Here is a 106,122-nt window from a genome sequence, read left to right on the forward strand (position 1 = left end):
CAAAGAAACAGAGAACTTTGATGAAGAAACATGATATACGCCTAACATCTGTCAGAATGGCTAAAATTAACAACTCAGGAAACAGCGGATGTTGGTGAGGATGCAGAGAACAGGGAACCCTTTTGCACTGTTGGTGGGAATGCAAAGTGGTGCAGCCACTCTGGAAAATGGTATGGAGGTTCCTCAAAAGATTAAATAAAGAACTGCCCTACTACCCAGCAATTACACTACTAGGTGTTTATCCAAAGGATACAGGAGTGATGATTTGAAAGGGCACATGCACCCCAATGTTTATAGCAGCACTATCAACAATAGCCAAAGTATGGAAAGAGCCCAAATGTCCATCTACTGATGAATGGATAAAGAAGATGTGGTGTGTGTATATATATATATATATATATATATGTGTGTGTGTGTGTGTGTGTGTGTGTGTATGTATGTATATGTATATATATATATGTATGTATGTATGTATATACATACAACGAAATACTACAGAGAACAAACTAGGGGTTGCTGGAGAGGTGTTGCATGGGGGGATGGGTTAAATGTGTGATGGACATTAAGGAGGGCACTTGTTGGGATGAGCACTGAGTGTTATATGTAAGAGATGAATCACTGGGTTCTACTCCTTAAACCAAGACTAAACTGTATGCTAACTAACTTGAATTTAAATTTTTAAAAAAATGAAATGACAGCACTATCAATCAAATAGAAAAAAAGAAACAAATGTTATTAAGGCAACAATTCAGAGGGCCATGTGGAATAGTGTGGTGGGGGGAAGGCTCTGTAGTTAAGGGGGGGACCATATAGTGGGGCTGAAAATGCCAGATTAGGAACCAGGATCTCTTGTTTCTTCAAATCCCAAACAAGTCCATCTCCTTTTTGATGTGTCCTCTAATTACCTGTACCCCAAATAATGTTGTACCTCTCATTTATCACCTACTATTATTCTCCAGCAGGAGAGGAATTTTTTGATCTTATATACAATATCTTCCCAAACAGACTGTAAGCTTCTTGGAGCTTAAGGACAATGTTTTATTATCCTACATGTTCCCCACAGAACCCTGCACTTACTGAGGGATCATCATATCAGAGAATTATTGATCGATTAAAACTCAAGGTCCATACAAGAGTGATTGCCTTGTCCCATAAGTTTTTATTACTCCCCAGATATGCCTCCAACCACATCTTCCATCGCTGTTCTCCTCTTTGTCTCTCCATCTCCCATCCCACCTCTTCAATACTGAACAAATTTTAGGTCCCAAATTAGTCACATGGTTCCATACATTTGTGTCTTTTTTTTTTTTTTTTTCTGAACTCTCTCTCCTTTGCTATCTAGAATATCCCATTTGCTCTCTGTGAGACCTCTGGCTCTTGTTTTCTTTCCAAATCTGTGCCTTTCACTCTAAAAGGAGTCAGGTCAGGGGCAACTGGGAGGCTCAGTAGGTTGAGCATCCAACTTGATTTCAGCTCAGGTAATGACCTCATGGTCATAGGATAGAGCCCCACATCGGGCTCTGCACTGAGCATAGAGCCTGCTTGGGATTCACTCTCTCTCTCTCTCTGCCTCTCCCCTACTTGCTCATGAGTGCCTATACCCTCTCTTCCTCTCTCTGTCTCTCTCAAAATAAATCAATGAACTTAAAATAAATAAAATAAAATCAATAAAGGCAACAGAAATTTTAAGCCTGAAAAATACAAAAACTGAAATAAAAACTCTACTGGGTGGGCTTACTCGCAGGATAGAGACAACAGAAGGGGGGAAAATTAGCGATTTTTCATATAAGAAGATAGAACAATATAACTTACCCAATCTGAACAAAACAGACAAAACAAACTACAAAAATAATTAGCAGAGTCTCAGGGACCTATGGGACTACAAAAAACAAAAACAAAAACAAAAAAAACCCCAAAAAACTCTAAAATTTCTTTTTTTTTAATTTTTTTATTTTTTTAAAATGTTTTATTTATTTCTAGGAGAGAGAGACAGCGTGAGCAGGGGAGGGTCAGAGAGAGAGGGAGTCACAGACTGAAACAGGCTTCAGGCTCTGAGCTGGTAGTCAGCACACAGACCGACGCGGGGCCCGAACCCATGAACCGCGAGATCATGACCTAAGCGAAAGTCGGACGCTTAACCGACTAAGCCACCCACGTGCCCCAAAGTCTAAAATTTCTGTCATTAAATTCCAGAGAGAGATAGAGAAAATGGAACTGAAAAATTATTCAGAGGGAAAAAGGGCTAAAATTTCTCAAATCTCCAAAAATCAACAACATATAAATTCAAGAAGTTGAGGAAACTCCAAACAAAATCAACTCGAACAAATTAGGAGACAGGATAGATCACAATAAAACTTTTAAAAAAAAATTTTTTTAAATATTTTATTTATTTCTGAGAGAGAGAGAGAGAGAGACATAAAAAACAACGTGAGCAGGGGAGGGTCAGAGAGAGAGGGAGACACAGAATCTGAAACAGGCTTCAGGCTTTGAGCTAGCTGTCAGCACAGAGCCCAACACGGGGCTCGAACCCACCAACCGTGAGATCATGACCTGAGCTGAAGCTGGACGCTTAACTGACGGAGCCACCCAGGCGCCCATGATCAAACTTTTGATAGTCAAAAGCAAAGAAAAACTTCTTGAAAGCAAGGAGAGATAAGGATACCTCATCCGTGCTGAGCATGGAGCCTGCTTGAGATCCTCTCTCTCTCCCTCTTCTCTTCTCCCCCATTCTTTCTCTCTCTCTTTCTAAACTAAAAAAAATTAATATAACTTTTTCAGGAAAATAGGTAAAGGGTACATAGGACCTCTCAGTATTATTTCTGCAGCTTCATGAGAATCTATTATTCATTCCAGAATAAAAACTTAAAAATAAATATAGGAGATTTCTCAAAAAAAATGGGATTATCTTATGATCCTGCAATTCTACTTCTGGATATTTACCCAGAGAAAATGAGAACACTAACTGGAGAAGTTACCTGCACTCCGTGTTAACTGCAGCATTATGTACAATAACCAGGATGTGGAAAGACCCTTGGCTGCGTTCATGGCATGGGTGAATGGATAAAGAAAATGTGGCATCTGTATATATTATGGAATTTATATATAATATATGTATAATATATATGTTTGGAATAATATGAATATTATTCAACCATAAAGAAGGATATATTGGAATATTATTTGGTCATAAAAAAGAATGAAATCTTGCTATTTGTGACAATATGGATGAACTTGAGGGCATTATGCTAAGTGAAGTAAGTCAGTCAGACAAAGACAAATACCATATGATCTCACTTATATGTGGAACCTGAAAGAAAATAATCAAAAACCGAAACAAAGACAAGCTCATAAATAGAGAGAACAGATTGGCAGTTGCCAGAAGCAGGAGGGTAGGGGGTTGAGAAATAAATAGAGTCAAAAGATACCAATTTCCAGTTACCAAATAAAGAAGTCATGCAGATGTAAAGTACAGCATGATGACTACAATTAATAATAACTTACTGCATATTTGAAAGTTACTAACAGAGGAGCACCTGGGTGGCTCAGTCAGTTAAGCATCCAACTTCAGCTCAGGTAGTGATTGAGCCCCGCGTCGGGCTCTGTGCTGACAGCTCGGAGCCTGGAGCCTGCTTCCGATTCTGTGTCTCCCTCTCTCTCTGTCCCCTCCCCTGCTCACGCTCTGTCTTTCTCTCTCAAAAATAAAGATTAAAGATTTTTTTTTTTAAAAAGGAAGGTGCTAACAGAATAGATTTTAAAGTTCTCCTCACTCATGCACACATAAAATTTGCAGCTACATACAGTGATGGATGTCAAGTAGGCTTATTGTGGTGACTATTTCACAATATATATCATTTATTTGATTTAATATCAAATCATTTATGTTGTACATCCCAAAACTAATATACTGTTGTATGGCAATTATACCTCAACAAAATTGTCTTTTAACAGATAATAAATAGGTAATTCTGTGCACTCTGACCTAAGGTCTTCATGGGGTCGAAAGATCAGCAGAGTAATTCTTCATGTTGGGGCGGTCTTTTAATACACAGGATCACGTCTTCCTGTATCACAAAGATTTAAAAACCATCTTAATGGAAGCTTTCAGTACAAATAGCAGTGATGCTATGCAAATATTTAAAAAAAAAAATAGAAGTAGAGTTTCTGGGAAGTTATTCACAGGACAGACTGGGGAAAGAAAGGATCCAGACAAGTGGTTTCCTAAGTCAGCTTCTCCGGGGCCCAAATCAGACTTAAAATAGGAAGTCTTTGTAACACACACAGACCAAGAGAGAGGTTCTGTGTGCCTGGGCTTGCTGGTGTCTGCACCATGAGAGACAGATTTCGATTGCTGCCAGGTGAGTAGAATTATAACGATAATGACGAATAACTAAAGCTATCTTGTATTAAGTCTCAAAGGAGAAAATCAATGAAACTGATTCCCAGGGCCAATCCAACAAAGATTTCTTATTTTACTACCTATATCAGATATCAGTCCAGTACCTCCAAGAAACAGAAACCAATGAGAGACAGACAGAGAGAGAGAGAGAGAGAGAGAGAGAGAGAGAGAGAGAGAGATTCATTCATCTTAAGGAATTAGTTCGTGAGATTGTGGAGGTTAGGAAGCTGAAATTCTGCAGGACAGGCCAGTAGGCTGCAAACCCAGGGGAGACTCGACGTTACATCTCAAGTCTGAAGTCAGTCTGGAGGCAGAATTCACTCTTCCTTGGAAGAGGTCAGACTTTTTTTCTCCTAAGAACTTCATCTGATTGGATGAGGCCCACCCGGATTATGGAAAATAATCTGCTTTACTCAGAGTCTACTGATTTGACTGTTAATCTGATGTAAAAAAAATATCTGCCTAGCAATGTCTAGACTAACCGTTGATCCTATACCTGGGTGTTGTGGCCCAGCCAAATTTGTTACATGAAATTAACCATCATGTTGCCTACACTATTTTTTTCACAAGCGTACGTAGCCAAATTCTCTGAAAACTCTAATGAGCTATATATATCATCATCCTTTAGCCCATAGGCTTTGTGTGGGTCACAAGATGGTTTAAAGGACAATAACGTGGATAATAGCAAGGTCAACTTAGTTCTGACTAGTCTTTCTTTCCCTCAATGCTTAGTGTGATACCTATTACATAGTAAGTTAAGTGTTCCTTACACATTGTCTTCATTGCAGTTTTGTTTCCTGGTTGTTATGAAAATAGCCACATTTCTTATCATCTGATTTGTGGAAGATGATTTTTTTAATAGTTTATTGTCAAGTTGGTTTCCATTAACACCCAGTGCTCATCCCCACAAGTGCCCTCCTCCCTGTCCATCACCCCCCTTCCGCTCCCCCCCACCCCATCTGCCCTCAGTTTGTTCTCGGCATTCAAGAGTCTCTCATGGTTTGCCCATGGAAGATGATTTTAACGCTGGGCACATTTTAGGAAAATCCCGTAAAGACACACGGATGTGAAAAGACTTTCATAGGGTTCATTTTCTCCAATGAATGGAAGGACAGACTCGAACAGGTGGGTCCAGTCTTTGCCTGTAGGGTAGATGCCTTCACACCTGCAGTGGTGTTCATACCACAGAGCCTGGCCAGTGACCCATCTCTCAGGACCAGACTGGGAGATAAAGGGAAAGGCCATGCTCTCAATGCACTGTGGGAGAGCCAGGAGGTCACTTGGAAGGAACCATAGAAATCATGGACGCGGCACCTGGAGAGGTCATTTAACCAGGAGATGGCCGGTGCTCTTAGTTGTCACTCCTTACCTGTCATCAACTACCCCTCTCTTGACCCCAGGGCTCCCTGCCCTGCTGATACCACTGTGAGCTAGAACTCAGACGTGGGGCTGTCTGACCTCCAAACCCAAGCTCTTCTCGTGTGCCCCAAAACATGTATGCAAAAGAGGAGACAGTGATCCTGGAAGAGGAACCCTCAGGGTAGATTTCCGCCATTGCCAGAGAACACAGAACCTGGCCAATCTGAGGACTTTGCGCATCAGGATCAACCCCCTCCACTGGGAAAGATTGGGGCTTCTGCGCTGTATCCCTGACATCAGCTGTCTGCATATATTCTGTCTCCGTACCTGTAGCACTACTGAGGCTTCACGAGGACGGTGGCTGTTAGTGACTGACGCCTCTGGGAGTCAGAGAGACGGAGGGTAAAAACCGAGTACCTCTTGTAAGGTACAAGAGCCTTGCTGGAAAGCTGTGGGCTGCAGGACAGACCCACCTCCCCAGGAGGCAGTGACCATGCCACCAGGAACAGAAACCAGAGCCCCTCACTCCTCTTTTTGTCTTCACACTGTGTTTTCTGCCTCAGGACTCCTGATGCTGTTGCTGCTGTTGACACTGGGAGCTGCCGCCCAGAACACTAGAGGTGAGTCTGCCCAGGTTTAGTGACGAGCTAAGTAGTGCATACTGGGGCCTGGGTCTGCCACTGACAAGGAAGAAAGGAGGTTTATCCTCCAAGTGAGGCTCCAAGATGGCCTTCTGGAGATAAGAGAAGCTATTTCTTCCTCTCTTAATGTCCTGTCTTCTGTCTTTTCCTTTTTCAAAGGCAGCCATCCCTCCACTACCCTCCCCTGCTCTACTCATAGACTCCTAGCTGGCAGCTGGTGGCTTCATCCATTCCTTGAGCCTTCTGGCTGTGGTCCCCATTGCTAGGGCCCCCACGCCTGTGTTCACTGGTGCCCTCTGAACTCTCCATGGGTCGATGCCTCCATCTGTCACTGCTCTCCAGGATTCAGCTCTTCATCTGGGGAGATCTTCACCAGCCCCTTGCAGAATTGTGATGCTATAGGGGCGTGGGGTGGTAGAGGGGCATGGAGATGTGGGGGGAGATGGTGAGGTGTCCCAAACCCTTGGCCCTGAGAGCAGCACCCAGCCCTTCATCAAGGAAAAGAGAGCGGTGACAGGGTAGGGGGAGTATGAGGGGAGTGGACCATCAGGTTTTCATGATTAGTAGGTAGAATGTTGAAAGCTTACACAGTGGAGCTGGGCTACCCGGCTTCAAAGTCCAGCTCACCACTGACTACATCTGACATGTAGGAAATTCTTTCTCTTCTTTATGCCTCAGTTTGCTTGTCGGTAAATTGGGGATCATCACTGTACCCACCCCACATGGATGGAGTGAGATTTAAATTTACCTGTGTGAAGAACAGGTAAAGACTAGTATGGAGCAAATTGTCAACAAATGCCAAGTTTTATCCTCGTTACCGTTGCTATTATCATTTTCAAAGCACAAAGGAAGGGGAGAAAGAGTGGAAGCTCGAGCTCTCTTCCTGGCGTGAGCGCACCAGGAATTCTTGGCCCCTCAAGGTCGTGGTTTCCTGCCTCAGTGCTCACAGCAGACCTATGAAGCAAGCAGAGTACATGGTGGATTTTTTCCCACCTTCACCCATTTTGCCCCTCCCCCACCCTCCAACCTTGACAATCACTAATCTGTTCTCTGTATCTGAGTTCAATTTCTTTTAATTCCCCCAGAAAAGTGAGATCATACAATATTTTTCATTTCCTGTCTATTTCACTTAACATAATGCCCTTAAGGCCCATCCATGCTGTCACAAGTGGCAAGATCTCTCTCTTTTATGGTCAGGTAATATTCTGCTATATACATATACCATGTTTTCATTGATCATTCATCTATCAGTGGACATTTGGGTTGTTTCCCTGCCATGACTGTTGCAAATAATGTTGCACTGAACATGGGGGTGCAGATCTCTCTCTCTCAGAATCTGATATTATTTTCTTCAGATTAGTACCCAGAAGTGGAATTACTGGATCAGATGGTAGTTCTATTTTTATTTTTGTGAGAAATCCACATACTGTTTCCCACAGTGGCTGCACCAATTTACATTCTCTCCAGCAGTGTGCAAGCTTCCCTTTTCCCACATCGTCACCAACATTTGTTATTTCTTGTCTTTTTAATAATAGCCATTCTGACAGCTGTGAGGTGATATCTCACTGTGTTTTTGATTTGCATTCCCCTGATGATTAGTGGTGTTGAGTACATTTTCATGTACCTCTTGGCTATTTGGATGTCTTCTTTGGAAAAAATGTACATTCAGATTCTCTACCCATCTTTAAATGGATTAATAATACTCTTTGGGTTGTTTTTTTGTTTTGTTTTGGGGTGGGTTTTTTTGTTTTTTTTTTTTTGTTTTGTTTTGTTTTTTGCTATTTAAGTTGTATGAGTTCTTTATATATTTTGGGTGCTAATCCTTTATCAGATACTGTCTATGATTTGCATTTCTTTTCTACCAAATTGTAGATTGTCTGCTTCATTTTGTTGATGGTTTCCCTTGCTGTACAGTTTGCTGTGGTCCCACTTCTCTATTTTGCCTTTGTTGCCTTTGCTCTTGATGTCAAGTCCAAAAAATTATTGCCTACGCCAATGTCAAAAAGATTACTCCCTATGTTTTCTTCTACGAATTTTATGATTTCAGGGTAGCATCATTTTTTAAATTATCAAATTTGGGCTCAAAGAGGTCAAGCGACTTATTCAAAGTCATACAACTAATAAACTGGTAAAAGTACATCCAGGTGTAAAACTAAGGAGTTTTTAAGAGTTAATGAGGATGTGGAGAGAAAGGAAATTTTGGGCATTGTTGGTGGGAATGCAGACCGGTGCAGCCACTGTGGAAGACAATGATCCAGCAATTCCACTACTGAGTATTTACCCAAAGAAAATTAAAACACTAATTCAAAAGTATATATATACACCCCTACGTTTACTGCAACATTATTTACAATAGCCAAGATAAGGAAGCAACCCAAGTGCCCATCCATTGATGAATGGGTAAAGAAGATGTGGTATCTATCTGCAATGTTACTACTCACCCACAAAAAAGAATGAGATCTTGCCATTTGCAACAACACAGATGGAACTAGAATGCATTATGCCAAGTGAAATGAGTCAGACTGAGAAAGACAAATACCAAAAGAGTTCACATATATGTGGAATCTAAAATATAAAACAAACAAAACCAGACTCTTTTTTTATTTTTGACAGAAAGAGAGAGAGAGAGAGAGAGAGAGAGAGAGAGAAGGAACGTGTGAGCAGGGGAGAGGCAGAGAGAGGGAGAGGAAGAGAATCCCACACAGGCTCTGTGCTTGTCAGCAAAGAGTTCAACTCGAATTCATGAACTGTAAGATCATGAGCTGAGCTGAAGTTGGATACTTAACTGACTGAGCCACCCAGGTGCCCCCAACACTGGACTCTTAAATACAGAGAGAAAACTGGTGGTTGCCACAAGGGAGGTGACAGGGGGATGGGCAAATATATAAAGGGGATTAGGAGGTACCAACCTCCAGCTATAAAATAAATAAGTCACAGAGATGAAAAGTACAGCATCGGGAATACTGTAGTATGTAATAATATTGTATGGTGACAGACGGTGTCTACGCTTATCATGGTGAGCAATGAGTAATGTCTAGAATCGTTAAATCATTATGTTGTACAGCTGACATTAATATAACACTGTATGTTAATTATACTTCAATGAAAATATATTTTAAAAAAGAAAGAATATGAGATGACTGAGTGGCTCAGTCAGTTAAGCATCTAACTCTTGATTTCAGCTCAGGTCATGGTCTCATGGTCATGGGATGGAGGCCCTCATCAGCCACATTGGGCGTGAAGCCTCTTTAAGATTCTCTCTCTCTCATCCTCTGCCTCTCTCTCCCACTCACATACTCTCATTCTCTCTCTATCTCTATCTCTTAAAAAGGAAGGAAGGAGGGAAATAAGGAGGAAAGAAGGAAAGAAGGAAGGGAGGGAGGGAGGAAAGAAGGAAGGAAGCAAGGAAGGGAGGAAGGAGGGAGGGAAGAGGAAACATTTCTATAGTCTTTTCTTACCTGAGTATAGTTGACACACAGTGTCACATTAGTTTCAGATGTACAACATAGTGACCTGACAAGCGTATACATTATGCTATGTCTACCACAAGTGTGGCTACCATCTGTCCCCACAAATCAATACACTGCTATTACAATAGCATTGACCATGTTCCTTGTGCTATGCCTTTTATTCCCATGACTTATTCAGTCAATACTTGAGAGCCTATATCTCTCTCTCCCCTTCACCCAACCCCCGCCCCACCTCCCTCTGGCAACCGTCTTTTGTCTCTGTATTTATAGATCTCATTCTGCTTTTTGTTTGTTTCATTCATTTGGGGTTAGTTTTTTTTTTTTTTTTTAGAATCTACTTCTGAGTGATATCATATGGTATTTGTCTTTCTCAACCCTGTTCACTTAGCATAATACCCTATCAGTCCATGCATGTTGTCAAAAATGACACAAAAATCATCCTTTTTATGGCTGCGTAATATCCCATTGTGTATATACTACATCTCCCTTATCCATTCATCTGTTGATGGACACTCAGGTTGCTTCCATATCTTGGCTATATAAATAATGCTGCAATAAACCAAAAAAAAAAAAAGTTTTTTAAGCTAAGAAGAACTATGCACAAGTAAGATGGGATTCTTTAGTACTATTTAAATCAGTTATTTTTCTCCATGAAATAATTTTTTAAGTATGCAAAAATAAGCTTTTAAAACCCAAGAATTATGGGATGGCTGGGTGGCTCAGTCGGTTGAGCATCCAACTTTGGCTCAAGTCATGATCTCATGGTTTGTGGGTTCAAGCCCCGTGTTGGGCTCTGTGCTGACACCTAGCTCAGAGCCTGGAGCCTGCTTCGGATTCTGTGTCTCCCTCTCTCTCTGACCCTCCCCTGCTCACGCTGTCTCTGTCTTTCAGAAAAAAAAAAAAACATAAAAACCCAATAATTAAATTACACTACGTATCTGTTTAAGAAATGATACAAAATGAGAATTGTGTCCATTTAAAAATTCTGTTGCAGGCCCTCCTCAGTGGCTCCATCAGTTAAGCATCCAACTCTTGGTTTTGGCTCAGGTCATGATCTCACGGTTCTTGAGTTAGAGCCCTGCTTGAGATTCTCTCTCTTTCTCTCTCTCTGCCCCTCCCTGCTCTCTCTCTCTCTCAAAATAAATGAATTTAATAAATTTAATAAATAAAAATCCTGTTGTATATGAACATATTTACAAGACATTTAAACAAATACAACGTAATTTTAACCTAGAAAAGAGAGAGAGAGAGAGACCAAGAAAGAAAATGAAATTTCAATCTCATAAAAAACATCAACTATTTTTATTAAATCGGAAACACAAAAATTGAGGGGCATTTGGGTGGTTCAGTCAGTTAAGCATGGAACTTTGGCTCAGGTCATGATCTCACAGTTTGTGAGCTCAAGCCCCATGTCTGGCTTTGTGGTGACAGCTCAGAGTCTGGAACTTGCTTTGAATTGTGTGTGTGTGTGTCTCTCTCTCTCTCTCTGCTCCTCTCAGTCTCTCTCTCTCTCTCTCTTTCTCTTCCTATCTCTCAAAAATAAGTAAACATTTAAAAAAATTTTAAAGAAACTTGCAAATTGATTTTACTTTAAGGTGAAAATAAATACAACTTGAATAAAGGAAGTTGGAACTAAAGTTTGCTTTAAAAATTTTTTAATGACACTAAGAGGTTTTTATTAAACAAAATAAGATCATAAAAAGAGATTAAAATACTTAAAAACAGGTAAGACAGAAAAAAATTATGGGTACATTTTACCACAATAAGAAAATAGGGGAAAGAGGGAAATTATACAGTTTTTACACCAAGAAATACTTTTCATGTACTCAAAAGTCTTAGATGCATATATATTGGTAATAAAAGAAAATATTCCTAACGTGTAGTGGACTTACAGGTGATTTTATTGGTTCTTCTTCTTCTTCTTCTTTTTTTTTTTTTTTTGTCCTTCTAAGAGTCCATGTGTCATTTAATATCTGGGGGAAAGTAAATTTTATCACGGGAAAAAAAGGTGGTGTGACTCCTGCCCAGCCCCACTCTCCTGATGCCCCGAGAGGTGTCCCTAATGGCTCCCATATGCGTTTGTACGCGCGTCTCACGGAGACTCGAGGCTGGGCGAACACGGCCAGGAGACCTGCTGCCGGTGTGGCTGGACCTCCACTCTTTTCTGGGAGCACGTTTGGCAGGTTGGGAATTTCTCCTCGTCATGTCTGCCCCTCCCGCACACCGCATTGCCACCCATCCTCCACTGGACTCCACCCCATCCCACAACCCTGAAGACGGATATCCAGCCATTGCCACCCTCTGAGAAGACAGGAGTGAAGTCCACTGCCCAGATGGGGCTGAACACGAATGCATCGGGAGTGTGCATCTTCCCCCATGCTGTCACCTCCTGGTGCTGGGACCCACAGCCTGGGCCTGGGCCCTCAGAAGGGAAGTCCACAAGCTCGGGTAGGAAGCTCTGCTCTGGGGGAGACCAGTTACCTGTCTCTGCTCATCACGCTGTCATGAGCCCTTTCAGGCTCTAAAAGTCTTTGGTGCCCTGATTGGGATGTTCAGGACCAAACATTCTGTCCCTGCATTTTGATTCATCTTATTAGTTGTTGATGTTGTTGACAGCTGATGGTGTCCAGCTCTTGCTCTGTGGGTCCCTGAGCTACTCAGAAGGGACCAGGTTCATGGACATCTTTCCTCTCATGTTTAGAGAACAAGAAGATCTAGGAGGCCAGGAACCCACCTTGCAATAACTCAGCTGTGAGCAGCCTCATGTTACTTCTCCATTTCACATCTATGATGGCCTCTGATTAAAGGGAATTCCTCCACCGACATCCTGGGGCATCTGGGAAAAGCCTGACATTGGGATTTAGGGGAGTGCTTAGAGAATTAGGAGGTGTACTTAGGTCACTGTGAGGAAAGTGAGTAGAAACCACCAATGCTCAGGGACCTGACCATCTGCCTCTGTCCTCAAGTGTGAATGCTGAGTGTCACCCCAGACAGCCCATGACTGGCTCCACCTCTCAGCATTGAGGGGGGCCTTCCATACTGCTGGTGCCCTGACCAGAGCCTACCCCAGGTCTCCAGTGGTACCAACAACACCACAGGAAAGAGTCTGGACCCTGACTCAGTGCCTCTGTTTATCCCACAAGGTCCGCAGAAGGGGATGCAGACCTTCTTCCAGCCCCCATCATGGAACAGTAGCATCTGACTCTAGGAGCCCTCAGGCCCAGCCAGAGAGCAGAGCCGAGCAGTCAGCAGGCTTTCTGGAACAACTGGCTCTGCCCAGTCCAGGTTCGGGAGTGCAGCTCAGGAGCCGCATCTGTCCGGCCTTCATTGTCGGGTCAGGCTGGTGACCAGGCCCTCTGCCTGTGAGAACCTATTCCTCTGAAAGTGACCCTTTATCTTGTTGTATTCCAGACATCAACATGTGTGAACAGCCCCGGAAAGCATCCTGTACCCCGTATGTTGACTGCCAGGCCACAGACGGGAGATACTGCGTGTGTGGCCCGGGGCAGCAGCTTATTCCGGAGATGACGTTCCGGAATGAGAGTGAAAGCATGTGTCAAGGTAAGAAGGACTTCACACGTTCCATCTCCTCACCCATGAGGTTTGAGGTCACCCACCCTACTCTCTTCGGGCATCAGAGAGCTGTTCTGGGCACCTATGCCTGTGTCCTATCCCTCCCCAAAGCCCAAGGCTCAAATCCCTCCACAAGAGTGCCACTTACTCAATTTTGGATCATGTCCCTTGCCTCCTGAGATTTTATTTTCAGATTTTATTTTCAGATTTATTTCACTAGAGGGGTGGCATTTAACATACTTCACAATCTCACAGCATGTTATCTCACAGTGCAATATCCACCCTCTTCTTCTTCATCAATGGCGGCCAAGACGAGATTCCCCCTTCCCCCCTCACTCCCCCAAGATACACACAGGCTCAGCCACACCAGGAGCCCTTTCAGCCCCCCAGCGTCATGATGGACCCAGGAGCCCTGTCCATAAACGTGGGAGGGGGGAGACCCGAGGGTGGGCCTACCTTCCCCGGCCAACAACCCTGTTGGGAGGTGACGCCTCTTATATCACTCTAACCGGCGTCTTGGCCTCCAGGCTCTAATTCCCCATGCAAGGCTCTGCCCTGAACCTCCCCAGTAATTTTAGTTCCCAGGCCACTGGGCAACTCAGATGACTAGGATGTGGAGGATATTGTGAAATGGTGGGAAGACTGATGTGGGCTACTCCACACACACTCTACGATTTAGGTGAATGAAAGAGACTGCCGTCTGGGCTGGATGGAGAGAGGGGATCATTGCCAGAGGTATGACCCTTTTCCAAAGAGGTCAACCCCGGCCCCACGTTGACCCAGGCCACTCAGACAGAAAGTGGAGGCTGAATCCCACTTGGCAGGGCACACAGGTCTGCATCCCTGGTGGGAGATCAAGGGCGGAGAAGACAGAAGCATCTGCCATCCCTTGCCCATCAGCGCCTGGTCTCCTCTCCAGCCACCCAGCCCTCACCCACCACTGGCCCTACTCAGATATGGATTCTCGCCACTTTCTTTTAGTCTGGAGAATTCCTTCATGGGGATCAGAAAAGGCAATTTCACTGCCCCAAGGCTGCCTGACTGGATGTCAGCCCCACTGTCCACCTCAGTCTGGTCCTCACTGTCCTGGTGACCCTGCCTAGACAGTAGTACCTTCATTCTCCTGACCCGTTCTCTCAAGCCTGGGAGGAAGGGCCTCTCTCAAGTGTGGGACTTGTCGATGTCCGTGGAGCTAGGGTCTCAGAGTGAGCGTGGATGGGAGCGCGCTGTCCTGTGACGGTCACCAGGATTCTAAAGTTTATGCAGGCAGTGAGAATTCACCCTGGGGAAGTGGGGACAAAGGCTATTGCCAGATGCCATGACAGGTCCTGGTCAGGAATGTAGCATTTTCCCTGCACTTGGCTCCCTGGAAGGCCTACCCTAGACTTGTCTGTGTCCTCAGGGTGGGACTCAGGTGGCCGTGATGTCCCTGCTGCATCTGGGAGCCACCCAGGAAAGCTGAGAGCACCAGGGCTGACAGAGAGGGCTTGGACCACCTCCATCCACATGTGGGGAACAGAGCATCTGGCCACTCCATTCTCCCATAGGATGCTCCATATGAAATAGAAAAGGCACTCACTCACCAGAGAGGAGAGAGCAGGGCCTTCTCCAGGCAGATTTCTGCCCTTTCCAGAGAACAAAGAACGTGCCTATGGGGAAGGCACACAGATTTGAAGATTTTCTCCTTATAGATTTACTCCCCTCCACTGGGAGAGGTTAGAGTTTCTACGTTGTATCCCTCGCATCAGCTGCCTGCGTATATTCTGCCCCCTCACCTATAGCAGCTGAGGCCCCACGAAGGCTGTGGTTGTCCTTGACTGTCGCCTGGGGGAGTCCAGGAAGACGGAGGGGACAGGCCGAGTCTTGGTTCTGTGTAAGGCAAGAGTGTCACGGATGCTGCTGAAAAGCTGTGGGCTGCAGGCAGAGCCTCCCTCCAGGAGGCAATGACCATGCAGACAGGGGTTGAAACTTGACCTTGACTCTCTTCTCTCTGTCATCTCTCTGCTTTTCTGTCCCAGGGCTCTTGGTGCTGCTGCTGTTGACACTGGGGCCTGTACAGAAACTGAGTGGTGAGTCTGCCCAGCCAGCCCCATTGGTGACATAAGCTGGGGCATGCGTGCTGGGGTCGGGGTTCTCTCATCAATAATAGGGTAGAGAAAGGGAGGTTATGGGGTAGAAGAAGGGAGGTTATTGCACAAATAAGGGTCTAGATGGTCTTCTGGGTATAAAAGAAGCTGCTTCTTCATCCCTGAATGTGCAGAGTTTTCTGAGCTCTTCTGATGGCAGCCATCCTTCTCTTTCCTCCCTTGCTCTACTCCTGGACCCCCAGCTGACAGCTGGCTCCCTCCATTTCTTGAGCCTGCTGACTGTGGTCTTTGTCCCCACAGCTTCTGGCTCCACAGACTGTGCTCCATGGTGCCCTCCAAAGTCCTCATGTATCAATGCCACCGCCTGTCGCTGCTCTCCAGGGTTCACTTCTTTATCTGGGGAGATCTTCACCAACTACTTGGAGAATTGTGATGGTACAGGGGCCTGGGGTGGGGAAACAGGGTGGAGGGTGGGGGCACACAGAGATGGTGCCCTGAGAGCAACACCCAAGCCTTCCTCAAGGAAAAGAGAGAGGTGACAGGGCAGGGGGAGTATGAGGGGAGTGGACCATCAAGTTTTCATGATTAGTAAGTAGTGTTGAGAGCTTACACAGTGGAGCTGGGCTGCCCAGGTTCAAAGTCCAGCTCGCCACTGAATGCATCTGACACGTAGGAAATTATTTCTCTTCTCTATGCTTCAGTTTGCTTGTGTATAAATTGGGGATCATCGTTGTACTTACTCCACATGGAGGGGGTGAGATTTAAAATTTACCTATGGGAAGAACAGGTAAAAACTAGTATGAAGCAGACTGCCAAACACAAGCTCTTATCATGGCTACCGCTGTTATTACTATGATCATTCTCATTGTACAAGGAAAGGGGAAAGAAACAAAGGACCTGGAAGTGCAGGTTCACCTACTGGTGTGAACTCACCAGGGACTCCTGTCCCATCAAGGTCATGGTTTCCCACCTCGCTGTTCACAGCAGGCCCACAAGGAAGCAAATCTAGCACCAGTTTTTCTTCCCACGTACTTGCACCCCTACCAATCCATCCCCACCTCTGGCACCCACTCATCTGTTCTTTGTATGGTTGAGTGATACTCCCCTGTACGCACACACCACCTTTTCACTATCCACTCCTGCATCGATAAAAACTTAGGTTGTTTCCCTACCTTGCCTATTACAAATAAAGCTGCAATGAACACGAGGATGCTGATTTTCAAGTTAGCGTTTTTGTTTCCTTCAAATAAATAACCAGAAGTAGAATTGCTGGATCACAAGGTACTTCCATTTTTAAGTTTTTGAATACTTTTCTCCACAGTGGCTGCAGCAATTTGCATTCCCACCAACAATATGCAAGGTTCCTTTTTTCCCACATCCTCACCAACACTTGTTATTTCTTACCTTTTTATAATAGCTGTTCCAACACGTGTGAGATGATCTCATTATGGTTTGGCTTTGCATTTCTCTGAAGATGAGTGATGTTGGGTACCTTTTCGTGTACATGTTGGCCTTTGGATGTCTTCTTTGGAAAATGTCTATTCAGATCTTCTTCCCATTTTTAAAATTGGATTGTTTAGGTTTTTTTTTCCTACTGTGTTGAATGAGTTCTTTCTATATTTTATTTTATTTTTAAAGATAGTTTATTGTCAAGTTGGTTTCCATTAACACCCAGGGCTCATCCCCACAAGTGCCCTCCTCCATATCCATCACCCCCCTTCCCCTCCCCCCACCCCATCTGCCCTCAGTTTGTTCTTGGCATTCAAGAGTCTCTCATGGTTTGCCTCCCTCCCTCTCGCCCACTATTTTCCCCCTTCTTCTCTCCCATGGATAAAGGACCTGAATGTGAGACAGGAAATCTTTCTATATTTTAGGTGTTAGCCAATTCTCAGACATATGATTTGCAAATATTTTCTACTAAACTATAAGTTGCTTTTTCATTTTTTGATGGTTTCTGATGCTCTGCAGAAGTTTTTTAGTTTGATATGTTCCACTTACTTATCTTCACTTTTTGGAGTCAAATCCAAAAACTCTGTGCCAAGACCAGTTTCAAAGAGCTTATTTCCTATGTTTTTTTCTATAAATTGTATGGCTTCATTTTTTAAATGATAATAATTGGGCTCAAAGATATTGATTTAGCCAAAGTCACAATTAATAAGGATGTGGAACCTAGATCAAGATCTAAAACTAAAGTGTTTTAAAAAATTTAAAAAAAAACCCAAAGAGTTTTTATTCTCCAACAATGCAAAATCATAAAAGAAAATGATATTATTTAAATATGGTTAACATGATAAATTTTATGTTATAGGTATTTTTTCACAATAAAAAATAATGGGGAGAGGGGGAAATGAACAGCTTTCACACCAAGAAATAGTCTTCATCTACTCAGAATCATCTTAGATGCATATTTATTGATCATAAAGGAAAATGTTCCTAATATGTTTGAAAAGCTGAGGGGAAAACTATCCTAAATCTTCCAGTAGTTCATATAGTGGACTTACAGTTGATTTTCTTTGTTCTCATTTTTCACAGTTTCTTTGTTTTCTAAGTACCCATGTGTCATTTAGTGCTTGAGGAAAAGATTTTATCAGAGGAAAAAAAGGTGTTGTTGTGACCATTGTCCAGCCTTTGTGCATTTGCACGCGGGTCTCATGAAGATTCGTGGCTGGGTGAGCACGGCGAGGAGATCCTACTGCTGATGTAACTGGACTCCAGCTCCTTTCTGGAAGTACATCTGTCTGGTTGAGGAATTTCCTATTCTCATGCCTTCCACGCCTTGGGCCTCATTCTCAGCCATCCCCCACTTGACTCCACCTCATCCCACAGGTGTCCAGCCATTGCCACCCTCTGAGAAGACGGGAGGGAAGTCCCATTGCCCAGATGGGGCTGAACACGAATGCATCGGGGGTGTGCATCTTCCCCCATGCTGTCACCTCCTGGTGCTGGGACCCACAGCCTGGGCCTGGGGCCTTAGAAAAGAAGTCCATGAGTTTGAGTAGGAAACTCTGCTCTAGGGAGACCAGCTGCCTGTCCTCACTTGCTGCAATGTCATGAGCCCTTTCAGGCTCTAAAAGTCTTTGGTGCCCTGATTGGAATGTACAGGACCAAACATTCTGTCCTTGTGTTTTTATTCATGTTGTGTCCATTGTTCTTATAAATCTGTTGCTGTGTTTAGCCAATGGTGTCCAGCCCTGGCTCTGTGAGTCCCTGAGCTACTCAAAGAGGACATGGCTAATAGACAGCTTTCCTGTCATGTTCACAGAACAGGGAGATGTAAGATTCCCAGAAAACATTCCCAGTGACTCAGCTGTGAGACACTTTGTGCAGCTTCTTCATGTCACATGCCCAATGTCTCTGACAAGAGAAGACTTCCCTTATGAGTAGAGATATTAAGACTTCCACTGAGGCATCCTGGAGTATCTTTAAAATGTCTGACTGGAGCACCTGGGCGGCTCAGTCAGTTGAGCATCCAATGCCAGCACAGGTCATGATCTCATGGTTCATGAGTTTGGGCCCTACATCAGGTTCTGTGCTGTCAGCACAGAGCCCCACTTTGGATCCTCTATCCCCTTCTCTCTCTGCCCCTCCCATGCTCATTCTCTCTCTCTCTCTCAAAAATAAAATAAACATGAAAAAGAAATGCCTGACATTAGGAGCTTGGGAGAGTGGATGATGAGGACAGTGGGGTATCCTTGGGCCACTGTGAATAATGGAAGGTGAATAGAAGCTGTCAGTGGGCAGAGGCCTGACCACCTGGATTTATCTTCATGTGTGAATAAGTTTTACCCTGAGCAGACTCCAGCCATGACTCCCTTCATTGACTCATTATGGAGAGTGGCCTTCAATACCACGGTCACGCTGACCTCAGGTTCCCAATCATGCAAATAGACTCAATGCCTCCCTTCACCCCACAAAGCCTGCAGAAGGGGATGCAGGCCTCCTTCCAGCCCCCATTGTGGTACATCTGAATCTAGGTGCCCTTCAAGCCCAGCCAGAGAGCAGAGATGAGCGGAGCAGTTAGCAGCTTTCTGGAGCAGCTCAGACCAGCCCCTGAAATGCCACCTGCAAGATGAGTTCTCTCCAGCTCCATTGGTAGAGTCTGGCTGGAGGCCAGGGCCTTGGCCCATGGGAATCCACACCTTTGGGAGGTAACCCTTTGTCCTGCTGTGTTTCAGACATCAACGAGTGTAGACCACCCTTAAAAGTGTCCTGTGGAAAATTCGCAGAGTGTGTTAACACAGAGGGGAGCTACTACTGCATGTGCAGCCCAGGATACAAGCTTGCTTCTGGGGCAAAAACATTCAAGAGTGAAAGTGAGAACACGTGTCAAGGTAAGAACCTCCCTATGTCTTCTATCCATGAGGTGGGAAGCCATTTTCCCCATGTTCTCTAGGCATCAGAGAGCTGTCCTTGGCACCTACCCAGTCACAGACCCCTCTTTGAACCCCAAGGCTCAGAACTCTCTGCAGAGGGTCACTTCTAAAAGTTCAAAGTATCCCTTGCCCCCCCCCCATGCATCTTATTTTTGTAAAACAAAAGAGAGGGATGGTATTCAAGATAGTTAAGGAGCTCACGGCATATTGTTTCCAGCACAAAATCCCTCCTCTTTACCCGCATCAGTGACTGCCAGGATGAGACCTTTCCCCACCAAAGCCCACTTGGGCTTCGTCCAAGAACCCTTGGACCCCTTGGGCCATGTTGGGCTCAGGGACCCCATCCAGAAACACTGGAGTCGGAAAACTTGAGAGCTGAGCTTTCCTGAGTCACTACACTCCCTGGCATCCTGACCCCCCTTCTTGGGTGCTCAGTCTCTGTCTCCTTCCCTGCACAAGGCTTACCCTGACTCTCCCCAACAATTTCAGTTCACATTCCTGAGAGCAAACCAGATGACCAGAACCCAGAAGAATGTTGTGCGGAGTCTAAGCAGAATTACACAGAATTACCCCCATACACACGGAGAAAATTACATGATCAGATGGGGCTCCCATCTAGACAAGATAACAACAGAAGATATCATGGGGGACGAGGAGGTAAGCAGTCGCCCTGAGGGAAATAAAACAAAGTCCATCACTGGGAGCCAGACAGGACCCTTGTCGGGTTATGCAGCATTTTCCCTGCACTTGGCCCCCTAGAAGACCCACTCTGGCCTTTGTCCAAATGCTCAGGCTGGGACACAGATGCCCATGAAATCCCATCCTGGCTGGAAGCTGCCCAAGCAGCTGAGGGCACCAGATCTGGGAGACGGGGAGGACTCAGGCCAAGTCCATCCATATCTGGGCAGCAGAGAATCTAGGCCACCACATTCACCCATAGCACACCTGTATGTGAATAAGAAAAGGCACTACTCACCAGAGAGGAGACAGTGGGGCCTTCTCGATGCTTCTATGCCCAAACCAGAGTCTTTGAATAACCAAATGACCGCCTGGAAAGGTACTTGGCTTGACTCGACCCCAGATCCTACCCACCCCTCAACACACACAGATGCTCTCACACCTAATGAACCACTGTTGTTTCTTGCAGGCAGCTATTTCAGCAGCTGGACCCCGCCCCGTGGAATCAAGAGCCGGGTGAGTTGGCCCCAGCAGGGACCAGGAGACAGGAAATCCTTCCTCGAAGTATGGGCTGCCCCCCACCCCCCGCAGGGGACATTTTCCCCAAGCTTCCCCACTCACTTGTGAGGCTCTCTGACCTCATCTCCCCTCTTCCCAGAGGCTCTCCCGCTTCTTTGAAAGACTCGAAGATCTGGCCAGAAATTTCATACCAGCCTTAGTCCAGGACACCATCCAGGTAAGGGCAGAATCCAAAGGAGACAAGCTGGCAGCATCCCATAAAAGCCCTGGGAAGCCTTGGTGTGGAAGGAGGCAGCCCCAACACAATGGTGGCCTCTCCCAGGGTGGGTGGGGGAGAGTAGACACAGGTATTCATTCTCACTGTTAGACACCCTCCTGTACCTACTACCAACGCTTCATCCTACTGATCTTGGAAATTGGGTTTATGTCATCCAAGGTCATTCATGAACAGGGCTGATGAGGAAGAGCAACCCCAGGAAATCCCAAACAGTACCACCTTCATCCTCCAAATAGACTTTGTTCTCCAGGATCTTTATTCTGAGGCTGAGTGCACAGCCTCCTCCTGCAGCATGGTCCCCGGCTCACTACTTCTGTGTTTGCTTTCCCCCCAGGGCCTCGTACAAGGGGTAGATGAGCTGCTGCAGATCCCAGAAGACCTGGAGGACCTGCCCCACTCAGACCAACGCTGCGTGGCCACGAACTTGCTCGTTGGCCTGGAGGACTCCCTGAGAAACATGAGTCAGGCCCTGCCCAATGGGACACTGACCTTCAATGCCTCTGCAGGCACAGGTAAGTGCTGGGCTCTGCCTCAGGCTCCTGCCCCACCCTTTATCACCTCCTTTATCCCCTGGGGCCAGTGACCAGAACTGTATCTCAGTGGGACAAGCCATAAACCAATTAAAGTTGGTTAAAAAGAGGAGCACTGGGGAGGCTCAGTCTGTTAAACATCTGACTTCGGCTCAGGTCATAATCTCACGCTCGTGAGTTCAAGTCCCATGTCGGGCTCTGTGCTGATGGCTAGCTCAGAGCCTGGAGCCTGTTTCGGATTCTGTGTCTTCCTCTCTCTCTGCCTCTCTCCTGCTTCCTGCTCACACACTCTCTCTCGCTCAAAAATAAACATTTAAAAATGGTTAAAAAGAAATTAATATATTATGCTAAGTCAGAGAGGGATGAACACCATCTGATCTCACTTATACGTGGAATCCTAAAAAAAAAAAAAAAAAAAAAAAAAGTCACAAGCTTATAGATACAGATTAGAAGGTGTCAGAGGTAGGGATGAGGTGTGTGGGGGTGGGGCAGTGGGCTAATGGGTGAAGGGGATCAAAAGATATAAAATAACTGAGTCATGGGATGTAATGTACAGGATGATGGCTATAGTTAATAATACTATATTACATATTTCAAAGTTGCTACAAGAGTAAATCTTGAAAGTTCTTATCACAGGAAAAAATTATAACTTTATGTGGGAACAAGTGTTTACTACACTTACTGTCATGATCATTTTGCAATATATACAAACAATAAATCATGGTGTACACTGGAAACTAATAAAATGTTCTATGTTAATTATACCCCAATTTTAAAAAATGAATAAAGCTATAAATAATATACATTTAAATATAAACTAAATTATGAACAGATGAGTTAATGTTAATGAAGAATATAAGATACAATAAAAAATGGCTTCCCAAGAAAACAATTTATTTAATTTGGAATAATATGAAGTTAATGTCCTCTCACAGTGAAGTATTTTATTTGTTTTATTTGAGGTAAAATTCATGTAATGTAAAATCTGCCATTTTATTTTATTTTTTTAATGTTTTTTATTTATTTTTGAGAGAGAGAGAGAGAAAGCATGAGCAGGGGAGGATCAGAGAGAGAGGGAGACATAGAATCTGAAACAGGCCCCAGGCTCTGAGCTGTCAGCACAGAGCCCGATGTGGGGCTCGAACCCACGAACTATGAGATCATGACCTGAGCTGAAGTCGGACGCTTAACCGACTGAGCCACCCGGGTGCCCCAAAATCTGCCATTTTAAACAGATTAAAAAGCATACAATTCAGTGGGATTTACTACATTCACAACGTTGTAATCATTGCCTCTATTTCTAAAAGATTTTCATCACCTTGAAGTAAATACTGTACCCCCTGCCAGAAGTCACTTGTCATTCCTCTGCTCCCCCACCCCCTGGCCACCACAGGTCTGTTTTCTGTCTCTGTGGATGCGCCTATTCTGGACTTTTCAGATCTAGAGAATCAGACACTATGTTGTCTTTCCCTCAGCATGATGTTTTTAAGGTTCATCCACGTTGTAGCATCTATCAGTGTTTCATTCCCTTTTGTGGCTGAGTAACATTGACTTGTAGATGGATACAGCCCTTTTTGTGTGCCTGTTCATCCACTGATGGACATTTAGGTTGTTGCCACCTTTTGGCTCCTGCAGACAGTGCTGCTATGAATATTGGTTCACATGTTTTTGTTTGAATAACTGTTCTCAGTTCTTTGGGTTAGGATTGGAATTTCTGGGTTATACAGTAATTTTATGTTCAACTTTTTGAGAACCATCAAAACATTTTCCAAAGAGGCTGTTTTTACATTTTACATCCCCTCTGGCAATGGACCCCAATTCCTACCTCCCCTCCCAGCAACACTTGGTACTTTCTTTTTTTTTTTTTTAAGTTTATTTGTTCATTTTGAAAGAGAGGGAGCACAAGCTTGGGGGCAAGGGGAGGAAGCAGAGAGAGAGAATCCCAAACAGGCTCTGAGCTGTCAACACAGAACCTGATGTGGGGCTCGAATCCACAAACCATGAGATAATGACCTGAGCCAAAGTTGGACGCTCAAGCAACCATGCCACCCAGGCGCCCCTGTTTTATTTTTGTTATAGTCTTTTCAGTTTGTGTCTGCTGATCTCATTGTGGTTTTGATTTACATTTCCCGATGACTAATGTTTCACAATTTTTGTGTAATTGCTGAACATGTGTGTATCTTCTTTGGAGAAATGTCTATGCAAGTCCTTTGCCTATTTTTTGACCCATTGTTTGGCTTTTAGTTGCTGAGCTGGAAAAGTTCTTTATATGTTCTAATAGTAGATTCTATGAGACATGTGATTTGCTAATATTTTCTCCCATTCCATAGATTGTCTTTTTACTTTATGTTTTTAATGTTTTATTTATTTCTGAGAGAGAGAGAGAGAGAGAGAGAGAGAGGCAGAGTGAGCAGGGGAAGGTCAGAGAGAGAGGGAAACACAGAATCCAAAGCAGGCTCCAGGCTCTGAGCTGTCAGCAAAGAGCCTGACACAGGGCTCGAACCCACGAACTGTGAGATCATGACCTGAGCCGAAGTCGGATGCTTAACTGACTGAGCCACCCAGGCACCCCAGTCTTTTTACTTTAATAAACAGGTGCTTCTGTTTTGAAATTCATTTTCTCTTTTTTCCTTAGTTGCATGTGCATTTGATGCTGTTTCTAAGAATCCATTGCCAAATCCAAGGCTGTGAAGATTTACATCTGTGTTTTCTTCTAACTGTTGTACTTTTAGCCCTTAAATTCAGGTGTATTTGTTTCTTTGTTTTAGAGAGAAAACGAGAAAGAAAGAGATGGGAAGGGGCAGAGAGAGAAAGAGAGAGACAGAATCCAAACAAGCTTCAAGCTCAGTGCAGAGGCCAACACGGGGCTCGATCTCACAACCTTGGGATTTTACCTGAGCTGAAATCAAGTCTGATGCTCAACCAACTGAGCCATGGAGACATGCCTTAAACCTGGCATGCCCCTCTGCGTTAATTTTATGTTTGTTGTATGAGGTAGAGTTCCAGTTCTTCTTCTGTGTGTGGATGGCCAGATGGATGTAAACACACATATCAATAATGATATCATTCCAACCACTACAGCCACAAATACTATGCTAACTCCCTTACCTAACTCTGACATCTCACAGACCTGTCCCTGAAGGTGCAAGAACAAGGAGACACAAATGTCATCTTGAGTCAGAACCAGGCAAAGATGCTGCTAAACTTGGATGAGGGGCACGAATCTAATGACTCAGGTAACGGCTGAGATGGGAGGAAGGTCACAAGATACCCAAGGATGTGACAAACGGGGACCTGAAGCTTAAGGGGAAGTAGGGAACATAGTGGCACCAAAAGGGTCCATCTGAGGCAGAAGGGGCCCCTTGGGCACCCCCAGGTATCGACACTGGCTTGTCCTGCAGGTGCTTCTGTGGTGGGCCTCATCTCCACTCCAGGGATGGGCAAGTTTCTGGCTGAGGCGCCCCTGGTCCTGGAGCCCAAGCAGCAGGAAGCCCTGCATGAGCCCAAGGGCTTGCTGGGAGAGGCCTCCCCTGTCCTGCTCTCAGATGTCATCTCTGCCTTTATAAGCAACAAGGACACCCAGAACCTCAGCTCCCCCGTCACCTTCATCCTCTCCCACCATGTGAGTGCTGGTGGAATGGGGCTGTGGGTGTGCAAGGGACTGGTCTGGGGCTCAGCCTCGCTGTCCACATCACCCTTTGTGTCTGGGGGGGGGTCCTCCATGGGTGAGTCATCCCCCCAGGAGGGTCCTTTGCAGACCAGCTTGGGATGAGCATTTCTGAACACCAGGACCACCAGCTCCCACCTACACTCTGTTCCTATACAGCCAGTGACCCCTGGGCCAACGCACAAGGTGCTCTGTGTCTTATGGGAACAAAGTCAGGATGGATGCGGTCACTGGTCCACCACAGGCTGCAGGCTAGTGGCCACTGGGGACTCCAGCACCACCTGCCAATGCACCCACCTCAGCAGCTTTGCCGTCCTCATGGCCCACTACGACGTGCAGGTGAGCTCCCTGGGGAGGCCGCAGTCCATGTCGATCACTCTCTAACATGTTTCCCCACACGTAGGAGCTTTAAAGAAACAAATGTGTATCTCACGGTTTCTGTGGGACAGGAATCGGGTGTGGTGTAGCTGAGTTGCTGCTCAGGGTCTTACAAGGCTGACTCCATGGAGTCAGCCAAAGCTGCATTCTTGTCTGAGGCTTAGGGTCGTCCCGTGAGCTCCCTGGTGGCTGGAAGAATTCAGTCCCTTGCAGTTGTAGGACTGGGGTTCCACATTCTTTCCAGCGATGAACAGGAGACCCTGATGAGCTCCTAGGGTATCCCTGCATCCCTTCTCCCCAGGCCCTCACACAGTGTATCAGCATTTCTGTCCAGAAGCCAGCAGGAGAAGCTCCCTCACCTCAAAGCTCTCAAACTTTGAATCTTCTCCTCCAGGAAGAGACCAGAGCTTTTGAGGTCTCATTGGTTAGGCCAGATCCACCCAGGATAAAATCCCTCTCTTAAACTCAACTGATATAGCACTTGACTTCCATCCACAAAATCCCTTCACAGTGGCACAAATTAGCATTTAGCTGAACACCCAGAAGAAGATGTGTGTACACCTTCTATCATTGCCAAATTAAAGTTTTGCTTATCACAGAGCTCTTCAGGACAGGAGTGTTTTGGGGCTATAGAAAGGAAGATTTGGTGGTGGCCAAGGTCAGGGAGGGCCAGGAAAGCCAGTGAGTACAGGCAGGTTAAGAACTGTGTTTGCCTTCGCCCTTGGCCAGCAGAGCTGGTTACTTCTCTGGATCACCAAAGCCAAAGTCTCACTCAGGTGACCTAAAAGTAAAATAAACCCTTGTGAGTTCTGGGGTTCTGTCTTGAATAAGGACTCTCTTATCTCTCAATTCTTCCAAGGTCTGAGTTCATCAGCTCAGATTTCCATAAAATTCTGGTATTCTGCACCTCATGCCAGTCAGAGTGGCTAAAATGAGCAAATCAGAGAATTCTAGATGCTGGCGAGGATGTGGAGAAACGGGCACCCTCCTACACTGTTGGTGGGAATGTAAACTGGTGCAGCCCCTCTGGAAAACAGTGTGGAGGTTACTCAAAAAAATAACAATAGAACTCCCCTAAGACCCAGCAATAGCACTGCTAGGAATTTACCCAAGGGATACAGAAATGTTGATGCACAGGGGCACATGTACCCCAATGTTCATAGCAGCACTCTCAACAATAGCCAAAACAGGGAAAGAGCCGTAGTGTCCATCAACAGACGAATGGATCAAGAAGATGTGATTTATCTACACAATGGAATACTACATGGCAATGAGAAAGAATGACATCTGGCCATGTGTAGCAACATGGATGGAACTAGAGGGTGTTATGCTGAGCGAAATAAGTCAGGCAGAAAGACAGATACCATATGTTTTCACATATAAGAGGATTAGGAAGAACTTAATGAAGGACCATGGGGGAGAAGAAGGGGGAAAATAGTGGGGGAGAGGAAGGGAGGCAAACCATGAGAGACTCTTCAATGCTGAGAACAAACTGAGGACTGATGGGGGTGGGCGGGGAGAAGGGAGATGGGCATGGAGGGGGGCACTTGTGGGGATGAGCACTGGGTGTTATATGGAAACCAACGTGACAATAAACTATTTGTAAATAAATAAATAAAATAAATTATATAGAGAACAAAAAGAAAATTCTAGTATTCTGAACCTGGAGGAAATTATCCAATAACAAAAAATTTACCTACCTTCTTCTTTCCTGATTTGGCAACACAAAAAATAAAAACAAAATAAAAAATAGTGGAAGGGCTATTATGCCAGAGCAGGAAAATGTGACTATGATATCCTCTTGGCCTCTTTTTGCTCAGTCCCAGGAGGAGGATCCCATGCTGGTCGTGATCACCTACCTGGGGCTGGTCCTGTCTCTGCTGTGTCTCCTCCTGGCAGCCCTCACCTTCCTGCTGTGCAAATCCATCCAGAACATCAGCACCTCATTGCACCTACAGCTCTCAGTCTGCCTCTTCCTGGCCCACCTACTCTTCCTCACGGCCATCAACCAGACCAAGATCAAGGTACTGACACTGTCACAGAGGACCCCCCGCCCTGAGCCAGGAGATGCTCAGTTCATGGAGCCATTATTGCACTGATACCTTAATACAATATCCTTGGGCCCCAGGGGTTTGGAGGGTAAAGAGCCTATTTCACATTGACTAATGAAGTAGAAGACAATCTTCTCTCAACAGCTCAACCATATATATAATAAGTCTCCCCTCCAGCAAGGTATGGGAGAGATGCTGGGGCCACCCTCCTCCCTGACAGTCCCTCCTGATGACTACTTACTCCTCCCCCAGGTGCTGTGCGCCATCATTGCCAGTGCCTTACACTATCTCTACCTGGCCTCCTTCACCTGGATGCTGTTGGAGGGTCTACACCTCTTCCTCACTGCACGCAACCTGACAGTGGTCAACTACTCCGGTATGAACAGGTTCATGAAGAAGCTCATGTTCCCTGTGGGCTATGGAGTCCCGGTTCTAATTGTGGCCATTTCTGCTGCATCCAGACCTCACCTTTATGGAACACCCACCCGGTAAATGCAAATTCCCACTGTCCTTATCTTCTTCAGCACAACCATAGTCATCATAGAACCAATAGCAATTTAATTTCACCAGAACATAAGAGGCAGAGGAAAGGTCAGTGACCACTCCAATGACATCTATCTGGTGGAAGATGGTGTTCATTGAACGACTGTTTTTAAGTCCTTAAGATTTCATTATTTTAAATGCTCACGATGAGGTATTTAATAATTATATACTACACATTTTAGCGATTCTTTATCCCCAAAGGCCAATATTTTCTTGAATCACTTCTCATCTCTCTCTTAGATGCTGGCTCCACACAGACAAAGGATTTATATGGACCTTCCTTGGCCCCGTCTGCATCATCTTCTCTGTGAGTAATGCATGACGTCAGAGCATCCTGACTGCCAAACTCATTCAAAGAGCAGGTGTATCAAGAGGGTTACAGGGAGGCTGAGCAATCATTCCAGTTGACCCAGGACTGGTGGAGACCCAAGGATGCAGGAATTTCCATTGTAAAGCCGAGACTAACATGTTTCCTGAGACCTGGGACTTTCAGTATTAAAATTTGGAATTTAATGCAAACTGCATCAATCTGACCACTGAAGTTACAGGACAAACACATGCCTGAGTTACAAGGTGGTTGGTCTAGCCTTCCAGCACTGCTACAAAATACAAAAGCTTCTTACCTGCTGGGTTAGGCGTTGGATGAGCTAGGAGGCTGCTTACCAGATGTGGAGTGAATTTAATATGCATGTGGGCTTTCTGCAGATTAATTTGGTTTTCTTTCTGATGACCTTCTGGATTGTGAAAAGCAAGCTCTCTTCACTCAATAGAGATGTGTCCACCCTCAAGAACACCAGGTGAGGATGGGTCAGAGGGGCACAGCCCCTACTCCCTGTACAGAGCATTAACCCCACGGCTCCGAGATCTGATGTCCTTTCACAGGATCCAGAGGGGGCTGGAGGAGAGGCGTATAGCCACCCCCTTGGCAGCCAGCTCAGATGCTGTGGTTTGCTGATGACGTCCACGCCAAAAACATCCTATCCATGCACAACCCCAGCATCAAACTACCTCAGCTGCACAAAGGACAGACTTTGCTCTGAGAAACAGGGATTGTTTCCATGCCTTACATAGTAGGTCCTGAGAACATCATGTCCTTATAACACACTCAAATAATCACATAACTGTTCCCAGAATCCAGTGTCCCCTTTCACGGCCATACCTCATGTGTGCTCTGCCCCCTGCCTTCCCCTTCTCTTGCACCAGGTGAACTCAGGTTCATTACCACATGTCACATCATCTAAGAGTTTGGGGATGTCCTTCCATTCCCTCAACTCTGCACAGAATCAGTGGTCTCTATTCTGGGCAAAGCATGTGTTGGGTCAGGTCATGGAGAGAGTGAGGACAGGAACAGTCCTGGAAGGGACCCGGGCAGAAGTACCTCACTTTTCAAATGTTATACGTGATCGTTTTTGTCTTTCCACCAGACTCTATGGTCTGTGAAAACAGAAGTCTTGTCTTGGTTGCTTTGAATGCCCAGGCACTCAAAGCATAATACTCTATCTTGACCTATACCTTTTTTCATTTTTTAGAAATAGAGTCTGCCACTTTCAACCTTAGTTCTTATGATCTTTTTTCTAAATCACAGCTGGCTTTCCCTGTGATAAGAATGGCAACGTGTAATTTTTCCCTTGGTCTCTCACTTGTCGCTTTTGTACCATTTTCCTTTTTTTTTTTTTCTGTTTAACTCGCCACTTTGAGGAACTTAAAACCAAAGAGGGAGGGAAAACAAACAATTAAAAGAAAGTGGTATAATGCTGAAATGACATTTCGGCTTGGGGGACTTACACACTGCTATTGGGAAAACTTGGAAACTCTTATACATTTGAGATTTGACTCCATAAAGAGATTTTTGAGCTATTAGAGCCAGTCCCTTGGAGATGGGTCTGGCAGCGACCCAAAGACAGAAATCATAGAACTTGAGGCATCTTCTCTGGTTTAAGGCAGCACACACAGTGGAGGTCAGACCTACAGTCTATCAGGCTGTGTGAATGCCCAGGCACCAGCCCAGGGCCAGGTGATTAGAATGTTCTCAATACCGTCAGCTGAATGAAATTAGGTATCTTCCTGAAACACCATGATCTTTTTGACACTCACGTTCTGGAGTGTCACTACCATCCCCAGTCCTACTCGAAATGCCATCCCAGACCCAAATAGCATTTGTATTTAGAGAGTCATTGACAGTAGAGTTCAAAGTTGATTGTGACTCAGTAGGAAGCATCCGTGGAGTGGACAGGAAAACAGCCCTGGTTGTGTTGTGCATCACGAGCCCCCTTCCTCCTCCCCAGGATGCTGACATTCAAGGCGACGGCTCAGCTCCTCATCCTGGGCTGCACGTGGTGTCTGGGCCTCCTGCAGGTGGGGCCAGCCGCCCACGTCATGGCGTACCTCTTCACCATCATCAACAGCCTACAGGGCGTCTTCATCTTCCTCGTCTACTGCCTCCTCAGCCAGCAGGTACCACTGTCGCGCCCCCATCCAAGACCCTTCCTGTCCTCGCCCCTCTCCGTGAGCTGACCCAAGTGCCCTCTGCCTCTGCAGGTCCTGGAGCAGTACAGGAAATGGTTCAGAGGACTCAGGAAAACCAAAGCCGAGTCTGAGAAGTACACGCTCTCAAGCGGGATCCTGTCGGATGCCTCCAAGCACAGTGTGGTAAGACTTTGCAGTGTTCCCAGAGCACTTCCCAAGCCGTCCACTTGAGCATCTCATGCCTACCTCACTGGACAAGCTGGGCGTACAGCAGGCGATGCCCTAGGATGGCTCATGCCTGGACTCCCTTGAAGGCACTTCCTGTCTTGAAAGGAGGTCTTCCTATACTTTCACTCACTGAGCTTCTATGCTCACATTGACCTTGCACATGACTGTCCTCTTTCCCCACATTTGGGGAGCACTTACATTGCCTGACATGGTGCAACCACTATTTAATTGTACTTAAAACTGACAAGATACAAAATACTCATAAGCAGAGAAAGATGATTTGCTCAGCTAAGTAATTGGGAAGTAATAACCTGGAACAGAGATGCAGAGTCGCTGCATCCCAAATCATTTCCTGCCATCCCTATATATGATGAACAATAAACACCTGGTGTATACATAGTCATAAAAGTGAAAGAAGTATGAAGTTGCTTTTGAGACTTCCCTTAAAAGTCTGCAGTCATTCCCAGTATTTCCAAATATACAGACCCTGTAAAACCTCATTAGAGAATCACAGAGGGCAGAGGACAGATGCTGGCAATGAGAATTGCACCAGGCATTTGTATGTTTAGGTCCACAAGACTTTTTCTCTTCTTAGACCTCTTTTGACAGTATTTTATAGTTTTCTGTGTACAAACCTTGCACTTTCTAACACAGAATCATTTTTACACCTTCCTTCTTAGGAGCATTGTAATGAACAGCTAACCCTGGAGACCTTGTCTCATAGAAAATGAAAGAAACACGGAACCGTCATCTTTTGGGCAAAGAGTATTAAAAACACGTTCTCATGTTTGTTACAAATAGCTCTTCTTGGCACGTCTGTGGCAGAAAGTATGTGAGAAACGTTTGTCATTCAGCTGCCAGAGAATTTGGGTTTTCTGGTACATACAACATACTCATCTCCTTCCCAGTATAATCAGGAGCTCTAACCCAATACCCCAGTAGAAACTTCTTTTTCTAAAAAGATTCTTCCTCAGGCTGATGATACATAACAAGGAAAACCAGCATCAAGGGACTTCCCTAAAATAACGTAGGAGAGGAAAGTAATGTTCAAGTACATGCACGTCAACAAGTAAATCCAGTTGCCCAAGACTTTCCTGATTTTAGTCCTAACAGTATCACTTCCCAGGAAACACTTTGGTTACAGGCAAAGTAGACCAGTTGGTCTCCATCCATACAGACATACATGCCTCAACTTCTGTCTCCACTTCTGAAGCCCTACTGATTTATTCATTCCAAAAATATGTGCTGGATCAAGAAGACCCAATTCCCGATTCCACAGATTTTAAATGTGGGGAGGAAGTTTGATTAGATGGAGTAAAATCAGAACTATGAGACTCAAGTCTCTGCATCTTTACATTTTGTAAGTTGAGCTGTGGGAAAAGGGGTAGATTGATATAGTACATTTATATGTAGCATAATATTTCATCCTTACCATGCAGTCTAGGCAGGATCTAAATCTAGAGTAGTTCCCCCTATAAGATATTCCCTGTAGGCTCCCACTGACCAATTTTGTAACAATTTGAACATCAAATGACTGTACATGATTATAATATTTTAGATAAACATATTTATGAGTCCATAGTGAGACTTAGAAGATCAGTTAATGGATGTAGAAAATATGATAGAATTAGAAGAGCATAATTCTTTCAATATCCCATAAATAGCCACTAAAAACATTGAGTGAAAGGGTATTGAGAGCAGGCTGGGTACCACAGCACCAAAGAGTCACCTCTCAGGTTACCGATTAATTACGAGGGTCAAGTGCCCATTTTCAATGTGGAGATCTGACAGCCACCATATGAATTAATGCTCATGCTTAACATCATCAATGGTGAGCAAACTGACATTAGGCATATCAGGAGATACATACTCATTGTTGAAGTTACAATATCCCATTTTTAATACACAAAAAATTGAAATCTAACCCAGCCTTTAGAGAGAGGGTAACCAAACTATAGCCTGCAGGCCAAATCCAGGGAACTGCTTGTTTTTGTTAATAAAGTTTTATTGGCACATTGATGTATTGTCTATGGCTGCTTTCATGCTACAACGTCAGAGCTGAGAAATCAATATCATTTTTAAAAGTGGCCAGGCAGAGAAAGACAGTTACCGTATGTTTGCACATATAGGAGGATTAGAAGGAACTTAATGGAGGACCGTGGGGGAGAAGAAAGGGAGAGAAATAGTGGGGGAGAGGGAGGGAGGCAAACCATGAGAGACTCTTGAATGCCAAGAACAAACTGAGGACTGATGGGGGTGGGGGGAGGGGAAGGGGGTGATGGGCACGGAGGAGGGCACTTGTGGGGATGAGCACTGGGTGTTATATGGAAACCAATTTGACAATAAACTATTTAAAAAATAAAAAATATTGAAGAATGAAGTGTCATGATGTCTGCCACTGACCATCAGATGTTTTAGCAAGAAAATGTATCCATGTGTGGAAATAAATTGAGAAAGATCTTTCAATGTGGCACTATGTTAACCATTGTTGACTCTAAATAGAGAGTACATAAGGATTCATTCATTGTATCATTCTTCCAAATTCTATGTTTAAAAGTGGTAAATAAAAGGTGTCAGAAAAGTAAATAAATATACTAATTAGTTATTAATGTGCAAATAAAATGTCTTTTCTTCCACACAAAACTAATTTTGTGAATGGAACTTTTCTAAAATTATGAATTTGCACAGCTAATGGTGATGGCTTTGAAATCAAAAATTTTAAATAAAATTAAATAATTAAAATATTATGAGGGGCGCCTGAGTGGCTCAGTTGGTTGGGCGATCAACTTCAGCTCAGGTCATGATCTCATGGTCTATGGGTTCAAGCCCCATGTCAGACTCTGTGCTGACAGCTCAGAGCCTGGAATCTGCTTCAGATTCTTTGCCTCCCTCTCTCTCTTCTCCTCACCCTCTTGTGTTCTATCAAAAATAAATAAACATTGAAAAATTTAAAAATAAGGGCACCTGGGTGGCTCAGTTGGTTAAGTGTCCAACTTCAGCTCAGGTCATGATCTCTTGGTTCATGGGTTTGAGCCCCATGTCAGACCCTGTGCTAACAGCCCAGAGCCTGGAGCCAGCTTAGGATTCTGTGTCACCCTGTCTCTCTACCCCTCCCCTCTCACACTCTCTCTCACAAAATAAATAAATAAACATTAAAAAATTTTTTTAAATAAAAAAAGTGAGAAAATAGGAAGGAATCTTGATCACTTCAGTCTAGAAAATAAAAAATGAAAACACGTATTGTTTTCAACATAACAATAAGAAAAATCCACATAAACTACAAAATCATTTTCTTGAACTACCTTACCTATAACAGAGGGAAGGTAAGGATAACAAAGTAGCCTAAAGTCTAAGGAAAGACAGGATCATCCACATATAGGAAAGGACAAAAAAAAAAAAAAAAAGAAAGAAAGAAAATAAAAGGAGACCTCAGTGCCATAGGAATGCTTAAAAGAGAATTTCTGAATGAATTGCTCAGGGCCAAGTATGGACAGTCATGAGAGTGTAGAAACTTCGAGGGAATGGCAAAAAATATGTACAAAGAACTTCTAAAATTCAATAATAAAAAGGTTAACAAAATATTAGAAAAAGAAATTTGTAGGTAATTAACAGAAAAAGTAAAGCAAATTGCTAATAAACACGTAGTAATCAAAGATATTGAAATTAACACAACAAGGAGCTAATACTGTCAAGCATTAGATTGCAAAAAATCCTCCAAGTTGGACAGCATTCAAAATTGGTTAGAGCAGGGCAAAAGGGATATTCCCATACAGTTAAATTGATATAAACACTTCATTCCGCAATTTGTTACTAACTATGAAAATTTAACATACCCCTAAAGCCCAGCAATCCCATATCTTTCGATCTACCTCAGAGAAACACTACTATATTCATAGGAAGATATTTACAAGCAGGTTTTGGGAATTACATTTGCAAGAGGGAAATAACTGAAAAATATTCTAGCAGAATGCACAAGACCAAGAGTGAAACCTAACTTGAACTATGGACTTTGGGTGATTATGATGTGTCAGTGTAGACACACAAGTTATAACAAACGTGCCCTCTGGTGAGTGATGCTGATGTCCAGGTGGGGCAGGTGGGTACACATGTTTGGACCAGGGCTATATGGGAAAATCACTGCTCCTTCCTGTTAATGTTGCTATGTACCTGTCATTGCTCTTTAAAAAATCAGTCTCTAAAAAAATAGAGCAAGGGCACTGGGGTGGTTCAGTCGGTTAAGAGTCTGACTCTTGGTTTTTGCTCAGGTCATGATCTCACGGTTCGTGGTCTCAAGCCCCGCATTGGGCTCCATGCTGACAGTACAGAGACTGCCTGGGATTCTCCCTCTCCCCCTCTCTCTGCCCCATCCCCACTCTCTCTCAAAATAAATAAATAAACAAACCTAAAAAAAACCTTTTTTTAGTCTTTATTTATTTTTGAGAGAGAGAGCACAAGCAGGAGAGGGAGACATAGAATCCGAATCAGGCTCCAGGCTCTGAGCTAACTCAGCACGGAGCCTGATGCAGGGCTGGAACCCACAAACTGTGAGATCATGACCTGCGCCGAAGTCGGACACTTAACCAACTGAATCACCCAGGCGCCCCTGAAAAAATGTTTTTTAAACAGGAGCACCTAGGTGGCTCAGTCAGTTAAGCGTCAGACTCTTGATTTCATCTCAGGTCGTGATCTCACATCGGTTAGTTGGAGCCCCTCATTGGGCTCTGCAGTGACAGTGCGGAGTCTGCTTGGGATTCTCCCTCCCTCTCTCTGCTCCTCCCCGACTCATGCATCCACATGTGCACACAAGCTCTATCTCAAAATAAATAAACTTCAGAAAAAAATTTTTGAGAAAGTAAGTAGAGCAATTTCAGGGCACCTAAAGATCAAGCCCCAAATTGGACTCTGCACTGGGCATGAGTTTCCCTTTCTCTGCCACTCCCTTGCTCACGTTCTCTCTTTCTCTCTCAAAAAAATAATATGTATATAATAATTAAAATAATAAAATAAATTTAAAAACCGAGCAGTTTCACTGAGGCCCAAATCTCTTGTGTTTCCCACTTGCTTCCCTTTCCCTAAGTCATCCCTGAAAGTACGACTCTAACATGATCATCCTTATATTGCTGCCAAGACCACCCCTGGATTGGGAGAATCCACCCAAAGGGCTGTAACCCAGCACCAAAACATAAGCCCTTTTATGGGTATTTAAGAGTTACACTGATAGCCATTCATTTTAGTTACAAATAGTAAATTACAAATAATCTATTTCATGAGTAAAAATATATATTCCAAATTTAAGGTAATGTTTTTTAGAGTTTTCTAAGGACCCTCAGTATCTGGAATTCAAGAAAGAGAGGAGAGACATGGAGCAGGAAAATATTTTTTATGTTTATTTATTCATTTTGAGAGAGGAGAGAATGCAAGCACGGGAGGGGCAGAGAGAGAAGGAAAGAGAATTCCAAGCAGGCTCTATGCTGTCAGTGCAGAGTCCAATACAGGGCTCAATCTCATGAACTGAGATCACAACCTGAGCCAAAATCAAAAGTCAGATGCTTAACTGACTGAGCCACCCAGGCGCCCCTGGAGCTGGGAAATATTTAAATAATGCCTAAAAATGCCCTAAATTTGTTGAAAGACATAATTTATCAATTCAATGAGTTTTGCAAACCCTAAGCAGATACAAAAAAAAGCCTAAGCACTTCATAATCAAACTGCTAAAAGCCAAGGATAAAAAGACAATCCTAAATGCAACCAAAAAAAAAAAAAAAAAAAAAGGATACCTTACATAAAAGGGAAACAGCAACGTAAGTTTCCATTGATTTCTTATCAGAAACAACTGCAGGCAGGGGCGCCTGGGGGCATTCAGTCAGTTGAGCACCGACTTTGGCTCAGGTCATGATCTCGCAATTCATGAGTTTGAGCCCTACAACGGGCTCTGTGCTGACAGCTCAGAGCCTAGAGCCTGCTTCAGATTCTATGTCTCCTTCTCTCTCTGTCCCTCCCCCACTCACACACTCTCTCTCTCTCAAAAAGAAATAAGCATTAAAAATTTTTTAACAGAAAAAAAGAAACAACTGCAGGTTGGGGAGAGTGTAATGTTAAAGGCCAGTAGCAGGGATGCCTGGGTGGCTCAGTCGGCTAAGCATCTGACTCTTGGATCTCAGCTCAGGTCTTGATCTCAGGGTCGTGAGTTCAAGCCCTGTGTTGGGCTCCACACTGGGCATGAAGCCTACTTAAAAATTAAAGGAATGAATAAATGAATGAATACATACATACATACATACGTACATACATACATACACAACACACAGGTGGCAGTAGCATTTGGAACACAGAGACGCACCGGATCAGGTGCGCCATCACCCCCAGCAGGTCCTGCTTCAGGATAGGGTTGCGCTGATGTAGCCAGGGCTGCAAAGAGGGCCACCTACATATGAGCATTCTGTCTTTACCCACTCAGTTTCTCCCCTGTCCTCTCTCAGACATGCAGGTCCCTGAATGCCGACTCTGAACCCGAGACTTAACTTTTGCTCATTATAGGGCTCGGCAAACTACAGCTCAAGGGCTGGCTGCTGGTGTTTGTAAATGAAGTTTAATTGGCACGGTCGGGCCCGTTCGTTGGCGTATTGTCTATGCCTGAGTTTTGTGGGGATAACCGCAGGGCTGAGTCATTGTAACAGACCGTATGGCTCACAAAGCTGAAATGCTTCCTGTCTGAGCCTTTACAGAAGGCTTGAGTCATTGCGACAGAGACCACATAGCTGACAAAGCAGAAAGTATTTCTCGTCTGGGCCTTTAAAGAGCTTTACTGACCTCTAGTGTGGTAGGTGGAAGATCTCAAAGATGGGCCTCATCCCCTTGCATTACAAGTGCCACAGCCAGAACATTAGTCCCTGATCCAAACATCCATCAAAACGTCAAATATGCAACTTCTATATTCAGAATTTTCACTGCTGGGAGGTAACCCAAATGTTCATTAATAAGAAGTAGCTAAACATGATAGAGCCATACTAGAGAATACTCTACAACTGTGTAAAAGTTACAGATGGAAAACAAATTCTGCAATCATTATACATAGTATGAGCCCATTTCTATTACATGCACGGAGATAGATAAATACATAGGTACATGCATAGAAATAATGATAAGAAGGATCAATACAAAACTATAAACAGTAGGGGTGCCTGGGCATCTCAGTCAGTTAAGCCTCCGATGCTTAGTGTTGGCTCAGATCATGATCTCATGGTTTGTGAGTTCGAGCCTCACATCAGACTCCACACTGACAGCACGGAACCTGCTTGACATTCTCTCCCTCCTTCTCTCTCTGCCCCTCCCCTGCTCACTCTTTCTGTCTCTCTCTCAAAAACAAAGTTTTTTAAAAATTAGCACACTTTACACACTGTATGTTAGTCAATTTGACAATAAATTATATTTTAAAAATAAAAGTTTTAATTGGAAAGAAAAATATTTTTAACAAAACTGTAAACAGTAGATGCCTATAGAAAGAATGATTGTGTACATGTATCTGTGATGTGTGAGGAGGTAAATGGGATGTAAGGGGAAACTTTCAACATACAGTTTCCTGTAGCATTTGAAGGAATCACAACAAGAAGAAAATATAGATTTCTTGTGCGATGAAACATAGAACCATTAAAATCTTAATTTATTACAAAAAAGAAAAAATGAAAACCCATGTAAGTAGATCATTACTTCTGTCTAAGGCTGATGACATTCACACCTGACTTTTATGATTCTCACCCCTACAAGACAGCCCCATCTCTGGATTTGGGGAACAGAAAATTATTTTCGTATTTTCCAGACTCTATTTTATTCAAATCTCTCTCTTCACAAAAACAACAATATTTCACAAGCAAAAGCATTTTTGGAAGGGAGAGAAGTCACTTTCTTGTCTGGAAGCTTCCAATTGCTTTATAAGGCACATGGCATAATTCCTTCTCCTCTCATCCTCCTCCTCCCAAAATGCAGATTCCTTCCAAATACCACTTCATAGAGACTTTCCAAATCCACCTCTTACCTCCCCCTTTCGGGCAATGTCTCAAAACAGTCCCATTCATGAGCATTGGGTTTTAAGTTTATCTTAGTTTTCTGGTTTTTTTTTTTAATTTTTTTAATGTTTTATTTATTTCTAGGAGAGAGAGAGAGAGAGACAGTGTGAGCAGGGGAGGGTCAGAGAGAGAGGGAGTCACAGACTGAAACAGGCTCCAGGCTCTGAGCTGGCAGTCAGCACAGAGCCCGACGCGGGGCTAGAACCCATGAACTGCGAGATCATGACCTAAGCAAAAGTTTGGACGCTTAACCGACTAAGCCACCCAGGCGCCCCTTAAGTTTATCTTAAAAGCATGCCCTGGCTCAGCTGCGTGCTAACGGTGTGACCGTGGACCAATTAGTTCATGTCCATAAGTCTCCATTTCTTCATCCCTAGAATGAGTATAAAAAAGATGTAGGAAATAATCTACTTATCTCACTTATCTCTTCTGTGTCTGGCCATATGCTCTGTGCTTATAGCACTGGCTATCCAATGCGGAAGCAAAAGCACAAATGGATGGACCTCTGTACAAATTAAGGCAAGCGCTATGATTAAAATGAGCACCCAAAAAAGTCTTTCCAAAATATAATTCTTGAGATATTGATTGATATATCGATGGATGTTTTTTCAATTTTTATAACTTGGCTTATGTTAATGCATAATGGGAGAAAACTTTAGGATTGCCTAGGATGATGAAAAATAGAGGGTCAAGATAAAGATAAGTGTGATAGCAGACACTACGTATAGCACAAATCATGATAGTGTCAGAGGAGTGCCTGAAGTTGGGGACACTGACGTAAAGGGTTTCCCGTTCCCAGTGGTTGGTTCTGAGTGGCGGTTATCATTAGTGGGAGCCCCATGGACCAGCTCCAAGTCATGGTCTTTGGGTTTAGAACAACATGGAGGAGGTAAAAGAAGAAGAAGAAGAAGAAGAAGAAGAAGAAGAAGAAGAAGAAGAAGACGACGACGACGACGGAGGAGGAGGAGGAGGAGAAGAAGAAGAAGAAGAAGAAGAAGAAGAAGAAGAAGAAGAAGAAGAAGAAGAAGAAAAGAAGGAGAAGAAGAAGAAGAAGAAGTTGTTCAAACTATACTACCATATTTCCTGGGTCTCCCACTTGCACATGGCAGATGATGGAACTTAGCCTCCATAATCATGTGAGCCAATACCTCACTATAAATCTTTTCATAAATATCTGTGTATGTGTGTGTATCTCCTGTTGGTTTTATTGCTCTGAAGAGTCCTGACTAATACACTGGCCTACAAAGCCTAAAACATATATATCATAATCTGAGTTTTCAAAGAAGACAGTGTCTGTGAAATCATTTCTACTTCAATTGTCCATCTGTAGAAACTTGATTTATAGGAATCTTTCAGCTCCATGAAGGTAAAATCTGTGTCTCTCTTGATCTCTGCCTTAGATAGAGTGAGAAATCAGCATCTTTGAAGGACTGAATAACTAAACCCACAGGCTTAATTACAAAATCCCGACTATGTCGCGAACATTTCCATTCTCATGAATGCTGTTGGCAGGAAAATCCGTTGAGGTGGATTTTCTGGCTCATAGACTGTCAGCATCTGGAAGAGTCTTTGAAGGAAGGAGAGGCTTCAGTGAAGGGCTTAATCCAGGGTGACCAAGAAATTGAGCCATGGCTGGCCCTTTCTATGTTGGAAGTTTTCTGAGCACACTGAAAGGCACATAAAAATTCCAGATTTTGCAGGAATGGAATGTGAAGCATGGCTGACTTCTTTCTTTCACATTGCTGACATGATGAATTTCTCGAAACACACACACACAACATAGTCTTGCTTGTCCTCTGGTAGGGGCTCAGTTCCAATTTCACGTGGGATTCAGAAGATATAATTCAAAAGGTTGTCTTAATTAACCTAGAAAAAATAATATTTTAGAAATTATGTAAGACCACAGGATGATAAGTTTTAAGTTTCCATTGAAAAAAATAAATAAAAAGTTTAAGAACCCTTCAATTTGTTTTTGTGATTTTCAATCACAAAATTTCCCTGACAGATGGTTATGTCAGAGGAACATCAAAAAGCTATATCAGGGGCGCCTGGGTGGCTTAGTCGGTTAAGCGTCCGACTTTCGCTTAGGTCATGATCTCGCGGTTCGTGGGTTAGAGCCCCACGTCGGGCTCTGTGCTGACTGCCAGCTCAGAGCCTGGAGCCTGTTTCAGTCTGTGACTCCCTCTCTCTCTGACCCTCCCCTGCTCACGCTGTCTCTCTCTCTCTCCTAGAAATAAATAAAACATTAAAATATATCAGGGGCGCCTGGGTGGCTTAGTCGGTTAAGCGTCCGACTTTCGCTTAGGTCATGATCTCGCGGTTCGTGGGTTCGGGCCCCACGTCGGGCTCTGTGCTGACTGCCAGCTCAGAGCCTGGAGCCTGTTTCAGTCTGTGACTCCCTCTCTCTCTGACCCTCCCCTGCTCACACTGTCTGTCTCTATCTCTCCTAGAAATAAATAAAACATTAAAAAAAAAAAAAAAAAGCTATATCCGATTGCACTTTGAGAGACTCTGGTCTTCCTCAAAAGTTCCATCTACCTGCATTTCCTAACCCCCAAGTTATAGAGGACAAGAGCAATGAAGTGCTATTGAAAAATATGATCTGTTTCAAGATATATGTCCTGGTCCCTCTGCTTCTGAGTCTGTAAAATGTTGCTTTACACGTGGAGAAACAAAAGAGCGTAGGGGAGAAATTAATGCAAGGCTGGAAATATCTGTCATCAATCACCTAAGATGTAAAAACCACTGATTGCATCTTGTTCCCCTTTAGCGTTTCCATTCCCAATAAAAGTTACTTCTTTCTGGGTCTCCAGGAAGCTCAGTGTAATTTCTGGTGTTTGAGTTGGGCAACTTCAGGTGCTTACCTCTGCACAATAAGTTCATAAAAATTGTGCTGTATGAAATTATTCAGAACTGAACACAAGAGCAAATATTTTGTCTTTCTTGAACAAGGCTTCAGGGAGCCACGAAAGAGATGCCAGGATGAGACACTCCTATATCTTTATTTTTTTATTATTATTATTTTTTAAATGTTTTATTTATTTCTAGGAGAGAGAGAGAGAGAGAGACAGCGTGAGCAGGGGAGGGTCAGAGAGAGAGGGAGTCACAGACTCTGAAACAGCCTCCAGGCTCTGAGCTGGCAGTCAGCACAGAGCCCGATGTGGGGCTCGAACCCATGAACCCACGTGAGATCATGACCTAAGCGAAAGTCAGACGCTTAACCGACTAAGCCACCCAGGTGCCCCGACACTCCTATATCTTTAAACACCAGAGGCACCAAGTTTTAGAAGACTGGGCAAAAAGAGAGGCAAGTAGTACATGTTCTTAAGATAGAAGAGAACCAAACATGTGTCCATGACGATGGGAGAAATACTGTGGAGATGGTAACAGAGGGAGGGGGAAGGAGAGAGGGAGAATGTGCGAACAATGATTGAAAGATAACTAATAAGGCATGAATGATGAGATCCAAAGAGCAGGTGGAAGTAGTGTCTCCATTGAGGGGGAGAGAAATTGCATGCATGATACAAGAATGTGAAATGGATGCATGCGGAGGTTTGGCTGGTATAGCCACTGGCACAAGGTGTCATCGTGATGACTCTGATTTTCTCTGTGAAATAGGTGGTGAGAACATTTGCTGGGAAAGGAGGAAGAGACAGGTGATTCAGTGGCAGAACCAGTGCTGGTGGATATTGGATGAGCAAGGTAAAGAGAGAAACACAGAGACTTCCTGGCAGCATAGAGGGCTCCTTTAGATGGGAAGGAAGACTCAAGGGATTTATTTTTTTTTAATTTTTTAATGTTTTATTTATTTCTGAGACAGAGAGAGAGAGTGTGTGTGTGTGTGAGTAGAGGAGGGTCAGAGAGACAGGGAGACACAGAGTCAGAAGCAGGCTCCATGCTCTGAGTTGTCAACACAGAGCCCAATGCAGGGCTTGAACCCACGAACTGCGAGATCATGACCTGAGTTGAAGTTGGACGCTGAACTGATTGAGCCACCCAGGCACCCCCTTTTTTAAATTTTTTAAGTGTTTTATTTATCTCTGAGAGAGAGAGAGTCAAGGGATTTAACAGAAAGTGGAAGAGATGAGAAAACATCGGTAAAGAACTTGGTAAAGGGGCAGATGGGTGACTCAGTGGGTTGGGCATCTGACTTCAGCTCAGATCATGATCTTACAGTTTGTGAGTTTGAGCCCTTCATCGGGCTCTGTGCTGACAGCTTAGAGCCTGGAGCCTGCTTCAGACTCTGTGTCTCCCTCTCTCTCTGCCCCTCCCCCACTCATGTTTTATCTATCTCTCAAAAATAAATAAAAATTAAACAAATTTTTAAAAAAGAACTTGGTTAAGTCTAAGCCAGTAAGTGTTGGCTCTTGGTAACCATCACCATGAATCATCTTACACCATTACTGCTTTTCCTTCCTGGCTCCTCAGTGGTTAGAGAGTGCAGAAAATAGTCAGACGGCCTTGTAAGAAAGTCCAAGATGCCAGCCAACACTTATTTCTGTTTAATTCATAAATATGCATATCAACTTCCCCATTTTTGCCTTTCTAGGGTTTGCTGCTCAGCGGGTGTAGAGGAAAAGGATAGGATAATGTGGCTCTGAACAGGACATGCATCACCACTTCAGATCACTGATTCTTGTTTACTCAGTTATCCATGCCTGCTGCACAGCAGATGTTTAATAAGAGTGTTGACGTGTAAGAGTTAAGGTGAACACAATTAGTTACAGAGAGGGAAGGAGACAAACCATGAGAGACTCTTGAATGCTGAGAACCAATTGAGGGTTGATGGGGATGGGGGGAGAGGGGAAGGGGAGAAATGGGCATGGAGGAAGTCACTTGTGGGGATGAGCACTGGGTGTTCTATGGAAACCAACTTGACAATAAACTATATTAAAAAAAAGATGAACCCCAATGTTCATAACAGCACTCTCAGCAATAGCCAAAACATGGAAAGAGCCTAAGTGTCCATCAACAGACGAATGGATCAAGAAGATGTGGTATATCTACACAATGGAATACTACATGGCAATGAGAAGGAATGAAATCTGGCCATGTGTAGCAACATGGATGGAACTCGAGGGTGTTATGCTGAGCGAAATAAGTCAGGCAGAGAAGGACAGATACCATATGTTTGCACGTATAGGAGGATTAGGAGAACTTAACAGAGGACCATGGGGGAGAAGAAGGGGGGAAACGGGATGAGAGGGAGGGAGGCAAACCATGAGAGACTCTTGAATGCTGAGAACAAACTGAGGGCTGATGGGGGTGGGGGGGAAGGGAAGGGGGTGAGGGGCATGGAGGAGGGCCCTTGTGGGGATGAGCACTGGGTGTTCTATGGAAACCAACTTGACAATAAGCAATTTAAAAAAAATAATAAAGCATACTACTATTTCCAGAATTAATCAATTAATATAATATAATATAATATAATATAATATAATATATAATAAATGCAACACACACAGAAAAAGATGAACACAATTCCCAGAGGAGTAGGAGCAAAATATATTTTTAAACGAATCTTTAAAAAGAGACCATTGCTAATAGTCAAGGAGTCAAAAAGCAAACCAAGAGTGAGCCACCCTAGAGCATCATAAAGTTGTTCCATGTGATGGGCAGATGGTACTCAAGCAGCTCAGTGACTGAGGTAAGTGGGAGCAATATGTGATCTTACCGTGCTGGGTTTGGAGGCATCAGACACGACCCTGCTGGACAGTGTGTACTTCTCAGACTCAGCTTTGGTTTTCCTGAGTCCTCTGAACCATTTCCTGTACTGCTCCAGGACCTGCAGAGGCAGAGGGCACTTGGGTCAGCTCAAGGAGAGGGGCGAGGACAGGAAGGGTCTTGGATGGGGGCGCGACAGTGGTACCTGCTGGCTGAGGAGGCAGTAGACGAGGAAGATGAAGACGCCCTGTAGGCTGTTGATGATGGTGAAGAGGTACGCCATGACGTGGGCGGCTGGCCCCACCTGCAGGAGGCCCAGACACCACGTGCAGCCCAGGATGAGGAGCTGAGCCGTCGCCTTGAATGTCAGCATCCTGGGGAGGAGGAGGAAGGGGGCTCGTTGTGCACCAGGGACAACGCAACAGAAGCCATTCTCATCTCCACCCCGTGGATGCTCCTGTCTCCCGCTGTTGGTGATGAGTTCTCAGACTGACTTGTGATCAGCTTTGATCTGTGCTGGCAGTGACTCCCTACAGTAAAAATGCCACCTGGGACCAGGATAGTGTTTTGATTTGGACCCAGGAGGATGAGGATACTTCATAATGTAAGTTTCAAAAGTTTTATGATGCTCCACGGAGACCCTGAAATTCATGCAACCAACACTACTGCGGAGGCTCTGTGCTGGGACCTGGGCACTAAAAATAACGAAGGCAAGGGGCACCTGGGTGACTCAGTTGAGCGTCTGACTTAGACTCAGGTCATGATCTCATGGTTTGTGAGTTCGAGCCCCACACTGTGAGTTTGGAGCCTGCTTGAGATTCTCTCTCTCCTTCTCTCTCTCTGCCCCTCCTCCATTTGTGCATGTGTTCTCTCTCTCTCTCTCTCTCTCTCTCAAAATAAATAAACTTTAAAAATAACAAAGGCAAGATTTCTATTTTCATTTGGAAAGAATAATGGTAGGAACAGGGAAGAAATAGCATTAAATCTGCACAAAGTTTGCTGGAAAAAGGGATTGCCCTTGCCTCCCAGAAGATTTGACATCGACTAGGATTTTCTCCAGAGAAAAGAACAAAATAGGGGTGAGAAGGAGCCTGAACTGAGGCAGGGGGTGCAAGCAGAGGCTGGGCTGTGGAAAGAGTCATGGGGTTTTCTCAGTGCTGTGTGGGAACACAAATGTTCTCTGCACATTCATCACAGGGTTGCTGGCAAAATCCAAAGACTTTTGGATGACCAGTGTCGATTCTTCCTGTTGCTGAGGGAGGTAACAAGCTGGGGTTGGAAAGGGACTGCACATTTCGGCCACAGTGCCAGCTCTTCTGACTGAGAAGGATAGCTACATCTCCTTCCTCTGGGTCCCCTCAGAAGACCCCGAGAAGAAACATTAAGGGCTGCTGAGGCACATGGCTTTGCCCTTAGAACCACACATGCTGGTGGGGTTGTCATTCCTTCCTGCATCTTACCTTGTGTTCTGGAGGGTGGATACATCACTGTTGAGGGAAGACAGTTTGTTATGCAAAATCCAAAGGGTCATCAGAAGCAGTGCTACATTGACCTTCAGGAAACCACAGAAGGTTTATCGGATACAATGTCAATCGATCATCTGTATTTAATCTGCCCCACATCAATCCCATGTTTAAGTAGTTTTCATATTAAGTCACTATGTTAGAGCTTACAGTTTTAGGAGGGGTCTTAGAAAACCAAGCAAACTCATAACAATCCAGGGACATTCCTGCCCCTGTCACCGCCCACCCCCTTATGATTCTGCTCTTCTAATGACCCTCAGCTGAGCATTGAGGTTGCTCTGACGTCATTACTCACAGAGATGATGGCACAAACTGGTCCAAGGAAACTCCATAGAAATATCTTTTCTGCACGGAGCCAGCAGCTGAGTGAGAGAGAGGGTAAAAAATGCATTCGTCCTTAGGAATATAGAACAATTATATAAATTCATTCATTCATTCATCAACAAATATTGACTCTTCTGTTATTGCTCTGCCACTGGCTTTGATAACACAGTGGTAAAGAACGTACACAGGGTCTTAAGCCCCACAAATCTCACACGAAGTAGGAAACACACAATTAAACATACTGTAAGAATAAAATGAAAATGTGGAGCTATAAGAATGTATCATTGGGTGTCATGCTGACTTTGGAGTCTGAGGGGTTGGGATGGCTAAGGAAGATTCTCTAAGAAAATTATACTTTCAGCTGAGTTTTTCTGGTTTTTTATTTTTTAGATAGAGAGCAAGCAGGGGAGAGAGAGAGAAAGAGAGAGTGAGAGAATATTAAGCAGGCTCTGTGTTCAGCACAGAGCCCGACATGGGGCTTGAACTCATGAGCCATGAGATCATGACCTGAGCCAAAGTCGGATGCTTAACCAACTGAGCCACCCAGGGGCCCCAAGAAAGAGAGAATCCTAAGCAGGCTCTGTGCTCAGCACAGAGCCCAACTCTGGGCTCGAACTCACCACCCCAGGATCATGACTTGAGCTGAAATCAAGAGTCAGACACTCAACTGACTGAGGCGGCCAGGTGCCCCTTAGCTGAGATATTAATGGTGAATGCTGTTTCTGAGATAAACAGTGTTGGAGTGAGGAAAAGCCCACGAACATGTTAACAGTTTTTGAGAATCCTGTGAACCTAACATGCTTTTTGGGGCCTTTCTTGTGCTGTTCAACTTAATTTTTTTTCATCCTGCTGCAAAACCCATCAGCTTGGTTTTCATTTTTTTTCATGGCTCTATTGAGATATATTTTACATACCATAAAATTCACCCATTTAAACTATACAGTTCAGTCATCTTTAGAATATTCACAGTCATGCAACCAGCACCAAAATCTAACTTGAGGACATTTTCAACTCCTTAAAAGAAATTTCATTCATGGGGTGCCTGGGTGGCTCAACCAGGGGAGTATGTGACCTCGGCTGCGGTCGCCACCTCTCGGTTTGTGGGTCTGAGCCTGATGCTCAGACTGGGCTGTCAGTGCAGAGCCTGCTTCAGGTCCTCTGTCCCCCTCTCTCTCTGCCCACCCCCTGCTTTTGCGCTCCCTCTTAAACATAAATAAACATTTTTTAAATAAATAAAGAAAATAAAGTATGAAGACTTAAGCCAAAATTGTTATTTAAAAAAAAAAAAAAAGACACTCGCTTCCCGGCCTTTTGGCTAAGATCAAGTGTAGTATCTGTTCTTATCAGTTTAAAAAAAGACATTTCATTCTCATTAGCAGTCACCGTGTTTGTCCCCCACTGCCACCACAGCCCCAGGGCACCGTGAATCTGCCTTGTCACTTGACAGATTGGCCTACGGGAGAGGGGAGCCTCCTCTGGGGCATTACCAATACAATAGCAAACTATTATATAAATCAGCTCCCCAGTTCCAAATTAAAAAAAAAAATGGATTAAAGGATTTGGATAAAGAAGTAGATTCGATTCTTAAATGATGTCCTAAGCACTTATTTTGATTTCAGTTTTGCTCTTCAAAGGATAAAGCTTTAAAGACATTCTGCTTAACTGTTATAATTTCCCACCAAAAAGACATCCTCAGCGTTATTACTCAGCGTGTCTTCTCTGTGTTCTGTCTGGGCATTAAAAAAAAAAAGACTCCTCTGGTCCTATGATGGCCATGGTTGTGCTGGAGAAGATAAGGATGGTGGGAATTTGCATTTACCGGGTGGGTGTTCCATAAAGGTGAGGTCTGGATGCAGCAGAAATGGCCACAATTAGAACCGGGACTCCATAGCCCACAGGGAACATGAGCCTCTTCATGAACCTGTTTACACCAGAGTAGTTGACCACCGTCAGGTTGCGTGCAGTAAGGAAGAGGTGGAGACCCTCCAACAGCATCCAGGTGAAGGAGGCCAGGTAGAGATAGTGTAAGGCACCCGCGATGATGGCGCACAGCACCTGGGGGAGGAGTAAGTAATCATCAGGAGGGACTGTCGGGGAGGAGGGTGGCCCCAGCACCTCTCCCATACCTTGCCAGTGGGAAGAACTCCCATGTATATAAAGGAATTGTCAACAGAAGGTTTATTATCTAGTTGTGTCAATATGAAATAGGCTACTTACTCTTCAAAACTTCCCTGGGACCCAAGACCATTGTATTAAGGTATCAGTGCAATAATGGCGCCATGAACTGAGCACCACCTGTCTCAGGGCGGGGGGATCCTCTGTGACAGTGTCAGTACCTTGATCTTGGTCTGGTTGATGGCCGTGAGGAAGAGCAGGTGGGCCAGGAAGAGGCAGACTGCGAGCTGCAGGTGCAGCGAGGTGCTGGTGTTCTGGATGGCTTTGCACAGCAGGAAGGTGAGGGCTGCCAGGAGGAGGCACAGCAGAGAAAGGACCAGCCCCAGGTAGGTGATCACGACCAGCATTGGATCCTCCTCCTGGGACCCAGCAAAGAGGACATCACAGTCACAGGTCCTAGATCAGTTGACTTTAAGAGGGATATCACCCTGGAGGGGCCTGGCCTAATCAGTGTGCTCTCAAAAGTTCTAGGCTCTTCCTAGAGAAAAATATTCAAAGTTTGAGAGCATTTGAGGTGAGGGAGTTTCTCTTGCTGGTCTGTGGACAGAAATGCTGATACACTGTGTGAGGGCCTGGGGAGAAGGGATGCAGGGAGCCCCTAGGAGCTCAGCAGGGTCCCCTGTTCATCGCTGGAAAGAACGTGGAACCCCAGTCCTACAACTGGACTTTGCAGTCCCTGCAAGGGACTGAATTCTTCCAGCTACCAGGTAGCTCACGGGACGACCCTAAGCCTCAGACAAGAATGCAGCTTTGGCTGACTCCATGGAGTCAGCCTTGTAAGACCCTGAGCAGCAACTCAGCTACACCACACCCGATTCCTGTCCCACAGAAACCGCGAGATACACATTTGTTTCTTTAAAGCTCCTACGTGTGGGGAAACATGTTAGAGAGCGATCGACATGGACTGCGGCCTCCCCAGGGAGCTCACCTGCACGTCGTAGTGGGCCATGAGGACGGCAAAGCTGCTGAGGTGGGTGCATTGGCAGGTGGTGCTGGAGTCCACAATGGCCACAAGCCTGCAGCCTGTGGTGGACCAGTGACCGCATCCAACCTGACAAAGATCCCAAAAGACACAGAGCACCTTGTGCGTTGGCCCAGGGGTCACTGGCTGTATAGGAACAGAGTGTAGGTGGGAGCTGGTGGTCCTGGTGTTCAGAAATGCTCATCCCAAGCTGGTCTGCAAAGGACCCTCCTGGGGGGATGACTCACCCATGGAGGACCCCCCCCCCCAGACACAAAGGGTGATGTGGACAGCGAGGCTGAGCCCCAGACCAGTCCCTTGCACACCCACAGCCCCATTCCATCAGCACTCACATGGTGGGAGAGGATGAAGGTGACGGGGGAGCTGAGGTTCTGGGTGTCCTTGTTGCTTATAAAGGCAGAGATGACATCTGAGAGCAGGACAGGGGAGGCCTCTCCCAGCAAGCCCTTGGGCTCATGCAGGGCTTCCTGCTGCTTGGGCTCCAGGACCAGGGGCGCCTCAGCCAGAAACTTGCCCATCCCTGGAGTGGAGATGAGGCCCACCACAGAAGCACCTGCAGGACAAGCCAGTGTCGATACCTGGGGGTGCCCAAGGGGCCCCTTCTGCCTCAGATGGACCCTTTTGGTGCCACTATGTACCCTACTTCCCCTTAAGCTTCAGGTCCCCGTTTGTCACATCCTTGGGTATCTTGTGACCTTCCTCCCATCTCAGCCGTTACCTGAGTCACTAGATTTATGCACCGCATCCAAGCTCAGCCACATCTTTGCCTGGTTCTGACTCAAGGTGACATTTGTTTCTCCTTGTTCTTGCACCTTCAGGGACAGGTCTGTGAGATGTCAGAGTTAGGTAAGGGAGTTAGCATAGTATTTGTGGTTGTAGTGGTTGGAATGAGACCATTATTGATATTGATATGTGTGTTTACACACACACACACACACACTGAATTTATGAAGGATTATAGGAAAATACTATGAGCAACTGTACACCAAAAATTGGATAACTTAGATAAAATTAACAAATGCCTAGAGACACACAAACTATAAAAGTAACTGAAAAAGGAATAAAGTCCAAACAGACCTATAACAGGCAAAGAGAACTGATCAGTAATCAAAAATTCCCCAAAATGAAAAGCCTCGATGAGATGGCTTTGCTGGTGAATTCTGCCAAACATTTAACTAAGAATGAACAAGAATCCTTTGTAAACTCTTCCAAGAGTAGAAGAGGAAGGAATACTACTTAAGTAATCTTATGAAGTGACCATTACTCTGATTTAAAAAAAAAAAGATAAAGCCATTACAAGAAAATAATAGATCAATATTTCTTATGAACATAGATGTAAAAGAATCTTCAGCAAAGTATTAGGAATAAATTTACCTGAGCTTCAAGACTTTTAACACAGAAGACTACAAAAATATTTTTGAAATAAATGAAAGACCCTTAATAACTAGAAAACATTGTATGTTAGTGGATTAAAAGGCTTAATATTGGGGCACTTGGGTGGCTCAGTCAGTTGAATATCTGATTCTTGATATCAGATCAGGTAGTGATCTCACAGTTCATGAGACTGAGCCCCACATTGGGCTCTACGCTGAGTGTGGCACCTGCTTGGGATTCTCTCTCTCCCTCTCTCTCTCTCTGCCTTTTCCTCTCTCTCTCTTTCTAAGTAAATAAATATTTTTTAAAAAGTTGGGGAGTGGGAGGGAGGCAAACCATGAGAGACTCTTGAATACTGAGAACAATCTGAGGCCTGATGGGGATGGGGGAGAGGGGAAGCGGGGTGATGGGCATGGAGGAGGGCACTTGTTGGGGTGAGCACTGGGTGTTATGTGGAAACCAACGTGACAATAAACTATGAAAGAAAATAATAATAATAATAATAATAATAATAAATAAAAGGCACAATATTTTTAAGATGGAAATATTTCCCAAAAAGATCTACAAATTCAATGCAATCCATACCAATATTCCAAACTTTTCTTTTTTTGGAAATGGAAAAGTGCATCCTAACATTCACAGGACATTGCAAGGAGCCCTAATGCCTAAAACAACCTTGAAATGGAAAAAAAAAAAAAAAGGAGTACTTACACCTCCTGATTTTAAAGCTCACTACTAACCTGCAGTAATCAGAACTGTAGGGTACTGGCATAAAGATAGACATACAGACCTATAAAATAAAATTGGAAGTCCAGAAATAAACCCATACATCTGCGGTCAACTGATTTTCAACAAGGGATGACAAGACTGTTCAATGAAATAAGAAAAGTCTCTTCAGCAACTGGTGTTTGCACATCTGGATCTCCACTTGCAGTAGAAGGGACCCTACCTCACACAACACACAAAGATTAATTCAAAATGGGTCAAAGACCTACATTTATGAGCTAACACTGGAACAGTTAGAAGGAAACACAGGTGTAAATCTTCCCAGCCTTGGATTTGGCAATGGATTCTTAGATAAGACACCAGATGCACACGCAACAAAAGAAAAAACAGAGAAAATGGATTTCATCCAACAGACACATTTGTTTATTAAATTAAAAAGACACTCTGTGGAATGGGAGAAAAAATTAGCAAATTACATGTCTCAGAGAGTCTACTATTAGAACACGTAAAGAACTCTTGCAGTTCAACAACCAAAAGCCAAACAAAACAACCTGACTTAAAAATAGGCAAAGGACACTGAAGTGACTATCAGGAAACAAAATGTAAGTACCAAGTGTTGCTGAGAATATGGATATTGGAACCATTGGGTGTTGCCGATGGGGATGTAAAATGGCACTGCCATTTTGGAAAAATTATTTGGTCATTCCTCCAAAGATGGGCCACAGCATTTCCATATCACTGGGAAATCCCACTCCTATGTCTGTATACATTGAGCAGAAAACAATTATTCAAGCAAAAACTTATCCAGCAATATTCATAGTAATGCGATTCAAAATAGTCAAACACTACTCAAAAAGTCAACAACCTAAATGTCCAACAGTGGGATTCATGGATACACAAAAGGTGCTGTAGGGGCACCGGGGTGGCTCAGTCGGTTGAGCATCCAACTTCAGCTCAGGTCGTGATCTCACGGTCCATGAGTTCGAGCCCCACGTTGGACTTTGTGCTGACAGTTCAGAGCCTGACCCTAACCCTAACCCTGGGGCCTCCTTTGGATTTTGTGTCTCCCTCTCTCTCTGACCCTCTCTTACTCACGCCCTGCCTCTCTCTCTCTCTAATATAAATAAACATTAAAACAAAATTTTAGAAAGGTGCTGTAGCCAAATGATGGACTATTATTCAACCATAAAAAAAGAAAGAAATACTGCCACATGTTACAACATGGATGCACCTTGAAAACATGATGATTCTATAGATATGAAATGTCCAGAATAGGGGAACCCGTAGAGACAGAAAACAGACTGCTGGCTTTGAGTAGCTGGGGGAGGGAGAGATGAAAAGTGACCGGTTAGTGGGCACACTATTTACTTTTAGGGTGATGAAAATATTTTAGAAATGCAGGTGAGGGCTGTACAGCTCCCAGTGTACTAAGCCCCCACTGAATTGTACAGTTTGTTTAAAATCGTGGTGAACTGAAATACCAAATAACATAAAATTTACATTCTTTAAAATTTAATAAATTGTCTTCTCTTGACAATGCTTCCATTTTGTTAGCCTGAATTCTTCATTGTAAGTATTTTGTCTGGGGCACCTGGGTGGCTCAGTTGGTTAAGTGTCTGGCTTCCAGTTCAGGTCATGATTTCACGGTTTGTGGGTTCGAGCCCCGCGTCGGGCTCTGTGCTAACAGCTAGCTCAGAACCTGGAGCCTGCTTTGGATTCCGTATTTCCCTCTCTCTCTGGCCCTCCCCTGCTCACGCTGTCTCTCTCTCTCTCAGAAATAAATATAACATTAAAAAAATTATTTCATCTGCTGATAATTTATATTACAATGAAAATGTATATGGTTTACAGTTTTATTCATTTCTTTTTAAACTTTTAATCGGTTTATGGAGTGTCACACTTTGGGTTTTTTTTTTAATTCATAGTTACTTTTTATTCATGTGAAATTTCTTTTTTTATTTTTTAAAAAATTTTTAATAGTTTATTGTCATGTTGGTTTCCATACAACACCCAGTGCTCATCCCAAGTGCCCTCCTCCATGCCCACCACCCCCTTCCCCTCTCCCCCATACCCATCAGTCCTCAGTTTGTTCTCAACATTCAAGAGTCTCTCATGGTTTGCCTCCCTCCCTCTCCCCCTGTTCCCCCCCTTCTTCTCCCCCATGGTCCTCCGTTAAGTTCCTCCTAATCCTCCTATACATGCAAACATATGGTATCTGTCCTTCTCTGCCTGACTTATTTCGCTCAGCCTAACACCCTCAAGGTCCACCCATGTTGCTACACATGGCCAGATGTCATTCTTTCTCATTGCCAAGTAGTATTTCATTGTATAGATAAACCACATCTTCTTGATTCATTTATCAGTTGATGGACACTTAGGCTCTTTCCATGTTTTGGCTATTGTTGAGAGCGCTGCTATGAACATTGGGGTACATGTGCCCCTATGCATCAGCACTCCTGTGTCCCTTGGGTAAATTCCTAGCAGTGCTATTGCTGGGTCATAGGGGAGTTGTATCATTAATTTTTTGAGGAACCTCCACACTGTTTTCCAGAGGGGCTGCACCAGTTTACATTCCCACCAACAGTGTAGGAGGGTGCCCGTTTCTCCACATCCTCGCCACACTTTGATACACGCGTGGTCACTGGCTCCAGTGAGGCTGGGGGACAAACGAGGTGGGGGAAGGCAGAGCAGGAGCCTGGGGAAGACCCCAGTACTTACCTGTGCCTGCAGATGCACTGAAGGTCAATGGCCCATTGGGAAGGGCCTGGCTTACGTCTCTCAGGACGTTCTCCAGGCCTACGAGCAGGTTCGTGGCCACACAGCGCTGCTCTGAGGGGGACAGAGCCTCCAGGTCATCCGGGGCCTGCAGCAACTCATCCACCCCCTGTATGAGGTCCTGGGAGAGTGGGTGGTGAGAAAAGAGACTGGGTGAGCCATGAAGACCCCTCCCACTCAGCCCCGGAGAATAGCCCCTAGAAACTGGTAGATAAAAGTGGTCCTAGATCTGATTCCCTGGGTCTCTACCCCAGGAATCCAGCACTCATGGTCAACCCTATTCACAAATGCCAAGATGACATAAGCCCGCTGTCCAGAAACAGCAAGAGAAAAGTCACTTGTGGGTGCAGACGGGTGCCCATCGATTATGGGCACTGGCGTGCCTGCTCTCCCACCCACCGTGGGAGAGGCAGGGGTCTCAGAGAAGTTGCCATTGTGACGGGGCTGCCTCCTTCCAGGCCTCGATGGGGTGCCTGGGTTCTTTTTCTTCTCCTGGGTTGTGCTCTTACCTGGATGGTGCCCTGAGCCAAGGCTGGCTTGAAGTCTCTGCGCAGAGCTTGGATTTTTTCAAAGAAGCTGGTGAGTGTCTGGGAAGAGGAGACGAGGCAGGTCAGAGGGACTCGTGGGGGGGGGGGAGGGGGGAAATTGGGGGAACCAGGCGGGTTGTGTGGAGGGATCCCTGCCTCCCGGTCCCTGCTGGGGCCACTCACCTGGCTCTGGATTCCAGGGGGTGGGGTCCAGGGGGGGAAGGCCATCTCTGCAGGGGATAGAACAGCCGTTTATTAGGTGTGCGAGTGTCTGCGGTGGGGAGGGTGGGATGGTGTCTGGGGTCAGCTCAGACCAGGTACCTTGACAGGTAGTGTTTGGCTGCATATTCTGGAATCCGGGTTTGAGCTCCCAGCCACGGCGGCAGCGGCACCTGTATGAGCCCAGAGTGTTGACGCAGACGGTGGAGTTGTGGCATGCAGGCTGTCCAGGGCGGCACTCGTCCACATCTGGGGACACAAAGGGGGGAGTCAGGCCCCCTCCTTCCGTATCCCACCTGCTTTTTCCCCATATTAGTACCTCCCACCTTGGCTGGAGGTGACGTCACCTGTTGACCCCCACATCCTGGTGATGCAGGAGTTACAGGAAATGCGGCAAGGCCTGACACCTAGCACGTGAGCCCTGTACAGATGTGCAGGTTGTGAAATACTGAAATCCCAGTGAGTAATTAGTGGCCACCGGGGTCTCCAAGGAGCCTACTCCTCAGTACCCCAGCTTCTTCCTCGAGACCCCCACTAGACTTTTTCCCATCGAGCCTCAAAAGAATTAACGCCTGGTGCAGCAGGGTGCCGCCAGCATTCATTTGGCTTGGTTTGTGTGGGTGCCACTGAATATGCGATCAGGGGTTCTGAGTGTGGGTCTCCAGGACGTGGCATCTGAGTTCTGGACCTTCACAGATGGTGTTGTTTGGGCCATTGGGGGACCCGGGAATGGGCTTCCAGCCGGGGCGGCAGCGGCACTCATAGCTCCCCATGGTGTTGAGGCAGTGGGTGGTGCGGTGGCACGGGCTTTGCCCCGAGGTACATTCATTCACGTCTGAGGACAAAGCCAGAGGGTCAGGGTCCCCTCCACTGGCTGCACCCACTTCTCACTGCCCAGCATCAGGGACCCTTGCTGTTATTGCACGTGCTGCCACCTGGCGACCTTCGACTTCGATCTCAGTGCACCCTATGATGGTCTCCCTGCAAGATGGGCATGGCAGGGACCATGGTCCTCAGTTCATAGGCTGTGAAACCAGGAGGGAAACTGAGTCATAGGGACTGGACTCTCTTTCCAAGGGCTGTCGGCTACTCCCTCCCCAGCTCTGGCCCAGCCTCCTTTCCAGGGACTGGAAGTGACACCTCCCCCTGCTCCCATGCGGCAGATGAGGAAGGGGCGAGACCAGGGGATGCTCACAGAGGCCGGGGGGCCCCACGAGGGAACCCCAGGCCCAGAAGGCCCTGCTACCTCCCCGCTCTGTGGTGGACCTTGTGGGGAGGCAGATCCTTGGGCAGAGCAAACCCCTAGCGTCTCAGGAACCCAAGGGTCTTCTCCCTCCTCCTCGGGCTCCTCGGGCTCCTCTGCCTTGGCCCCTCCCAGCTCCAGCGCAGCCTCACAGCGTCTTCCGGGGCCTCTACCTGAGCACGTGTTCGGGTCTGTCTTGTCGTGCTTAAAGCCGGGTGGGCATCTGCAGGTGTAGCCGCCCTGGGTGTTGACGCAGATGGTGCGGCCTTTGCAGATTCTGGGTCTCCGCTGACATTCGTCCACGTCTGCAGGGGGAAGGGGAGGGTGTTGGATGCCTGCCTGCAGCTGTTTCCTGGGATAGAAGCATCTGGAAGGCCCCGCTCTCTCCTCCTCAGCGAGCGGGTGCCTTTTCTAATCCACACGGGGGCGTCCTGCGGGCGAAGCGTGGTGGCCCGGATGTTCGGTTGTCCAAGTGTGGCAGGAAGCAGTCTGAGCCCTCCCCGTCTGCCTCTCCGGGTGGCTCGCAGCTGGGCCGGGGACACATGACCCCCTGTGTCCCAGCCCGAGGAGGCAGACGGGCCCAGGGTGGGCTTTCCTGGGAGCTGAGAGCCAGGGAGGTGCCGCACACCTGACCAGGACCTGCCGAGGCTCCCGGCGATGGCCTGGTCCTGACTCCGCCGGGGTGGCCGCTTGCTGGCCGAGTCCCCCTAGGAGCCCCGGTGGCCCGCGCGGGACAGCACGCTCCCCTCCACACTAACTCTGAGACTCTGGCTCCATGGACCCGTCCCACACCCAAGCCGGGCCTTTAAAGACAAGGCTTCTGGGCGGGGGCGGCAGGGAGAGGAAGGATGGTGGCCGGGGGGCTGGGGCCCCCGGACGGTGGGTGCCGGGCTGGCGTGGACAGTTGCTGGTGTCCAGCCAGGCAGCCTCGGGGCAGCGACGCTGCATATTTCTGATTCCCGTGAAGCCGTTCCCTGGACTGGCAGGAAGTGGCGAGAATCCACATCTGGGTGAGGCCAGCTGCGGGCGAGGGCTGGGTGGCGGGGGGAGGGGCGCGGGTGCCCATGGGTGAGGGATGGCAGATGCCTCTGTCTTCTCAGCCCTTGGCCTCCCCCCAGGGAGGCAGATGCTGGGCCAGCTGAACGGGGCTCAGCCTCCGTGTCCTGCCCCCCGGGAGAGGGCTGGGGCGGGGGTCCTGGATGACCGTCTCTCTTGTCATCCGGTCCAGACAGGGAGCCTCTTGGGTCGCCTCACTGTCCAAGTGTGCAAGTGGCCGGGGGTGAGGGGTGTCACCTGGCCCACCCCGGACACAGCATCGTCCGGGTCCTGGTCATCGGCTGCCTCGAGGCCCCTGAGCCGAAGTTACGGGGGAGGGTCGGAACAGAGCATCACGCAGGGAAATAGAGGCAGGTTGAGCAGCGAGAAGGGGGCTTCAGGGCACCGGGAGGGGCCTTCTCCAGGCAGGATGCGGGCCAGGCCAGGGCTGGCCGGGGGCCTGCTCTCAAGTCTCCATCCTCCCGCCTCCCAGATGGGGTCTCTGGGCCCGTCATGGCCGAGGGTCTGAGAGGCCGCCTGGTAAGGCCACGCCCACGGGGCTGGTCCGGGAAGGTACCGATGGTGGCAACGAGGACGGGGCTCCCACAGGAACGCACCTCCAGCCAAGTATCTTGGATGCCACGCGCCTCTTGTTTTATGCAGATAAGATGCCAGGGAGGGAGGTGGGGGGGTACGTTCCCAACATCCAGAAGTGACCCTCCGTGGAGGGTTCTGAGCCCGGGCTTCGAGGAGGCGCGGGACACTAGGCAGGCGGCAAGGACCTGCTTTGATGCCTGGGGAGGGCGGGGCAAGGGGCCTCCGAGCGGCGGGTCGCACCGCCCGACATGGGTGACGTGTCCTTGGCTGTGACAGGAGCCTTCACAGAGCCAGGTCTTCAGGTGGCAGGCCCTGGGCCTAACCAGCGGAGACTGTCCCCTCCCCGTCACCCAGCTGGAGGTCCATGGAGGTCCCTCTCCTGTCTCTTCCTCTGTGTCCACCCAGCCGCCAATGGAGTCCCTTCCTCTTCCCTGGCCTGTTGTAACATGGCGACGCCGCTCCTGGATGACCACAAGCACCACAACAGCGGGGTGGGGTGGGGTGGGGGTTGGCATACCCAGTCCAAGCACGCTGAGTGGGATCCACGCTCATCATGTGCAGTTGCGCAGGCTGCTCGCTGCACAAGGGCCTCCGGCCCCAGGAGGCAAGTGGGAGTGGACCCAGCCTCAAACGTGCTATGTTCACATGGAAGTGAGGGACCTTCTTCCATTTCACGCGAAGGCTCTGTCCTCTGCTGCAGGGGAGGAGGGGGCCGGGACCAAGGCCATGGGCTCTTCTCTCCACCACAGGGGGGAGCCTGGGAACCTTCCTTAGAGTCCTCTGGACCCTCAGCTCTGCCCCGTCCTCACCTCACCTCTGCCTTCCCCTCTTCTCTCTGTATCTGCACTAACCCCCTCTCGCTGGGCAAGCTGTGGCTCCTGCTTACCCACTGCTGCCCCCCCCAACCCCTGTGGACACCCAAAGCCCCTTCCGCTGCCTGCTGTTCTCCCTGGAAGGGGGGCAAAGCCTGGTGCCGCGCAGAGGCTGGCCTCCGGGCCTAAACGGTGGCATCACTGCGGCAAGAGATGCGACTGCAGTAGGTGTGGGCTGGAGCGGCTGCACTCAGTGCCCACCCTGGGCGACAGGCCCTGGGGATGCCCGCAATTCTGTGAGGTAAGCACCACTGTCACCCCCTTTTTTACAGATGGGTGAACTGAGGCACAGAAGCAAAATCCCTTGCCCAAGGTCACACAGTTAACAAAAGGCAAAGGCGCTTTTGTTTTTATCTGTAAAAACTAGAGACGCTTTGTCTTTTTAACACAAAAGCACAATAATACCACCGCTGGCACATGAACGGTGATTTCTGCATGAGTATCCTGGCCAGCGTCACACACACAGCTATCAAGAGGCAAAGCCTGGGTCCAGGCCCTTGTCTCTCCCGCTGCCCTGCCTTTCTGTGCCGGTGGCCCAGGAACAGACAGACCTGTCCTGACTCATCCTGCCTCTGGGGATGCTTTAGCAATGGCTCTGGTGACCCCCAACCTCATGGATGGGGAGACGGAAGGCGTGGGCTACTTCTTACCTTGACACGTGTTCTCACTTTCACTCTTGAAAGTTTTTGCCCCAGAAGCAAGCTCGTACCCGGGGCTGCATTCGCAGTGGTAGCTCCCTTCTGTGTTCTGGCAGTCGGCAAAATTTCCACAGGACACCGCCAAGGGTGGTGCACACTCATTGATGTCTGGAACACAACAGGGCAAAGGGTCACCAGCCAAAAGTGTGAGTTCCCACAGGGCAGAGGCCCTGGCCTCCAGTCCTACTCTGCTGTGGGGCCTAGAAAGAACTCAGTTCACAGTTCTTTGGACTGCATGAGCCAGCTTCCCCGGAAAGCCTCCTGACTGCTCTGCCCATCTCTGCTCTCTGGCTGGGCCTGAGGGCCCCTAGAATCAGACACTCTGCTGTGCCATGATGGGGGCTGGAAGGAGGTCTGCATCCCCTTCTGCAGGTCTTGTGGGGCAGATGGAGGCACTGACTCAGGCTCCAGACTCTCTCTTGTGAAACTGTTTGCACCACTGGGAAGCTGGGGGAGGGCTCCAGTCAGAGGGACGGTGGCACTGGAGGTCACTCTCAATGCTGACAATGGAGAGAGTCATGGCTGGGTGACACTCACCACTCATACTTGAGGATAAAGCCAGGTGGTCAGCCCCTGCCCATTGACAGCTTCCACCTCCCATTACTCGCAGTGACCCAAGTGCACCTCACAGTGCTCATCCCCCACACCCCCAGCTCTGCTGTCAGACATTTTCAAGATGCTCCAAGATGCCTCTAGAAGAATTTTACTATCTGCAACACTGGAAGAAGTTCCCCTTATCAGAGTCTACCGCAGACACAAAATGAGGAAGCAACATGCCAAGCTCTCACAGCTGCATGGTTCCTGGCTTCCTATCTCTCTTCCTGTTCTCTAAACATGAGAGGAAAGACACCATGAGCCTGGCCCCCTCTGAGTAGCTCAGGGACCCACAGAGCAAGAGCTGGACACCATCAGCTGTCAACAACTTCAACAACTTAGTAAGATGAATCAAAACGCAGGGACAGAATGTTTGGTCCTGAACATCCCAATCAGGGCACCAAAGACTTTTAGAGCCCAAAAGGGCTCATGACATCGTGATGAGTGGGGACGGGCAACTGGTCTCCCCCAGAGCAGAGCTTCCTACCTGAGCTCATGGACTTCCCTTCTGAGGGCCCAGGCCCAGGCTGTGGGTGCCAGCACCAGGACGTGACTCTCGAATGCTGAGAACAATCTGAGGGCTGATGGGGGTGGGGGAGAGGGGAAGGGGGTCATGGGCATGGGGGAGGGCACTGTTGGGATGAGCACTGGGTGTTATATGGAAACCAATTTGAGAATAAACTATTTAATAAATAAATAAATAATAATTAATTAATTAAAAAAAAAAAACAACAAGTAGCTCTGCTTCCTCATGGCCTGCTGTGAACAGTGAGGCGGGAAACCATGACCTTGATGGGTCAGGAGTTTCTGGTGAGCTCATGCCAGGAGAAGAGCCTGGCTTCCAAGTCCTGTGTTTATTTCCTCCTCCTGCTTCCACTGTTTCTCCCCTTTCTTTGTGCAATGAGAATGATCATATAGTAATAACAGCAGTAGCCATGATAAGAGCTTGTGTTGATGGTCGGCTCTGTTCTAGACTTTACCTGTTCTTCACACAAGCAAATTTTAAATCTCACTCCATCCATATGGGGTAGGTACAACGATGATCCCCAATTTATAGACAAGCAAACTGAGACATGGAGAAGAGAACGTCTTCCCCCTACCACCTGCCCCAACGTTCTCCATGCCCCCCCCCCGCCCCTCCAAGCCCCTGTACCGTCACAATTCTCTAAGAGGTTGGTGAAGATCTCCCCAGAAGAAGAAGAGAACCCCGGAGAGCAGCGACAGGCCGTGGCGTTGACACATTTGGAGTTCAGAGGGCACCACCGGGCACAGTCTATGGGGGCAGAGGGTGTGAGGACAGAGAACACAGTCTCAAGCCTTAAGAAATGGAGGGAGCCAGCTGCCAGTTGGGGGTGAGGAGCAGAGGAAGAGAGGTGGAGGAAGGAAAGGAATGACTGCCATTGGAAGAAGAAAACACAGCAAACTCTGAACATTTGTGGAAGCAGAAACAGTTTCTCTTATCTCCAGAAGACCAGAGCCTCACTTGAAAAATATGCCCCCCTTTCCCTGCTTGTCGGTGAGGGGACCCAGACCTCATCATGCACTCCCCCGTTTGTGTCACCCACGTGGCTGGCTGGGCAGACTCACCACTAGGCTTCTGAGTGGCCGCTCCCAATAGCAACAGCATCTGTATCAAGAGTCCTGGGGCAGAAAACACAGAAATGACAAAGAGGAGAGAGTGGAGCTCCAGTTTCAACCGTTGTGCACATGGTCATTGCTCCTGGGAGGTGGCCCTGATGCTACAGTCCCTGGCTCTCCCAAGCCTCTTGTAATTTATGAAGATTTGAGAACCAATTCTTTTCCTTCCATCTCCCTGGACTCTCTGAGGAGTCCATCACTAACAGACACTGTCCTCATGGAGACTCAGTGCTACAGGTAAGGGGACAAAGTATACACAGGTGATGTCAGGGATACAACATAGAAATTCCAACCTTTCCCAGTGGAGGGGGTGAATCTTGAAGCACAAAGTCCTCAGATTGGCCAGGGTCTATGTTCTCTGACAATGGCAGAAATCTGCCCTGAGAATTCCTCTTCCAGGATCACTGTCCCCTCTTCTACATACATGTTTTGGGGCACACGAGAAGAGCATGGATTTGGGGGTCAGAAAGCCCCAAGTGTGAGCCCTCACAGTGAGCCCTGTGTCACTCCTCACAGGGAGCCCTGGCGTCAAGAGAGGGGGAGCTGATGACAGGTGAGGAGTGACAACTAAGAGCACCGGCAGGTAGAGCCGACATCTCTTGGTTAAGTGACCTCTCCAGGTGCAGTGCCAGGAGTGATGGCTCACTGGACAGGCTCTGTGGTATGAAAAGGACTCCAGGTGCAAAGGAATCTACCCTATAGGCAATCACTGGGCCACCTGTTCGAGTCTGTCCTTCCATTCATGGGAGGCATGATGTTGCTGGGAAGGTGTTGGTTCCTTTTTTTTTTTTTTTAAATGAGATTAACAGTGAAATCAGTAGACTCTGATTAAAGCAGATTACTTTCTTCGCAAAGAAGAAGTCACACCTTCACTTTTTGCAGATGACATGATACTCTACATGGAAAACCCAAAAGATTCCACCAAAAACCTGCTAGAGCTGATACAGGAATTCAGCAAAGTCACAGGATATAAAATCAATGTACAGAAATTGGTTGCATTTCTATACACCAATAATGAAACAACAGAAAGAGAAATCAAGGAATCAATCCCATTTACAATTGCACCAAGAATCATAAAATACCTAGGAGTAAGCCTAACCAAAATGGTAAAAGATCTGTATGCTGAAAACTTATGAAAGAAATTGAAGAAGACACAAAGAAATGGAAAACATTCCACACTCATGGATTGGTGCCGGGAGCCGCACTGGCCTCTCTGGATGGCAGTCACGGCAAGAAAATGGCAATGTTTGCACAGCTCCTGCCATGAGAAACAAAACTGGTATCTCCTTCTGCTACTACTGGCTCATGCCGGAAATAAGCCTGCTGGTATTGACCAGGCCTCACAATATTCCATATCAGACCCATATTCTGAACACAGATACCTCATAAGGAAAAGCATATTCCTGCCTTTACAAACGAGATTTTAGATAAAGCTCTATGGATCATTATCAAAAGGCTCTTCCTATGGGCTTTGCAGATCCAAGACTTAGATAATAAAGGGGGTTAAGAACACAAGAGTTACTATTGAGTCTGGTCCCATGTCAGAAGAACCTAATTTATAGTTAAGGTACAAATAAGGGCAGAACATAACTTACTAACTGGTGATGTATGGCAGTCCCTTCCTCAAGGCCTACATTCCACAAACATCCTCCCTTACACAGGCAGCTGGGATGAGGATAGATAAGAGTAATTAAAACATAAACTCAGATACAAAGACTGATACATATAGAGCCCCCTTGGTAGTTTCCACAAACAAACCAATTCAGAATCATTCATCCTCTTGAGAGCCAGACAGAATGACTCCTAGCTTATCTATGTACAATTTAACCTATATGTTATCCTGTTTTTCACTAAGAGCGTCCTGTTATTTCCTTGGTCATAAATTCACTATGGCTGGGATAATTCTGCAATTGATATCACAAAAGGCCACTCATTGTAAGAAATTCCTTTTCTCTGACCTCATATTATTGTTGAACCTTTAAATAAAGACACGAAAACTGACGGGACAGAGATGCCTGCCTGGTGATCAGAAAGAATCTCGGGGCTCTCTCACTCTCTCTCTCTCTCGCCGACACCGTCCATCCTTCGGGGACCCCTGGACCTGCCAGAGCCGGCCTCCGGCAGATTGGAAGAACAAATATTGTTAAAATGTCAATAATACCCAAAGCTATCTACACATTCAATGAAATCCCAATCAAAATTACACCAGCATTCTTCTCAGAGCTAGAACAAACTATCCTAAAATTTGTATGGAACCACAAAAGACCCTGAATAGCCAAAGTAATATTGAAGAACAAAACCAAAATGAGAGGAGAGGCATCACAATCCCAACTTTAGCCTCTACTACAAAGCTGTAATCATCAAATAGTATGGCATTGGCACAAAAACAGGCACATAGACCAATGGAATAGAATATAGAACCTAGAATTGGACCCACAAATGTATGGCCAATTAATCTTTGATGATGGAAAAAACATAGTCTCATTAGCAAATGGTGCTGGGAGAACTAGACAGCAACTGGAATGAAGAATGCAGAAGAATGAAACTGGACCATGTTTCTTACACCATACACAAAAATAAACTCAAAATGGATGAAAGACCTAAATGTGAGACATCAAAACCCTAGAGAGGAAAACAGGCAACAACCTCTTTGACCTCAGCCACAACAACTTCTTACTCAACACGTCTCTGATGGAAAGGGAAATAAAAGAAAAAATGAACTATTGGGACCTCATCAAGATAAAAAAAAATACTTCCGCACAGTGAAGGACACAATCAGCAGAACTTAAAAGGCAACAGATGGAATGGAAGAAGATATTTGCCAATGACATATCGGATAAAGGGTTAGTATCCAAAATCTATAAAGAACTTACCAAAGTCAACACCCCAAAAACAAACAATCCAGTGAAGTAATAGGCAGAAGACGTAAATAGACACTTTTAGAAAGAAGATATCCAGATGGCTAACAGACACGTGAAAAGAGGCTCATTATCACTCATCATCAGGGAGATACAAATCAAAACCACATTGAGATACTACCTCACACCGGTCAGAGTGGCTAAAATTAACAACTCAGGAAACAACAGACGTTGGCAAGGATGTGGGGAAACGGAAACCTCTTGCACTGTTGGTGGGAATGCAAACTAGTACAGCCCCTCTGGAAAACAGTTTGGAGGTTCCCCAAAAAAATTAAAAATAGAACTACCCTACAACCTAGCAGTGGCACCACTAGGAATTTATCCAAAGGATACAGGACCACTGATTCATAGGGGCACATGTACCCCAATGTTTACAGCAGCACCATCAACAACAGTCAAATTATGGACAGAGCCCAAATGTCCGTCAACAGATGAATGGACAGGGAAGATGTGGTTTATATATACAATGGAATACTTCTTGGCAATGAGAAAGAATGGAATCTTGCCATTTGCAACAATGTGGATGGAACTGGAGGGTATTTATTATGCTAAGTGAAATCAATCAGTCAGAGAAAGACAGATATCATATGTTTTCATTCATATGAAACTTAACAGAAGACCATGGGAGAAGGGAAGGGGGAAAAATAGTTTCAAACAGAGAGGGAGGCAAACATAAGAGATTCTTACATACAGACAACAAACTGAGGGTTGATAGGGTGGGGGGACGGGGAAATGGGTAATGGGCATTGAGGAGGGCACATGTTGGGATGAGCACTGGGTGTCATATGTAAGCAATGAATCATGGGAATCTACTCCTGAAGCCAGGAGCACACTGTACACACTGTATGTTAGCTAACTTGACAATAAATTATATTTGAAAAGTAAATAAAATAAAAACAAAGCAGATTATTTTTCATAATCTGGGTGGGCCTCATCAGCTGAAGACCTTACGAGAAAAAAAAGGCTGACCCCTCCTAGGAAGAGCGAATTCTGCTTCCAGACTGACTTTGGACTTGACATATAACATCAACGTCCCTGAAAATATCCCTGGGTTTCCCATCTGCCCTACTGACTCTGGACGTTCCAACCTCAAAAATCTCATAAACTAATTTCTTAAACTAGAACATGCTCTCTTCTCTCTCTCTCTCTCTCTCCCTATATATATATATATATATAGGAAGAGAGAGAGAGACACACACACACACACACACATGTACATCTCTGTCATACATGTGCATATACTTGTATACATATACAGAAACTACTATTTCTGTTTCTCTGGAGAACCTGGTCTAATACAGGCCATAAAATGAGAAAGCTCTGAAAAGTCCCCCAGTCTGCCCTAGAAATATGTGTCACCAACTTTCTTCTTTGAGAAATTAATTGAGCTAATACCATTCTTAAAAATCCCTCCCCTGCTCTCCCTTACAAAGACAGTGGGAAAATCAGAAAGAGAGCAAAACCCAGAAATAAAGCGAACAGAGAAAATTATCAGCCTGGATAGCGCTCCCAGATAGTTTTAGTGGCCTCTCCCCACTGTTATAACTCTACCTACCCGGAAACACACTCAGATGCCCGTTTCTCATGGTGCAGACACAAGTAAGCCCAGCCAGAGAGAATGCTGCCTGGTTTTGGGGTGTTTGTGGGGGTGGGGGAGGTGCTAAAAAGACTTCCTGTTTTAAGTCTGACTTCAAATAGACACTCGTCATTGGATGAACTTAGATGAAACAGCAAACTGATAGTGTGGATGTCCCCCCGGCCCGATATTCCCCTGTGATGACCATCTCTGAAACTCACACTTGCATTTTTAAGTATTTGCTCAGCCTTTCCAGTGTTTGTCCTGAAAGCCTCTTTGATGGTTTTTATATATTTTTGATATAAGAAGACCTCCCAAAGACGAAGAATCATTCTACTGGCTTTTCTGGCCCCTCTGAGGACAGTGGTTCGTAGTGAACAGACTTTTTACATCTATTTATTATCTACTTGTGTGCTTCTTTATTTTTAAGTTTTTATTTTGGAATAAATGTCGATTGACAGGAAGTTTCCAAATCAATATGGAGAAGTCCTTCCCCCTCGTTTCCTGCAAAAGATACATTTTTATGTATTTATGTATTTTTCTGTAACTGTCATCAAATATCTAAACCAAGAAATTACAGCGGTACAATGCACATGTATAGTTCTGTGACATTGTGTTACTTGGGCAGGTTCCCGTAATTATCACTACGATAAAGATACATAAGGGGCGCCTGGGTGGCTCAGTCGGTTGGGCGGCCGACTTCGGCTCAGGTCATGATCTCACGGGTTGTGGGTTCGAACCCTGCGTCAGTCTCTGTGCTGACAGCCAGCTCAGAGCCTTAGAGCCTGCTTCAGATTCTGTGTCTCCCTCTCTCTCTGACCCTCCCCTGCTCACACTGTCTCTCTATCTCTCTCAAAAATAAATTAAAAACGTTAAAAAAAAAACTTTAAAAAAATACACAAATATCCTGTCACCCTCGTACGACCCCAATATCCCTAATTCCTGGCTGGTCTAGAACTAAAGTGTTGCAATTCTCAACAGTCTTAGATTAATACATATTGATAAAGGAAAATATTCCCTTTTTTAATGTTTTATTTATTTCTGAGAGAGAGAGAGAGTGAGCAGGGGAAGGTCAGAGAGAGAGGGAGGCACAGAATCTGAAACAGGCTCCAGGCTCTGAGCTGTCAGCACAGAGCCCAACATGGGGCTCGAACCCATGAACCATGAGATCATGGCCTGAGCCGAAGTCGGATGTTCAACTGACTGAGCCACCCAGGCGCCCCAAGGAAAATATTCCTGATATGTTTTATTTTTATTTTTTTTAATGTTTTTATTTATTTCTAGGAGAGAAAGACAGCATGAGCAGGGGAGGGTCAGAGAGAGAGGGAGTCACAGACTCTGAAACAGGCTCCAGGCTCTGAGCTGGCAGTCAGCACAGAGCCTGACGCGGGGCTCGAACCCACGAACCACGAGATCATGACCTAAGCGAAAGTCGGACGCTTAACCGACTAAGCCACCCAGGCGCCCCTCCTGATATGTTTTAAAGGATGAGGAAAACGTCCCCAAACATTCCACTCGTCTGTGGGGGGGATTTTATGGTGAGATTCTTTGTTTGGATTGTTTCCATTTCCTTTGTTTTCTACCTGCCCACGTCTGCTAGCACTGCCATAAAAACACAGTATCAGCTGGATGACTGAAACCACAGAAATCTGTTTTCTCAGGTCTGGAGGTTGGATTCCAAGATGAAGGTGCTGAGGGGGTTGGTTTCTCTCTCAGCTTGTAGATGGCCACCTTCTCCCTGTGTCCGCATCAGACCTTTCCTTGTGTGTGGAGAGGGAGAGGGGAGGGGAGGGAAAGGGTGGAGGAAAGGAGGGAGAGAGAGAGAGAACACTGGTATCTTCTAGTTCCAAAGCCGGAGAGCTCTGCTCTCTGCATCCCTTGGCCATGGGATGCAAGCCCTGCCTTGTCCGCCTTCACTTTTCGTTCAGCCTGTGCTCCCTTCACAAACTGCTTCTCAATCTTGGATGTGCCCGTCCACCGCCATCAAGCTTCGACCCATTGTGGAAATGTTGCAGGTCTCCTCAGACGGACATATGAGTCAGGATAATGGCAGCAAGGAGAGTCACTGAAAAATCTGGAGGAAGAAGGGCACCTCCAGCCACAGACGCTGTGGGGATGGAGACCGTGGTCAGAAGCCCCAGGGAACGGAGGGTGCCTGCTGCCAGCCTGGGGACCAGAGAGTGGAGGAGAGGAGGGTTGGATGCCGGTGGAGGAGGGAGAAATTCTAGGCATTTGAAGAGGAAGAAACAGTTTCTCTTATGTCCAGAGGAAGACCATTTCTGAGGCTCATTCACAGAAGAAGCCTCTTCTCCTCCACTCCCCCTTCTCAGTGAAGGAGCCCAGCCCCCCGGGCTGGCATACACTCTGTCACTAATGGGGTCAGTTGCGTAGGCTCACCTCCAGGGCTCATGGCCACAGCTCTCAAAGGCAACCGGAGCAGCACTGGGGTAGGGTCCTCTCCCTAAGGAGAGAAAAAAAGAGAGAGAGAGAGAGAGAAAAAAACAAACAAACTTCAAGGTAACCTGGCTATGCGTCTGCATGACAGCAACCCATGACCTTGTAAACTGAGACCATTTAATCAGACGACATGTTTGTCTGTTACCATATGGGAGACAAAGAAGTAAAAATATATGAAAAGCTATGCCACGTGGCATTTGGGGCTCAGTTCTTCGGGTACCAACCCAACTGAGGGGTGCCGGCAGGAATAAAGTTGCTTCCTGGAAAGAAGAGCCTCAGTATCATGACTCTCTGTGCAAGATTCCTGCTACATTACTTGGGGGCTCGTCTGGGATTCAGAGACGGTGCGTTTTCACCTCCTTTGCCACCAGGGATATGAACCTCAGGATGCCAGGAGGGGCGGCCTCGCCTGGCGCCAGCAGACCGCTTGATCCCCGGGAGACTAGCCCTCCCGGCAGGTGTGCTGGGCGAGCACCTGATGTGCGCCAACGGAACCCATGAGGCCCAGGAACCAGCTCGGGGAGCACCGCCTGTCAGACTGGTAAGAACCCAGGTTTCTTTTTGGCAGACGTGCCCCTAAGAGGCAGGAGGGGAGCCTGGTCACCTCCCAGAGTTGCCCTCGTAGTTCCACAAGGGTTGAGGAATAAAGCTGCAACTCTAAGGTGTTGGCTGCTGGGCCCCGGATGGCAGGTTGGAGTCACCATGTGACTGTGCATGGGGACTTGTCTCTCCTTCATTTCCTGGGTCAGTGACTCTGATAATTAGAGCCAACTGTCTCTGGTTATTCTACCTCAGAACAGGGACTTTAAGGAATATTCCCAAGCAGCTGCTGAAATTCCTTTTGTTTCAGGGAAATTCCCTGTCCTCTCTGGACTGACATGGGCCACCTAATTCTGCTGGTAGAAGACAAAACAAAAGAAACCTGGAGTCTGCTCCTCTGTCTGAGCTGAGGAGATTTAAAACTGGGAATTCTCGGGGCGCCTGGGTGGCTTAGTCGGTTAAGCGTCCGACTTTCACTCAGGTCATGATCTCGCGGTTCGTGGGTTCGAGCCCCGCGTCGGGCTCTGTGCTGACTGCCAGCTCAGAGCCTGGAGTCTGTTTCTGAGTCTGTGTCTCCCTCTCTCTCTGACCCTCCCCTGCTCACGCTGTCTTCCTCTCTCCTAGAAATAAATAAAAAACATTAAAAATTAAAAAAAAAAAAAAAGAAAAAAGAAAAAGGCAGGGGAATGGACCTTGACTTTGGCCCTTTAACCCCCTCCCTCAACGGCCAATGATCAAGAAGTTAAGTAAGTTACTGTTGGGGCAAAATAAAATCAGTGCATCCTGCGACAACCAGGAAGGTCTTGCTTGGTCACAGTCCTACCTCCAAGGTCCTACAGGTGGGAAACGGAGGGGTAAGAAAAACACAGGAAAGACCAGGCCAGCTCTCAGAGGTAGGGTCAGGCCTGGGTAAGAATGACTACTCCCAGCACCTCAAGAGACTGCCAGGGCTTTTGGCTGCTCGTCGCATTGGCAGCCAAAACACAGGCCAGGAGATGAGGTTTCTCCTGGCCGGCTATAGGAAATTGAGATAAAAAACAACTTTCCTCCTTTTTCCTGTAGGTGGGTAATTCCCCACCCAAGGCCATTACTCCTGTGGAATGCATTAGGATTCATTTTCTTTGGCACAAAGGCTTGGCCCCAGTACAAATTGGAAGAGGGAACCTGGCCTCCAGAGGGAAGTATCAATGACAATATTATCCTACAATTGGACTTGTTTTGCAAATGTAAAGGGAAATGGGGAGAATTCCTCAAAGTTCATTGTTTTGGGGCCTTTAGGAAAAAATCAAGATATAGGTAAGCAATGTGATGTGGAGCCTAATTTAATGGTAACCCTTTCAAAAGTCGAGCGATCAGGAGGGGAAACAATTAAGGGCCCCTTAACACATCCAAAACAGACCTAAAGAAGGAAGAAGGGAAGTCTTCTACCTCCACCTCCTCTTCCTAGGGTCATCAATATAGATAGATAGATAGATAGATAGATAGATAGATAGATAGATAGATATAGATAGATATAGACAGATTGATAGATCGATAGATCTATATCTATAATATCTATAATACATATAATAGTATTATTATAGCATATATTTATATATACTATATAAATTTATATAGTACATATAATAGTAATAATAATCTATAATTGTATTATATCTATAATACAATTCTACTCCCTGCTGCCCACCTTATCCAGGCCCTCCCTATAATGTAACAGGCATGTTCCCCTTACAAGAAGCTAGAATGCCAGAAGAAAAAAAAAAAAAACAACCTTTACATTACAAGGTTTGAGACAGATAAAAGGAGATCTAGGTAAATTTTCTGATCAAATAAGTACATAAAGCCTTTCCAGAAGAGCTCTTAACTTACTAGCCAAGCAACAACCCAAAATGCGCAATGCCGTCTATCAAAACCACTTGGCCTTAGATTTACCTGGTTGCTTCTGAGAGAAAAGTTGTAAGAAGCTCAACATAAGCAACTGCTGCCTACAAATATAAAAGGAGAGTAAAAGATCATAGAAGAGATCACAAATCACAATAAAAAGGATTGTTCTGTCCCCGTCCAGACCTGGAATGGTTACAACCCCAGGGAGTTATTTGGAAGATGGTTTTCAACTTTCAGGGGATTCAAAATTCTCATTAAAAATATCTTCCTATTGGGGCACCTGGGTGGCTTAGTCGGTTAAGCGTCCGACTTTCGCTTAGGTCATGATCTCGCGGTTCGTGGGTTTGAGCCCCGCGTCGGGCTCTGTGCTGACTGCCAGCTCAGAGCCTGGAGCCTGTTTCAGAGTCTGTATCTCCCTCTCTCTCTGACCCTCCCCTGTTCACGCTATCTCTCTCTATCCTAGAAATAAATAAAAATACTTTTTTAAAAAAATCCTCCTATTTCTGGGAGGGTGCTTAACCCCACCTTGCTTAGCTCCCCTGGTTGTATGTTCTGCCTCCAGTCTCATTGAAGCCATAATTAAAAAAAAAAAAGAAAAGACGGCCACTCATGTAATAATATTGTAAAAATATAAACCTCTAAACCAAGATGATGCTCTTTGACCCAAAATAGAGGGGTCCGAGCATCAAAGGGAAGAATGTGATAGGGTCCCCTCCCTAAGGAGAAAAAAAAAAAAGAGAGAGAGAGAGAAAAGAAAAAAACAAAGAACTTGGAGGTGACCTGGCTCTGCGCCTATGTGACAACATCCTTCAGGACCTTGTAAACGGAGATGACATGCTTGTGTGTTACCATATACGAGAGACAAAGAAGTAAAAAATATATGAAAAACTAAGCCACCTGGCATTCGGGGCTCAGTTCTTCCGTTCCGAACCCAACTGAGCGGTGCCGGCAGGAATAAAGTTGCTTCCTGGAAAGAAAAGTGTCCTCGGTGTCATGATCTGGTGCGAGATTCCCGCTACAGCAGAGAGAGCCCTGGGGCAGAAAGAGTGGTGAACGAAAGGAGTCAAGGTCCCGTTCATACGGCCACTCTCCTCCACACTGGACCAGCCCACGGCTTTCAGCCGGACCTCAGAGACTCCCCAGCCCAGGGCCCCGCACTTCGCATGATGTCTTGGGCTCAGCCTCTCCCTCCCATCTTCTGAGACCCCCTGAGGGGTCCGACACCAACCAGCCACAAGGTCTCCTGGAGTCTCAGGGGCTACCGGTGAGGAGACAGAATGGAGCAGACAGCTGCTGGCCGGCACTCAACTTACAAACTCCAACCTCGCCCAGCGGAGGGCGTGGATTTTAAAGGAGAAAGTCCTCAGGTCAGTCTGCCTTTGCCCAGAGCTAGACCACAGTAGAAATCTGCTTTCTCTCTCAGGAGTCCTCTCCCTGGATTACAGATCTCCCTGTTCCAGGACAGAGTGAGGAGCAGGTTTTGAAATCAGCCCCAAATGTTGAGTCCTCGCTCCTCCCCTTACGGACTGTGTGGCTTTAGTTTCACCACTTAATCTTTTCAATCTCAGTTTGCTCAGTTGTAGAAGAGGTGTAATAAAAATTTTTTAATGTTTTATTTATTTCTGAGAGAGAGAGTGAGCAGGGGAGGGTCAGAGAGAGAGGGAGACACAGAATCCAAATCAGGCTGCGGGCTCTAAGCTGTCAGCAGAGCCTGACTCGGGGCTCGAACCCACAAACTGTGAGATCATGACCTGAGCGGAAGTCAGACGCTTAACTGACTGAGCCACCCAGGCTCCCCAAAATGAGTATAATAAAAATGACAATAGAACGTCATTATTATACAAGTAGTCTGTCAGGATTCATTGAGATGTTAAAGGAAAGTGCTAGCCAAAAAAAAAAAAAAAAAGGAGAGGGTCCTGGGTGGCTCAGTCAGTCGGTGCTGAGTCTTGATATCTGCTCAGGTTGTGATCTTGCAGTTGTGAGGTCGAGCCCTGCATTGGGCTTTGCGCTGAGTCAAGTCTACTTGAGATTCTCTCTCCCTCCCTCCCTCTCTCTCTGACCCTCCACTCATGCACTCTCTCAAAATAAAAAAATAAACTTTTTTTTTTTTAAAGTAAAAGCAGTCTTTCCTGGTTTCCTCTGCAGTTTTTTCCTGACTTGAGACACTCCTACCCAGGAGCCATACTCAGCGATCTGGCCCTAAAGGACTTACTTGGGATGGCTCTACTACCATCACGATCCCACTCTCCCCAGAAATGCTCATGCCCTTTCCCTGTGGGACACAGCATGAGGTTCCAGAGGAGGCAGAAATCCCACAGCAAGGCGGCCTGAGTTCAGCCTCCCCTGCCCCCGAATCTGACACTTTTCACCTGTGATATCGGGCAAGCCTCGGTTTCCTAATCTGAAAAACGGGAATTTTAAGAGCCCCAACTCACGAGGTGGGTCCCTAAGTGTAAACATGGTGAAGAGGACCCGGCGTGCAATAAGTGGTTAATAAGTGTCAGGCTTTTGTCATATCTTCCCTGAGTACCTTTATTACCACACAGCACTCAGTTCTCTTCACTGCGACTTCCTTCTTGCGCGACTTTACCATTTTAGTCACAAAGTGGTATGTCTTTGTTATCTGAAAATGAGACTTGAGGATCTGGAAAGGAGACCACCCTGGATTCATAGATGGGCCCGATATTCAATGACCGGTGTCCTCATACGGATTGGGGGTGAGGAGGCAGAGGAGAAGGCCACGTGAAGACAGAAGCGAAGATCTGGGTGATGCGGCCCCAAGCCAGGGGGCCTCTGGGGCCCCCCAGGAGCTGAAAGGGACAATGAAGGACCCTCCCAAGAGCCTCCACAGGGAGTGTGGTCCTGCCAGCGCCTGGATTTCAGACTTCAGGTCTCCTCAACTGTGAGAGAAGACACTTCTGTTGTTTTTGTTATTTCAAGCCACAAACGTGTGATGATCTGTTCTGTCAGCCATAGGACACTGATACAATCCAAGACCTGGATCTGAATCTAGGATACAGGCCCTGGAGCCAGCCCGCTTGGCTTTGAACCCTGTTCCATCACTTACTGTCTGTGCGTCCTTTAAGATCACGGGAATCTCCTCTGCCTCAAGTTCCCCATCCAGAAAATTGGGAAAATAACAGCACTTCCCACACAGGGCTGCTGTTGGAGTTAAGTCAGTAATACCCATGAACAAGCCGGTAGAGTAACCACCACTACATAGTATGTGCTCACTAAGTGTAAACTACTGTGAGTAGCGGTAGTATTAACATGCCAACATGGGTATCATGAAAGTTGTTTCCTTTCAACGATGAAATCACTTGTAACTGAATTTGTATCCAATCATCGATTCCAAATTATTCCTTTTGAGCTTGAAATTCTAAGCTCCTCGAGCAATTTCTTTTCCCTTTTCTCATACAGCCTTGCTTAAAATGTGACACCCGGAGCCTCGTACATAATACGTGATTTCAGGGGACGCCTGGGTGGACCAGTCAGTTGAGGGTCCGGCTTCACCTCAGGTCACGATCTCATGGTTCATGAGATCGAGCCCCACATCAGGCTCTCTGCTGTCAGCACAGAGCCCGCTGCAGAAATCTGTCCTCCTCTCTCTGCCCTCCCCCCACGCGCTCTCTCTCTCTCTCTCTCTCTGCTTCTCCCCCACTTTCACTCTCTCTCAAAAATAAACATTAACAAAAATTTGTTTTAATATGTGACTTTACATTCGGTTTACATCGTGGGCTCTGAAGTGTATTTTGTGAAAACACGTAACTTTTAAACTCTGTGAAAGCACCCGCTTTGCCTTCTCCTTTCACCACCTCAATAGCATTTTCAGCCAATGTTTGACGGGTGGAAATTACCCAGGAAACATGGCCGCTAGCCACAGGTTGCTTGTCCCATACCAGTTGAACAAGAACTGAGGCTATGTGAGTGATAACTGTTTCCTTGAAAATGGGAAACAAATTAGAAAGCATGTATTGAGCACCTACTCTGTGTTAGTGACTTTACCAGACAGCAGAGAGAAAAAAGTCACAGAGAAAGTAAAATTGATATTTCAAGGATGCCCTCCTCGATTTTACACCGTTTTTCTTCAGACTATCCAATGGCCTACAGTAGGCCAACAGATTAGCCGCGTCTGATCTTTCTGAACATGTTTGGGGATGGAAGGGCTACAGATTTATGAGATTTCATCTTATAGTAATAATCACATGGATAGAAAAATGATAAAGCCCCATATAAGCACTAAGTCTTCCTCTTGACCCAAGTATCAGCCTCTTCTCTCAGACTAGTAAAGTCTCATTTTTATTTCCTCCCTTTACCTTCCATTTCTCCAGATGGCGCAAAAGCCAGTTGGGAAAAATCAAAAATAAGAGAAAAGATTCTCAAACTGGGTAAACGGTTCCCACGGTATTTGGGCGGTAGGGTTTCCAACACACATTCAGTGAGGTGTGTGAAGAGCATGGATCCTAAATCCCCCGCTCAATGAATTTTTATATATGTATAAACTCAGGTAACCAAGGAATCTAGGTATAAAACGTTTCGGAGCTTCCCCCAGAAAGTTCCCTCTACATCTTCCTAGCTGATAACCCTCAAAGGTAACCACTATTCTGATTTCTCTCACCAGGGATTAATTTTTCTTGTTCTTAAACATTTCCAAATAGTCTGAAATCGACCATACATGTGGTAATGGTGCTACCCAGAGAGAGATGGCAAATATCTGCTTCCCGCGGCATGGAGGCCATCAGGCTCAGCTGTGGAGAACCTTCTCTCCTCTCTTGTAAGCTGAGCATCGATCGGCTGGTCATTCCATGTCTATCACCAAACCAGTAACCCGCGGGGCCAAGAAACAGGCTCTGGGCTCTTTACTGGCAAAGCCTGTGGTCTTTCTACTAAATCACTCACTTGGTTTTTTTTTTGTTTTTTTTTAATGTTTATTTTTTTGGGGGGGGTGGGGGGGAGCTACAGAGAGAGAAAGGGAGACACAGGCTCCAGGCTCCAAGCTGTCAGCCCAGAGCCCAATGTGGGGCTCAAACTCACGAACTGTGAGATCAGGATCTGAGCCAAAGTCCGACGCTTAACTGACTGAGCCGCCCAGATGCCCCGATCGCTCTCTTGAGTCACCAGAGTGGATGCAAAGAAAACAGCTTGGATGGAGTGCTTGCTGGGTGCCTGGCAACACATGTTGCCAGGTCGAGATGGTCCTCGAACGTGAGCTGTAGTGGCATTATTTGTAAATGAAACCCGAGGGACGCATTGGGCAGCGGACACTGTGGGCTGAGGGATGTGGGTTGGGAGCCTCTCCTAAATCTGGAAGGACAGCCTCAGACCAGCCGCCTAGTAACTCCCCACGAGAGCCAGGCACCGCGCTGTCTGCCTTCAGCGTAGAGAGTGCAGGGCTGTAGTGACTTTCAGAGGTAGTGACTTTGACCTTGTGTCGGTGGGAGGGAAGCTGCTCATGGAGACCTGAGAGCATCTGCTCCAGCATGAATTCACATAGACTCAGCCAGTACATCGAAGGCTCATCACCCGGCGCAGTGCCAGGCTTCAAGGAAGTCACACCCAGCAGGCTGCTCCTGATCTCTGCCTTCAAGGAACTTCCAGAAAACGGGAAAGTGATGTCATTGTCAGTTCCAAAAAGCCGTGTGATTTAGGAAGACTCTGATCTCTGGCTTCCACTCTGGATGTAGAAACCCAGTAGGTGCCGCTGCCAACACGGCAACAGGAAAAGGCTGAATCGTTTGCAAAAACCTAGCTTCCTTGAACCCGGCAGAGAGCCTTGGTCACGGGCAACCCAGTCGCCTGAAATCTGAGACCGGGGCCCTGGCTCACCTGCACGGGGTGAGGACGGTGTCACCAGACTAGAGGGGAGATTTCTGCTGGAATTTTTTTAATGTCTTGCTTTTTTTTTTTTTTTAATTTATTTTTACTTTTTGAGAGAGAAAGCGTGAGCAGGAGAGGGGCAGAGGGGGGAGGGGGGTCAGAGGCTCCAAAGCAGGCTCCGCACGGACAGCACAGAGCCCGATGTGGGGCTCCAACTCACAAACTGAGATCAAGACCTGAGCCAAAGGCAGATGCTTAAACAACTGAGCCACCCAGGAGTCCCTCTGCTAGAATTTTTAACCGATTGCTAAAGGCCAGGTGTGGGCTGGTGTGACGGTGGAGAATCCGGAAGCATCAGCCACAAGGGGACTTCTCACCCACCCGCAGGGTCTTCGGGGACCACCAGGCGGTCATGAGAAAGGCAGGGGGCAGGGCCAGAGATGGAGGGAAGCCCTCCCCCCAACCAGATCCACAAGTTCATGGTCTATCATCCCCAAGTTACCACGACAACATTTTTGCCAATGGTTCTCATATCACATAACCACGTTTGCCTTTTCCTAACGTCTGGCAGTTTCCTCACATTTCCAGCCCCTTTACAGCTGCTGCCTTACTGCCAGGTTCCAAAGTCAACGCCACATTCTGAATGTCGGCTACAGCAGCCCCCTGTTCCCGATGCTAACTTCTGTGCCTGTTACCTTATGTGCTCATAATTCTGTGAGTCAGCCAGCGGAGCTGAACTCAGCCGGGAAGTTAGTTCTTCGGATGGTCTCACCTGGGAGACTGCAGTCATCTGATGGCTTGCCGGACGGTCCAAGATGGCCTCACTCACGTGCCCGGTGGGTGATGTCAGCTGTCAGCAAGATCAGCCCAGGTGTCTTCCCATTTAGCTCTTAAGACTCTAACCATAACCAAAAGAGGGCAAACCCTAGTGTGTGCTTCCCAAGCGTCTGCTCCTGCCGTGTTTGATAATGTTCCATTGGCCAAAGAAAGTCGCACAATCAAGTGCATCTTCAAGGGGTAGAGACATAAACCCCACCTCTCGATGCAAGGAGCAACAAAGTCAGCCTTGAAAAGAGATGCACGTTGAGAAATAGGAGGAATTATTGTGGCCACCATCTACTACATCATCATTCACACACACACACACACCAGTGAAAATTACAACACAAGAAACCACTCACACACCCAGGAACATGGCTAACATCAAACTAACAGTAGCATGCATTATCAGGAAGTGAAGCAAATGAAACCTTTCATGATATTGGAGGCATACATTGTTTCAACCACTTTGGAGACCTGTTGGCAGCATCTGCCGAAACTCAAGGTCAGCCTGTGTGAGGACCCACCGATTGCACTCCAGGCTTGCCCCTGGGAGAAGTCAGGACATTGGTTCAAAGGAAGGCCTGCACCACAACAGCCACAGAAGCTTTATTCCTAACAGTAAAGAATTCAAATGTCCATAAACAGAATGGAATGTTGGAGCTCTGGGATCAAGAGAATATTGCACTGCAATGTTTAAAGATAAATTTCACAGGCTCTGTATTAAGGGAAACACCAGCCATGAGTGTTTGGCATAGTGTGTGGTTCTATATCTATGAACAGGAAAAACAAATCTATGGTGACAAGTCAGAATACTTGTTACCTCTGAATGGGGCTTATTTCCTTTTACTTTTTTTTAATGTTTATTTATTTTTGAGACAGAGTGTGAGCAGGAGAGGGGCAAAGAGGGAGGGAGACACAGAATCTGAAGCAGGCTCCAGGCTCCAAGCTGTCAGCACAGAGCCCCACACAGGGCTCTAACTCATGAACCACGAGATCATGACCTGAGCTGAAGTTGGACACTTAACCCACTGAGCCACCCATGTGCTCCTGGATGGGGTTTATTGACTGGGACTGGAGTAGGGCCCAAGAGTACCATCTGGTACTCTTAACAGCTCTTCAGGTAAACAGATCAAAGACGGATACACTGGTGTCCCCGCCCCCCCCCCATCACCCCATTCACATTCTGAAGCCTTATTCCCACTCTGGGTGGTATAAGGAGGTGGGGGCTTCAGGAGGTGAGTAGGTCAGAAGGATGGAGCCCTTAGGAATGGGACTAGTGTCCTTATAAAAGACACCCCACGGAGTCCCTTGCTGTCTCTCGGCCACGTGAGGACACAGGACGAAGACAGCCATGTACGAACCACCCTCCCCAGACACCATATCTGCCCGCATTCTGATCTCGGACTCAAGCCTCCAGAACTACGAGAAGAAAGTTCTGCTGTTCATAAGCCGCCCAGCCTATGGTAGTTTTGTTATGCAGCCCGAACAGACGAAGACAGAGACCAAAACCTATAAACGTGTAGATTTTGAAACCCGGATAATATGCTCTATCTAGGGGACACATGCAGAATACAATATATTGGTTTCAACGACACAGGAAGCATTTATGAACACTGAGCACACGCTCAGCCGTAATAAACGCATCCCTTCCCGCCCCGGCCCCCTCCCCAAAATAGCAATGTCCTGTGCCACTAAGAAGTGCATCTTTCCCGCAAAACAGGACATTCAGAAACACGGAGTGCAGGGCAGCCGCACACAGATACCAGCGGGGGAGCGGCTGTGATTTCGCGGCTCTCCTCTGCCTGCAGCCTCTACCGTGGCCGTCGGGCGGCTCCGCGAGCCCGGGGCATCGGGTCTGTTTGCACACAGGGGCGGATTCGACAGGCGACTAGCAGGATGTGCCAGATTGAGAACACAACAGGTGCCTAATGTTCAATAATAGAAAGACCACGTTTTCTGCTCACAGTGTCAGTAAATTAAAAACAGACAACAAAAGGGCAACTAAAAAACAAACAAAACCCACACCCATACACATGCAGGAACTTTCCAGAACGACAGAAATGTTGTGTACCTTGAAAGGCGTGTTGGTTACACACACGTACGGGCGCGTCTGAGTCCTCCAGCCGTACACCTAAGGTTTATGCGTTTCGCTCTGAGTAATCAGACCTCTGGAAAAATATACCCAGGTCCCGGGATTTTAAAATCTAATTACAGATACCTCACGGGCCAAAGAATCAGTGATAACAGAAACGAAGACAATACTTAGATTTCAACCAAAAGGAAAATATTATCCATCGAAACGTGTGACGTGACCCAGACAAGTACCACGAGAGACCGTTTTAGCCTGGAACGTTTACAGTCGCAGGAACCTCGGAGGGCGCCCGGCTGGCCCGGTCGGCTGGGCGTCCGACTCTCGGTTTCGGCTCAAGGCACGACCCCAGGGGTGTGGGGCCGAGTCCCGCACCCGAGCGTGGAGCCTGCTTGGGACTCTCGCCCTCCCTCTGCCCCTCCCCCGCTCTCACACGTGCACTCTCTCTAATAATTAAACAATAAAATAAAATAAATAAAACTACAAGTCGAGCGTTAATCAGCAAGGGGCCCGGCGCGCGGCGGGGACACCGGCAGCGGCAGGTGAACCCTCCTGTGCACGCTGAGCGAGGAGCTGTGCCTGAAGGCCTTGTCACACTGGCTGCACGCGTAGGGCCTCCCTGCCGCGTGCGTCCTCACGTGCACGACGAGGTGCGAGGACTGCCCGAAGGCGCGCCCGCACTCCCGGCACGCGTGCGGCTTCTCGCCCGTGTGCGTCCGGGCGTGCTTCCTGAGGGAGGAGGGCTCGCGGAAGGCGCGCCCGCACTCCCGGCACGCGTACGGCTTCTCGCCGGTGTGCGTCCGCATGTGGCTCTTGAGCGTCGACAGGCGGCTCAGCACCTGGCCGCACGTGGCGCACGCGTAAAGCTTCTCGCCGGTGTGCGTCCTCCGGTGCACGCTCAGGTGCGTGCTCGTGCGGAAGGGCTTCCCGCACTGCTGACACTCGTACGGCTTCTCCCGCGTGTGCGTCCGCAGGTGCGTCTTCAGCGACGAGTGCTCCCGGAAGGCTTTGCCGCACTGCGCGCAGCCGAAGGGCCTCTCCCCGCTGTGCGTCCTCGCGTGGCTGCGCAGAGACGACGGCTGCGTGAACGCCTTCCCGCAGTCCCGGCACTCGTAGGGCTTCTCGCCCGAGTGGTTTCTCTGGTGCAGGATCAGGTTGAAGTTCCTCGTGAAGGTCTTCCCGCACTGGGCGCACGCGAAGGGCTTCTCGCCCGTGTGCGTCCTCAGGTGGCGCCGCAGGTTCGAGGAGTACTTGAAGGCGCGGCGACACTCCGGGCATGCGAAGCCCTTCTCGGCGCTGTGAGTCCGCTCGTGCCGGACCAGGTCCGAGCTGTACCTGAAGGCCTTCTCACACTGGCCACACGCGAAGGCTTTGTCCCCACGGCGGGCTTTCGCGGGCACCGTGAGGCGGGCGGGCTGGAAGAAGGGCTTGGCGCCCTCTTGGCAAGCACGGGGGTCGCCTCCGGCGGGAGGCCCCTGGTACTGGAAAAGGGGTCCGAGGCCGGCAAGGGGTCTTCCGGGTGCGCCGCATTTATAGAGTGTTGGTGCCGTGTGAGGCTGCTCCTGTGGATGGAGGTAGACACGAAGACCTGAGGCTTTAGGACGCTGACAGCCGTTCTCCCCCGGGGGGGTGGGGGGCTGCGCAGCGGAGGCGCATTCCTACAGCTGAAGCTTCTACCCTTCTAGTGCGTCTGGACCATTTCCACCCCGAGCCCCTTCGAGGGGATGCCCTCCACAGCGCACCGCCGTCGTCGTTACTTCCGTGAGCCTCTTAGAGGCAGAGTTTTGCCGAGTTAAGGGCAAATTAAGTCTTAAACTCTTGGTATCTGTTCGTTTATGAACGCGGTTGCTTGCGGGAACTCTGTGAAGACACATGCCTTGACCTACATGTAGCGTTTCCCCAATTCATGACCTTCACCGACCCTCTTCCAAGATACTGTGTTCGCCTGGGTGAGCACCACTCACCTTGAATCCATCTCCGTCTCTCTCTCTGGCCTCTTGAGCTGCTTTCCTTCCTTCCCCCCACTCCTTCCCTCCCTCCTTCCCTCCCTCCTTACTTCTTCCCTCCCTCCCTCCCTTCCTTCCTTCATTTCTTTAAGATTTACTTATTTAAGCAATCTCTACGCCCAACATGAGGCTCGAACTCACCACCCAGACCAAGCGTTGGACGCTCCTCCGCCTGGGCCAGCCAGGCAGCCCTGCTGTTTCTAACCTGCAGCGACCCCGGGCTCGTCCTACGAGGGGACCGGGACGGCTCCCGGGGCGCCTTACCCTTTTCATGCCAACAGATGGAATCCCTCCAAAAATCTCTTGGTTAGGAATTGAATCTTGGGGTGGAGGCTGCGGTTCTGAAATGAACAAGGAAGGAAAACGGTAAGTGCACAGAGAAGGAAGCTGTAGTACCAGGGCAGCCAGGACAATAAGCAGGGCCAGCGGGGAGGTTTTTTTTTTTTTAATACTGGTTCTAACTACGGGAAGGCAGTGGGGAGAGGAGGGCTGTATCAGAGTGCCCAGGAAATGCTGAGGCGTCTGGCTCTGTAAGCAGTTACGTAACCATGGCAACGAGGAATGGAAATGCCAGATAAGTTACTGGGAAAGGAGCCTGTGAAGGTGGAGGCCGAAACTGAAAGTGTCAGCAAGAACATATGGTGGGGAGGCACCGGATCAAACGTGCACACGCTACGTCCACGGAAAACACACACAGGAGCAAATAGACACGCGGAGGCGACCAGTGCGAGGGGGGGAGGGACAGACCGCCCTGTGAAACCAAAGGCAGGTATTCGAGATAAAAAGGAAAGGGGGTGGAGTCCAGCAGAGCGGCTCCGTCAAGGCCACTGAGAGTGTCTGCCCTCCTGACAGATGTGCACACCTCACGCTCGTCTTGGGATCAGCGCTGGCGCTCGCCTGGTCCGCGTGCCGCTCACCTGGACAGTTTTCCGGGAAGACTCTTCTCTCCGTGGGCCGCCGCCCTTCTCCTTGCTCCCAATGGGAAAGCCAGCTGGGTGTGCCTAGCTGACCGCCTGCTCGTGGGAAAATATGCAGGGTGTGAGCCGGGCCTGCCATTAAACCGGGGCTGATATCCTGACATCTTTGGGGGACATGGGAGACGGGAAGAGCAAAATGAGCACCCCTACATTCTGACGGGCACGGCCAAGCTCTTCCACTAAGGGGCCAAAGTGCAAGCTCCGTCACTGGTCCCAAAGGACCGTGGGGTTCTCCGGTCCCCAAAAGCCAGGGCCTGACTGAGAGACGCACTTGAAAAGCCCAGCCGCTTTTAACCATGGAGAAACAGAGAGCAGCAGAGAGACTTCCATTTCCACAGGGAAGCCGCTAGACCATAAGCCCCATGAGAGCAGGATTTGTCTGTTTTTTCACCTCTCGATTTCCCAAACCAGCACAATTCTGGGAACCCGCAGGGGCCGTGGGGGTGTGTAGATGAAGCCGCGGGGCTGGCCTTACCCACGGAGGCCAGGTTCCTATAGTTCTCCAGCATCACATCTCTGTACAGGCTTCTCTGGGCGGAGTCTAGAAACATCCATTCTTCTGGGGTGAACAACACAGTCACATCCTCGAAGGTGACTGGTTCCTGAAACACACGCCCGTCCCGGCTCAGCCAGGGGCCACCCCCACCGGTACCCAAGAAGCTGGCGAGGGCCCAGCCTGGGGAAGGAAGACGGCGCAGAGGATTCTTACTCGGGGCCCTGTGGCCTCTCGGAGTTCAGCCCCTGGCTCAGGCCCCAGAACCAGAACTCTCCTCCATCTATTCATTGGTCCCTGAGGGACGGTATCCAGAGGTGTGGCATCGAAGGACTTAGCCGTTAGCCTCCAGCCAGGAAGCCACGGCCGTTTTATCCCCTTCAGGCTCCCTTGGGCCCAGAGGCCTAAAATGCGTGGCGAATGGCCACTATCTACCCTGGAAAGCTGTGAGGACCGGCTGACCAGGACAGCTCACAGCCTCACTCAGCAGAACCCGGCACACCCCAGCAAGGGACAGTCTGAATGAAGCAGGGGGATCACTGCATGTGTCCCCCCCCCCGCCACTATAAGAGGCCCAGGGCCTAGAAGCCTGGATATCAGCCCTGTAGGGTCGGGAGCCTCCGGGCCAAGGGAAGCAGATAAGGGCCTCAGCAACAGGCATCTCCTACTCACCTGTGGACAGCGGCCCGGTATCCCAGGAACCACAGACTCCTCCTCCGTGCGCCCCTTCTGCACCCAGCCAGGGTCCCCGGCAAGCAGAGCTAAGGAGAGGGAGGCCGGGAGGCCCAGTGAGCACACCCGCAGGGCCCAGGGCTGCCCGCCCCAGCCGTGAGTGACCACAGGTGCACACACGCACGTACGACACACACACTTGTGTGCTTAGGCGCATGTGTGCACACACCAGCACACACACGTGCATGCATTCACACACACACAGACACATATACACAAACACAAAACATACACAGACAGACAAGTACACACCGCAGAAATGGACACATGGACACATGCAAACGCGCACAAATACGCACGTGTTTCTTACATCCCAAATCTCTGGAGTTACAGACTCAATGCGCCAACAGGCTCTGGAGTTTTGGGGGCCCCCCCACCGCCCCTTGAGTCAGCCCTGGGTCCGTATTTCCTCCCTAGCTGCTCAGCTCCACTCTGCGGGGCCGGCGGCACCCAGGACTCAGCACCAGCAGGGGCCAGAGAAGCGGCCACCACCCCACGCGTCTCCCCTGGAGAAGGAAGCCTCACCCCTTCCTGCCTTCAAACTGACCACACCCCTCCATCCAAACGAGCAGCACCTCTTCGCTCTGGCACCACTTTGCTTTGGCTGCGTTAAGGGTGAGCAAGTGACCTCCCCGACCAGCCCCGTCTCCCTGCACGCCCACCTCCCCCCACCGCGGGACCTCTCCCCTTGGGAACTAATCCTGAACTGAAAAATTATGCATATCACGCAAAGAAAGAAAATTACTTGCATCTAATAATTTAAAAAAAAAAAAAAACCTGACCCACGTCCAGTCTCTGAGCCCGTGTATTCCCTCCCTGGAGCTGTTGTAACCAAGCACCCCACGAACTGAGAGGCTTAAAACCGCAGATGCACCTTCCGTCTCAGCTCTGGAGGCCAAAAGCCCGAGACAAAGGTGTCGGCAGGGCCGTGCTCCCTCCGAGACTCTGGGCAGAGTCCCTCCTCGCCTCCTCCTGGCTTCTGGCGGTGACTGTCCCGAGTCCTGGGTGCTCCCTGGCCTGCAGCTGCGTCCGTCCCATCTGTGCGTCTGTCACATGGATGTCCTCTCCCCCGCGTGTCCCTGTCTCCACCTGCTGTTTTTCTCTTGTTAAGAGGACGCCCGTCACATTGGGCCCCTGCATCACGACCCCATCTTACCCTGCAGCTGCACAGACCCTGTTTCCAGGTAAGGTCCCAGTCCCGGTCACGGGTACTGGTCAGGACTTCAGTGTATCTGGGGGGCAGGAGGGGGCACAGTTTAAGCCACAACAGTCTGCTTCCCCTTCCACACTGTTTCTGTCCCCCCACCGTGGGCAGCCAGTCCTCTGTCCAGGTCCAGGCCCCTAGGCTGACTCTCTCCCCTGAAGTCCACACCACCAGCTCGTGTCCCCACTCATCTGTCCTGGGGACTCCATGAGCTGGGGGGAGGGGGGTGCTGCCCCTCACCCCCAGCCCCACAGCCAGAGGACTGCCATCAGGCCTTGAACTTGCCCTGCTGGGTTTGGAGCTTGCTTGGGACCCATGATCCCTTCTTTCTCTCCCCTCGGGACAGGGAACGAGGACCCTGTGTGTGTCCCACAGCATTCTGGGAGCACAGGACCTGTCTTCTCAGTTCACAGGTTCACAGATGAAGAACTCTGTCCCTGGGATGGACCACACCCGAGTCTCACTCATGCCTCATCTGAATGATTCATATGAGGACACAAGGGCTTTCCGAGCTGAGAAGATTTGGGACTTGGAGTTGATGCTGAAAGGGGTAAAAACTCTGGGGGTGTCGAGATCATCTGAGTGTACTTAGTATGTCGGGGGGACATGAATTTGGTCGTGGGGGGGCAGAAATCAGACCATTATGGGTTAAATTGTGTCCCCCCCCAAGGATTGTGAAGTCATAACCTCCCCAGCGCCTCAAAAGTGTGACCTTATTTGGAAACAGGGTCTTTGCAGGTGTGATCAGCTAAGGTGAAGTCACAGTGGAGTTGGGTGGGTCCCAACCCAACAGGACTGGTGTCCTAAGAAGGGGGGGAAGGCAGAAGCAGGGACACGAGGGGAGAAGGCCATGTGACCATGCAGGCGGAGACCGGAGCCATCTCTTCAGGCCCAGGGACCGGCAGCCGCCACTGGATGCCAGGAAGGAGCCTCCCTACAGCCTCGCAGGCGGCACAGCCTCGCAGGCGGCACAGCCCCGCCTGCACCCTGATTCTGGCCTCCAGAACCCTGAGAATTTCTGTTGTCTCATTCCCACCCTGCCCCCACACCCTGCTCCAAAAAGAATGTGCTCACCGCCTGATTCTCAAAGCCTGTTCTACCGGCACCCCTGATCTCAGGAAGTGGCATCCATGCCTCAGACAGGAAGTCTCACCCCTCCCTGATGCTCTCCAGACCCCAAAAATTAATCCAAAAAAAAAAAGAAAATCAGTGATGCCATCTCTACAGAGAGCACCCACCCCACTCCCTTTCCTCCTACTCCTGGCCCCGCTGCGGCTCGTGGCACATCAGCTGTCCCTTCTGAGCCCACTGAGAGGTCACTCCCTCAGAGCGCCTCCCCGTCCCCAGCGTCCCCCACTTCTCTCTAGAAGGGCCTTCCCCCTTTCCTCACAGCCCTCACCTACTTGTAATCACACAGTTATTTGCTCCCTTGGGTATGAGTTTTCTGCCACCCTCGTGGGACTGGAAGCTTCTGAAAGAAGAAGCCTGGGCCCCCTCTCCTTTCACCCCCCCAGGTCCCCAGTGCTCGGCTCATGAACACTCTGGACTGTCTGGTAAACGAAAGCATACGGGACTCACCAAATCGTCTCAACCCAACCTCCTGCACAGGCCTTAAACCACTGCACAATCCCTACTGTGTAGACAAGAGCTAACACCATGGGCCCGACTGGTGGCCCTTGGGAACATGGACCTCGAGAGGGTTCCGAGCACCTTAACTGGTAAGAAGGGCTTAAACTGCTTCCGCGAACGCTGTGGTTCATGCTGACCCCCTGCCGTCCCTTCGGGGTCCTGGGACACGCGGACCGGAGCCAGGTGCACTTCAGAGGCAGCGTCAGAGTGGGCCGGTGTGACCAGCCCCGAGGGAAAACCCACGCACTGAGCCTCTACTGAGCTTCCCTGGGAGACGTCGCCTCCCATGTGTGGTCAGGGCTTGCTGCAGGGGGTATTAAGCACATCCTGGGTGACTCCTCTGAGAGGCCTCTGGAAGCCCAGGCCTGGACCCCTCCAGACTTCCCCCCGTGCACCACCAGACTCAGCCCTGCGCCCCTTCGCTGTGATAAATCACCGCGAGGAGCATGGCCGCAGGCCAAGGCCTAGGAGGCCTGGCAAATGGCCACAACTGGGCATGGTCCCTGGGACCCCACCACACAGGCCAGGATTCATACTTCCAGGCCTGAAAGTTCCAGAGCCCAACCCTCTCCAGTCAGCTTGCACCACGCTCCCTCCCCTTCCCTCCGCTCCCTCCACACAGCCTTTGGTGGGCCCCTGGGCACATCCGCCTCTGTGCCCCCCAAGGAATTTCCAGATGCCATTCCTAGGCCTGAAGTCCTCCCTGCGAACCTTCTCCAAATAGCCCAACGTCTGGCCAGGCTCAATGATACAGTAATCATTTATCAGGGTCTCAGCCCACACTCGTCCCCCCTGTGACACACAGCAGGCTGGTATCTTGGTCAGCTCTGCTGCATAACAAATACCACAGATGGGGGTGGGGGAGAGGGGCTTAAACAGTAGAAATTTATTTTCTGGGGCACCTGGGTGGCTCAGTCACATAAGCATCCTACTCTTGATTTCGGCTCTGGTCACAATCTCAAAGTTCATGAGTTTGAGCCCTGCATTGGGCTCCACAATGACAGTGCTTGGAATTCTCTCTCTTTCTCTCTCTCTCTGTCTCTTTCTCTCTCTCCTGCCCCTCCTATGCATTCTCTCAAATAAATAAACTTAAAAAAACACTCACTTCCTCACAGTTCTGGAGGTGGGTGCCAGTGTGGTTGGGTGCTGGTGAGAGCAATCCTCTTGGCTTGTATACAACTGTCTTCTCACTGTGTCCTCACACAGCAGAGAATGCTCTGGTGTCTCTCCCTCTTCTTACAAAGACACCAGCTATGGGATTAGAGCTCAACCTTTATGACCTCAACGAATCTTGACCACCTCCTTAAAGGCCCAGTCTCCACCACTGTCACATGGGAGGGTAGGACTTCAGCATATGATCTCGGGGGGTCAGAGGCAGGGACCAGCCACAGCTTCAGGAGACGTTTTTGGCTGTCATGACTAGGACCTTTTATGGGCTTGTATCCCTCCAAAAATGCATAAGATTAACACCCAGTACCCCAGAATATAACCGTATTTGGACATGAGGTCTTGAGAGGTAAGCAAACTAAAATGAGGTCAGTTGGGTGGGTCCTTGGAAGAAAAGAAAACCTCAACACAGACACAAAGAAAGAGAAAACACAAGAAGACAACCACCTACAAGCCAAGGACTGATGCCCGGAACAGCTCACAGCCCTCAGATCTCAGACTTCTGGCTTCCAGAACCATGAGAAAACAAAGGTTTGTTCTCTGAGCCGCTCAGGCTGTGGTACTTTGCTATGGTGGCCCCGGCCAGCTAACTCAGGACGTGCTACCGCCATCTAGTGGGTGGAGGCCCCACAATACGCAGAATGGCCACACCACAGAGAATGAACTGGCCCTAAGTTGCGCAGCTGAGAACCTACCGTCTGACTTCAAATTTCCTGAAACTCCTTCCTGCCCTCAAGATAAAGTCCTTGTGTTACATGCTTCCATCATATCCCGGTCTTCACTGAAAAATTTGACCCCACGGGCCGACTGAGCTCAGGGGTCAATATTTTGTTTGAGACTGTCTCCCAGGGCCCATCTCACCACAGGGTGACCGACTAGAGCACTTCAAGAGTACTTTGAGAGCTTGGAGTGTTCCAAGTACTTCAAGAATATTTCAAGAGCACAGGGTACTCTGAGTACCTTAAGAGTACTTCAAGGCAGAGCTGGCCCAGGAAGCTTACCAAAACTACACAGAAGAGCAACACTTAAGAATCACTTCCTGTCAATGACATAACACAATTTCCAAATGCAAGACTAGATGCTATTGTTCATAAACAAAGTTTATTATTCCCATTAGAAGGCAACATGCAAGGAAACAAATGCCTTGAAATTAAAGCTAAGATATTATCTGTCCTCCAGAATTAATGAGTTAATTCTCCCCCTCCCCACTTCTCAGGACATGTGCCTTGTCTCAATCCCATTTTTTATAAACTCAGTTAAAAAATGGTCCGTTGATAGTAAATCCGACTGTCAATTCAGCATCAACATAGTTGCGGAGTGAAGAATTTAACCTTGCCCAGAAAGAGGTCTGGACTTAGCCATAGCTTAAAGGAGGCTCCTTTTTCTTCAAAGAAAGATTAAAGGCCAAAAAAACAAAAACAAACAAACAAAAAAAACGCAGAAAGAATCCCAGCCCACAATCCTGAGGGAGTGCCTTTCCCCCTGAATACATAAAGAATGGGGACCTGACTTTATGTACCTTCCTTACAGGGCAGGGAAATACCTACTGTCGGAGGAAGTGAAGGCGGGAGACGCACATTCCCAGACAGCACACCACACAGCACAGGAGGGTAGAGGCCCCTGGGCCACGGGCTCTGCCCAGCGCTCACTCACCAGAACCTATGGCCATCCTCAGCTCAGGGAGACTCAGCGCAGGCACCGGCATGCCAACCCTCTGAATGTGCACAGCCTCCTTCAGCGCCTAGACAGTGACAAGGACAGATTAGGGTCACACAGTCAATGGAGTCTGCTCGCCGCCCTTCGGCCTGACGGAATCTGCAAGACTGACCCTGCTCGGGGCCACACAATGATAAAATTGGGACATGCCCGATTTGGCTTGTCCAGATCAATCCCATTCATGAGGACAAACCTCATCCCTGGGATAGAATTTCAACTTCAGAATGGAAAGGAGAGGGGGCCAGGGTTGGGGGTGTGGCCTCATCAGCAGGGGAAATGCTGGGGCAAAGAAGGGTGTGGGTGACCAGCAAGCTGGGGGGTTGTGGGGGGACATGGAGGTAGACCCGTGTACACGCGGAACAGTTACTAAGTTATTCCCAGAAGGCAGTCCTGTTGTGAGCGAAAGGATGTGAACTCTCCGCGGGTGTCTGCTCTGCCTGGCATTTCGAAGGGATGTCTCTGGACTCTGTGTCCATGGTGGGGCCCAGTGGAAACAGGGGCCTGTAGGGAGCAGTTCCAGGGGCCCCAGAGAACTAACAGCAGCTCGGGGCAGGGTGGTGGCAGTGGGGACAGCAGGAGCAGTCAGAGGTAAGTTATATTTGGCGGGGAGGGGACGCTCAGGACTTAGTGGTGGATGGGAAGAAAATGTGGCGGGTCCCTCAGGACAAGCAATGGGCCTGGGCAGGTGGGGGCAGCCCTTCTCCCCGGGGGGGGGGGGGACTCAAAGGACACTTAAAGTGTCCTTCTCCGATCCTCTCCACTTTAGAATAGAAACACAGGACCCTGGGCCAAGAGCTCAGTCACCAGCAGGGGCTCACTCCCCAGCCCTGGGATCACACGGTCACTCATTCTTATAGCTTTCGCGGCCACGGACAGGGTGGGAGTGAGAATGGAAGGAACAGAGGAGGAAAGGCTGGGCCAGGGGAGGCAGGGCCAAGGCCCTGGGTGCTAGTTCTTCCCGGAGGCCTGCTCTGGGCCGCCACCACCCTGGGGCGAGAGGAACGTTAGGGCCCATTCAGTAGTTCCTACGGGAGCTAAGCCTGGGCCTCCGGCCCGTGCCCAGTTCCCAAGAGTTGGTCCTAGATCCCTCCCTCTCCCCCTGCCACCCCATTTGCAGAAGTCTCAAACCCCAAGCCTCCCTGGCTGGGGCTGGGCCCTCCCAGCAAACCCCCTCCCCGGCTTACTGTACATCCAGGAGACCAAGGCGACACCCGGAGAGCTGGCCTGTCCTCCGGAATCGAAGGTGTCTCTCTGTCTCCAACTGTGGGCGTGATGTGCATCCCCAGGTCCAGCCGCGGCCCCTAGGAAAAGGCACGGAAGGGACTGAGCAGGACAGAGGTGGCACTGAGGCCCTTCTGGGCCTGAGAGACCCTCAATCTGGGGGGAATGCCATCAGAAGTCAGGCATGTGGGTCTGGAAGCTTCAGATCTGGTGACAGCCCCTACTCCACGGTGGGCGCCGGCCAGCAAGGGTCTCAAGGGCCAATCACACCCCAGGCACAGAGGTGGACCCAACCCTCTCTGGTTCTGGGGGGAGGGGGGGCCTGGTGGCAGGTCAGGCCAGGGGCCCTCAGAGGCACTGCAACACGCTTCCTTCAAGGAAGGTGGGGAGCCCTTCGTTCTGAATAGGCACGTTGTTCTGTGTTTTCTTAGTCTGTGTTGGTCTGTTTGACATCCATCAATCACAGGGTCAAACTGCGGGCCACTGTCAGTTACGTCCGCCCTGCCACCCAGGGCCTGTCCCTGAACCCTGCCCTTGTCCAACGCTCACAGCAGCCAACGTTCCTGTGCCCTGAAATAGCATGGAGGAGACACGGCGTGGGGGAGGCTGGGGCGGCAGAAAGACTGAGCCCGGAGACACCCCTTCCTCGGCCTCTTCCGGGGACTCCTCCGAGAGCAGTGTCCAGCTCTCTCCCCTGGCCTCTCTCGCCATGAAGGGGAGGCCACAGGGCCTTGATCTGTCCCTGGGCACCGGCGCTTATTCTCATATGACAGGGAGGCTTCAAAGCTGCCGCAGGGGCCTTGGTCGTTGGGACACAGCCCACTGATGCCCGGAAGGATGAACCCAACAGTCAGCATCTTCGCCCACATGACAGGTTGTGTGAGTCCCAGGCGGCAGGTGCCAGCGGCCAGGATGCGGCAACCTGTGCGGTTAGGCCTGGGCTGGACCCCCAGCCCCTAACGCAGCCGCACCACTCGTGGGCTGTGTCTTCATGATGAACCACTCGATTTCTCCACATGTGCGTCCGTGTGGCCCTCCTCTCCCCGCTCAGGACGCTCTGGGACTGACCGCCTGCTTCCTGGGGCTCCATGAAACAGAAGCCCCTCCTCACCCACAATCGGTGCTTGCTTCTGAGCTGCAGGTGGAGCTCTGTGGAAGGTGCTGGAGCCCCACACTGGGAGGAAAGGGCCCACAGAAACGGGGAAGGACAGCTGCGGGCCATCCTCGCTCCCTCCCTCGCAGGGTCCATCTGCTCGTCGAGACGGGGGGCAGTAAGGGCTCGGAGCATCTGCATTCATGTACTCGCTGCACAAGCATTAACCGAGGGCTCTGTAACGATGCACAGGATGCTCTGCGTGGCGGTACTGCAACAATCCCATCAGGTGAGGCCGCTGCAATCCAGCAGCTCCAGTGAGATATTTCTAGAGATTTTCAGGGCCTCGAAAGCAAACGGGCCCTTTCCCAAGCAGCTGCTGGAGGGTATTCTCCTCCGAAACAAGAATGTGAACCAGCGGTGAGGAGGACATGGGCAGCAAGGAGTGGGTCCGATGCAAGCCACGCAGGGCTGAGGGTTTCAGCTGCCCTGCAGCCCACATTGGGCTGTGCAGGGTTGAGGCTGTGCATGCTTGGAGCAAAAGAATGAAATGGGTCTCCATCACCCAGGCCAAGCCACTCCCTCCCCAGAGCCAGCATCTCTGACACTCTGAGAGGGACACCAGCCACTACGGAGGTGGAGGGGACTCAGGCTGAGGGAGCCCAGAGATCTCACTGACTCTGGCACAAACAGGCCCAGCCTTGGGGAGGGGCGGGGAGGAGACTGGGCTCTGTTTGTCCTTCTATCCAAACCCGAACCCTAACCTTTGAAATCCCCAAGGGTTTGGGAACCCAAACCTTGAAAACTCATATAGTTTGGGGAGGCAGGAACTCAGGGCCAAAGTTGGGGTGGCCACCCCCCCCCCACGTGTGCTCCCTGGGGCACTGGGATGCGCAGCGGCTCTGAGGGCTTTTCCCCGATTTGACAAGGGTTTATTTCCAGTGTGAGATCTCGACTTGGGGTGTGATCCACGACAGCGCTCCCGCATCCTTCATAGTCAGGGTGGCGGTCCCCTAGGGTCATCGTGTCCAGTCCAGTTCAGGGCTCCTCCTGAAGCCGTTTCGGCTGCGGCTGGACCAGCGCTCTGGACACAGGTTGCTCCCGGCAACAGGTGAGCCAGGACGGAAACCTTGCCGACACCCGCGCAGAGCCCGGGGCTGCGCCCCTCCCCGCCAGGGCACGTTTCCGGAGTGTTCCGAGGTGGCCCCTGCTCAGGCGGCCTGAAGGTCCGGGGACAGGGCGGGCTCTCTCCCACTCCGGCCGGCCCTCCGCGGGGCTTCTCCACCAGGCAGAAGCTTCCCAGGACCGCGGAGGGTCAAAGCGCACTGCGCGCAATCGACGTGTGACTCGTGCTGACGGAAATGCTGACTCGGGGCACCCTCCTGGGAAGAAAGGGTTTCGAGGGACAGGAGGGGCTTGCCCAAATTCAGGAGGCACGGGCACCCCCGTCGCACCGCGGGGGCGTGTCCGTGAGGAAGTGCGCCCATGGCCCCGGGGCTCCGGTGTGCATTCGCAACTCACGTCCCCCTCACCTTCTCCCAGGAGAGGGAGCAAGGACGACCCCATGAGTCTTACCATTTGCAAACCCGGGGACGACTTTCCCGCCACAGTGTCCTGCACAGGACGAGGCGCTCTGGGTTTAAGTGGAGGGTCCCAGTCTAAAAGGAATTGGGGGGAGAAAAGTTACGTTCTTTCAGAAACATAGAGGGGTATGAAATTGACCAAATATGTATTTATGTATTTATTTACTGTTTTAAAACACTCTTTCTGAAGTATTGACTCTCAACTTGGGACAACACTGAAACGGGAGAAGGCATCAGTGAGCAAAGGGAGACTCTGAGGGGCGCAGCTGTGTCAGGAACTTGGCAGTGATGGGGGGGGCAGGGCGGCGGAGAGGACAGGCTAGTTCCCATGGAAACGGAGACGGATGTCGCCCGTCAGACAGTGTCATCAGAGAAACAAGCAAGAAGCAATTAGACAAAGAACACACAGAGAGATGTTCAATTTAAAGAGGAACTGGAGGGGCGCCTGGGGGGTTCGGTCAATTAAGCTTCCGCCCCTCGACTTTGGCTCCGCCCCTCGACTTTGGCTCCGCCCCTCGACTTTGGCTCCGCCCCTCGACTTTGGCTCAGGTCCTAATCTCACAGTCGTGGGACGGAGCCCTATGGCTCCGTGCGGCAGTGTGGGGCCTCCTGGGGACTGTCTCTCTCCCTCTCTCTGCCCCTCCCCTACTCATGCGTGCTCTCTCTCAAAATAAATAAAAATAAACTTTAAAAAGAAGAAGGACCAGCCTGATGCCAGCCTTACCCCTGGGGGCCAGAGTCCGGCACTCGTCCAGGATCACGAATCGACACAGGTTCCTCCGCGCGCCGGCCAGCAACGCCCACTGCTGGCTGAGCGGCAGCGCCGCATCCTCAAGGGTGACGGACTCCTAAATCGACACCCACATTCTGGCTCAGCCAAAACCACCTGCGGGGCAGCCGGTTACCGCCGGGGGAGGGAGCCCATTCACAACACTCTCTCCGCCGCAGGGCTCCGCAAAGCCGGCCTGCCTCCTGCCTTTTACAAATAAAGTTTTATCGGCACGCAGCCGTGCCCCATTTGCTCAGCCATCCCTGAGGCTCATTTTGTGCTGTGCCCTCGACGACGAGTAGTGGCTGTGACAGGGACAGGGATCCTACGGCCAACCGAGCAGATGGTACTCCCTTTCTTCTCACATTTGGACAAACGACAAAGTATAAGCTTTGGCTCTTGGTCACTTCACACCGCCAATGACGGCACAGCCTATTTCTGGGCTCTAGAGAGAGTTCTTCCTAAATTCTTGATTTAAGGCACCAAAACTTTGGGATCGATCACTTCATTTTGGTGAAATCCCTACCCTCCCAAGACTTACGTAAGCATCGTGTAATCCTTTGAGGCCTTGTTAACACAGGACTCCCACTGCATCTGAGAAGCCCAATGGCCTTTTCACAGCATGGTCAGCTAGAGCGCTCGGTGACGGTGGGAATGTTCTCGGCCTGCACTTTCCAGAAGCCAGCAGCATGTGTAGCGACTGAGCACTGGAGAAACGGGACTCAGGCCACTAAGAAACCGAGTCTCTCATTTCACGGAATTGTAATTTATTGAAATGCATGCAGACACGTGTGGTTTGGGTAAGTGTCAAAAGGGCCACCCCCACCGGGGCTCTGCTGCTACGGATTCTAAATGAGCCTCGTGCAGGGTGCCTGGGTGGCCCCGGCGGTTAAGCGTCCGACTTCAGCTCAGGTCATGATCTCGCGGTTCGTGAGTTCGAGCCCCACGTGGGCTCTGTGCTGACAGCTCAGAGCCTGAAGCCTGCTTCGGATCCTGTGCCTCCCTCTCTCTCTGCCCCACCCCTGCTCATGCTCTCTCTCTGTCTCTCAAAAAATGAATAAACATTAAAAAAAATTTTTTTTAATGAGCCTCATTCTACAGCCCCAGGGTCACTGGGGGGACCCTTCCTCCCAAGCCACTCGCTCCAGAGGCCAGGCACTGCAAGAAGCCACCAGGTCCCCCGGGGCAAGGCAGAGGGGCTCCACGCTTCCCCTCCCCTTTCTTCCTCAGCTGGGGGCGGGGAGAAAGGGGACAGGGCCCAGAGGACAGAATCATCCCTTCCCCCCCCCCCCCCCCCCCCCCCCCCCCCCCGCGCAATGATTCCAACTCTCCCAGCCCCCTCACCATAACACCAGAGCCAGGATTTAAGGTCTCATGAGGCGTCCTCCCTGCAATAAAAGAAACCAAGGTAAGGAAAAGGGGTGAGGGTGGAGCAGAGCACTGAACAGGGGTTTGGCCCAGGTAGGGAAGCCCAGTGAAAACCCTTACACGGAGTCTTTCCCAATAAGCAACATACTGTGCCCAGATCCACCTTCCAGACCACAGTCCCTCATCGTTTCTGCTGGTTCCTCTCATCTAATAAAAACGATTAGGGGCGCCTGGGCAGCTCAGTTGGTTAAACATCCAACCCTTGACTTCGGCTCAGGTCACGATCTCACGATGAGATCGAGTCCCGCTTCGGGCGCTCTGCACTGACAGTGCGGAGCCTGCTTGGGATTTTCTCTCTGCTCCTCCCCTGCTTGCGCTCATCCTCTCTCTCTCAAAACAAATAAATAAATAAACATTTTTTTAAAAAAGGATTGTTTCTCCTCTCACATTCCCTTGAAAGATCTCTAACAGCCTCTAACTTTCTTCCACTGCTGTGATCAGGTTGTGATTTTTAATTTATTTGTTTGGGTAACTCTGCATCTCCCTCTCCAACTGTATGGGACATTCCTGAAGTACGAACCTGGGTCCACTTTCCTTCGGGGCTCCAAACCCTGCCCCTGGGTATACTAAGTACTGTATGTATCAGGGGTTGGCAAACCTTTCCTAAAAACGGCCAGATAGTAAATATCTAAAGATCTGTGAGCCAAATGGCCTCTCAACCAACCTTTGGAACTGTGGCCATAAGGCGAAAACAGCCGTAGACAGCGCATCAACAAACGCATTCCGGTAACACATGTTTTCTGGAAACCAGCATTGGGACAGATTTGCCAGTTTTTGCCGTGAAACAGATGTGACGTGACACATCAACCACATTCCCTCAACCCCGCCTCCTGCATGCCTCTCAAACACGCCAGCTTTGCCAATCCATAGTCATCACAAGGCCCCAGCTGCCGGCCTAAGTCCTCAATTTATCCAAGCTCCTACACATTTGGACTTTGCATTCATTCTGGTCCATCCCAAACTCCAGGCTCAATCCTGGAGCAGGTGTTTTGTCTAAATCACAAACAAAATCATGTCACACCTCTCCCCCTACTTAAAACTGATTCAAGCGTTTCCCGATGACCTTAGAACAAGGTCCGAAGTTGAGGGGCGCCTGGGTGGCTCAGTCGGTTAAGCGTCCGACTTCAGCTCAGGTCCTGATCTCACGGTCTGTGAGTGTGAGCCCTGCGTTGAGCTCTGTGCTAACAGCTCAGAGCCTGGAGCCTGCTTTGGATTCTGTGTCTCCCTCTCGCTCTGCCCCTCCCCCACTCGAACTCTGTCTCTCAGAAATAAATACACATCAAAGAAAAAGTTTATGGCAAAGTTGACTATGGCCTTCAAGGCCTGCTCTCCTCTCCAACATGGCTCAACCGTTCCACACTGTGCTTCCTCTACTTTAGCTGTCCCTGTCTTTCTTTTTTTTCAGCTCCTGGAACACACCAGGCTGTGTCCTGCCTACAGAACTGTGTATCTGGAATGATCTCTCAAATCTCCTCCCCACACCTACTCGACAGCCTGACCCTTGTTTAACTACACGCAGCTAGCTCTTTGGGGGGAATTCAAACATTTGTCCCTTGTAAGTTATTTTTCCTGACCTCCTCCCCAAATTCTCCCTTCCTGTTTCCATAGCACCCAGGTCATGATTCATTTAAAGTAGAATATAACCTTCACAGGGGCAAGTGCTGTATCTATTTCAGTTACTTCGTTTCTCCCGGTTCACAGAGGGCCCCTCAATGGAAACGTGCCCAAGAATCCGCATTCCCCAAGAAGACAGCCTAGCTAGCCTAAGAAGGCCCGCACCTGCACAGACACACAAAATAACAGTATAACACCACAAAATCCAATATAAAAGGGACTTAAAACGCCCATCCATATCACATAAAGCAACACATGTGTTCAGATGTCTTTTTAAAAGGGTAAGGCCGGACCTGTGCTCTTTTTTGAAAACAAACACCTCTCGTATAAAATTGAAATCTGATGTCTAATTTTCTTCCAGAATTCATTTTTTTCCCCTCACGTCTCAAAAGTTAGTTTTAACCCTAAAAGTTTGAAAAACACCGCCCCCCCCCCCCCGCCCTCCCGCCTACCGCCAAGTCCATTTCAGTTCTCTGTACTAGCAAAACTGTCATCTTTTTCCAGGAGTCCCATATGTTTTTTAAGCCTTGTGCTGATTCACTCACAGGCTTGGGGCAACGCGGGAGGGAGGTGCTGTGAAAAGAACTGAATAATCTTATTTTTCCTTGATGGTAAGACTTGTGACATAACTGGGGAAGTTTTCTTAGGGCATCCTCCTCTCGCAGTGAATGCTCACAGGCAAACTGAAAGCTTTTTTCAATGGAAAAATGCAAGCAAGAAGGGAAGGAAGGGAGGGAGGGGAAGGGGAAGGAAGGGGAAGGAAAAGACAGGAAGGGCAGAAAAGGAAAGGGAAGAGGAAGAGGAAAGGAAAATGGAAGGAAAACTAAGTTAACAAGCCCTAAGCTAAGTAACTGCAAAGCGTCAGTCAGCAAACCCAAAAATCTCTCTCATCTAATCCATCCCTTGATAGAGGGTATATTCCATTGTTTACATTCGCTTCACAAGTCGCTCCCCAACCTGCACGTGCAGACTCAGACCTCACTTTCAAGCGGCAGCGCTAGATGACGGTGAAACGTCATAGGAAAGGAAACGTGAATTACTAATAAGCAGCTCGCTTGCATAAGGGAGATCGGGGGGGGGGGGGGGGGGGGGGGGGGGGGGGGGGGGGGGGGGGCTACAAATCCCGGAGGGCGGCCGAAGGCTGGGCCGCCTGGTGGCATCACATTCCTAAGCGGCGGGACCTGACGGTACTCGGCGATTTCCCTTTCGACGGATGGGGCGACAGTCCTGTCCAGGACGCGGGGTACCTGGGCGCAAGGGGCCGAGCCGGGGGATCGGGGACGACGGCTGCGAGGCCGAGCTGTGCGGGACCCCATCCCTGCCCCGGGGCGGCCGCTGGGAGCAGGCACGGCGGCAGGAACTGCGGTCCTAGGCCCTTCGGCCCCTCCCCGCGCCCGCAGGGCCCTCCCCGCCTTCCCGAGGGGCCGGCCGCACCTGCAGATCGGCCGGAGACACTCCCACCGCAGCGCACTGCGCGGCCCACGGCACCCGACGCCGCAGCCGCGCACTTCCGCTTCCGGACGCCAGGGGCGGAAGTGGCCGGCACTCCGGCTCCCGGTGCCAGAGGTACTTCAGGCAGCGAGAGAAATGTTGACTCCTTCTTCATCCAGCCTCGGAGAACAAGTCCTAGTTTCCTTCCCCGCGGGGTGAGGTTAGGCTCTGGGATGGGGTCGGATTGGACCCGGAGACGGGACGTAGAGGTGGGGCCTTTGCCGGACGGACAGGGCCTGGGGGCGTGGCTTCGGTGGTGGGCGGGTCCTGGGCGGGTCCTGGGCGGGTCCTGGGCGGGTCCTGGGCTTGGTGGGCGAGGATACGGGTGGGATCTCACTGGCACGCTGGGATGCTCAGTGTTTATTTAACTTCCCTTCTCCCACCTCCGCTCTGATCATTTGGTTCAATCCATACCCCAAAAAAACACCCCTAGGTAGGGTTTATTTTTCAGTCTTTCTAATTTCTTCTAAAATTAGGATTATATATTTTCTTTCTCCTCCAGTTTACCTTTCTCACTGAAAATAATATGTGAAAAATGTTCAAGACAATAAAAGATCTGACTCTTCTTTTTAAAAACTAATGTGTTGTATAGTATAGGTAAGACACACACAGGGAACTTTCAAATGGGGGGGGGTCTCAATCCCTCTCCAGAATTTTCCAGAAATAACCACTGTAACCAGTTCACTGTTCTTTATATATCAAGCACATATAGGTATTATTTCTTTCAATAAATACTGATACAGCTTTCGTTGATTGCTACCTGCTAAGCGCTAGGGTTACAAAGTGCCTTTCTGCAGGGGTGTTCTAGTGGAGAATGGGAGAGGAGATATGGGGAGAGATGAAGTTGATCCATTCCAGTAAAACTAACTCAACACATCATACATAGTATGTGCTCATGTTTGCAGAATTTAAAAATAGAGCTGATAAGGAGGGGCACCTGGGTGGCTCAGTGGGTCGAGGTTCAGACTCTTGATTTTGTCTCAGGTCATGATCCCAGGCTGTGGGAGCAATCCCCATGTAAGGCTCCACACTGAGCATGGAGACTGTTTAGGATTCTCTCTCTCTCTCTCTCTCTCTCAAAATAAAAAATACATACAAAAACTTTTTTTTTATTTTTTATTTCTAGGATAGAGAGAGACAGCGTGAACAGGGGAGGGTCAGAGAGAGAGGGAGACACAGACTCCGAAACAGGCTCCAGGCTCTGAGCTGGCAGTCAGCACAGAGCCCGACGCGGGGCCCGAACTCACGAACCGCGAGATCATGACCTAAGCGAAAGTCGGACGCTTAACCGACTAAGCCACCCAGGCGCCCCCATACAAAAACTTTTTAAAAAGAGTTCTCTTTGCTCCCGGAATTATTTTAGGGCACTGTGGTAGCTTCCTAATGCTAACCGTTGTCAAAACTGGGAATCTGCTGAGGCTGCAAATTTATCTGAAGCCGCACTTCTATCTGGAAAATAAATTTTGAGGTTAGTTTTAGAGTATTTCAAACTTGAGGCTATAAGAACTAAGAGATTAATTTACTAAAGTAATATGAAAGTCCCTGATTCCCTGACAATGGCTTGACCAAATATTTTAGGACTTTGACCTTGCCGTGCTTTTTTTTTTTTTTTTTTTTTTTTAAGCTCCCTGGTACATATAGAAGCAACCGGCTGACCCAGCAGCCCTCAGATTCCTCACATGCTTCTGGTTCTTCAGTGCCAGCGGCCACTTGCCCCAAAGCTTTCCATGGCCACTCCTTCCAGAAGAACAGTGGTCATTGTTTGACGGTTCCATTGCTACTAATGCCCCACCCCTTAATACTGATGGGATTTTCACTGCCTTTAACCATAGCCCATAACCACTGACCAATCACTGCCTTCAAACCATAGCCCATAACCACTGACCAGTCACTGCCTTCAACCATAGGCCATAACCACTGACCAACCACTGCCTTCAACCGTAGCCTCTAACCACTGACCAACCCGAGATTACCATTTCTTTGAAGATCTGTGGCCTCCAACCACTCTTGGTACTACTATTTCGTTGAGGATTCTTAGTTCCAAAAAAGTAGAAGCCGACTCCAAATACTTCAGGCTGAATTTATTAATGGATATAAAGTAGCTCAGAGACTCCAGGAGTTTATGTAAACAGGATTAAGGCTCCAAATCAAACTTCAGAAATAATGTAGAGGGGCGCCTGCGTGGCTCAGTTGGTTAAATGTCTGGCGCTTGATTTCGGCTCAGGTCATGGTCTCACGGGTTGTGAGTTTGAGCCCTGTGTCAGGCTCTGCACAGACAGCACAGAGCCTGCTTGGGATTCTCTGTCTCCCTCTCTCTCTACCCCTCCCTGACTTGCACCCTCTCTGTCTCTCTCAAAATAAGCTTTAAAAAAAAAAAAGGTATTTTTAACAATTAAAGGGAACAATGGGGTGCCTGGGTGGCTCAGTTGGTTAAGTATCCTGCCCTTGGTTTCATCTCAGGTCATGATCTCATGGTGTTGTGAGTTCAAGTCCCAAATCAGGCTCTGCACTGGCAGCATGGAGCCTTCTTGGGATTCTCTCCCTTCCTCTCTCTCCGTCCCTCCCATATCTCTCTCTCTGCCTTTCCCCCACCCACACTGTTTCTGTCTCTCTCAAAATAAATAAACTTTTTTTTTTAAACAAAGGGAAGAAAATCAAATTTGGCTTTTGTCAATGCCATGGATGTATTTTTTTTCCCCTAAAGAGTAAATGGATTGGCAGGATTTTAAGTGTGAAAAAGGTAAGACTGAGTAAAATTAATCAATCTGACATGAAATCACCAAACACAGAGAAGGCATATCCTAAACATTTGTGGGATGGATGGACAGAAGGAAGGAAGGAGGGAGAGGAGGAAAGAGGGAAGGAAGATGGATGGGTAGATGGATAGAAGGAAGGACTGAGGGATGGATGGATGATGGATGGGTGGATGGAAAGGTGGATAGATGGGTGGATGGATGAATAACCCCAATTTCCTGCATGTATTACTAAATTTAGTTTGTTAATTCAGTAAGTATCTGGGGAGCTGACTTTCCAAATGCAGTAAGAATATACTAGTATATTTAACATAAAAAAGGACTGGTTAATTCCTTTGTAGGATTTGCCTCAGCTCCTTCTACTCCAAAAGGTTTAAATCTTGGGGCGCCTGGGTGGCTTAGTCGGTTAAGCGTCCAACTTTCGCTTAGGTCATGATCTTGCGGTTCGTGGGTTCAAGCCCCGCGTCGGGCTCTGTGCTGACTGCCAGCTCAGAACCTGGAGCCTATTTCAGAGTCTGTGTCTCCCTCTCTCTCTGGCCCTCCCCTGCTCACGCTGTCTCTCTCTCTCTCTCCTAGAAATAAATAAAAATATTTAAAAAAATAATAATAAAGGTTTAAATCTTTACAAACCCAACATTTGAAGCTACTTTGAATTTTTTATTCTTTAGTTTTCCCAGAAGGTGGCAGTGTGGTGTAAAGACTAAGTACTCTGTATCTAAGTCCAAATAGGATTTAACCAACATCGTCGTCAATTAAATAGATTGCTAAGGGATCTTGTTTGTGCTTTGACATAATATTATTTCTAAATCTTGTTCCAGAATAAAATCAGAAAGCGTTAGGAACCTTGAATTTTTTTTTTCTACTTTATTTTGGTGACATAACCAAATAAGGGAGGGATTATATTAGGTCAGGCTCCCTAGGCTTGTAATTTACTGGGGACTGTTCAGGAGAGAGAGAATAAGGAAAGCAGGATATGGAAATTGAAGGAGCTGAACAAAGATGTGGGTTCAGCTGCAGTCAAATATCCACCTGACCCCATGGTGCGCCCTGGAGTACACGTGACACCCCACAGGTGCTCCCACTTTGAGACAAGGGCTGACCTTTTGTACCCCCATCTCAGATCAACATTGGCTGCAAGATGCTGCCTAGGGAGGAGCGTCCTATCTTCCCAGAGCAGCTTCTTCAGTTCAATTAAATATCTATCTATTTTTGAGAGAGGAGAGCATGAGCAGGGGAGGGGCAGAGAGAGAGGGAGACACAGAATCTAAAGCAGAATCCAGGCTCCGAGCTGTCAGCACAGAGCTCGACACGGGGCTCAAACCCACGAACCACGAGATCATGACCTGAGCCCAAGTTGGTCGCTCAACCAACTGAGCCACCTAGGCGCCCCATTCCTCAGTTCAATTAAAGGCAATTCTCTGGAGGAAGGGGCAGATATGAGTGATAACAGCCAACTCAAAAGAGCTGGGGTATGGGGACATAAAGAAAAATCCATGCAGGGACTTATGGGCCATGGTGAGGACCCTGGCTTTTACTCTGAGTGAACTGGGAGTCCTGAAGGCTCTCAGCAGAGGAGGAACAGGATCTGACTTAGATTTAATAGGATCACATTACCCTTGACCTCAGTAGAGCTTTATTAAACATCACAGCTAGGTTGATATATGCCGAGAGGAAGCAAAGAGGACATTTCCCACCTGAATCTAGGACCAGGGTGTCAGAGGTAGGAATCAGCATAAGACAATGAACAAACTATCATGAAGTCAACAGTAGCAAAGACAGCAGTCTGACAGTAAGGTGAATTTCTGGGATGGAGGGATGGAGGGATGGAGGGATGGATGGATGGATGGATGGATGGATGGATGGATGGATGGATGGATGGATGGATCAATTGAGGGATCGATGGATAGACAGATAGAAAGGGTGTCTATGACTTGGACCTGCAGGAGACCCTCAGAAATAACTGAGAAGACACTTTCAGAGGGTCTTATTTTCAGCAAGAAAAACCTGGAGTTTTATGCTGTAATGTCATGGTAGTAAAAGGAATTATAATCTCATCTTGTATCACAGGTAAAAGGCTAGGGACATTCTGGTTTATGTTTATGTGCTCTACAAAGCAGTGTGAGAATAACAGACAGCCATCAGGACAGGTGGACAGCCTGAGAAGAGAGAGGAGTGAGAGATGAGTCTAGAGAGGTGGACTCAGACGAGATCAGGTAGACTTTATGAGCCTATGAAGCACGTTTAGCCTGCAAAGTATCCATGGGGCTGTGAGGCAGAGGTGTGATAGGCTCAGATTCATATTTCCAAAAGCTATCCCAGCTGCGGGTTGAAGAATGGGATGGAAGGACATATCCCAGATCAGACATGTCTGAGGGGCAGAGAAGTTGAGTGACTTTCCCAAAGTCACACAGCTAATAAGTGGCAGAGCTAAGATTTGAACCCAGGTGGCCTGACTGCAGAACCAACACTCTGTAATAGCACGTGCCCGACCATCAGGTGGTGCCACCCGTCTTTCTTGGTCAACTCTTGCCTCCAAGTACTCTTTCTCCTTAGTGGTCCTCTGTGAGTGTGGCTGCTTGCATTATTGGGGGGGAGGGAGGGGGTAGGCTGAGAGCCCAACAAACTTGTGATGCAGGACTTATGTTCTCGACAACCCCAAGAGTTAGCCAATTTCGCCAGGCTCCAATCACCCAAGGAAATCCCGCTGTTCATTTCTCCTGGCTCACACACTTGCCCCCAACTATCTCTGGAGTCGATTGTACCTGCTATCTCCACTTCTTCACCTCGCATTTTTCTTCAATCAACTCCATTCTGACTTCCACTACCATGATCATCATTACCACTACCATCAGCACCAGCACCACCTCCACCACCTCGTGAGTTCCATCACCTCCACCATTTTTACAACCATCATCATCACCACCATTGCCACCAGCACAACTTTCCCCACCACCATCATTATCTGCACAACCACCTCTACTATCTTTACCACCAATGTCATGATCACCATCACCACCACCACCTCCACCGCCATTGTCGTCACCATTATCTTCCTCATCATCATCCTCACCATTGTAACTTCTCTTGATGAGAATGCAACCTCCTTACCACTCTGTCCTGTGAGTATTTTTCAGTCTTAATTCAGTCTGATCTCTTTCCTTTCCTTCCATGACGCCGTACTCTGCTCATTTCTCCCCATCTGCCCAGCCACCCTTGCCCTGTCTCCCCTACTTGCTGCTTCTCCACTCCCTGCTTTTTAAATTACTTACTTAGGGTGTTCTTCTTAGTCTACTCTCTCTCCTGAATGATTTAATCTAGGACCATGGCTGCAATTACCATCTAGTGGCAGGGGGGAAAGCCCTCTCTTTTGTGTGTGAACTAGACTGTGTGTGTGTGTGTGTGTGTGTGTGTGTGTGTGTATAATGAATGTTGAAATCACAGTACCTCAAAATCAATTTATCCAAAACCTAATCTTCTCTCTCCCCAAAAACATGCTTTCCCTCCAACTTTCCTTTCTCTGTAGTTCTATATAGAAAACATGGTGTAAATTTTGTTCACTGCTGTATCCCTAGGAAGTAGCCCAGATCCTGTCATGTAATGATATTTGTCTTGATAAATATTTGTTGAAGGGGGGAAGGACTTAAATTTGTCTCCCAAATCCTGCGCTTGGTTTGGATTGCTCCAAATAACCAAATAAGTTATCACCCTGGACTGGATTTTTGAGACTCCGGCCAGATCTGTGGAGTGCCATCTGCTAAGGAGGTAAAAAATACCAAGATTTGTGAAAATGACTCCTCCAGTAACTTGAGATACCAACAGAGACACCCTAAATTCTGGCTTTTACCCAACTCAAAATCACAGGGTTATTTAAGCTTTAT

At 48.0% G+C, this 106,122-nt stretch overlaps 3 protein-coding genes and 1 pseudogene across 5 annotated transcripts; 2 read left to right on the top strand and 2 right to left on the bottom strand.

The window, feature by feature from the left end:
- The first annotated feature begins 4,327 nt into the window (after positions 1 to 4,327).
- On the top strand, positions 4,328 to 32,003 carry LOC120245342 (adhesion G protein-coupled receptor E2-like). Its single transcript, XM_039252367.1, is given in 20 exon segments — positions 4,328 to 4,355; positions 6,319 to 6,375; positions 13,278 to 13,427; positions 15,458 to 15,508; positions 15,827 to 15,961; positions 19,702 to 19,857; positions 20,359 to 20,556; positions 21,047 to 21,093; positions 21,236 to 21,313; positions 21,708 to 21,885; positions 25,032 to 25,139; positions 25,305 to 25,525; positions 25,730 to 25,909; positions 27,775 to 27,972; positions 28,252 to 28,487; positions 28,783 to 28,849; positions 29,248 to 29,339; positions 30,828 to 30,996; positions 31,081 to 31,191; positions 31,917 to 32,003. Coding segments are annotated over 20 exon segments (2,511 nt in total). The 3' UTR covers positions 31,968 to 32,003.
- Positions 32,004 to 40,314: 8,311 nt separating this feature from the next.
- Positions 40,315 to 66,803, bottom strand: ADGRE2 (adhesion G protein-coupled receptor E2). Of its 2 annotated transcripts, XM_039252350.1 has the most exons (20): positions 66,739 to 66,803; positions 62,215 to 62,268; positions 61,781 to 61,900; positions 59,986 to 60,141; positions 57,005 to 57,136; positions 56,277 to 56,423; positions 55,691 to 55,837; positions 55,553 to 55,599; positions 55,352 to 55,429; positions 54,786 to 54,963; positions 50,686 to 50,793; positions 50,300 to 50,520; positions 49,914 to 50,093; positions 49,147 to 49,344; positions 48,630 to 48,865; positions 46,782 to 46,848; positions 46,424 to 46,515; positions 45,169 to 45,337; positions 44,974 to 45,084; positions 40,315 to 41,165 (listed from the first exon to the last, which is right to left on the bottom strand). In XM_039252350.1, the coding sequence occupies exons 1-20, from the start codon at positions 66,767 to 66,769 to the stop codon at positions 41,157 to 41,159; spliced, it is 2,481 nt and encodes an 826-aa protein (XP_039108281.1). In that variant the 5' UTR covers positions 66,770 to 66,803; the 3' UTR covers positions 40,315 to 41,156. The 2 variants fall into 2 exon arrangements, with proteins under 2 accessions (XP_039108281.1, XP_039108282.1); XM_039252351.1 differs by lacking the exon at positions 50,686 to 50,793.
- Positions 48,106 to 48,198, top strand: LOC120245345 (annotated as a pseudogene).
- Positions 66,804 to 79,390: 12,587 nt separating the features above from the next.
- Positions 79,391 to 99,699, bottom strand: ZNF333 (zinc finger protein 333). Of its 2 annotated transcripts, none has more exons than XM_039252346.1 (11): positions 99,435 to 99,699; positions 96,303 to 96,346; positions 94,914 to 95,037; positions 94,182 to 94,264; positions 91,477 to 91,593; positions 90,230 to 90,317; positions 84,517 to 84,605; positions 83,827 to 83,953; positions 83,292 to 83,387; positions 82,639 to 82,715; positions 79,391 to 81,930 (listed from the first exon to the last, which is right to left on the bottom strand). In XM_039252346.1, exons 1-11 carry the CDS (start codon positions 99,604 to 99,606, stop codon positions 80,863 to 80,865), a joined length of 2,085 nt encoding a protein of 694 aa, XP_039108277.1. In that variant the 5' UTR covers positions 99,607 to 99,699; the 3' UTR covers positions 79,391 to 80,862. The 2 variants fall into 2 exon arrangements, with proteins under 2 accessions (XP_039108277.1, XP_039108278.1); XM_039252347.1 differs by lacking the exon at positions 99,435 to 99,699 and adding an exon at positions 99,248 to 99,413.
- Between the last annotated feature and the right edge of the window lie 6,423 nt (positions 99,700 to 106,122).

The sequence above is a fragment of the Hyaena hyaena genome, unplaced genomic scaffold (assembly GCF_003009895.1).
Source record: "Hyaena hyaena isolate Hyena2069 unplaced genomic scaffold, ASM300989v1 scaffold_414, whole genome shotgun sequence".
In the NCBI taxonomy this organism is placed as follows: Eukaryota; Metazoa; Chordata; class Mammalia; order Carnivora; family Hyaenidae; genus Hyaena; species Hyaena hyaena.

Excerpts from the sequence above, each read along its gene's own strand:
- ADGRE2 (XM_039252350.1), bottom strand. The coding sequence starts at position 66,769 with ATGAGAAACGGGCATCTGAGTGTGTTTCCGG. Across the intron at positions 60,142-61,780 it reads CCTCTTAGAGAATTGTGACG|ACATCAATGAGTGTGCACCA; the intron begins GTACAGGGGCTT and ends GTTGTGTTCCAG. Across the intron at positions 49,345-49,913 it reads TGGCCCACTACGACGTGCAG|GAGGAGGATCCAATGCTGGT; the intron begins GTGAGCTCCCTG and ends GCTGGGTCCCAG.
- ZNF333 (XM_039252346.1), bottom strand. The coding sequence starts at position 99,606 with ATGAAGAAGGAGTCAACATTTCTCTCGCTGCCTGAAGTACCTCTGGCA. Across the intron at positions 95,038-96,302 it reads ATCCTGGCTCTGGTGTTATG|GAGTCCGTCACCCTTGAGGA; the intron begins GTGAGGGGGCTG and ends GTGTCGATTTAG. Across the intron at positions 94,265-94,913 it reads CCGGACTCTGGCCCCCAGGG|ACTGGGACCCTCCACTTAAA; the intron begins GTAAGGCTGGCA and ends AATTCCTTTTAG.